This window comes from Neolamprologus brichardi, chromosome 2 (genome assembly GCF_056152115.1).
Source record: "Neolamprologus brichardi isolate AB-2024 chromosome 2, ASM5615211v1, whole genome shotgun sequence".
Classification (NCBI taxonomy): domain Eukaryota; kingdom Metazoa; phylum Chordata; class Actinopteri; order Cichliformes; family Cichlidae; genus Neolamprologus; species Neolamprologus brichardi.
The window spans coordinates 15,901,857-16,046,035 of NC_142105.1; positions in this window are offsets into that span (position 1 = coordinate 15,901,857).

Sequence of the window (144,179 nt, forward strand, 5' to 3'; positions counted from 1 at the left end):
TTCTGACCCAACATACAGACTTTTATCTTACTAAGCCATAATCTGCATTGAATGTTGAATAATCATACATACAGCATAATGCAATATGTATAATTGTGGGGTCGGCTATCACTTACAAGATAGGGTGGTTTTCCTAAAGGTTGGTGTATTGGTGTCACATTTGGGCACTATATTTCAACTGGTGTGTGTGTGTGTGTGTGTGTGTGTGTGTGTGTGTGTGTGTGTGTGTCATAACAAAAAGCCCTTGAAATCACAGTATTAAGCACTGTATGAATGTGTGGGTGAATGGGGCTTCTCTTGCTTGTTGTGCTCGTTAGAGTAGAAAAACATTATATGGATACAAATCCATTTAAAATTCTCTTAACTGATTGTTCACATGGGTAAATTAGTGTTTTCAGTCTCTAATTGGCATCCAGACATTGTGTATGTGTGCTATTAGCATGTTGTTACTGTAACATCATATTTGTAGTGCTCCAGGATCATCATTGCAGCTAATCAGTTACATTATTGTGAACTCATAGGTCAGCAGCTCAGGGGGAAAACACTGAAGAACAGCCTGTCCTGCAATATTTGTGTGGCAAAACAATTGGGACAAATGTGTGGTGGATACAAGGACCAAACAGAGGACCTGTAAAATTTGCATGAAAGAAAGAGTAAATACTGAAATTTTATTTTAGACTTCAAATACCAGCGTTAATCAAGGAGCAGACATGTATACATGTTACACATGAGTACAAGTTGCTTCAACTTAGAATATGACTGTACACTTACAGGAGACTTCGTTTGTTACACATTACTGGTACTGGGTTGGATAATCTTTTTGCATTAAGGACTGCTTTAATTCTTTTTTGGCATAGCTGAAAAAAAGTGCTGGAAACATTCCTCAGACATTTGGTCCATACTGACATGACAGCATTACATAGTTGATGCAGACTTGTCAGCTGCCCAGGCTAAATCTGAATCTTCCCTTCTGTCATATCACAAAGATGCTCTATCGGATTGAGATCTTGTGATTGTGGAGGCTACTGTGAATTCACTGTCATGTTCATGAAACCACTTTGAGGTCATTTTGATTTGAGCTTTGTGACATAGTTATTCTGCTGGAGGCAGTCATCAGAAAATGGGTACAATGTGGTGATAAAGGGATGGACATGCTAAGCAAGAATACTCAATCTTATTGTGTCATTTAAAACATGCTCAGTTGAGACTGAGGGGCCCAAAATGTGCAAAGGAAATATCACCTACATTACCAGCACCAGTCTGAACTGCTGATGCAAGGCATAATGGATCTATGCTTTCATGTTGTTTATGCCAAATTCCAGCCCCAACCGTCCAAATGTTTCAGCAGAAATCGAGGCTCATCAGTCAAGCCAGTTTTTTCCAGTCTTATGTTTTCCAATTTCTATGAGCCTGTGCAAATATTCGGTTTCTAGTTGTTAGCTGACATGAGCAGTACTCAGTGTGATCTTCTACTGCTGTGCCCCCTCTGCTTTAAGATCCGATGTGCTGTGTATTCAGAAATGGTCTTCTACAACAGTAACAAGTGGCTATTTGAAGTTAATGTTGTCTTACTATCAGCTCAAAAGAATCTGGTCATTTTCCTCACACATGAACTGGGATGGCTATACCTCAGGAGGTAGAGCGGGTCATCGACTAATCAGAAGCTTCGTAGATCATTTACTGGCTGCATCAGTCTGCATACAAAGTATCCATGTGCAAGACACTGAAACTCTAGTTGTTCTCTGATGCGTCACTGGAACGTGAATGATATTTACTCCATTCTCTTGTTTTCTGACGATTCTCCATAACTACAGATGGTTGCGCAGGAAAATCCCAACAGATCAGCAATTTTGGAAATACTCAGACTCAGACCAACCAGCAACTGTGGCATGTTCAGAATTACTTAAATCACCTTTCTTTTACATTTTGATGATTTATTTAAACTTCAATAGTTGTCTTGACTGTCAATGTGCCCAAGTGATTTGAGTTGCTGTCATCTGACTGGTTGATTAGAACAGGTGTAGGTGATTGAACTGGTGTCCCTAACAAGGGGTCATTGACAGTGCTTTCAAACAGTCTTGGTCCATGAGTTTAGTTTGTTTCACATTTCATTTGCTAACTGCCCCACTAGCGCAAATTCATCATAAGATTATCACAAGAAAACATAACTTGGAGACCAAATGTGCTGTGTGTGAAAACACCATTATTCTAACTGGAATAAATTGGATTTGATAATGAAGCTATCATGCTTGTCAGACGAGCTATCCTGATTATCTCATCGTTTTACTCCCCAAAACAGTAAATTGGTGAATGAAAAGACAAGTGTCTCTGCATGCTCAGCATCCAGAGGCAAACAAATGAATGAACATGTTTAATTCTAACCAAAGAAAGTAATGAGAGCTGATCAAGAGAATAGCTTTATCAGAGAGTTACCACTGATGTTTGAGTAGTTAAGACACAAAAACCTGCGTGCGATCAGGCCTGTCAGTCAAACCTGAAATGGGGAAGTGGCCAGAAAGAGACAAACAACCAGTTTACAGACTTTGAATTTCATAACATGATTTTTTTTCTGAAATCTGTGGGAATATGTATAACTGCCTTGTAAAATGTTCAGCATGTAGTGAATTTTATTGTGAATACTGGTAGACCAGTTGACTGGAGGGTTGGTAATGAAATGCAGAACATCAGTTAGTAATGTTTAAGGCTGACTCCTCTAGCCTTGTTGAAGGAAATTGAAGAAGGGTTTGTTTAGGGGTCATTTTTTTGGACTTCCACTGTTAATTGGCACTCATTTGGGAGCTAAAAGGAATTGGCCTAACCCAGAGGTGAGCTCTTCCCATAAAAAGATTGATGGCATTACACCTTGGTCCCAAATTGTGTTTATCTTTCAGCTTGGTCTTGTCCTCCAGTATTTCTAGAGTTATTTTAGTGAGCGATGAGACAATAAAAAAGTGGCATGCCAAGACAATAATAAATTTAAAATTTAAATATGAAATCATTTAGTTGCTGTAGTAATGAAACAGTTAAATGTAATGCATGTATATGTTTTCTTAAGCACTTATCACTCTGGCTTACCTCAGTGATGGACTTGAAACTTGTTGAGTACTTTGCCTCTTTTCAAAGTTTGGATAAGTGTTCAAATTAGACCATGTATAGTACAGACCTTTCCTCTTACTCCCGCGTACAACATCGTGTCACGATTTAAAGGAATTAAATTAAATAGATTGTAACATTTACCTGAATCCACCTACTCAGTGTTTTTTATAAGACGAGTGGGTGTGACTGTGATGGATTTAAGCAACTTGAAGCTCTTGTGTTTATTTTCTTCTTCACATCACCATGGGGTCGATTGGAGATATTGCTGATTGACACATGGTGCTGCAAAATGCAAATTAGTCTACTGTAACTCAAAATCTGGTGATTTGTTTGTACTTGAACTAAAAGGCTGAGCCCATTCAAGTCACCTCAGGCACAAGAAAACCTTTACAAACTCTTGGTAAGCATCTATGACCAGTGTGAATTAAGTGCTGATATTCTGGAAAAAGTTGACTTGAAGGCTTTCATTTTTGTAGTATTTTTTTATTGCCATTTGTTCTTTCGTTTGGGACCTTATGATTTGGACTGAGGTAAGTCCGTCACTGAACTGTCATCTTCCAGCATAATTTCACTGGTCACTGTGGTAAAATGACAAAGGTGGAAAAAAGAGGAGAGAAAAGCAAATCTGTTGCTGATTCAATTTAACTTAATTTATACAGTAGTGCTGAATCACAATAACAGTCGCCTCATGTGCTTTATATTGTAAGGTAGACCCTACAATAATAGATACAGAGAAAAACCCAACAATTCAATTCAATTCAATTTAATTTTATTTATATAGCGCCAAATCACAACAAAAGTCGCCTCAAGGTCATATGACCCCCTATGAGCAAGCACTTTGGCGACAGTGGGAAGGAAAAACTCCCTTTTAACAGGAAGAAACCTCCGGCAGAACCAGGCTCAGGGAGGGGCGGCCATCTGCTGCGACCGGTTGGGGTGAGAGAAGGAAGACAGGATAAAGACATGCTGTGGAAGAGAGACAGAGGTTAATAACAAGTATGATTCAATGCAGAGAGGTCTATTAACACATAGTGAGTGAAGAAGAAACACCCAATGCATCATGGGAATCCCCCAGCAGCCTACAGCAGCATAACTAAGGGAGGATTCAGGGTCACCTGGTCCAGCCCTACCTATATGCTTTAGCAAAAAGGAAAGTTTGAAGCCTAATCTTGAAAGTAGAGACGGTGTCTGTCAGGCTTTTCAGGGAGTTTTTAGGACTTCCTGATAATAATGAATTACAGTCGTCCAGCCTGGAAGTAATAAATGCATGAACTAGTTTTTCAGCGTCACTCTGAGACAGGATATTTCTAACTTTAGAGATGTTGCACAAATGGAAGAAAGCAGTCTTACATATTTGTTTAATATGTGCGTTGAAGGACATATCCTGGTCAAAAATGACTCCAAGGTTCCTCACAGTGTTACTGGAGGCCAAGGTAATGCCATCCAGAGTAAGAATCTGGTTAGATGCATATTTCTATGTTGTGATTGCAGATTTCCCTCTGTGTGCATGTGTGAGATGATCGTGGACAGGACAATGCAGATGATCACCCACATGCATCTGATGAGCAAACACCATCTCCTTCTTAAGGCGGTGGTTGACAGCCAATCATTGCTGGACCTTCCTTGTTAGTGAAATGCCTGCTCAGCCCAGTGACATCTGACCATGTTCCTTGTGATTTCTGGCAGTGTATTTCACTATGCACAGGTCTTCCCTGGTGTTCAGTCCTGGTGAATGGTGACCAAGGGTGCTCCTGTGTTGTGAGTTGTGTCATTTTTCAGGTTGGATATATGGATTTCTGCCCCTGCACAGTCCCTCCCTCTGGATTAACATTTGACTGAAAATTGTGTTGTTTTTGTTATTTACAGATCCCATGTCTGAGTCCAGCTCACCTGCTCAGGATGTGACATCTGGACTTTTTAGTTTAGATTATTTAATTGACTGAGTAAATCACAGAGCACAAAATTCAGAGCTCACTGAACAAATCTGTTAACAGTCTGAACATGGATCAAAAGTTGAACTTGGCCTTATCAAAAATAGCCAGTTTAGAATTTTCAATCATAGAAACCTTGGAACCAATGTACGTAATATGGTAGACATTGGAAAACAATGATCATGGTCACACTGAACCAGTTCTGGGACCTACTGTATAAACTCCTCCTTGACTCTCTTTCTCTGTCCTTTACTGCACCTCCAGCCACTGTATTTTTGTCCCATCATGCAATCTTTTATTCCAGCTCTCACCCTCTCTCCAGCTCTCTACAGTCAATGGTAATTAAAGTGGTCAGGGGCATTCCATTATCGGAGGGTGGGAGACTTACTCAAAGGCCGCTGAGATCAAAATGAAAACCAATTAGTGCTGGCTTCTGTCCTTTTATAATGTATTGAGAGACAGCTGGCTTATTGCTTGCCCTCTGTCGTTTTCTAAATACAGAGAGCACCAATTGCGAGAGTTCTCAGGTTGGTTTTGGGTTAAGGAAGAAAAGGTGGAAATCTAGCTGGGATTTGACAAGATGTCTCTATCTGCTGTCATCAACAAGGGGCTTGTAGGGCTATATATGTACTGAAGGGCCACGAATAAAGTCTTTATCTAAGATACTTTAATGTTCAATCCTAGGGTGTTGTGACCTTAGCCATAATGTTACAGGTAAAGGGTCAGGACGAGAAAAATTAAGGATATTGTGCTAAAGGGGGAAGATTTGATGTGAATTTGAAGGCGTAACACATTAAGACAATTTATTCATGTATTTAAATGTCTGTTGGTGCTATACTTCATATAGCTCTAACATTGTCTCATATTATTATAAAAAAAGAAATCTGTGGTTTTAAATGCCTTCTTAAAAAGTGATAGTTAGGACTACCTACCTATCACCTGTGACAGCTGCCAGTAGGCTCACTGGATCATGGTTAGATGATGAACAAGCAGTAAATGTAATTGTGAAATTGTACTGCAGACATTTGTATCACAGTGATCCTGGTTTCAGGTTGTTATACTGCAATCAGTCCAGTGATTACTGCAATAGCTATGTTGGGACTGGCAGACTGATACTGCAACATCAGTGCCAAACTGCTAGTGTGGCTAAAAATATCAAGGCAAAACTGTATAGCTTAGCATTTTTAATTGACACCAGACATCTAGGAAGTATGGTGTGCCATGATGCTTTTTAATTCTGTTGGAAGGACACCTTTGGCCATCGTGTGGTTAGTAAATAAAGCTGTCTCTGTCAATATGCTTGATTTTGGGACTTTTTTTGTTGTTTCACAGCATGTTTTCAAGCATAATGTACATTTTTTAAAAAGTGAGATTATGCTGCAGCATTTTCCATTTTCTTCCCTTGACTATAGAGTTAAGACTTTGCTGAGTGCCTAAGGTTGCTTTCTGTCTTCTGATGGATGTCAAGCTTCGTGGGTGTTTAACAAAAATGATCAATAAAAAAGAAAAAGGCAGATTTCAAACAGTGTGGTCATTTTGGTCAGGTTTAGATGGTCGAAAGTGTAATTTCTATTGTCATTCAAGAGCACAAAGATTACTGCCATCGTTAGCTTTTTTGACTATGAGTCCGTTTGTCTTGCTGGCCAATATCAACTCCTGCTGCTTCCTCGCGCTCAGATCTGTTTTTCCATTCTTGTCCTCTGCTGGAATAAAAATTAGCTCAGCTGTCACAGATCAATGAAACGGTGCCAACTGCCTGTCCATTAGAGACCTTGGATGAATGCCAGTATGCTTAATGTGTAGTTGATTAAAGGAATACCCTGACTCTTGGGCAAACAAGGCCTTTGATTAAATTATTATGATCTGATGCTAGGACTGATGACAGGTTTACCTTCGTGTCATTTATATTAAGTGCTGTTACACCTCTTAGATAATGTAAAGATACAAATAAGCCTTATTTAAAAATCAATATTTGCGGTAGCATTTTATTCTATATGCAAAGTGTAGGCTGCTGCTGCTGAGACAGTAAATTAGATGTACTTAGATCAGAGGTTGATTACTTAATTGTTTTAGGTGTTCTTGGACATGAGTCTAAGTCTGTGCCCAAAGAGACTATTAGATAAAGATTTGGACAAAGATTGTATTTAAAATAAATAGATAAAAACTTTTATGGTCTGCTGCTCGGGCTGAAGCAAAAATCTGGGCGTGCCATGGATGAAGACTTTTGATCTGTCTCAAAGTGATTCAGGCAAACCGTCAGGTGACTCAGGAGTGGAACGTGGTGGTCTACTCAGATTTATATAGTATAGTGCGATATGGGTGCTGCTGACCTCCTTAATCCTCAGAGAAGTCTGTACAGCAAGCATAATCTCGGGACGAGGGAATGACCGGGTGCAAGATCACTGATGTAGTTAAACAACTCCTTAGTGGAAGGGCCGCTGGGTTGGATGATGAGTTCCATAACCCCTTCAATGTTGTAGAGCTGTGTTGACATGCCTCTGCAGTATCACATCTGGGGCTGTGCATTTGGACTGGCAGACTGGGGTGGTGTGCTCCAGTTACAGGGTGGATCACAGTCCTCAGTATCCCTGGGAAGGTTTATGCTAGGGTACTGGGGAGGAGTGATGAATCTCAGATTCATGAGGAACAATGCTGTTTTTGTCCTGGTTGAGGAACACTGTCAGTCTCCTGCTTCCCTCTAATAAAGAGCAGAGTCCAGACAGGTTGGGGCCGTGTCTGCAGTGACACAGACACTGCACTGTTGTGGTGAATCAAGAACTGTGTGTAAAAGCAAAGCTGTTGACTTACCAGTTGATTTCTGTTTCCACCTTCACCTATGGTCACAGGCTTTGGGTAGTGACCAAAATAATAGGATTACAGAAACAAGTGATGGAAATGAGGTTCCTCAGCAGAGTGCTGGCCTTTACCTTAGAGATAGGTAAAGAGTGGCGTCATTTGAAAGGGGCTTAGAGCAGAGCTACAACTCTTCCACATTGAAAGGAGACAGTTGAGGTTGTTGGGGATCTGATGAGGATTTATACAGTACAAATCACAACAGCAGTTGTGTCAGAGTGCAGTCAGTGTATAATAAGTGTCTCTTACTGTATTTAACAACTACAGATTTTGCTCTTTAGGCCCTTTCTCTTTTGTGACACTACATTAATGACAGGCTAATTATCTATATATACATAGATAGATAGTTTGTAGTGCTGTGATGACATGACAGTCATCATGGCTAAGACGGATCCTGTGGGTTGCTTACCCGGACCATGTCACCAATGACGAAATCCACCACTGGACTGCCAAAAATCCCAACTCAATGGCGTATGCGCTTTGGAGATCACATTCTACGGCAACTCCTGCACTGACTGCCCAAGATCGCCATCACGTGGAACCCACTCCACGGAAGACGCCAGGGAGTCTCCGAACAACAGAGAACAACAGAGGCAGAGGACTTTCATCGATGATCTACGCATGCGATGAGACCGAAGCAGCTGCATCTGACCGATTACACCGGCGGAGACTTGTAGCCCAATGCACCAAATGGTGCAAGTTTCTAATATTTTAAATTCTGTAATTCTTTTAGACAACAACTATAAGTTAGTGTTTCATAGACACCTGCAGAACAGTAATAGAGGTTTTAGAGGTATAGTCACACAACATTTACTAAAAATATACCAAAATATAGTCACGAAAAGGACCAGCTCAAGGTTCTGTTTTGAATTACTGAATTGGTGTTGTGAATTCTGTTGCTCAGGCATTCTCCAAATTAGATTTTCGGAGGATAAATTCATGACCACTAGCCCTCTCAACTACAATAACCTTCATGAAAAAACCTGCAAAACAAAACAAGCAGGGTTGGTTTTCTCAAACAAATGTATTTGTCAAAAAAGCAACATTTGCACACAATCCATTCATTCTAATTGCTTGGCTTTGCCTTGAAATTTGTTTGGTATTTAGCATTGAGTCACAGTTAAATCTAAACTGGCTGAGAAGTGACAACCTGTTCAAGCACAAAAGGTATTTTTATTTTTTGGACTGACTTGGAAGGTAAGAAGTTGATTGAATTGGAAGCAAATTGGGTCACGGTTATTATGGAGATTGAGTCGTCAGTCTTTTTGAGACTTTTGTGTCCCCTGAGTGATTTGCAAATCGATTTACAGCTGGAAGTGGTCAGTGGTCAGTATTGCCTTCAATAGCAGTTGGTATCGGTAAATGTGAGCATGCATATATCTTTAATGGACTCAATCTGAAAACAAGCTGAGGTCATGATAAGGAAAAAGATGGAGTACTCATTTGTTTAGGGTCTCCCTCTGGCTCATCAATTGACTTAGGCAGTGAAGGCAAAAGTGGCCAGCAGTCCTATAAATGAGGTTTTACAAAACATGTCGTCATAAATCACTGTTTGTGTTACCAAAGCCTGCAGAGTGTTATAAATAAAGTGGTTGAAGGATCCTCTTTCCTTCTATAACTTCAGTCTTGTTATGTAGTCACTTATTTACCTGAGTGGGTAAAATACACCAAGCTCTCATTCTTTTAATTAAGCTCTTAATTGGTTCAATAATTAGTTTCTTCACATGTGCAGTGTGGTTTTCATTATGGTGCTTTAACACTGAATGCAAATCGCAGGTTTGGTGCTGCACGATTACGTAAAGTCATTTATGTAATGAGGCAAATTAAGGCAAATGCACATGTTTTCACACAAATACAAGTGAATCTATGAAACCCAGATTAAAATAACAAACCAATGGGATTCTTCCACAGACTTAGGAATGTCTTCTGAAGCCATGAAATCAGAAATACAGGAAAGGTTTATTGACACTAGTTGTCTCTTTTTTAAACTTTATTTTATTTCACTTACTGAATGTTTAAGCTGAGGCACCAAAAACACTTGGTTAGATTTAGGTTTGAGTTCAAATGTGCCTTTAAAATTAACTTATTGGTAAAAAAAAAAAAAAAAGATTGTACCAAGCAATCTGTCTTATGTGCATCCATACATGAACAGTTGGAAGCACAGTCCATTTCTGTACTGAGGTAATGTGGTGTGTCATGGCACTGAAGACAAAGGGCTCGCTGCTTCTCTTATAGATACGAGCAGCTTTACGATAATGGCACTTAAATGAAACGAGGTTTTGTTTTGAGAAATAGGACGTCAGTCAGTCAGTGGTCCTACTTCCCCAGTCAGTGATTACTTTGCAGTGGAGGCTCATATTGACCTTTACAATTTAATTCTGTGTTTCTCACTGTTTGTGTAAGAATTCGATTTCGTCCAGTAACCTCATAGTTCATACGTTACAGTATTTAGTCTGCTAGTTGACTTGACAGCAAATTGAAAAACGGAGATACCAGCCACGTGTTTGGGTAGGATTCATTTACCTTTAACCGTTCACAAATAGAGGGCACAAAATATTTAAGTGAAAAGATCCTTTTAATAACATAACCACAGTTTTTGTTTTGTTGTGTGTTCAGTGACGTGCATGTATTTTCTGCTATTCATGAATCTCCCAAGTGCTATTGTGGTGATTGCTTGCTGGGATGGATTTTATGAACTGATTTCATTTGATTACTTGTCAAAGAAGAGTTTAGTGTCTGATTATTTAAATACTACTTTAAATGTTTTCCATCCTGTTTTGGCCCTTTCAGCTGAGACTCTTGATTACTCGTTATCTCATGTGCTGATGAGCCTACTTCAATCAAAAGTTTAATTTACATCCATCAAAACCAATTTGAAAAGCATAGTTTGTTACAATTGACAGCAGTTTAAAAAGTTGCAGATAATACATGAAACTGGAAGCAAATGAGCTTTGTGGAAATTACTGCAAACGAAATGAACATTTCACACACGTGCACACAAAAGAAATGAAGGAAATATGTTTCTTGACTTTAACACAGACATGTAAAAACGCAACTTACAGTTAAAATAAATTAATAAAAGCAAAATAATAAGTACATACATTGCAGATGCACTTACAAGCAGGCTGATATAGGCAGAGGGAGGAAAAAAGTGCATTGCTCAGCAGTTGCAGTTGCCTTTGGCCTGCAGACATGGAGAGGGTTGAAATTCAATCAGTCACACTCTGGCAGGAGCCTCAAGTTTGTGTGTGTGTGTGTGTGTTTACGAAAGTGTGCGACTCTGTTTATGTGTTTTGAAATGTGCAGATCTCTGCATAACATTATATGAGTGTGTGCAATATGTGAGTGGCTGTTCACCTGCAGGTATGCGAGCCTGCATGCACACACGCCTGCATGAAAGCAGCCGTGCATGAGGGGGAGCTAATCCCAGTGAGTGTATGAATGTTATTTGTGAGAAAATGCAGTTCTGTTTATGAGTGGTTTTTCATACATGTGTGTGAGTGTGTGCTTTTAAATGTAGGCATTATGAGTGTTGAAGTTTCATTTTTATACACACTTTAGCCCCATATGGATTTTTTCTTTTTTTTTTCTTTTTCAGAGGCACGCAGGTGAGATGATGCAATAAAAATAATAGTAATTGTTTTGATCCATTCCAAAGCACACATGCGGGTCATTTTTCACACAGAAATCCAGTGACTCCCTGTCTGAAAGAGAAATTACACTCGTGGGTCATTTTATTAGGTGGACCAGTTCAACTTTTCATTAAGTTAAATGTCTAATCCAACACATGGCAGTGACTCCGTGTTTTTAAGCATGTAAACATCCTGCTGAAGTCCAAACTGAGCATCATCCATTTGGTGATTTAAGAGACTTTTGATAAGTCACAGCTTTGTATGTGTTTGTGTTTCAAAAACTGCAGACAGGTCAGACTGTTTTAAACTGATAGGAAGGGAACAGAATCCCAAATAACCACTCAGTATAACCGAGGTATGCAGAAGAGCATCTCTGAACACAACACACCGCGGCGGTGTCAGTCTCTGACGGATGTTTCCAGCACCTTGTTGGAACTATCCCATAAACAATCAGCACCGTATTGAAGGCCATAAAGCTTCCAGCCCAGTAGTAGCACCGCTAGAAATAATGTTAGCCAGTGGGTTGATGTGAATCCACCAAAAGATGGACATACATAACCACGGTGAGAAGTGGCTAATTCCAATGTAAGAAGTTGATCTAAAATTTTGGTCGTCAGTAAAATATAAACATGACTGTTGGTTAACGGACTAAATCTTATTGATTTTTTGCGATGATACATGATTTAGCAACATATAGTAAGCCTGCTTTTTATATAGTGACTTTTAAACTCAGCTTTGAGCATTTAAAGCAGCGGTTCAAAACCCCCGGCCCACGGACCGGTCCGTGAGTCGTTTGGTACCAGGCTGCGAGAGTTGAGGCTTGGATGTAAAATTCATGGTTTTCAGGATTTTTATTGTTATCTCGGTTTCCCTGGGTCTTTCCCATGTTGTAGTTGTGTGTCTTATTTTGAAAGAAATATTTACATGTTACCATAGCGACCAGAGAGCATTAAGGGGCAGAGAGGAGGATGTTACTCTCAGTGTTGTTGGTGCATTTCAGGAGGATGCTGCTAATAAAGTTACACAATTAAACAGTGAATTCACATTTATTATTATGTTTACAAATACCACAGTTTTTGTCTTGGTCGTATCATTTTATTTTGTTCTATTTATCCGACACACCTTAAAGCTGGTCCGTGAAAATATTGTTGGACATTAAACCGTCTGTGGTGCAGAAAAGGTTGGGAACAGGTGATTTAACCCTTTAAGACCTACCATAGAACCATGTCCGCCAGAGCTTATATTATATTTTTACATGTTGTGGAGCCATTTTTGGGAGCATTTCAAGTTGCTATACATCAATACAACCATTATAGCCCAAATTTTAATAATATGTCTGCATTAAGTTCACAGTAATTACATACATTGCAAAAAAAAAGTGCAATAAACTACAAAAAAATTTAAAATCGTTTTTGTTTTTTTAACATATATTTCTAGTTAGAGAAATTTAAGAGGTTTTTCCCTCAAAACTGAAAATACAAAAAAGTTGCACAAAATAGTTTCCCACCACAGGAAATTTATTTTAAGTGTCTTCATAGTTTTATTTTTGAAATACACCAATTTTTATATACTGCAGGAAAAACGAAAATAAATATTATAATGCGAATTTGCAAAAAAAACAGCATATGCATCAAAATAAACAATAATTTCCAGCAGTGCAATATGAGTCCTAAGCATCCCAGAAACGACACAGAAAGTCATAAAGTCAAACATAACTTTTAAAAACACCAGTATAGGCTCATGAGGCCCTGATGGTAAAAAACTACATTTCCGCAAAATGACGTCACTTCCGGTTACGGGCAGGACATGGCGGACATGCGATAGTTCGTGCTGATGGACATAGGAAGTGTTACAAACAGCTGATCGGATCAGCAAAGAGTGTTTCTGGAATATTATGTTTTTGTTGCTGCAAGTGCTTTTTATGCAGTTTTTGCAAAGCTATATGTGGAAGGAAAATGTGACTTAGGACAAGCTGATGGCATAAGATGTAAGTACAACTCCTCGGGTTTCATATGCAAAAAAAAAATTATTGCGCTAGCTCACGTTCTGACCGGCTTTAAAGGGTTAAAGCACTTTATACAACATGCCTCATTCACCCATTCATACACTTATTGTACGTGTATGAATGGGTGTAGGCTGTTTTCATACACCTAGGTGCCTTCTGTGTGGTCTGTAGTGTTGCATGTGTTGAGTGTTCCTGTTGGAATTAACAGAACAATGCAAGCTTCTGCTTTTTTGCCCATTTTAAAACAGATTTAAACAGATTTTCTTTGGCAGCCCATGCAGCACGAGTGTCTGCCATGTATTTCTTTTTGGGTACAGTTTCAGATTCCATATGTGTGTTTTGTGTGAGTGTGAGCATCCGTGTGTACGTTTCCATAGTGAGCTCCACCTCGGGCTGTCGGACTGAGTTTCTATCTTCTATACAAGCAAAGGTTAGCTCTCCCTGGAAAAACCCACTGTCAAACTGGCCTTTAAAATCACGCACACACACAGATGGTGTTATGCGCACACAAAGAACATCCACAGAAATATGAATTCACAGGTGTGTACAGCCAGCTTTGTTTGACAGATAAAAGTTTGGAGAAAAACTATGGCTGACATTTGAAAATGCTGTCATTTGCAAGGCAGGACATGGATATATAAAAGTGCACCTCCGAGACCTGAAATCACACTAAACTTGTTTTAGACAACTCCGGCTGGTATCTTCCTCACCTTCACTTCAATGAATTGTACTCATTTGTTCCATTTGCTGCTTTTTAACAGTGTGTAAACTTTTTGTGCCTTTTTTCCCATTCTTTATTTCATGGATTGTCCTCAAGCCATGGTTTTTGCCTTCTCTTCATCACCATGACAACTAAATTAGGAAAGGGGGAGGTAGAGTGCACTTAATCAATAGGAGGTTTAGCTTAAAAGATGCTTACTGGATTTATAGAACATACTTATCTGTACTCATATGCATGTCTGCTTTAATTTGTGTGTGTATCTGATGTTTTTCTTGTACTGTAGCTATTTGTTAGTGCTTTCTAGCTAGCCTGGCCTTGGGAAGACTAATAGCTCCCCCGTCCATTGCTTCAGTGTTTAGTACTCTTCAGGGCACATTAGCTAATTGTCAATAATGCTGCTAATTACCATTAGCCTTTTCAGGTATATCTGCAGACGCCCACAAACAAGCATATACTGAAATATTTGTATGTGAGTTTGCACACAAGCTCAAACATTAATTGGTACATTTACCCACCACACACCATCAATGCACACTGTCCATATAATCACCACCTGCCAGTAATAAGCCCAAGGATAATTATCAGACACAGGTCAATCATGTCACCTCTGTCATTATGCTGAGGTCATTAATATGAAGTTAAGCAGACGACAGACTGTGTGTTTATGTGTGTGTGGGAGGGGGTGCAAAATAGACAAGAAGAGAGGCAAAGAGAAAGGGACAAAGGGTGGTGATGCAATTGACTGGCAACATAAATGAACAGCTCCAACAACTGAAACAAAAATCCAAAGCTTTGTTCTCAGAAGACAGAAAAATAATTTCTTTACTTTAATCTTTAATTAATCCCGTGAGGTCTAAGTGTTGATCTATAAGTCTTGATCTGTGATGTGAATAAAACCTTAGAAGGAGAAAATCCTTCTAACTGTAACGTGAGGGTTCACTAGATGGTCTGGAATCTCTCGGAATAATTAGAAACAGCAAGATGGAGACGGATAACTTTTTAGCAGCCTCTTTACTCTCAGCACACGGCAACAACAACCCACACTTCCTGTGTGCCGCCCTCATGAATACTTCACTGACCTCTCAGAAACCAGGAAATCTTATACTCAGATCAAAACAGGAAAACAACCAGGTAGATATAACACATACTAATTACTGGTTTGAACATGCATGTCTAAACATTCAAACGTGTAAACATGTAAATATCAAAACTTAAAACTTATTTAAATTTACTTCTACACTTTACATTTTCCTCCCCCCCTCACATAAGAAACGTCCCCGTTTCCCTACAGAAAAGGAAAAAAACAACATACTGCTAGCAAAGGGGACAACAATAAAACAACAGCAAAACCAAAAACAAGTTCAGTTCAAAACATAGTCCTTGAGGTATCTGGGAGGCACAACTTGACGTCTCCCACATCGCCGTGAAACACCAGATACTCGATGAGGAGTTGAAGGAACAATGTCTGATTGGTGTATCACCACATGGCCAGAGGGGGAAGCTGTTACAGTCTCAGACCGAGGAGAAGGGGACAAAGAAGAGTGGGAATGGGGTCGTGACTGTTTTAGAAGTGATGGCTGACAAACCTGAGGGTCTGATGAGGTTGCAGGTCTGTGGCCCTGAACATTCCAGCTCCCTTTAGCTGCAGATTTTGAAGCTGTGAAGGGCAAAGCACCTGATAATGCAGTCAATTGTGGAATCTGGGGCTGTGCAGGTATGTCACCAGCAGGCGAGTTGGTTCCACCTTTAGGGACAGGTGCTTTGTAAGGCCTGAGACGATTGTAGTGAACAATTTGAGTCTTGTCTGATTGGTCCAGGAGGTAGCGAATCCTGTACGTGACACCAGGGTTTTCTCCATCTGTTCCAAGGCACTCCAATATCTCAAAGGGGCCCTTCCAATGTGGAGCAAGTTTCTGCTTTGCTGTAGTGGGGTCATTTAACCACACCAAGTCACCCGGAACATAAGGAGTGTGTTTGATGCCCCTATCGTACAGTTGTTTCTGCTGGGTGTGGGCACAATCTCTGTTCCATGCAGCAGTGCTGAAGGCAGACTGAAGTCTCTGAGTCAACTGGGTGATGTAGTCAGCAGGAGAAGCAGAAGTAGATGATGCTGGCATGTTGGTAGGCAACAGCATATTAGCAGGCATCCGTGCCTCATGTCCATGTGTGAGAAAAAATGGCGTAAACCCCGTGGTAGAGTGAGGACTGGTGTTGTAAGCCAAAGCAACTTGATTGAGGCAGTCATCCCATTCGCCAGGCTGCTGAAGGAGTAACTTAGCTAACTGGTCAATAAGTGTTCGGTTGAACCTCTCAACCATACCATCGCATTGAGGGTGATATGGGCTGGTCCGTGTTTTCTGGATGCCTAGCAGCTGACACAGATGTTTCACCAGGTCAGATTCAAATTGACGTCCTTGGTCTGTGTGTAGCATTTCAGGGACGCCGTGCTGACAGATGAAGTTGTCAAACAGGCATTTTGCAACTGTTGTGGCACGTTGGTCTGGGATAGCATAGAGATTGACATATTTCGAGAAATAGTCTTGAACAACGAGCACATATCTGTTGCCACGACTCGTAATGGGGAGTTCAAGTATGTCAGCTGCCACCTTTTGAAATGGCTCCGTAGCAACAATTGTTTTCATTGGAGCTCTGTGATGAGGTGTGGGATTCCGTCTGGCATCACATGGAGTGCATTGTGTGCACCATAATCTGATGTCACGTGACATGAATGGCCAGTAATATAGCTGCTGAGCACGTTTCAGGACCTTATCTGCTGATAGATGACCGGACACTGGGTTGCCATGCAGCAGCTGTAGGACAGTGTCTTTTAAAGATTCAGGAACAACCAACTGATGCAACACTGACTTTTGGGACGGGTTGAAAGCTTTACGACAGAGTAAGCCATTGTGGAAGGTAAGTCTAGAGTACTCATGCCATAGCACTTTTTCCTGAGGTGGGCATTTTTTGATACGCCAGTAAGGTGGTTTCCGACCCTTAGCTTTCCAGCCAATGACTTCTGACAGTACAGGATCTTTTTGTTGTTCACTTTTGAGATCATCTTCAGGAAGCTCAAGCACAAATGTGGATGAAACAGATAGCGCTGCACACTGCAGTCGTGGATCAGAAAAGTCATTGCATGGAATGTGTTTTTGGTCAGTACTGCAGGGACTATGGTTGGGCGGACCTGCAGGACCTACGCACCTCTCTTCAGGTCTCAAGGTAGCAGAAGCAGTGCAGACTGTGTCCTGCTCTACGGTGTCACCAGTGACAGGGCGACGTGAGAGTGCGTCCGCATTGAGGTGGCGGTGGCCATCTTTATGAATCACAGTCCATTCAAAAGGATCGAGTTCAAGAGCCCAGCGAGCACGGCGACCAGTTCTATCACTGTCAATGGGTATTTTCCGAAGACCCAGGAGGGGCTTGTGATCCGTGACAATAACAAATGGCTGCTTGTAGAGATAGTGACGAAAATGTCTAACTGCCCAAACAATGGCCCAGAGTTCTCGATCATAAGTCGACCACTTTCTTTCTGCCTTTGTAAGCGCATGGCTAGCATAGGCAATGACTTTCTCTTGCTGTCCCTGTTTTTGAGCTAGTACACTGCCAATCGCTGTGCTTGAAGCATCAGTATACAGAGAAAATGGCAATGTGAAGTCAGGGAATGAAACCACTGGAGGGTTTGAGAGGGCATGTTTCAGATACATGAATGCATCCTGGCACTGAGAAGTCCATTGAAAAGTTGCATGCTTTTCAGTGAGAGCATGTAGGGGGACACTCTGGTGCGCAAAGTTTTGAATGAACTTGCGATAATATGAACAAAGTCCAAGGAATGACCTCACTTCTGTCGCTGTTCGTGGAATAGGCCAGGCTTGCACACTGTTCACATTTCTGGGGTCAGGCTGAATGCCATTTTTTGATACAATGTGGCCCAGAAATTGTACCTGATCTTTGGCAAAACAGCATTTTGAGGGGTTTAGCTTCAAACCACTTGCCTGGAATCTGCCGAAGATTTCTTCCAGGTGCTGGAGATCTTCTGCGAAAGAGCGGCTGTAAATGAGGACATCATCCAAATACACTAAGCAGGTTTTCCAGGGAAGGCCACGAAGTACCATCTCCATTAACCGCTGACATGTGGCTGGAGCGTTTGTGAGTCCCATGGGCATAACAGTGAAGTGGTAAAGTCCACTGCCAGTTGTGAAAGCAGTTTTCTCACGATCCTTCTCTTCCAGTTCAACCTGCCAATAGCCATGTTGAAGGTCCATTGTGGAGAACCAGGCAGAACCTGACAGAGCATCCAGTGCATCATCAACCCTTGGAAGAGGATGAGAGTCTTTGATTGTCACTGCATTGAGTTTCCTATAGTCGAGACAGAAACGCCACGTACCATTTTTCTTTCGCACCAAAACAACTGGGGCGGCCCATGGGCTGTAGCTTTCTTCGATGACACCTGCCTTTAAAAGGTTGTCAACTTGAGTCTGTATTTCAGCTCTCTGTTCGGGTGTCACTCTATAGGCTCTTTGTTTAATCGGTGTAGCATCACCTGTGTGAATATGATGCTTAATTATGCCTGTGTGACCTCTGTCCTCTGAGTGCTTACTGAAGATTCCTGAATACTTCTGGAGAAGTGATTTCAGGGACTGAACCTGGGAGTGTGACAAGTTTGTTTCATCAATTTCTACCGGCAGAGTCGAATCATACACAGGTGAAGTAGCACAACATGTCTGCTCCAGAGGGATGATATCAACAGATGAGCCTGAATGAAACTCACCAAGATGCTGTCCAGGGTATAGTTCGATTTCATCGCTGGAGGGATTAAGCATTCGAACCACTGTAGTACCATTCTGAACTTCACTGAGAGTGTGAGCCACAACGATGTCACATGTTGGATTAGGGATCAAGACACCATAGTAGTCTGTTGGAACAGGAGAAGCCGGTGTGGCTGCTGACACACAGGCTGTGATCAGAGTTTCGCTCATAGCTGGGATTTTGGTTGGCGCTAACACAGAAACATTACAGCAGGCAGCCACCTCATGTCCTTTGGGCAACAGGGGAATTTTCATGTCCCACAGTTGCAGTACTTTGTTTTTGAGGTCGAGGTGCCTCTGCAGAAAATCCCAACCTAGAATGACTGGCTGGTAAGCACCCCTGAGGACTTCAAATTCCTGCTGCCATACCTGAGTCCCAAGCCTAATACCAACGGTTAACTTGCCTAAGATTTCCAGACGTTCTCCATTGACCGAACGAGCTGGCACAGAGGATGCTACCATAGGCCGTTTTCTTAAAGCTGGATGAGAGTTTCGAAAATCTTCACTCACAAGGGAGACAAAGGAACCAGAGTCAATTAGAGCACACACTTCAATGCCCTCGACAATAGCCAACACGTTAGAGGAGACTGATCCATCAGATTCTGAGGGGAACTGGGGGATGTGGTTTTGGGGCTCTGATACTGTAGCTGATGTTTGCCCCTCAACAGCAGCTAATGAAAGTTTCCCTGTGGGCTGGAGGTTAAATGTGCAGGTCTTTCCGGGGACTGGAAACGAACACTGGTCCTACTGTAGGACCCGGCATCTCTAACTCTACGTGGAGCAGGACTGGGACTGCGTCGGTATCTGTTATTGTCAGGGTAATTGTACCTGGAATACTGGGAGGGCTGTTGGGAATGGTATGTGCGTTGATCATGTTTCTCACATTTGTCCCACTCATTGAACCTCTGGGGAACAGGGGAAGAAGGACGTTCACGGTGAGACTCTGGATCACGATGATAACGCCTCTCAGGTGAGCAATAGTCTCTGGGATGTTGTCTGGCATGATAAGGCGACGGGGATGCACTGCGGGTGCTGTACTGAACATTGGAAGAGGAGGATCTATCACGACTGGAGTCCAAACGTTGGGCAAGGTAACTCTGTTTCTCCCGTAACTGCTGTACTTCATGTTTCAGGCTGGTTACAGTAAGCGTGAGCTCCTCAACTGCTTGAAGAAGTTTAGCATCAGTAGGCTGAGGACGTATCATAGCAACCTGTTCCGAAGACGGAATATGAGAGGATCCTGCAGCTGTAAGTTGCAATGCTGCCCGTGCTCTCTCACAACGGCTGGCAATGCGCAGGGCTCCGTTGAGATCCTCTGCACCCATCTCATGAATCTTAGATTGCAAGGTGGGGTCTAACCCAGCAACAAAACGGCGAAATTTTTCACCTTCCAAGGCATTGTAGTCATAGTTAGGGAAAGCTTCAAGCACAAGACGGGTAATATCTGCGCTGTATACATCTAAACTTTCACCTGGTTTCCGGGGGCGAGCGTTCACATGTGTCTGGAAGAATGGCAGAGAATATTTTGGACCGAAAACCTCTTTCAGCTTATCCTTCACTAGATCATAGTCTTTCTGGGTTGATGAAGGCAAACTGTCCCAGTACAAAAATGCAGCATCTGCTAGACGAGTAGGCAGAACAGAGGACACCACAGTTGCCAAATCTACCTCAGGTGGAGTCATAGCTTGCACTGCCACTTCAAAGCGACGAGACCAACTAGTAAAAGATTCAGTCCCATCTCCTTTAAAAACAGGTGGAAGATCTATTGTCAGGGCACTGGAGACGGTATGGTGGGCGGGAGCAGCAACAGTCCGTATTGCATCCACTGACCTCGAATGTGGCACAGGAGAAGAGCGCAGCTCGTGCACAGATTCACTCTCGTCAGCTGACATGTTCCCAACAAATATCCAGCTCAAAAAAAAAAATCACAAAAATCACAAAAACAGAGAGAAAAGCTGCAACAATCCTTACTATCTCCAAAAATTATTACTGTTATTATTTTCAGTTCATCAGCTGTTCACAGAGAGGGTTAAATCCGAGCGGGAAAAAAAAAAAACGATCCTATCCGCAGCTTGGGAGTAGAACTCACCAAATACACAGAGCCATCAAGAAAATAGATCCCACTGCTGCCACCAGATGTAACGTGAGGGTTCACTAGATGGTCTGGAATCTCTCGGAATAATTAGAAACAGCAAGATGGAGACGGATAACTTTTTAGCAGCCTCTTTACTCTCAGCACACGGCAACAACAACCCACACTTCCTGTGTGCCGCCCTCATGAATACTTCACTGACCTCTCAGAAACCAGGAAATCTTATACTCAGATCAAAACAGGAAAACAACCAGGTAGATATAACACATACTAATTACTGGTTTGAACATGCATGTCTAAACATTCAAACGTGTAAACATGTAAATATCAAAACTTAAAACTTATTTAAATTTACTTCTACACTTTACATAACCATGAATTTCACAAGGATATGTGGAACAACCAAAGTGCAGAAATCAGCCTCAACAGCTGAAATGAAAAACTAAAATGTTTCTCTAGGAAATCCTCCTGATATTCATTGTTAATGTCACTTTGTAAAAAAACATTTAAGAGGGTGATACATTTCAAACTAAGCACACCTTGCCCTGCATGGCCTGATGGCAGTGGTCTCCAAAAAACAGGATAATGTCAAACCTATAAGTTTCTCTGAGCTCAGTAAAGCCTATCCTGATCAGAAGGGCATAGACTTCTACACACTTAAGTCCACAGATATCACCCACTGGTGAACATTAAAGGCATTGCTGCGATGTCCGCTCAATGTCTCTTGGCCACTGTAAAATGCTGGCTGGATACAGTTTTCAGACCTGCAAGCTACGTCCATCTTTTATCTATGGGCTCTACAGACATCTCAAAGAGCACTCACTTCCATTGACTTGACTTCATGTTGATGCATCGCACATCCATGGGATGTGGTGCATAATGTACATGATGCTGCCAGAGAATCTGCTGCCAGACACCACTGAATAAACCCAGAGGTATCTTGTTCACACACCTCTGTTTTGAGAAAGACAAGGCTACATAAGAACCTCCAATCTTGTTAAAGGATGAAAGGATTGGTGGTTTATGCAAGCTGTGAGCTTCGACAACTGGAAGAGTTCTGGAGTTCTATTGAGAAATGCAATGGAGTAGACCCAGAAAATGATAGGAGTCTGTTGTCCCACACATACAAATAGCATATTAATTCCTTTCTGGCAGTTTGTATTTGTTGAGCATTTTCATTCCATTCCCCCTACATCAATCTGGTTCAAGAGAGGCTTTAACAAGATGTGTTATCTACATTGTCCCCACTAAATTTGGAGGGACAAATAACCATATTTTCTCTTTCATGAGAAAATAGTGCTTTGACTTGAATGGAATTAAATTGGGGTAAAGCAAAGACTGAGTACAGAAGATAACTATCAGTGTGAGAAAAGGAACAAAATGAGATAAGAAATTAAAAAGATTTCCTCAAGGGCTTTGATCCAATTGGAGACAAAAAGGGTTTTCCTCATCCCTCTCAACACTGCTCTTTTCCCCGCAGTCCAATCCTTTTTCACTTAGCGATTAGACTATTGTGCCCATCAATACTGTGTGGCTCAGAAGAAGAGAGGAAAGAGAAGAATGATTGGGTCTCAGCAGCTCTCGACAATGCTCTGTTTGCTCACTTCAGGACTATTTTGTGTTGAGGTGATTCTGGTTTCTCAGCATTTAATCAATACAAACTTCTATGACTTAAAATCATTCTTTGAACCAAGACTGAAAATTTTAAGGAGTTATACTCTTTAGAATAGGGGTGCAGTAGGAGTCAATTATTGATGCAGTGTACATGGTTGTAACCATTAGTGTACAGTAACTCTCTAAATGCAGTCTCACTAATTTCTAAAGAAGAAATCTGATGAACACAGAATACTTAAACATTGATTATTGAAAAGTGTCATTTATAAGTAGGTTAATTGCTGATTTAATTTGAAGCTCACATATAGTTCTTTCCATCTATATATGTATGGTAAATGGTAAATGGCCTGCATTTGTATAGCGCTTTACTTAGTCCCTAAGGACCCCAAAGCGCTTTACACTACATTCAGTCATTCACACACTGGTTCCAGCCTTCCTGCATGTAAATGTGACAATCCACACAGACAATTGGCTGCCTGAGGACCAGTGGTTTGCACCTCCAGGGAAAGGGACCAATCAGCAACTGATTGTTCTACAAAAAGCTGATGAACATTCATTCAGGAGCTGCTGCTTTGGACTCAATGTGCAGTTTGACCCACATGCTTCTGTCTGAGCCTTGTTGTGAAACTCTGTCTAATGTGTGGAATTGGTTTGGATCGTTACTGCCCGTGAGGCTAGCTTTAATTTCTACTCGTACATGAGCAAGTGTCACGGCTGGCGGGGTGAGCCGTGTGGTGTGGAGGAAACGGAGGACCCAAAATGCAGACAGCCGATATGATGATAAGAGTGAGGGTTTAATTTACAGTGTACAAATAACAGAACTGAGGGCAGGACAGAACATAAACCTAAACTGGGGGAGCTGAATAACAAACCGGATCATACAAATGGGGTGGGAGGCAGAGAGACACAGACGAGGAACAGACACCATGAAACACAGACGAGCCGACAACGAACACAGACCGACACCCACTATAAATACACACACTAGGTAATCAGGAAATGGCACACAGGAGGGGACACAGCTGGAACTAATGGACATAACGAGACACAACCCTACAAAGTAAAACAGGAAACACACAGACTGTTTTACATAACAACACGGGGACATGAACAGAGCACCGAGGGAGACGCAGGTAGGGAAGATAAACACAACCAAACACCAACAACCAATACAAGATCAGAAATAAACTAGAAAGTGATAATCATCAACTGAAAGCGCTGGGTCACCGACCCAGGACCATGACAGCAAGTTCTTTTTATACTGGTTATTTGCCTTGTGGTTTGCTATCGGTTTTTCAGTTCTGAGTTTTTTTCTGTAAATAAAACTTTGCCTTAACTGATCTCCCCTCTGAGGGTCTCATTTACGTTACCTCCCCTGTCCCCTAGCAGAGCTGGGTCGTAACATAAGTGGGGGCTTGTCCAGGATCCTTTTCGCAAAGTGATTCCCAGTTTCCAGAAATGTGAAAATGTGTTTGCTTAGAGTAGCCTTTTGCGGCACAGTCTAAGTGCTATGTTGGCTGCATTTTGTTTGGAGCACTTTTTAGAAGCCCCATCTATTGAGCTCATTAATAGTTGCCGCAAGTGTGATTTGCTGCAAATTGTGGACCACCTTAAGCTGATTGGTCCCTTTCCCTGGAGGTGCAAACCACTGGTCCTCAGGCAGCCAATTGTCTGTGTGGATTGTCACATTTACATGTGGGTTCCCGTCAATCGTCTGTGGGTGCTGGCACGCTTGAATTTGCTTGTAGGAAGCTGGCTCACTTCTTCCAAGGCCAGGGGCCGTAACAATGACCCATTAGTAGTATTTAAGTAAAACACAAGACCATTCAGTTCCAGAGGGGTCTGGTTGAATTGAACGACAGGCCATTTCATTCTTTTGGCCTCTGCTTCTCTGGAATATCTCTTCAGCCTAGTGGCCATAGCTGTGAGCCTGTGCTTGACAGTTTCTAAAGCAGGGATGTCCGACTCATTTCACATCGTGGCCCACATACAGACCATTTTAATCTTAAGTGGGCCAGACCAGTGAAACTCTCTTTTCTGTCAGGATACACATGTTTAACTGCACATTTAATCCTGGAGATCTCTTAGTGTAAGAAGAAGTACAATTACAGCAGCGTGTCATCTTTCTACACTACAGAAAAACACTGCTGTAGGAAATGAAAGAAATCTGTCAGGTGCACTCTTTGGGCGTAAAAAGACATAACACAAGCTGCAAATTACAGGAAACGTTCTGACAGGTAGACTGTCCTTGAATTATGAAAATGAAACTTTTTATTAATTAACAGAAAATGTACATTTTTTTTAAATACCAAACGATTTACCATTGTGCCCTGCGACAGATGAGTGACCTGTCCAGGGTTTACCCTGCCTCTCACTGGGTGAGACCCTTAGACCCTTAGACAGCTGGGATAGGCCCCAGCCCCCTCCCCATGACCCTGAAGGGATAAGCAGAAGAGAATGAATTGATGGATTGACCTATTGTATTAAAAAACATCATATTATACAATAAAAAACACTTTTCTGTAATTGAATTGTTTATCCATTACTTAAATATTTCAGTGTGGGTGACTGTGGGAGAGATTGTCATCAGTAAGAAAACCTGCAAAAATTAAGAAAATACAGTTAAAAGCCTCAAATTTATGCCCTCCTTCACAATTTTCAAAGCAGTCCAGCAGATCTCCAGCTTCAGTAGCTACCTCCCACTGAGAAATATTTTTAATACAAAAATATATAAAAAGTTCAATCTGACCACTCTGTGTTTTACATAAGTAATACTTTTGTCTCTGTGTCAGTCGATAAAACAAAAAATAAAATCTTTCAGGAAGCACCACATGACATTAGGAACGTACAAAACACACAAGGCTGGATGCAAGGAGAAGTGAGTGGCTGTTGTTGGACCCTGTAGACAGAGAGCTGCTGCAGACTTCCTGTAGTGTGATTCCTGGCATCAGACCCTAACAGGAACCACTAGAAACTAATTAAGCTGGTTTCAACCTTAACTGTTAGACAAAGAATGCAAAAAGTAAATGTCTGCAATAACTTCCACTGATGTTGGAGAAAGCAAGAGGAGTGAATTATATTCCCTGGCCAGAAACAACATTCCTCCTCTAGCTGCTATGGATATGGATCAGATGAGGAAGTAGGGATTCGAAACTCTTCTGGTCAATTGTCCATACTCAAGCAGGGAAAGACTACAATTTATAGATGTTGTTTAACCATCAGTAATCCTCTGCTACTCCTTGTTTTATAATTCACCTGCAAACCTTTGGTATAATCCTTTCTTCCAGGTGATCTGTATTCTCATAGCAAGCTCCACAAAAGTAACAGTTTATTATCAACTCCAAAGGTTTATTCTGTTCATCTGGATGTAGCATTTTCTGGGAGAAACGTTTCTTCACTCATCCAAGTGACTTCTTCAGTTTCAGCTGACTGCAGGTTTCCCCAATCTTATAAATAGTACATTTGCATACTACTTACCTGGATGATTGAGCATGCATCAAGACGTTTATTATTAACAAACACTTTTTATATTCTTTTACAAACTCTACTCCCCAGCTGCACAACACTTACTGTACATCCTGTTTTAAACTGTGTGTATACTGTGACCCAGCCGACTTCCTATTCATTTCATTTCTCTCATTCAGAATAATTGTGAATTACGTGTAAATATTTCTGAAATCTTTACTTTATAAACTCTCCCAGGGCTAAATATTAAGTCCCTTATTTGGACAGTCCCATGTGGATGAGGCTTTGGATGAGCTCCATCCATGATGGTTCGAAGTCTCTCATCTATACGGTTGCTGATCCCCTCCCTCTGGCTATTCTTTGAATCTTATACTCCCTGCTCACCCTTTCCATCATCTCCATCTGCTTCTAACTGCTGTTCTTCCTCAGCCTCCTCTGCCACTGCTTTATTCTCACTCATCTCCACTTCATCCTCTTCCTTCTCACTTGAAGCTTCATCTCCTGTACTGAAGTCAAGAAAATGTGCACAGGGATCTATAAATTATTTAGTCACAATATTGTTGCAGTTAAGTTGATGTCAGCAGGTTTCCGATTCTCCGCTGTAGAGAAAATAAACTCTCCAAGTAACAACAACAAGAAAAGGAGCTGGTTATAAACTAGCATTCAGAACCACAATTCAGACTAGAGTAAACACTCTTCTCCTGTGATAAACATTCACACATCATGAGAATTCATTAGCAACCGACTGACTCTAATGACATTAGCTCAACTTGAAAGAGATCTTCGCACAGGGCGTCTTGGACAGCTGTGAGGTAAACAGTGATCTATGCTTGTCAGAGCATTTGAAGTGGCTCAATAAAAGTCAGATATTTCAAAATGTTTGATTGACAGATATCTGTACTCTTCATTCTTTATACTGTATAGTTACACACACACATGTCAACCCACACAAAGACAGACAAAGATAAATGTACAAAGACACACATCCGCATCATCCTACCCTCAGATGTGGATAAAAATCTTTTGCAGTCAATGACTGTCAGCAGACTTCTATCCATCCACATCATCAAATGCTGTTTTGTCCCTTGAGATGCTTTAGCAGGCCTCTACTGTAGCCAGCTTCACTTGTTGCTTGTTTGAGGGTCACTCTGCCTTCAGTTTTGGCTTCCATGACTGAAAAACATGTTCTATTGGGTTGCAAACAGCAGAATTCATAGTAGAATATCCCATTTCTTTGTTTTGAGAAGCTTTTGGTTGCTTTGGTGATATGCTTATGGTCATTATCCAATCATTCAGCCTGAGCAGAGAGCATAGCCCCAGAATTCATCCTGCGATTTCTGTTGGCACTGCTGCCACACAGCAAGAAGATTCTGGGTTGTTGTTGTTTTGTCTCTCAGACAAAAACTCCAGGCTTTTTGTTTCCATGTATCAGTGAAGGGTGATAGACCTATTCCCAGGAGAATGTACAGTGTAAAAACAAAAATGTACCCAATGTTAAACAATGTTTAAAAAGATTCATTTTGTATTGTTACAGGTTTGAGTTTCAGGATTGCTTTTTTTCAGGTACAAACCTTGAGAGCACAAACAGGCATCCTTTAACAAGCAGTACTTTCAAACGTACATTAAGTTATTTTAGTTTCTAAGAGGTCTGCGTGATCATCTTTTGTTCAGTTGCTTCATGAATTTCAATTTTGCAGGAATGCCCACTTGAGTCAGAGAGCAGCTCTACAATTCTTTGCACCCTGCATATAAAAGGTGACACGAGGATATCTTCAAAATAACATGACAGACAAGAAAAGGTGACAAACACATTCAGAAATGCAGTAATTCAGTTTTCAACACTTGCTTTTTATATTTAAAGATTTTTATGCCAAGTAAATATATGAATAAAACAACATGCAGATTAAAACAAAAACACCGTTTTTGTTTCAAGTTTTTTTGTTTCAAGTTAATATCTTTTACAGAATACAGCACAACAGTCGTGATGGTCAGGTAAGTCAATATTCAACATTCTGTTACAGTTTTTTAATAGTAGGTTAATCTTTCTGTTTGCATGCTCCAGCCTGCCGCTGGAGTATGAAGTATTTTTCCCCTTGAACAGCACAATAGAGTGAAGTTGGTGATAGAAAACCTGGCCAGACACGGCACTCATCACAAGCATTTCCTATCTGGTGTTATGATGAAGTCAAGAGTGTGAGACTGGTTGCTCCCCACTGAAGGTGAGAAACACCAGTGGCAATATTTGTATAACTGAAAAAAATAAACAAGCCAAACTAAGCTGAGCTCATAAAGGAGCGCATCACCTTAAACATGAATTGATATGTTTCCCTTTCCCTGTATATGACTATCAGTGTAACCTTGTCACAATTTTGCAAAGCTGTGCGTAGTCTGGCTGGAGAACATTCACCTTCATTGCAGGATCTTTTCCTGTAAAAGACATTTCACAATAAAACTAAATAATGACCATGAGCAGTTTAAACACATTTTCTGCAGATTCCCTGCAATTAAATGACAAGGATAACAAGGATGTTTCAGTATTTCCTGCATGACCAGGTGAACCAATAACATTTAAAGGATCATTAAATTAATGGTATGTATCAAATAAAAATTGTTCACAAACAGACAGATCTTTGAAAATAACAGCTACCTCACCTGTCAGGGTTTTATGTATTGGCTGAGTTACTTCCTGTTTTGCCATGTGCTCAGTAAGCCGTACAAACCTCATTAAAATAGTATCTTCCTCCTTACCAAGGTTTTCATTTTTTAAAGATGCAAAAAATAAATGTTATTAAACATGCCTGATCATTTAAAAAAACAGGCCTTCATTTGTGTCACTGGGAGCAGTTGTTAAAAGTTGTTGTTAAAAGAGTTTTCTTTGCATTTCACTTTGTAATATTTAAGGATGCACAGAATTTGAGATACTTCTAAGGTCTCACCGGCTGCTGATTACAAAAATATGATATTCAAAAGACTACAATCATAACCCTCAGTCCTGTTTTGCAGCTTTTCTTTGCATTTCAGAACTTTGGCAGAATATTGACTCCATCACATTATTCATGAGCCTCTAAGGAAGGCACGTAAAAACCAAGATAGCATACAGAAATTTAAAGTGGTCATTCATTTTTGTATGGAGGGCAGATTCTCTCTTTCTTCCCTCTTCTCTCTTCCTATGTCCCTCTCTCTTTCTCTCATTACCTCTGCGCTTCATATCTGCATGAGAATTGCATATCAGTAGCTCACAGAGACAGTGTTGTAGCTTCCTATGAGGCCCACAGAATATTCAGATAGCCTCCAGGAAGTCATTTTAATGTTGGGCTGGCATATATTTACAAGGTGAAGAAAACATAGAAAGAGGATGAAAGACAAGAAAGCAGAAAGGAAAGGAAAACAACATACCAGAACAAGACACCATAAACAGGGTGACTGTAGCTGTCTTACACCAACAATCTGCTAATATGGCATGCTATTTGAATTGGAGGCAAATGTATTGCGTAGAAAAGCACAGAAAAAATTCAATTATAGTAGAAAGATTAGTAAATGAGCAGGCAAACACTTCTTTGTAACTCATTTGATGGATTCTATCCTGTTCCAGGTCATTGTACTGGTATGGAGGATGGTTTATATTTTTATTAGATAAATGTAGGTCATTGTTTTTTCCCTTTTAAACATCCATCCATTCGCTTCCGCTTCTCCTTTTCAGGGTCGCGGGGGGCGCTGGAGCCTATCCCAGCTGTCACAGGGCGAGAGGCGGGGTACACCCTGGACAGGTCGCCAGTCTGTCGCAGGGCCAACACACAGAGACAGACAACCATTTGCGCTCACATTCATTCGCACATTCACACCTAGTGACAATTTGGATTTTCCAATTAACCTATCCCCACAAGCTGCATGTCTTTGGACGGTGGGAGGAAGCCGGAGTACCCGGAGGGAACCCACACAAACACGGGGAGAACATGCAAACTCCACACAGAAAGCCCCCAGCCTGATGGTGGAATTGAACTCAGGACCTTCTTGCTGTGCGGCAACAGTGCTAACCACCGTGCCACCGTGATGGTCCTTTTTAAACAATGGACATTAAAATGTAACCACAGACGTGTAATATTATACAACACTTAAAGACAGAGAGCATTCTTCAAGAGTATCCTCACAACTTTATTAGTTTAGAAAACAAAACGTTCAATATATTCAAAGTTCGCAGAACAGTGGCGGTCTACAGTCACTGCATTTTTGCAGCAGCTATCATTTATTTAGATGCTCTCACAGGAGTTGCTGTTCCCATCATGAGGCCTGCTAACTCAATAGCAGAATCTGATATGGATGGCTGCAGCCCAATGCAACAATCACAGAAACAACCTCAGTTTGTTGATTTTGTTTATTATGAATCTGGCGCTGGAGAAGAAAAGGCTTGGGAGGAGTGGATTAAATAGTTATCCCTTTTGTGAACCAGCCCTGCATCCTTTTTTTAATGTATGAACTCTGGAATGCCATGCAAGTGGTGATAGTCCACCATAATAGTCCTTTCACTGCATAATCTCAAACTCAGAAGATCCTGGTGACTGTATGTAGATTCTACCAAACATACAGTTTTAGGTCCAAGCAAAAACACCACAACCACACGTTTACACACAGTGAAGAAAGCACAGAGAGTGTTTATGGATGTCACCATCTTGCAAACGAATAGAATGGATATCAACCCAAAGTCTAAAAAAAACAACAACCACAAAACAAAACAAACAAACAAACAAAAAGACTTTATATATGTTGTATATTGATTTGCATGTCATTGTGACTGAAATAAGATCTTGCATGGAGCTCCAGTCTGAGGGCAATCGATGGTCATTTTATATTTCTAACATGTCAGAATAATCACCTGACCAAGCTTCTTGCTGATGGTGTTGTAGCCCATTTGTACAAGTCTACAATCTTGTCCGTGACATGCTTTGACAGCTCTGTGGTCTTTCCCACTGTGGCGGATAGACTGAAATGAAAGAAACTGATTCTGAGCTGAGATCAGGAGTATGTGTAATTGATTGATTTATTGTAGTCTGTGCGACACACGGGCACACATCCAATCTGTGGGAATCAGAATACTTGCCAGGAGGACAATGACATGCAAATCAATTCATAACTTTTATGCAATGTGCTTTTTTTCTATTCTGTCTCTCTCTATTAAAATTAAACTGCCATAACAATTAGAGACAATTCTAAGATTCTGAGAGAACTAATTAATTCTCCTGCTGAATTTGCAAATTTGCTCACTTACACTGTATCGTCAACCAAATGGTCCATGACAAGCTGACTCTGAACTGCAGTTTTGGGATAGGTGAGTGTAGTTATTTGCTGATAAAAGACCATATCACACTCCTGTATAACATTCTCCCTTTCCATGTTTACAACTAGTGACCACTTGTCCAACGAGTTAAAGCTCGTGGAAATCAATTCAATTCAATTTTATTTATACAGCGCCAAATCACAACAACAGTCGCCTCAAGGCGACAGTAGATCGTACAATAATAGATACAGAGAAAAACTCAACAATCATATGACCCCCTATGAGCAAGCACTTTGGCGACAGTGGGAAGGAAAAACTCCCTTTTAACAGGAAGAAACCTTCAGCAGAACCAGGCTCAGGGAGGGGCGGGGCCATCTGCTGTGTTTGGTTGGTGATCAGAGAATCAGCGAACTTAATTCTTGTAATGTTTCTTCCTGTGACCTGCCTGTGACCTAATAATATTGATATAAGCTTCAACTGAAAAACCTACAGTGACTGGGTGGTTTTTGTTTTTAAACCTAAGCAAGTATTTTATATTTCTCAATTCTACCTGAGTTGTGGTGCCCAAGGCAAACCAAATAAACTTAGAACTTTTTATTGTCAATGTACAGTTGCTTGCACATTGAAATTTGGAAGCAAGACCACAAAGGTGTGAAACTAAAGAAAACAATATACAAGAAAGAAGAAGAACAAAAATTATAAGAACACTATGTAGGCTATACACGATGAAATATTGCACAGGAAGGGCAGAATACTGTACGGAAACAAAAAGAAACACACGCACAAAAAATAGTAATAATAATAATAAATAGCAAGTAGCAGCAACAGAATGATTGTAAGAAACTCTCAGTTTGCATTAAGAGTTCTGACAGCCAACGGGTAGAAGCTGATCTTTAGTCTGCTGGTTTTAAACCTGATGGATCTGAACCTTTTTCCAGAGGGCAGGATGTTGAATAGGTGGTGGTTAGGATGGAGGTGGCCTTTTATAATTGCTCTGGCTCTGGAGAGACATCTACAGCTGGCAATGGAGTCCAGGGAGGACAGTGGACAGCCGGTCACCTTCTCTGCAGTTCTGATGACCCTCTGGAGTCTCTTCTTATCTCTCACCAGGGATGGCGAGCACCAGCACACTCTCGATTGTTCCTCGATAGAAGAACACTAGGAGGTCAGTCTGCAGCCTGTTCTATCTCAGGATCCACAGGAAATGGACGCGCTGGTGGGCTGTATTCACCAGGGCTGATGTGTTTGTGGTCCAAGATAGGTCCTCAGAAATGTGGGTACCGAGGAACTTAAAGGGGGCACCCTCTCCACATAGTCACCTTTTATAAAGAGGGGAGGGGGATCAGTTCTTGTCTTGTGGAAGTCCATGACCACTTCCTTTGTTTTCTGGGTGTTTAGGGTGAGGTTATTGTAGGTACACCATTCTGACAGTCGCTGGACCTCATCTCTGTAGGCGGTGTCGTCATCGTTGGATATGAGCCCCATCAGAGTGCTGTCATCTGCAAATTTGATGATGATGTTGCAGGGGTAGGGGTGCTGAGTGACAGGGTGGATGATCTCTGGTTTCCAACCTTGACTGATTGTGAACGGTCTGTGAGAAAGTTTTTGATCCATGCACGTGTGTGTGTGTGTGTGTGTGGGGGGGGGGGGGGGGGGGGGGGGGGGGGCACCAAGTTTACCAGCTTGTCAATAAGGATGTCTGGGATGCTGGTATATTACAAGCCAACCTGAAATCAATGAAGAGCATCCTTACTGAAGTCCCAGGATTCTCCAGGTGATGCAGAGCAGAGTGTAGGGTGGTGGAAACTGCATCCTCTGTGGATAGGCAAACTGGTGGGGGTCGAAGCTGGGTGGGAGGCAGTCCTTTATGTGCTTTAGGACCAGCTTCTCAAAGCACTTTGCAACCCTTAGTGCCAGTGTGATGGGTCTGTAGTCACTGAGGCCACTGATGGTGGTGGACTTGGGGTCGGAGGCTATTGTTGCTGATTTCAGGCAGTGACATGTGACAGGGGGAAGTTAAATAGTAAAACATAGTTCAAGAGGACAAATCACACAAAAGACAGTGTGAAAATGATAAGTTCCTGTGATTGACGTCAGTCCCCTCCCACCTTTACACACACACACCAAATGTAGACTTTTTAATATTGAGGACACACAGATGAAAAGTCAACAATTTAAAAGAAAAAGGGAGGAAGACTTTCTGCGACTTATTTATTAGTATCCATCAAACAAACAGTCCCTAATAATTTGAGACTACAAAGTCCTGAAGAAAAGGTGAACATGTGTTTTAACAGCAAGTTTCTTATAACTTTAATTATGTTTAATGTTTATATTCAGTGGGATACTTTTTAAATTATCTGCAACAACTAAACAGAGATGAGGTTCTCTAAATCCACAGGAAGATGTATGCACTTCAATAATTTGATCACAGGATTTTCAACAAATAGGTCCTTTTAAGTGTGGCTCAACCGGATATCTTTTGCTTCACTTTACTTTGTCTTTTCATCTTCCCAAAGAAGACAGCTTAGGAGGGAATGGGATGAAGCAGAATAATATCAGTGGAAGAGTCATGCTCATCTGTAACAAAGAGAAAACGCTCTGACAATTGTTAGTCTGTTTAAAGACATGCTCTCTTCTTTTTGTATAGCTTGGTTTAAACTAGATCCACAGGGAAGGGGGAGAAAGGGGGAGAGCAGAGAGCAAGCGCTAAGAAAAAGAAGAGATTTAAAGAAGAAAAAACTCAAAGAAAGTGGGAGAAAACGAGAGTACTTGTGAATGTGAGAAAAAATAATGAAAGAGTGAATTACAGAGCAAAGATACAAAGGAAAAAAAGTGAGTGATGAGGACAGAAGAGAGAGGCCGAGAATGAAGATAAGTAAATCCATTTCGTCTTGGATTTGACTCAATATCTCGACACTATTTTTCAGGCAATCACAGGAGAGGAAGAGGTGACGGGTGTAAGAAGAGGTAGACATGAGAGCAAGAGACTGTTTGTCGTTAAAAAAAGAGAGAGAGAGAGAGAAAAGCTTTCAAAATGTCTCCAGGTTTGAGAAAACACTGATATCGACTGCCTTCTGTGGAATACCCTGAAGCTTTTTCATTTGGGAAGTGAAACTACAGCTCACCTTACCCCGAAAAACAATTTAGACTTTATTGTAACACCTGGCCCAAGGCTGTTTTCTCCCGCCTTTGATTTATAGTTCCAGCTCTTTTTGAATTAATTGATAACCCTTTCCACACCATACCAGGATATTGCGAGACATCTGAAGAAGCTTTGCATATAAGTTGAAAAGGTTTTCTACAACTGAGGAAGCTTAATGTGGCGCTTTAGACTCAGGTCTTTATGTCTCCAGAGGTTTCTTCCTGTTAAAAGGGAGTTTTTTCTTCCTACTGTCATCACATGCTTGCCCATTATCTGATCTTTATATTGTGAGTGTCTTGAGTTGACACTCAGAAGCTAGAAGCTGGTCCGTTGAAAGATATCGACGTATATTTAACCCTAAACTATCTCAGACTCATTGTTTTAAAAGAAATAATAAATTGATGAAGCAGTTTTAGTTTGAAGATGAACATAAACAATTGTAGAGCTTTGTCTATTATGTAGTTCATCACCTCAGAAGATGAGTTCTGGATCTCAGATTCAGTTTCATCTTGAACCAATTCCAGTTTGAGATAAATAAGGATTATTTTAAATGGTGAGTCATGCAAAGCTCCTCCAGTCGAGTCTGAAAATAGACATCAGGAGCTTGAAATGAGCGTAACAGGTCCCCTTTTAAGCTGATATTCAAACTTGAAAAGAGGTCAAGTTTGACCTACAACAACCTAACAGACATGTTGCTCCCTGACTGATAGATATGTGTTTGACTGGTTACACTGGAAACAGCTCTTCCCTTAATTCCCAGACAGGGCTCTTTCCTGTAATATGCTCCACTGTTTGACCATCTTCACACCATCTTGATGAGAGACAGACAGTGTGTGGGTTGTAAGTGTCTGCATGTCTGAGGCTGAACTTTAAAAATCCAACAACTTTCAGCCAAGTTGGACAGAAAAATCCAGCTCTGATCTCCAGCATTCGCCATTTTAATCAACTGAGAACAAGATCCAAGCACAGGCAGACCCAGCAAGATGCACGATTGCAGATGGCAGAAAAGTTTGAAGTAATAAAACCGACGAGCGGGAACAAGGCAAACCCATTCCCCCTGTCAAATTGGACATGATTTGATTTCATGCTTTCCACAAAGAGAACTCCAAAGGTCATTCATGTTTGTAACCAAGGGAAAGCATTTCCATGAAGATCCTGACACATTCTGTGAAAGCCTTTCTACTGCATAGGTTAACAGAAAATATGCGTTGTTTCACCAGGGGCTATGCGTAATAAGAAACTCTCATTGTGCAATGTAATCATTTTTCCACCAGCAAGTCTGCCACAGTGTCTCGTTATACACGCACCATATTGTGTAGAAATAACCTGTTTCTCATTAGTGTACTGGGAAATGCCACGGTTTGGGCTTTGCTGATACATTTGCTCTGTGTTTAGTTGAAAGCCTCGGGCTTTAAACACAATGTCAGGACAAGATTCCCCAGCTAAATGTAAAAAGATGTTGTGGATGAAAACAACAGCAATGAACAGGATTGCTTTTACTGACTCTTGTCCACATCTGCACTTTAAAGAGCCGTCTCTGTGGCGGTACGCTTCTGCACGAAACACTGAGAACTGCATTGATTTGATACCAGCTGATCACAGGCTTATTGCACAGGTTAATCAACACAAAGTATATTTTTCTCTGATTCAGCCTTCCAGAGTTTAATGAAACCAATGTTCGACCGACTTCTTGATAAGATTAGCCTTGTTTTCATCAGCCAGCTGTTGCAACACTCCCCAGACAATCCAGAGAAGTTTAACCGACCCAATCAAAAGTACCTGCCCGACGCTGCTTCATTTGTTTTCCATTAAAGCAATATTTCTCTGCACTTTAATACTGACACAGTGTGATAGTATTGATATCTTGCATCTTTGAAGTCAAACTGCAGGTCTCTGTTGATGGATTTGCCCAGTTTTCATTATTGTGAATTCAATTTTTTGTTCTTTTTTTTATCAAAGTAAATGCATTATTTAGATCTTGATTTTATTCTGGGAATAATGCTGACCGTGCACTCTGTTTCCAAGCGGTGCATCATATATTTACAAAAATCACTTTCTCTGGGGAGCTACAAACAGCAGTCATGTCGCAAAGTGTTAGTAACTTAGCAGCACCACAGAGGGACACACAGTATGGAATACAGCACCAATCTATGGAAGAAGAAAAATGAACAAGCAAACAAGAAAATACAAAACGTCAATCTGAGCCTCATATATTTACATAAGTATTACATAAGATCAAGTATTTGGGGGTTGTTCTTGATAAGACAATGTCCTTTGAGTCTCATCTTGCTGCTACAGTGAAAAAGGTTCAACAAAGACTGTTTAAGGAGGTTGAGAGGTTTTAATGACTCTTTTTTTATAAAAGTTTTATTGAATCTGTTTTTACCTTCTGTATCATTGCCTGGTGTGGTAATATGTCCCTGAATAATAAGACCAGACTTAGTAACCTGGTTAAAGTGGCTGGTCAGATTTCAGGGAGGTCTCAGGTCCAGCTTGTGGACTTTTATAACAGGCAGGTGCTGGAGAGGCGACCTTTGTCCTGTTGTGTTCAGTTCATCGTCTCTTTAATGATTTTCAACTGCTTCCATCAGGTTTTCGTTATAAAGTGCCTGCAGTGAAGACAAAGAACACCTACTGCTATTATCATGGTTAATAACACTAAACCATAAGGGTTGTTGCCATTGCACACTGCACTTTTGTTGATGATAAAATTTAGGTTGTTTTCTCGGGGGTTATTTTTTATTTTTTGTGTGTATGTGTTGTGTTTGTTTTCTTTGTGTGTTTTTTTCATATCTCTCTATGGACATTCTGCAAATCCATGTCCCATTGGGGACAATAAAGTTACCATTGACCATTGAAGTGATACAAATCAGTGCTAGTGACCTTTTTAATGTGATTATCAAAACTGAGATCATTGTCCAAAATGATGTCACAGTTTCTGACACTGCATTTCAGAGACAGGGATGCTAAATCTGAGCAGATTTTCTGTCCCTAACTTTTTGGACCAAGCTGCATGTTTGCACATGAATGATTACATGGTTATGTTATGATTCTTTATGATGGCACTAAGTAGGAGCACGTAAAGGTTAAAGAGTAATGTACCAAGAACTGACCCTTGAGGAACCCCAGACTGATTTTTTGTTTGTGCAGCTCTAAAGCAACTAATAACACATCTTTACCGTACAGGTATGATGAGAATCAGTTGAGAACCTGACCTGAATGAAAACATGATCATCAGTGTTATTACTAATTACTGATTCATTTTGTAGCTGGTGATTATACGTCCTGTTTCATTGTGCAGGTGTCACTACATTTCTGAAGCCACAACCAAAAGAAAGAATAAAAAAGGTCCTTCACTTGACTGATCAGTATATTCTTCCAGACTTCCGAATTTACAGGAGAGAACGTGGCTGAGCTGTAGTTGTGATCTTGTCATTTCTTCGTGCACTCACAAAACTCAAAAATGTCAGCACACTAAGGTGAATTATGGAGTACCACAGGGTGGACCGTTCTGTTTACATTATGCATGTTTCCCTTAGGCAGTATTCATCAGAAGGCATAGCATACTAGCACACACTGAGATAAGCAGCTGTTCTTGGAGTGGGTGGTGTGAGTTTGAATCTTTTAGAGGGGGGGTAGCTCAGTAGGTAGAGTGTTCGCCCCATGATTGGACAGTCAGTGGTTGAGGTACCCTTCAGCGAGGTACTGTCTCTACACACTGCTTCACTGAGTGAATGGGTTAATGCAGAGGACTAAGCAGTTTCCTATGGGATTAATAAAGTATACATTATTATTATTGTACTTTTGATTGCTATGCAGATGATATCCAACTTTATCTATCCAATAGGCTAGATTACACAGACTAGTTAGTTAAACTGCAGGAATATTTTAACACCAAAAATGCAGATGACCTGTAATTTCCTGCTTCTAAATTTAGATAAAACTGAGATCATCGTACTTGGCCATAAAAGTATTGGCAACAGAGTGTATACCCTGGTCTCCAGTAACACTGTTTTTGACCATAATATGTCCTTCAAAGTGCATATTAAACAAATATATAAGACTGATTTCTTGCAATATGTACAAATATGTCTAAAATTAGAAACATCCTTTTTCAGAGTGAAGCTGAAAAATTAGTTCATACTTTACATCATTATTATTGGGTTCTTTTAAAAGCTCCCTGAAAAGCTTTCAGTTGATCCAAAATGCTAGCGTGCTGATAAGGTCTAGAAAACATTTGGCTTCTCGTCATTAGCTTCCTGTTAAATCCAGAATCTAATTTTAAATCCTTCTCCTCACATACAAGCTCATACAAAGACTCTGGAGGTATCTTTTAGAGGGGATGCACACAGGCAATGAAAACACTCAAAAAAAGAAAAAAAATCTTTTTGAAAATGCTTCCAATGTGAGACTATGGCCTCAAGCTGCAGCTGCCCCTACAGTGACATTTCACATGACCTTTTCAGTAAGTGTCACTGGGAGAACATTGCCTGTGGTGATATGTAGTACTACATTTTAGGACTTTACACAATTACTGTGTGTTTAAGCCTCGGCACATTCCTTGGCCTGCACTTGGGAAGATAATTGACTATCTTACTTAAAACGTGTGAATGTCAAAAGTGTTCGTGGTGGCTCCTTCTGACAGCACTGACACCCCCCAGAGTCTCTCCAATGGAGCATGAACATTAATGCGTCTGTGAATATGATCAGCTGTTTCTCAAGTGCTGACATCACCTTTCTTTAACATGGAGATTTGACAACAGGGACGAGTGAAGCAGCTACTTCATACAGCCCAGCTTCTGATATCAAAATGACACATCCACGACTTTAATTATTACGAGTAAAACCGATCTCATTGTCGCTGTTGGGCATACTTTATTCCAAAATCTCTCTGAAAGTTGGATCAACACCGAGATTTCACCCGTCTGCTAAACTCGAGTCAAAGTGTCATGTGACTCTTTACAGTGCACAGATGAACCCACTTTGCATCATGTAGTAAAGTCACAGCAATGTGACAGTCGGACCCACCAGACTCTGTACTGGAGTGTGAGCTGGACTGACCTCTGCACTTTAAAATCTCTTCTTATTTAGAAAATAAAAGGAAACAGACAATGATAGGAATGCATTTGGATATTTTCACAGTCTTTCTGGATCAGTTCTAGTATTTATACAAGTTTACAAGGAGAGTCAAATCTTCCCCCAAAAGCCTTCATGTGTAAGAATGACCCATGTATACGGCAAGACTGGAAACTGCAGGACTTCTACAGGACTCGTGAATATGGTGTTGAAGCCAGTTAGAAATGATTGCAAAACATCAACATGTGGTTGATACTATAAACAGGCAAAACTAGTATGTAAGTTTCTTTTTGCATTTGGTCCAGATATTTTAAGGATTAGGTTTAGATTGTTTTCACAATGAAAGTCTGGCTGCAAAACACCAGAACACCTCTAGGTGTTTGCACATAGCTGTTGGTGAATGGCTGATTCTGTGCAGTGAGTTTGAACATTACATTAAAGTACAATTCAATAAAGCAGGAAATCTCCAAAAATCATCTTTTTTTTAACCTTTATTTAACCAGGAAGATCCCACTGAGATTAAAAACCTCTTTTCCAAGGGAGACCTCGTCAAGATAGGCAGCAGCAAGTGTCTCACAGTTACAGAAATTACTCGGTTAAACACAGGCAGCAACAACACACATGCAAAAAAAATAAAATTAAATAAAATTAAATTCAGTAAAATTCAATAAAATTCACATAAATATAAAAAATCGGTTAAAATGACAATCAGTCTAATTGAAACAGTTGCATGTTATGGCCTCAAGGATTCGTAGTTTAGATTTAAAAGCACTTAATGAAATGAATTCAGTCATAAATTCATTTATGAATTTAAACTTGCTCCAAACATATGACACTGCCAACAGTCACTGTCAAATTAAAAATAAATGAGTGCCTGTAACAGGAGTGTGAACTGGCACAGTGTGAACGAACAAGTGTTCTGCTCTGTGAGGTTTGTATTAACCGCCCATCTAAACACCACTCTTTAAAAATACGTTCTTTCATGAATTTATCTGGAAACTGTCCAGTTATTACATGTTTGACACAAGGTCAACATTAAAGGATTATTGATTGAACATCTAAAATGATACATTGAAGGCTCATTCCCTGCAGCTACACAAGGACAGCCTGTTTAGCTTTTGAATCATTTATAAAGCCACGATGGATTTAGTGACAGAGGCTAAAAAAATAAAACACCACCGTGCATATCTGTGAATGCGCTAATGTGCTGCAGTTATAATACCAGAGTGTTTAAGGTCAAAACCTCTGAGATCACATGGTTGATTTGGCCACAGCGTTGGGATTAGCCCACTTTTCTTCACAGAGCAGTCAGGACCACAGGGAAGTGACATGGACAATATTCCCCTGTCATTCTGTATATGGGAATACCAAAATGAGCAAGAATTCCTGTTACCCCCCGTGCCTTCCGGAGACCCCACTTCCCTGTGGTTAATTCCCCCCACGGGCCCCCCCCAGCACAAAAAAGCCCTTTTTACCAGAGAAACCACCTTTCGTGAGGATGAGACACCTTTTAGATATGACACACAAAACGCTTAATTTTCCTGCTCGTCTGTCTGTTTCCCCCCTCGTTGCTTTGCCAGCTTCTCTAATCACGCTTTGCCACTCTCTCACCCCCCCCCCCCCCCCTTCTTCAGATGCTTGGTTGCGAGCAATAGAGCACTGCCTCTCAGCTTTTGCAGGTTTTTCTGATTTTCCTGAAGTCCCTTTGATATGGAAATTAAATGACTCCACTCAATGTCAGAATAGCTGAGGCACAATCTCAGAGTTAGCAGTTTCGACACTTTCTGCCTTTTTTTCTCTTTTTCTGAGAGCAACACATTGCAGAGAGACACAAGCACAGTCAGATGATTATTGCACACTTTTGCTGAGCATTATTGAATTTGATAAGTCCACCTGCACAAAGGGAACTTTTTCAAAAAAAACCCTCAGGGAGCAAATTTCGATAAACTCCAATTGTGTCTGTAAGTCGCCTTCCCTGGAGAAAATTCGGCTCAGTTGCCTGAAATGTGACACCCTATAAAGAATAAAACAGAAATGTCGCAGTCTTAATGAGCTCATCTGAGCAGGACCGTTTGAAATCTGACAGCCGGATCATGGAAACCTTAAGTGTTTGTTAGCCCTTCAGGCTAAACCCTGACTCAGAGAAAATGACTCAAGATAAAAGAAAATAGTCTTGAACTTTTTCTTAAAACATGGCACATATGGAAGCCTGGTGTAACATACTGCAGGATACTGATATCGCAGCTGACACTGACAGCACACGTGGCAAATCTGAGCTGCTGAAATGTATTTGACCTCAGGGCGTGCCTTGTTGAGGTAATGAAAATCTGAAATAAAACCATGTCATCAGGGAACCACCTTGATTTCCCTGTTCAGTTTAAAGTCTTAACTTTAACCTTCCCTGCTGCTCTATTTTATTACTGAGGACATTATAACTCTGGGATGTGACGGCACAGAGCGGGGTTCATCAACTACATGGCAATCAAGGCACAGGAAGTAACACTTGGCACCAGGTTCTATTTTAGTCAAATGTAACATCTTGTGAGAAAGGCTGGATTATTAAACACAAACATCCATGTGGCTCAAAGCCTCAAGAAAGCAAAAGCTTACTGGATCTCAGAGGGTTTGTACTAATTTAATTAAACATTTGTTTGGAATATCCATCATCAAAGTGCCATATAAACTAAGAGGGACAGAACTCCAACGTAGGTCCTGTTTTGTAGACTCAGATCATCCACTCTGCTTTATTATTTTAGTTTGTTTCATGTTTTTTAATCAATATTTAGGAACATTTCCACACATCTAATCTAAACGTTTCCATACAGAATCCCAGAATAGGGACGTTTTTACAGACTTCATACAGTATGAATATAATCAGCGATATAAAAAAGGATGAGGCCTTGCTTTTACTGGGTTTGTTGAGTTTTGACTTTTCTGTCCTTTATATAAGCAGTCGGAGATGTGGTCCATGGCTCAGCTGCTCAGACCACACCCCGCTGCAATGGCTCCACTGAAAGATGCAAACACCCGGATCACCCGGTGCTATCTGGCTTTACAGCCCTGTAAATTTCAGCGATCCACAGGCCGGGGGCGCAGTTTTCTCTCCCGCTTGGGGGAAGAGAAGTAGGTTCGGCTGGATGTAGCCCCAGTCTCAGTCAGGGTTATGTGGCGGGGCTCAGCTGCAGGGGAGGGATGCCGCACTGAGCTCAAGGGGCGGTGCCAGGCAGGCGAGTGGACAGGTGGTGGTGATGACACTGACGAGCTTGCTACTGTTTTTAGAGATGCTGGAGTAGAGAGGTTTTCCTAGCTTTAGTTTTCTTTATGGTTAAAGCTATAGTTCACATTTATTCCTTGTTTCACTGTATCCTGCTCACCCTGTGTTCCCCATGTGTTCTGATAAAGTCTCCCGTTAGCAGTTCTCCTGTATTCATTTTTTTTTTTTTTAATTTTAATTTAATTGCTCAGTGCAGAAAGCAATGCTGCTCATTATAAAGAAGCAACACTTTCATCAACTCAGAGTTTCGTTATCTGCACTCAAAGAAACACACAATAGAAATGTGCTGTTGGAAGTGATACTCTGATTACAATAAGCATAAATGCTGCCTGGGCGGGCAAAGATGAATTATTTGACTTTTTTCTTTCGTCCACCAGGTTCAGGAGAAACGTCTTCCCTGAAGCTCTGACCTGGTGAACTCCACACTATAGCACTAAGCATTTTTGACTGTGGTTTTATTGCTGTGCTAATCACTCCTGCACAGGCTGAACATCTTCAGGTTATTATTATTTATACATCAACAAACAAATGTACATGCAGTATGCCATATTTGCTTTACCTGCAACAGTTCCTTTCATATTCTGTCTACTGCATCTTTACACCAAAGTAAAGGTAAACTAATCACCTTGAAGTGAAATATGATTGGTGAGATATTTCGTCACACCATTTATTTTAAATTTGTAGTTACAAATTATTTTGCAGTTTAGTTATTTTCTGCATTCTATTTGTCTCTTATCAAATATTAATTTTCATTTTTTTGCATTTACTTTATCACCTCATGATTCCCATCATCATGCAGTTATTACATCCAGCACTGAGTTATGTGTTATTTCCATTTTGAAATATGATTGAGAAAGTAAAAACATCCTGAAAGTATCTTCTTTCAGAGAAGCCTCCGTGTGCAGGTTAAGGTGGATGTGGGTGTTTGTACAGGTTCAGGTGTGGGTGTAAAGCTGCACTACACTCTGATTTGGCCTGGCAGAGTTTAAGATGATCGAGAGGACTCATTTGTGGAGGAAACAGCTTCAAGTTCTGGCTCCGGCCTCTGCAGCATGGACAGGCTGCTGGATGAACAGCAGCTACAGTTAGAGGAGGATTTTTTTCTTTGTGTGCCTGAGATTTTATTTATTATGTTTTAGTCTTGAACACATTCAACATAAATATTCAGCATATTTTATTGCTAATGATAATGTACATTACATGTCATTCTTATGTAGGCAGTTTTCCCTCAACCATTTGCACATATTGCCAGTTACTTTAATACATCACAGTAATTTTCAGCATTGTCCTGACTGCACATAACCTGATTATATGAAAGCTCCATCACAAGGCCAACAAACATTTGAAAGACCTTCCAGCACTGAATCAGAACACTGTGCTACTATGTGTTCTTGTATCCACTCTGGTGTGATTCATGACTGTTATTACACAGTAGTGATGGGATTTCCGGCTCTTTTTAGAGATCCGGCTCTTTCGGTTCGGCTCACTAAAAAGAGCCGGCTCTTTCGGCTCCGAACCAGCTCTTCAGGTTGTTTTGTTGCTTTAATTAATTTATTATTAACAATAATATCAAATTATGCACAAAAGGAATTACTAACGTAAAAAAAAAAGATTTTATTTATATATGTTTATATATAAATATATGCGGTGGCCCCTAGAGACAAAACACGTACAAACTCCAAAACACATTTCTAGCATGAACTGAACTTCCAAAGCAGAGCTACTAGATCACTTAAATTACACAATTGAAAGCATGTGTGTATTGTTTGTGTATTTATACACAGGCACTCATATATATTCAAATAATTTAAAAACAATGTTCATTTACCTGTTACTACCACACACCAAATCCGGCCATTGGTACTTGCTGGCTTGTGTAGCCACTAGGTAACAAAAGCTCAACACTGCGCCTAGCATTCTGGAGCACTTCTGTTGACTTTTGTACGTGTTTTGAGTTTTTATGTGCTTCTGAGATTTTACGTGCTTCGGAGTTTGTACGTGTTTTGGAGTTTTTACGTGTTTTGGAGTTTGTACGTGTTTTTACATGTTTTGGAGTTTGTACGTGCTTCAGGGTTTGTACGTGCTTCAGAGTTCGTACGTGATTTGAAGTTTGTATGTGCTTTGTCTCTAGGGGCCACCGTAAATATACTTTTATTTATTCACTCCACATAAAATGTAATAAATAAATCATATAATACAAAGATCAACTATTCACATTTCAACTTTTAACTATTTAAATTTTCAGCTTTTTCCTTTTACAAATTTAAAGTGAAACAACACAAAACACTGCAAACCACAACACAATTAAATATAAATTATAATATGAAAACAAAAAGAACATGCATATTCTCTGTCATATGGTCCCGCATGAATAAACTTTATGAATCCTTTATCATCTGCAACTGAAAATAGTTGTGGATGATTACTATACCTTTCTAATGTGACATTGTTGTCCCTGGCTTTCTTTCTCTCCCTCTGGCTCTGTTCCTGTGCTACTGAGTGTAACTACCGCCCCTCCCCCCTCTGCCCAGCGTAAAGCACAAGGCTCACATGCTGAGTGAAGCAGAAAAAAAGTGCGAGAGAGAGGGTGAGAGAAAGACCCGGTTCACGTCAAAGACCCGGCTCTAAGAGCCATTTCGTTCGCGAACGACCCATCACTATTGCACAGTTATTACATTTTAAAACTAGGGTTTAGATCTGGGGCACAATGTCATTTTCTTCTAAGGTGCACAAGCACGAGGCCAAGTGTAGATAAGCGTAACCTTTTTTCACCCATATATTTGGTTTCAAAAGGATATTCTATTTCAAGAGTTATCTTTTATTATGTACCTTTTAATCATGTGTTTACAAAAGTGTATTCTTTTACAGTCTCTATTAAAGTGGATGGCCTAAAGAAGAAAGGGTCTAAAAACTACTTTCATTTTTACAATAAAAGGATTAACCTGAAGGTAAACTGCAAACTGTGCCCGGGACAGAAACAACCACATTATGCTGCTAACACAACTTTGGCTCTTTACAATCACCTTCATAGACAGAAGAAGCTGAGTGACTGAGTGAATGCAGACCTCATCCAGCAGCTAGACCCTGAACTTCAACAGGTAACAAACGGATGAGCAGCTAAACTATAAACTACAGTTACTCAAGATATTGACAGTTCTCTGAGAATTCAAAGTATTAACTAAAGTAATGTAGTATCAGGCAAAAAAAAAAGGTTAAAAACACTCTTTTCTTACTTCGGCAAGTTCATACTTGTTCTAGGATTGCATACATGTTTTTGTTAGAAGGCGTTTCACTTTGTCTTGGTTCTATTTAGTTTTTCTTTTTGCTCCTAACAAGAGATGTTGAGAAATCTTCGAGATGTCTGTTAGAAATCCCTGGAGACTCTGTTCTGTTGGTCACAATCTTTAAAAACAAATACACTGCACTTTGTATTAAGGTAAAAGGTCAAATTTGGACTATCACGAACCCTGTAGTTCAGTCTGGATCAACGTAATCACTGGCACCAACAGAACCTGACAGCTTAAAGGAGCGAAAAGTTGTAACGTATGTGGGAAATGCTCGTTTTTAGAGGTATTTGGTGAAGTACACAGAAAAACAAATCAAAAATTGTCTGAAAGATGTTGTTAAAAACCTGCAAATATATTTCTTATAGTTTAGTTTTGACTTGGTTCAGTTTTACAGTGTGTGCGTCTCAGCTGAGGCACACAGTGGCATTTCTCTCTCTCTTCGATTACCTTTCTCGTCCCACTCTTCAGTCTTTTTCTTCTCCCTTTCTGTTACTTTCTGCCACGATCCTCGTCACTCTTTTCCTCCTCACGGTCTCTCTTTTATCTCATAACTTCTATTTTCTGCTACGCTACCATCACTGTTATTCTCTGTTCATGTCCCTCTTCAACAACTAATCATTCTCATTGACGTTATCATCGCGCTTCTTATCTGTGGCGCTGACATAACCGTCTGTCAAATCAAGTGGGAGCCATGCTGAGAATATATGCTGTTAAATGATTCAAAACTAATATGCTCACCGTTACACTCTTTCATTCATTTTCCATCCTCCTTCTATCATCTCATCTTCTCTCACAGATACATGCTACTCTTTAAATCCCATCCTCTGTAGCCTCCCTATCTTTACAACCACTTCTAGCTTTTATCTGCCATTACTTATTTTCATATTCTGTAGGTCTGTCTTAATATTTGTTGGTGTTACTAGTACAAATCACGGCTGATAGACAAGAAATATTCCTGCTTGTATATGATGAAGTCCTGTTTCTAACTTTCTGACCTATTATTTCTGTGGCTTCTTTCTCTGTCTATTCTACTTGATGAATCAGAGAGGAGAGAGCAGGTTAGTAAGGATGTTAGAAGTCGAGACAAGTCAGCTTTATTTGTATAGCATGTTTAACAGACATCCATATATACACAATACAAATGCACACACACACACACATACATATATATACACACACATATATACAGTGTTGGGGAGTAACGGAATACATGTACCGCCGTTACGTATTTAAAATACAAAATATGGGTAACTGTATTCCGTTACAGTTACCGTTTAAGAAGGTGGTATTTAGAATACAGTTACTTTGTTGAAATAAATGGATTACATGGCGGTACTTCCCTGTTTCATATTGTGGCGGGTCAGGACTGTTTGGGTTTTGTTTGACAGCTACGTTCTGTTGTCCCAGGCGGCAGCGTTACGGTTGCCATGGTTACAGGGTGACGCTCTCTCTGCGTGTTTCCTGGGGGAGAGAGGCCTTTTTGTTGTTGTTCTGCTAAGCTAATAGGCAGAATGCTACCGGTATAGCTCTAAAGAATGTAGCATCATCGGCAGTGTAGTCCGTGCTGCAGGGAAAATGGACTGCCATACCCGTTATGTGTCTGTGAGCGAGGGAGAGAGAAAAAGGAAAAGTATGAGCTGTCATCGAGCAAAAACGGGAGCTGGAAGCATGTAAATATAATAATAACCACTGCAGCCAAGAAGAGTGCCTGACGAGCCCAGCTGTAAGTAAGCTATTAAGACTCGACTGTACACCGTGTTCGTGTTTTCCTCCAAAAACAATAAGTTCCGTTGGAGCAGCCTTTCAACGCCTCTCTCTGTCTCTCGCTAGCAAAGTTGACCCAAACAACAAAGTAAAGCTATTTTTCAGCTACGAGCCCGACACGGAACCGCCGTATTAGTCAGAGGTCCCTTTACTACGGTTCGGAGCCGCGGACCTGATAATATATCGCGGAGCATGATAATATATTAAGTAATCCAAAGTATTCAGAATACGTTACTCTCATTGAATAACGTAACGGAATACGTTACAGAATACATTTTGGGGCATGTATTCTGTAATCTGTAATGGAATACATTTTAAAAGTAACCTTCCCAACACTGCATATGTATATATATATGTATGCGTGTGTGTGTGTGTGTGTGTGTGTGTGTGTGTGTGTGTGTGTGTAGTACAACCCCTGTATGCTTAGCTTTGAATAATTACAAAGACACATTGCGGTCCAAACTGCACATAAACAGTTTGTGTTTCGTGGAAATATTTGAAATCATCCGTCAGTTGCAAACATTACTCTGTTGATGCTTGTTTATCCTCTGTAGTGCCTGCCAGAGTACTTAGCTAGCTGCTGAGGTTCCACGCCCTCAACTTTATTGACACCTGCAGTATGAACACATCACAGCAATCAGAAGCTAAAAATGATGCACTGAGGGTTTAAGTGAGCCATGGGGAGACAATATTTTCTTAGTACTGAGCAAGTCTCTCCTGCTGTCACCTTGAAGCAACACCAGGCTGCAGTGCATGAAGTATTATTGCATTAACTTGCCTACCAGATTCAATTACTCATTAATGAAGGTTCCACATTTCCATATTAATATGTTCAGAAAAGAGATATTAGTTTTTCTTTCACTATTATCAGTTTGTTATTACACATTAGACTTAACAACACGTTTAGAAGTCATCTTTAGAGATGTTCAAACCTTCCTAAACAAACTTTTCTTTAAAAATTAAAGTCTCTTTCTCTTTGCTGACAGGGTAGAGTAAAATAAAATAAAATCTCTGCCATCGCTCTGTGTGAAGGACTGTGTGCGCGCTGTATGCAACAACCTTTGTTGTTGTTACACACCTACAGCAGTATTTTTTTCTCTCCTCTCTACCACCACAGACTTATACCCCCCTCAGTTTCTGTATCTCTCATTTCCTTTTCATCATTTCTCCTCTTATCATAGCATCCTCAGTCTATTCCCTGAGTCATCTCTGCCACAGTTTTCCTCCCTTCCTCTCATCTTTCTGTCATAAGTCTCTTCACATCTTTGAGCCACTAACTGCATAGCCTTTAAAATATACATCAGGCACTATTATCCACCTGCCGTTCCCTTTGTTATTACCTTTGTTTAACAGGAACGCCCCCTGCTTTCTTTCTCTTATTTTCATTAGATCATCTTTATACCAGTTCATACACTGTTTGTTTCTCTGTAATTATTCAACACTGATGTCCCACTGAGCTAAAGAAGGCCACATCAAACTGGAGTCACCCCTTCGCCGCCACCTCCACATCAACCGTTGGTCGCTCTGTATCGCTCTCGCTCATTATCTCCCTGGTAACAGTCCCCATGGTGACAGCGTAGCTGCAAATCCAGGACATCCTTGAGAAGAGGTGATACCTTTTTTCATAAAAGGAGAGAAAAAGACTGAGATGGAGCGGGGTGAAGAAAAGGATCAGAAGTGAAGTGAGAAAAACCGTGAGAATACCTTTCAGAGGAAGAGGAACACAGAAAGGGATGAGTTAGCATACTGAGCGCTCAATGAGATTATCAGAGTTAGGAAACAGATATTGACTGTTAAAAGTCTTTTGAGTTGGAAACAATATTTGAGTAAAGTTTTTGAATGCCTATTAAAATGTAAGATTTAGGATTCAGCTTCATGAACCAAGAAACATACCGAAGATAACCGACACAAAATCAGATTAAAAACAACACCTCACCTCCCTAATTGCAATCAAACAAACACCAAAGCTATGTGCATGGTGAAAGCTACAAGTGGAGAACTCAGGTATACTCAGACAGATGAAACATGGAAGCCAGTGTGTTAACACCTTAAACCTGTAGTCTGACAGATCCTGGTCACTAGATGGTGAAAACTATGGTTTATGAGAAGTTTATGTGAAATGGCTTTCTGTCTTGACCTCTGTAAATGCTTTCCTGCTGGGTTTGGGTTCACTCGCTCATTTTGGGTTATACTGAATAAAAAAATTAAGTCCACTTTGCAAATCTTAGTCATACTATATTTCGAAATAGAGGATTATATGTGGTATGAAAGCTCACTGGCTAATGAGAGTTTTTTTGGCAACCAAGCTGGGTAGAGTGGAAAACTCATATCTAGACTTGAGAAGACAGTAGATGAGGTCACAGTAATGACCTCCATCTTTAATAATATCTGTGGACAGTCAGGTCTGCATGTTGAAGTCTCCTTGGGCAAAATACTGAATCTTAATTTGGTCAAATTACATTTTTTTTGAGACAAGAAAAAAAGACACGAGAGACAAGAGAAGGACTTACAAATGTGCTTCGGAAATTGATTTAGTGTTGTTCAGTTTGTAGACTTTTTTGATTAATACAGACATTATAATCTGCTGCCTCTTTTACCCACAGAGGCTCACCTGCTGCTGTGTCTCAGCCCTCTGCATGTCTCCTTCAGTACATCCATGAATCTTCTGTGTGTTCTTTCTCTTTCCTCCTTCCTCGCAGCTCCATATTCAAAATCCAGCATATCCCTCCAGTGTCCAAAACATCTTATCCTTACCTCTTTTGTCTCCAAACCGCTGCACCTGAGCCGTCCCTCTGATGTGCCCCTTTCTAATCCTGTCCATCCTGGTCACTCAAGTGAACATCTTCAACTTTGCTTACAGTTTGTCAGTGCCATCACCTCCAAACCATTTATCATAGAAGCTCTCACTACAGGCTTGTAAACCTTCCCCTTCACTCTTGCTGCTATCCTTGTATCACAAATCACCCCAACACTTGTCTCCACCCACTCCATCCTGCCTCACTCTCTTCTCCACTGTCTCCTACTTTGGATGGCTAAGCCCAGATGATCTGCCTTCTCCTTGCATGTCCAACTTTCTACCTGCCCCTCTCTCATTCACACGTGCACACTCCTTCTTGCTTTTACTGATTTTCATTTTACAGGATGAAATCTCAAAATCTCGTCCCGTTTTCAGTTCAAACAAAACACAGCATTTAGTGTCAGGCCGGTGAATGCAATAACACTTAGTCCTGTTGCAGTTGTGACTGTTTTATTCGCTTCATCCAGCAGAAGAGTGCAGCTGCTGCTGGCAGGAGGAGGCAGAAAGACGCGTGGCCAAGTGCAAAGAATGTAAAGGAGACTGAAAGAAAGGAAAGGAGACAAAGACGAGAAAGAACAAGCGACAGGAAGAGAAAGGAACAGGAAAAACAGAAAAGACAGCTATTCAGGACATGAGGAGGTGGACACACACACACACACACACACACATCATCTGAGCTCCTGTACTCCCAAGAGTCACAGAGACAGAGTGTGTTTGTGTGTGTTGGCTGAAATCCCAGGTATAGTGGGAGGGATTTGTGTATTTCTCTTACTCGTAATGTCAAAATGCCATCTCTCCATTTGTTTAAAAGTGATCTACGTGTGTGTGTGTGTGTGTGTGTGTGTTTGTATGCAAGCTCATGACTTTTACTTATTTTTTGAGATGCCATTGTTTCTTTGAGTACCTCTGTAGATTTGTGTGTGAGGGCTGACTGTGTATGTTTTCCTGTGCAAATGTGTAAAGTTAAAGAGATGGTACTATGTGTCAACATCACATACAGAAATGTAAAGGTACAATGTAACAACAGTGATAAACAATATGTTATAAGCTATCAGCGCTGTAACAATGTCTTATTTTTAAACAAAGGCTGCTGCAGAGGTGGGAAAAGACAGACTCTATATCTTCAACACTGGTAATTATTGATATCCTTCCTATCCTGTCATTATATATATAATGTACACAATGTCCACAGTTTTCCTTCTTGTGAATATGGGAAACGTTTAAACTTAACTTTCTATCATTTTTAAAAACTGACCAGACAGCAATTAAAACTGAAGGCACATTAGTAAATTAAAACATAACTAAATTTAAAAAAAGTAATACTATTGAAGAAAGTGAAAAAGACAACTGGTCAAACTTGGGTCTCTTACTAATCAATATTTGTGTCAGTTTCAGTGGTCATTGTGTAACATCAGGCTTGTTTTTCATGAGATGCATCCAAAAGGAGCCATGTTAATACAGCTTACTGTAATTCCCTCTCATTCACTTCAACACATTTGATTAGAGCTTTCAAACTATGCACATCTACATGATTTCCAATCTGGATGGGTTAATAATGCCACTGTGTGGGAGGTGAACAATATCTAAGAAATTGTTTATTGTTTATCGCAAAAAGTACTTTTTGTTGACTTGGACTTGGACAGTGTGGGGCCAGAAAAGTTCCAGTAGTATTAATTTGTCACATAATCGTCATGTCATCACAGTAAAGTTGACCGAGTATTAGGAATGGGGATCGAGCCCAATTCCTTGTAATTCTTAGTCTGCTTGCCGATCGATCCTGCTTCCTGGTTCACTTCCTTGCTACAATCAGCTGATTTCAGCTCATGTTCATGTTATAGACAATATTTTTTTTTATTGCACAAAAGGACAGGAGCACGTTGGTGAAGTCCAAACCAGAACAGAAACAGACAGAAACAAGTGCATATACTGTCTAAGCAAGGCAAGTTTATTTATATAGCACAATTCAACAGCAAGGTGATTGAAGGTGCTTTACAGAGACATTAAAAAACAAAAACAAATAAAAAGCAAAAGCATTTAAAATAAAAAAAAAAAATGGAACAGTAGATAAAATCAGTAGCTTAGTAACAACCCCAACATTTAACACAACAACATGTGCAAACATTTAATCACACAGCATGCCATTCATTTGTAATATACTGTCTTTGATATGCTGCTTGGTGATTGTGGTGATTCTCAAAGTGAACTCGGCTAGCCCGGTTAGCTGTGGAGAAAGGCAGGATTAGGAGAGGTGTGCTCACATGTTGATGCCACACTCTGTGTCTTTCTGGCAGCTGTAAAAAAAAAGTTGATTACCGATCAACTCCGATACCACAGCAACTATCTGTGTTGGTCAAACATGTTAATGGGATGTAGTTCTGTTTTGGCTGCCAGATGGGCCTGTCCCTGTAGCTCTGATGCTAAAGCATCCTAAAAGGATGTCAATAAAAGATTTGATAGTTGCATGTTTCCAAGTATATCTGCTGAACAATCAGCTGTTATTGATCACTGTCCATTTATATCAGCTGATCTCCCAGAAGATGCCTCTGAGCTTGACTTTGAGGCTTACCTAAAGCAACAGCTCAATTGCTCAATTTCTCATTATTGATAAAGTTCCTGCTTGTTAAATTTGGTGTAATGACAGTATTAATGAAGTTAATGAGTGATTTTAGAAACCCTTCTTTCAAAGAAGCTTTAAAACCACTTGTCATTAAACTTTAAAGGGCAGTTTTAAACTTTTTGACATTCTCAAATTAAAGCCGATAACTCAGTATGCACGTGCTTATAACTGCACTAAATGATGTTTTCTACTTGTCTCCTAACTGCCATATTTGGAGAATTTGCAAAATATGAAATTTCTACAGTACATGAAAATAATGCACAGAAGCAACAAAAGGCGTGACAGTGAAAGTGCGTAATGCATGATGTTTAGCAGCAGTGGTGGATTGTAGCACTTAAGTGAATGGGCAGAAATATTTGGTATCCAAGCCTGGGTTGTGCAGTAGTGTGAAGGATGCTCAAGAAGGTTTGTAAATGTCCTCCATGCTCACTGTTGATGTCCCTACATTAGCTGGAGACTCCCTACATCGTCTCCATTTTCTCTCTGGTTTTATTAGAAATCCTCGCTTCCTCTTCTGTGGACCTAAAAAATAGCGAAATGAGTGAAGGAGCAGAAGACAGAATAGAAAGAAGACAAGACATCTGGTAAATCATTTAGCAGACAAGAACAGGTGGCTCTCTCATCCTCCGATGTCATCCATACTTTTACAGGGTAAAATATTTATTGGGCTGCCACAAAATGAGGCACTCATAATTTGGTTTCCGTGCATGATGATTCTCAGGCTCATTACAAGTAAATATTACGCGCCATATGCTTTCATTTTTACTGACTAATGTCCTACAGACTAATGTGCTATTACCAAGGGACATGAGATGAGAGGGGAGGGTTGTCTTTGTCAAGACAACAAAAAAGAGGAAACAGGAGGACGTTGCCAGGTTATAGATTTTCTTTGTAAGTCCAGAACAGTCTGATTCCAGATTGGTTGACAGGATGTGCTTGACCTTGCAAAACGTAGTTGCAAAAGCTTATGGAACATTGATAGTACCGCAGTTGTGTTATGTAGATATCTGCCTGCGTAGAGTGAAGGATTATAGATGTGCAATCTGCACAGATGTGTTGAAATCTTGAAACGCGGTGAAGTCATTTTGTGTTTCCCACTTACAGTGTCAGTTCTGTCTGATAATAAATGACTGGAAAATCATGTGATCATTAAACAGGTAGGTAAGCTTATTAGTGGGGGACCAGAATAATTGGAGACGACTTTTTTATGACAGGCTGCTAAAATAATATTTATCTTCTTTGAGCAATCTTGGCAGTTACCTCCAGCTTCAGATGCATCACCCTCCAGACTTGAGGCAACTCAAAAAGTAACTAGATAACATTATTTCTGTCCAAACTGCATACAAAGCTCGTTCAGTTTCCTAGATAAGTGCATCTCCTTTCAAATGAACATCAGCACCGGTGATGATTGATGCTGACTCTGTTTTATGTTCAACAGTAAGGCCACATAATTGAGAAAAAGCTATGCCCTATTCAGTCACTCTTAATAGGGATGATTGTTCAGCACCCACCTATTTTCATTCATTTGTTCGTTGTCACGTCATTCTAGTTTTCTTTTTAGACTCTGTTGTTTTTCTTTCTCATTTCACTTCTTTGCCACACCTGAGTGTAATTAGCCACTCATTCTCTCTGGTATTTTCCTTTTCTCCTTACATGTTCTCTTTATTTATAGTTTCCTTGAGTGTTTAAACATCCTTACTTCTTACTATTGTGTATGGTCTCTTATACAGTTTTGTTGACCACATGCTATAATTGTTAGCATTGCTAACGGAAAACTGGTTAATAAAAATATATTCTATTAAATAATTAAATTTCATGATCCAATCATTATCACCAACCATTGCCCAAAATAAAGGTACAAATCAAGCAGTGGTTATATGTTACACATCTAGAGACTGGTCAAGAAACTGAGACGTGTATATAAAGCTGTCATATGTCTGGAAAAACTGTCATGAAATTAGAGTCACTTACATTTATTAAAAAAATGGAAGATGCCATTGAATGGTCATAAAATCTAATAAATGGAAATTTCAACAACTACAAAAGGCTGAAATGTGTTGATAGAAGAGATCCCAAGACAAGGAATGGGAGTAAAGGAAACACAGAGACTGGAAGTGGCAGATGGCCGGGAAGTAGCAGAGCAGAAATCAAATGTGTCGACTCTTTCATTCTTTAGGGACGTGTGGACTGAAGCAAATATATGAACTAATTGACTTACTTTACATTCAAAGCAGGTACTGTACATCCTCATTTATTTTGTATTACTGCTCTGCTGAGCCAGTGGACAATGGGCGATTAATGGCTCCCACTGTAAAGGTGCCAAAAGGAACTACTGCTATGGCGTCTTAATGTGTAGAAATTATGTTTCTTCACTGGTATGTGTCCAGGAGAAAATGGACACTTCAATTATACCAGCCCTTCTAAATGCATTTTGACAAGGCTGGATAAGCATTAAAAGAAAAGATCACAATTACTTATATTGTGTCAAGAATTTTACTGTCCTGACTGCAGCTGAACTGTCTCCAGACTGTCTACCACAGAGAAACTGAGACCTTTAAAGAGGCTGTACTGCTTTGTGGGAAAATAGATAGTGTAAAGGCACATAGACACCGCTTGAGGTAGATACTACCATAAAATGACTCTACAGCTAACATTTTAGTAAGACTACCCAGAATAACCAAATACATCACTGTGCAAAAGTCTTGAGCCACCTCTCATTTCTTTATATTTTGCTTTGTTGTTGTTATTAAAGTTATATTGATCTTGAAAAGTTGCAGCTGCTGAGTGGCCCTTGGCTGTTTCTTCAGTCATTTTCAGTCCAGTCCTTGTACCTGAATATTTTTAGAGGATTTTTTTTGTTGGTTTATTTATTTATTTATTTTTTTTCATAAAAAAGCTCCTAACTTGAAAGGATGAACCAGATGAGCCACACAAGACACATTTTTAAAATTGTATTTTTAGGGGCTTTGTTACGAGTAATCAAAACACATAACTGTTTCCATTTCTTTAGTTGAATCAAACCAGTCAAATCAATTTTATTTATATAGCACTTTTAAAACAACAACTGTTGACCAAAGTACTGTACAATAGAATAATAAGATAAAATTTAAAAGGAAAGTAAAATAAAAGATAAGAAAATAATAAGAATAAAATGATGACAGACTCATTCAGAATTAAAAGCCAAGGAGTATGTCAGGGCTGTGTGTGCGGGCAGGCAGAGATGAGGATCCAAACGCAGGACTCAGCTTTATTACTGGTCAAAAAACAAAACATGAACTGAGCAATGATACACAGAAACACACAGGCAAGTTATGAGGGTACAACGCAACACTGACACAGAGAAACACGGGGCTTAAATACTCTGGGGCAGAATCAGAGAATGGAAAACAGGAGGGAGATACAGCTGGGAGAGATTAGGGCTAACGAGACGGGGGGGAACTAGTAACACTAACATGAAACATAAACCTTCAAAATAAAACGGGAAACAATTCACGAAGACTGTCATGGTCCTGAGCCTGCCGACTCGGTGTTTTGTGTTTCCTTATGCTTTTGTTCATTCCGAGTATGTATTCTGTTGTGATTTGCCATTTGTTAGGTTTCTGTTCTTTGCCTGCTCCCACTTCTCTGTGTTCCCTCCGTCTGTCCATGGTGTCTGTCTGTGTCTTGTCTGGTTCTGTGTCTGTGAGTTTCCTGTTTTATTGTGAAGGTCTCCGTCTGATGTGAGTGTGTTCAATTTACATTTCCCCTGTCCCATCAGCTCTGATTTCTCCGAGCTGTGTTGCCCTCCTGTCTCTCATCCCCTGATTACTGGTGTGTGTATTTAAGCCCTGTGTGTTCTCCTGCCTGTTGCCGGTTGGTCTGCGTTACTCTGTGTTCCTCGGTGTCCTGCTCTTTGTCTGCCTCTCTCTGCCTCTCATCCCTTTGTCGTATGCTCCCAGGTCTGTTATTTTAGTTCTCCCAGTTTAGGTGTCTTCAGTTATTTTGTCATGCCCCACTGCTCGTTTGCCACTACACCACCTTGTAAATAAACTTCACTAGCATTTTCATCCACTGCTTGCATCTTGGGTCCTCCTTCCTCCACACCACACGGCTCACCTCCTCAGCCATGACAGTACGAACCGGCCACTATGGACCCAGCAGCATTCAACCCGCCCAAGGAGCTCCGGGAGGATATTGTTTACTCTGTGGACAAATTAATTAATGTTTGGCTGGAGCACGAGGGGAGAGAATTTCGCCAAGCCATGGCTAATCGGCTACAGCGCTTGGTTTCTGGTCTCCCCTGGCTGCTCAGCTCACTTCACCCGCTCGCACAGAATTTCATTCTGAATGAGCTCCGTCTTCACCCCCCGGCTGCTACCACCCACCCTGCAACTCATGCTTCACTGCCCGGTCCGACGGAGGATGTTCTGCCCGACCCGTCAACCCAGCCTTCAAGAGGGAAACGGCGCTCACGCCGCCGACGCTCCTCGCCACAGTCGGACCTAGGGATTTCTGAGCGGCCGGCTGTGGTGAGTAGACAGGACAATATTATTGGTCTGAACTGTGGGACTGTTTACTCAGGGGTAATGTTCTGTACGGCACAGGACAATGACTGTTTATCGCCTCGAGCTCAGTTAGCCGCCCGGCCAGAAGCCCAGTCGCCACCTCCACCACATTCAGCCTTACAATCCATAGCCCAGTCAGTAGCCCAGTTGGCAGAAGAATCATTAGCCTTATCCTCCATTCAGTCTCCAACTTCCCCACCATTAATGTCTCAACCGTTACTTCAGTCGCCCTCAGCTCAGCCACCTGTTCAGCCATCATCTTCACCAACTCCTCCTGTACAACCAGCTAGGTCAATTCAACCCGAAAGAAACTGTTGTTCACCCATTCGTTCCAGGCAGAGAGACAAACTAAACAATCCTGTAAACATTCCTCAAGAGCGGGCCAGTTCTGAGACTGAGATGCACTCCAGGGCCTCCCCAGAGGCTGGGTTTCAGCCCCCAGCAGACTCTGGACCCCTGGAGGTTAAGAAGCCAGCTGAAGACCGCACCCGGACCGCTGCCTGAGCAGACTCAATGCTCTGTGCAGCTGCAGTTTGCCATGTGTTTGCCAGAGGCCCGTGTGCCTGCTGGTCCTGTTCTGTCCCTGCCAGAGGCCCGTGTGCCTGCGGGTTCTGTTCTGTCCCTGCCAGAGGTCCCCGCACCTGCTGGTTTTGTCTTGTGTGTTCCAGGGGCCCCTGTGCCCACTAGTCCTGAGACTGTTCTCGCTGGAGGGCCTGAGGAGCCCGTCCAGCCTTTTGCATCGTCAGCTGGAGGGCCCGAGGAGCCCGTCCAGCCTCCTGCCTGGTCAGCTGGAGGGCCCGAGGAGCCCGTCCAGCAACCGTCCTCGTCAGCTCGGGGGCCCGAGGAGCCCGTCCAGCCACCAGCTGCTCCACCAGCAGCCTCATCCATGCCTGCAGCAGCAGTTTCGTCCACGCCGCCTGCTGCAGCGCCGCCGTCTCCAGCTTCCACGCCGCCATCAGCTGCAGCCTCCGTGTCTTCATCCTCGCCAGCTGCAGCCTCCGTGTCTCCACCCACGCCGTCGCCTGGTCCAGCTCCAGCATCATCAGCTTTGTCTCGTCCAGCCTCTGCCTCGGCCTCATCAGCATCAGCTTCGCCGTCGCCTGGTCCAGCTTCAGCATCATCAGCTTCGCCATCGCCTGGTCCAGCTTCAGCATCATCAGCTTCGCCGTCGCCTGGTCCAACTTCAGCATCATCAGCGTCGCCTGGTCCAACTTCAGCATCATCAGCTTCGCCGTCGCCTGGTCCAACTTCAGCATCATCAGCGTCGCCTGGTCCAACTTCAGCATCATCAGCGTCGTCTGGTCCAGCTTCAGCATCATCAGCGTCATCTGGTCCAGCCTCTGCCTCAACGTCGCCTGGCCCAGCCTCTGCCTTAGCTTCAGCGTCGCCTGCAGCAGCATCATCAGCGTCGCCTGGTCCAGCCTCCGCATCCGCTTCAGCGTCGCCTGGTCCAGCCTCCGGACTTGCATTGCCGCCACCGCTGCCGTGCGCACGGTCGGCCCCCAGACCTGCTTTCACGCCACTGCCTACTGCGTGGCCGGCCTCTGGACCTGCCCCACTGCCGCGCCTTTCACACGGTCAGCCCCCGGAACTGAACTGTTTTGGCCTCCTGCGCTGTCACAGACAAAGACAGTCAACATCCAAAGAGAGCTTTAGAGTGTCCTTCAGGAAGCCTGGACAGCTATTGCTGAACACTGAAAGAAACTGCACTGAAGTTTGCCTAAGAGAGCCCAGGGTGAGCTAAAGAATAGCGGTAGTCGAGTATATGCTTTCGTTCTGTGCATGTGTGCATGTATCAACAAACCACTGCAGAAAAGAGCGGTGGCTCTACACGTATAGTAACTGCTTTCAGTAAGACAGGATGTTTTTTGTGCTTTATTGTATTATTGCATTTCTAAGAGTTGCATGACACACACTTTATGTTCAGACATATTATAGAGTATGATACAGAAAGGGCAGGCCCCACTTTTAAACTTGGTCCAAGCACCACTGTCAGTGATATATTGAGTAATACTGGCCAGCTATAAGGCTTTTCCATTCCCTCAATGTGTCTTGGTACAGCATCTTAGCTGTGTAGGTTGTATGCCAAATGAAGGATTTCCCAAACGAGCAAAGCCACTATTTCAGAAACCCAAGATCAGACACAGCTGCTCATGTCAAGGAAAGTGTCACGGTTTGGCATGGCAAACCGTGGGGGGTGTGGGGAAGGAGGACCCAGGCGCGGTGCTCTATGTACAAGCAGTGCGTTTATTTACAGTGATGGAACTGATACACAACAATAATACATCCCCGTGTGCTCCCGACTTCCACTCCGTGTCTTCTCCCAGTGTTTGTGCTCATATGTCTGCTCCCTCGTGCCAGTGCACTCTGTGTCTGCTGCCCTCTTGTCCAGCAATCCTTCGGGAAGTCTCACGAAATGATCCCACGCCTGTGGGAGCTCCAAGACTCTCCTATGTAGCTCCCCCAACAAGCCCTGATCAGCAGCAGGTGTGTGTGGCAGGAGCTTCGGGTGTGGCCAGTCCCCTAGCAGGGCCACACCCACCAGGCCTGCAGGTGCTTGACATCCAAACACATATATACACACACACCCCCACACATACAGAAATGTGGACACAGAACAGCAGCACAGTATCACCTATAACATATAATAATATAATACATAACTGCTCAGGGACCCTGGGTCGCTCTGACCCAGGACCCTGACAGAAAGAATAATTTATTGGAAAAGGTTTTACAGTTTTGGAGGAAAAGGCCGTGCCGTTTTGGGGAGCTGGTCTACAGCAGCTCCCCTGCATTAGTACAATCTAGCTTGTCTAGCTGGTTCAGTCAAAGTTCTCTTATGAGTTCTGTACATGTACATTATAGAACTACAGAGAATTCTGCAGTTATTGGTGAAACATCAATAAGTCATTCTTTATTGACCAAGTGACTCTCAGCTATTTAATGCATGTTTGTGCAGGACATCTACAGACAGAGACATGCAGAGGTTTTGCAAACTGAAGGCAAGCGTTTTTAAAAGTGAATCACATAATTTTCTCTTATCTTAGTCGATTAATATTCAGGAATATGAGCAACCTCTACCCTGAGTTTAAAAACTCAAAAATAAGTTTTTAAACTCCACTAAGATGAAGAAACACATTTCCATTGTAGTATGGATGTTTTAGAAAAAAGTGGTGAAGTTATGTTCCATCTGGCTGCTTTACGGTGGAAGACATTATATTCCCCTTCATCCATTTAGTTTCTCACTGAGTCATTCACTGAACACCACTCGGTGAATCTGTGTTATGTAGGAGGTATGAAGTGATTAATGGCTCAAAATAATGGATTTGTGTTGTACTAGGAGGAGGGCAAATGGGTAACAAAAGATTGTGTATGGCGCATAACGAACATGACATTAAAGACATCTGAAACACAACAAACTGCTTTTGTTTTGCAGACAGTCCTCTTTTTTGGAGGTAGACTTTCTTATCTAATGCAGCACACACTCCCACAGTCTCTCAACTACTGTGAAAGATGGAACCTGCTTGATTATTTTGATAATGGCATTTATTAAAGGGGCACTCCAAAGATTTCACATATAAGCTGGACCTATAGACAGCTTATGTGTGGAAGCAGCTGGTTAATGTTTTCATTGGCTCTGGAGAAGTATTGTCTGGTTGTGCTTGAAGTTTACACGTTAGAGCTCTACTCTCAGAACAATGGGATTTGAAATGCATTAAAATTCACCAAACAGGGATAGTCTAAGGAAAAAAAAGGATGATTTCCATTATGAGAAATGTTTTTAAAGGTTGATCCATGCTAAGGATTAGAAGGGGGACTTACTCTGCTCTGTTCTTTTGAACGTCTTACATTGTAATTCAGGGGTGGGGAACTCCAGGTCTCGAGGGCCGGTGTCCTGCAGGTTTTAGGTGTGTCCTTGATCCAACAGTGCTGATTTAATTGGCTTGAACTTGATCCCGTGATTTAGGTGTGTTGACCCAGGGTGAGATCTAAAATATGCAGGACATCGGCCCTCGAGACCTGGAGTTCGACACCCCTGTTGTAATTTGTCAGGTATTCAAAGTGCAGCAACACATTGTTCAAGTTACCGATGAACGCGAACCCAGTCTGTGAAGCTTAAGAGGTAGATCTGGAAACAATAAGTTGGTGACCCTTCCACCAGCAACCATCTACAAGACAAAGATGCTGGTAATACTGTGAGTGGTACTGATGGGACTGAGCTAAGAACTGACCAGGAGTTTTGAAAGTCTCATAAGGTTGCAAGATCTGATCCCATGGATTTTTAATATTTAATATCATGATGCTGGAACCCCGCTTTATGTTTCTTCTAACATGAATTCAAGTCTCCTGTCCTTATACCGCAAAGCCACAATGCCAGGATTCAGTTGGGTTTGCATGTGTGTGTCTGTCTGTGTATCTGTGTGTGTTATCATTCTGGCTGTAAACGCAATAGCTTGAAAAAAGATTTAAATCATTTCTAATAAAACTTTGACTCATGTTAACAATCCATTCAAAGTTGTCTTACATCCACCAAGGTCTTTAATGTCAGCTCAATGACTTATTGGTCAACAATTGACAAAAAGCCTTTTAACTTGTGTCGTTTGCATTGTCAATACATAGAAAGTGCTGTATGAAGATTTAAAATATCATGTCACATTTGACCTCTGACCTTTCCTTCAAGGTTGGTAAAATTATCTGAAGGTCAAAATGATAACATATAGGCTTATATAGAATAATATATGTGTCTACTGCATTACAAACTTAGAGTATAAACATAAACAAACATAAAGTATGTTTAAAAAGAATAAAGTGCACACAATGAATATATGCAAAATTTAATACTATTCATTTAACAGCAAATACTGCCCAGAGAGTGAGCAGAGAGCTTTTTGTTTTATTAAGCAGTGATCGAATCCCCCAGAAAAGGTTTCGTTAGTTATTTTCTGATTAACCAGCCCCACAAGAACCCTGCAAACATGGATTCATGGTATGAATCTTACCTGATTGGTTGTGAGTGGTTGCTGATTGATAAAATCACACAGCAAAGATGTTGCTGCACCAAAAACCTTCTCGTGGGTGACGTGGATGATCTGTCCAACTGTCAGCTGTTTTACTTTCCAAGCCGTAGTGAAACTTGAAAGTGAAACAAAACAGGAAGACAGAATGTTTTTGGCTTAAGAGTAAAAGTTGCACCTTATATGATGGTTTGGGTTCCAATCTGCCCTCTGGCTGCATCAAACACAGGTTAAAATCCAAAGTTGTTCTATTTGCAAGAAGATTCTCACACAGTTCTTTGTTTCCACGATCATGAGCAGAAGAAAAAGGTTTATACACTAACACCACTATTTGCCAATGCCCTACCCCAGACTTGTCTTATAATAAATGATATTTTAGCATTGATTGGATTAATATTTAATATTATGCATGTTTGCAAGAGGAGGAAGCAATTATTGAAGAGTCCTCAGTGCTCCTTGGATTCTTAGAGAGTTTCATCACAGATCCAGATGTAATTATAAGTCATTCAAGAGGGTGTCTCTGAAGTAATGGGGACAATCAGGTCTTAATGTTAATAAATACAACAGCAAGTTTTCACTTGAGCTCCACCTGAGGCTAGCTCAGTATGAGCATATCATACTGCCACACACCTTTCACTTGAAAGGGGAAACTTGAACAGCAGCGAGATCAAACTGAAAAGGTTCACGTGTCCAGTCAACTGCTCTGAGTTCACCTTAAGGTTAGACGCTTTGCTAGAAGCCAATGTTCCCCAAATATAATAGTTTCTCCAGGGAGTTGTGCCACGTTTGATTTAGTTGATATGTGTTTGCACTCTGAAATCACTTTTTAAGTCCCCTGAGATAACTCAGACAGCAGCTTCAAAGATAAGACAGCTGAGGCACGGCGCAGGTCGGGCTGCTCAGCTTTTGGACTTTGTTTTTTAGGGTGACTGACATGTCGCTTTGCCTCATCCTCTTGTGTTTACACCAACAAACAACCAAACCTTACCTTCCAGCTAGTGACCATTACTAAGGTGCTGCCCTTAATCATGCAAGGGTTAAGTGCTAAGGCAGGAGAAACACAGCCCTGCACTGTCCTCTGTTTGATTTACTGAAGGTGCAGTTGATTTATACTGCTAGATACTTGAAAAACTCCCTCGGGCAGGAGTGGTACTTGCAAGAAAAGATATATTGTGTTTTAAAGAAATCATAGTAGGTTACTTAGAATCCCAAGAGCAGCTACAAACCACAGTGACTCTTAACAAAGGATTCAATGATGCCTTGAGAAATATCTGTAAACATTTTAAAGAATTGGAAGCATCATTTAGGTGAGACAGTTTGACTTATTGCTTTGCAGTCTGTATTGTTTAAAGAGTTGTTTAATGTGACAGTTTTCTTGCGCTTTGTCACCTTAAGAAAACTCTCGAGTCTGTTAAAAAGTAAAAAATGGGATTTTGAGAAAAGGCAAAAAGTAGCTCTCCCTCAGTGCTGGCTGCTGTTTGATTTTGTGGCGTTGTAGTTGCATTTGTCATGTCGAACTTTTGGAACATTTCCCAAAAGCAGAGAAAGAAACTTTGAAAGATAAAAGAAAAAACTGCCCAGGGACAGGCCAAGAAGTCCCGCTGGCTATAAAGGGATCTTCAAGCAGGACAAATGGTTGTTCTGTGAGTTGATGCAATCCCAGCTAATATTCCTTTTGATTCTTTAGAGTTAGCGGGGCTGTGATCTGTCAAGACTCTGCAAAGGTTAAAGTTCCAGCAACACTTGTGAACAACTTGACTTTTTTGACTGACATGTTTTGACTTGCAGCCTTCATTAGCATGCTTTCAGTTTGTGGCCTTCATTAGGGTCATCATCAGCCTGACCAAGGTGACAAGCCCAAAGATGTGGTCAGGGACATTTTTCTAAATACTTTAGTTTTAAACTTTAACCTTTTCTGTGTGCATGTTAGAAGAAAGGGATGTTGTGCTGGAAACCTTGATTCTTTCTACGGGCGACCGTGGCTCAGGCGGTTGGGAAGCGTATCTGTAACCGGAAGGTCGCTGGTTCGATTCCTGGGCTCTCTGTCCTGGTCGTTGTGTTCTTGGGCAAGACACTGCCGCCTACTGGTGTTGGTCAGAGGGGCTGATGGCGCAGCCTCGCTTCTGTCTGCCCCAGGCTGTGGCTACAACCGTAGCTTGCCTCCACCAGTGTGTGAATGTGAGAGTGAATGAATAGTGGCATTGTAAAGTGCTTTGGGTGCCTTGAAAAGTGCTATATAAATCCAATCCATTATTATTATATGTCAAGACTCTATTATTTGGAGATTAACTATGGGAGTGGGATCATGGCTCCAGACACACTCCTTCCGGTTCTTATCTACATGTGTTCCCCCAGTTCTACAAACTGTTCATTCTCGTTTACGTGCCCTACCATTGCTCCACTTTCCAGTTCTTTAACTTCTTCACTCCTATTCAGTACATGGGGATCTGCCAGGCCCGGGAGCCGTCGCCAGTCCCCTTCAAGGCCTTCACCAAACCGCAGCTCAACTTATGTCCAAGCCGTTCACCTTTACCTACTAAAATGCTGTCAAACCTAAAATGAGGACGTGGACCCAGTGAGTGAAAGTAGTGTTAAAAATGAACATTGTGCAGTATTCATCTGGCAATCCTTGTTTTTTCCCTTTTTTTAGCCATTTTTACATTGCTGTGCTTGATATATCCTTGGCCACAGCGGTTCGTCTTTAACAATCTCCAACTATTGGATGCGTGTGATCAGAGTCAAACACTGAAAGCTCAAGGACAGGAATAGTTTAGAGGGATTGTGCAAATATCCAAAGTACAAGTGAAAGATGACATGGCAAGAGTTGTAAAAAGTGTCAGATTGGGTTTTATTCTTTATGGCACACCTCCAAGTAAGAGTCAAATATGATAGAATCACTAAGTTCAGTTTGTAGGGCCCCCGGAAGAATGTGCTCCCATGCCTGTATAAAAAAAAAAAACCCTGTGAAGCATATCTAAAGATGACAATGTACATTTTTTAGGCTGCAGCCTGGAAAAAATATTCAGAAGGACATGCACAGCCGTTGCTGTGAGCATATGCAACTGTAATATCATTCCCTACATTCTGTCTGGTTGCGAATTTGCCACATCAACCCTGTCATATGCAAATATGCTCATGCAATGCTAATATGCGGTAGATTTAACATCATGCTTTTGGCTGAATACTGGAGGGTTTGCTTTGACCAGTAGTGTTTTCTTCTCTATGTGGATGTTGTTCTTTAGAGCGGAAGCGGATGGCTGCAACCATTTTCACTTTTCTAACATACAAGGATACGTTCAAAAGCTTTTTTGTCAAACTTTGCTTATGACAGATTAGATAGAGAGATTACAAACAAAAACAAGCTAACTTTCCTATTTTTACTGAAAAGAGATAGTTGAAGCAACTTTTTCTCTCATCTCTGTTTTTGGTGGTGAATCCACATTTTTTTGGTCCACTAATAAACCTGAAGACAGTTTTCCGAATAATAATAAACATGGAGTCTTTTATGCAGAAGTTGGATGGCCTTCACTGTCTGAAAGCTGTGATAACCCTATAGTAGCTTTCTGTAAGTCTCTCTTTGGGAAAGTGCCATTGTACTAAAGTGACTGCAAAGTTTGCAAAGTTCGCACTGAGCTTGGAAGAACTGTTTTCATTTCTTAGCCAAAGCTCTTTAAAAGTAAGCAAACAAGGTGTCATTAGAGTGGATTGTAAATTCATAAATTCATGAGGAATTTAGCTTCTAATAATATTAAAAATCTATGATTATTATAAATAGTAGTCTTTATTGAGAATTCTAATAAAAACGTGTTTTTGCCTTTTGAAAAAAGGGTCGGGTACCTCAAGTTCTCAGCTTTTGCCCAAACATGTAGCATCAGTGCCAGTCTTACAGCCGTCAGTAAAGGGCACACAGAGGGTACCACCATTTTTCAGAGCTAAAAATGTTACAGTGAGCTTCTTGTGATGTTTGGAGTACCTCACTCATCTCAGCCTACAAACTGTATCCCCCTGAAAGAAGCTGAGGTCAGATGACTGTGGAGACGTTCAAGAGAGCAAGGACGCCTTGGTGTTCAAGTAGTTCTCCTAAAGCTTTGATTCGTGTTTGACTTCAGTCACGGTGGATTGCATTTTTTTTTATCACCCACTGTGAAATGCTGGCATGTTTTAGACCACCCCAAAAGTCCAGCTTCATTCCCCTTCCTGAGAAATGGTTTTGAGTTTGCTGCTCATTCTCTCAGATTATTACGAGGAAACCTTTGGACTGTTGTTTATTTAAGTCTTGTTTTTTTTTTTTTTAATTTGCTTAGTTTTCTATCACTTCTATCAGTTCTCTTTGGTCCTCCCAGTGCTAATATGATCCATTTTATACAGCGTCTTAGAGTGCAAGTCATAATTTGACATTGACAAAGCCCAGCTTTTGTTTAGTGTTTTTGCACGAGAACTATCACAAAACAACATATCAGTGTTATTTTTCTAAGAAGTGAGCAGTGGCTCTAAGCTGATTTAGTGGAACAAGCTCCTGATGAGTAGGTTAGATCTGAGCTGGTGTTTGAAGTGCCTCAATAGAAGGATGCACGTCAAAGATTTTGTGGTCAGTGCAAATAAGTTTTATATCAGTAAGTTTGCAAGTAAAAATGTTTTTCTTGACATTTTGGATCTTGTGGCAAAAACTGGTTATTAATAATGAAGTATAGGTGTAATTGTGCTTTGAGCAAGAAATATAGACACCTTGTGTGTGTGTGTGTGTGTGTGTGTGTGTGTGTGTGCGTGTGTGTGTGCGTGTGTGTGTGTGTGCTTCATTGTTTAGTGTCATGGCAGCTGTTTCAGCCATGTATCAATCTGACTTCCTCCATTTGAAATTTCACGCAACTCAAGGATGACTTTCCATGCAGCACTTTAAAAGCGAGGTGGCTCACTACACCCTCAGATATTCAGCTCATGGTGATTTTTCAGATTCACATCTGGTTACAATAATCCTTTACCCCTCTCTAAGGAAGCACGACCAATGTTGCCTCTGAAAAAGCCTAGAACAAACATGCAGCGTCATACAGTTGGTTGAGTGGTTGGGACATTTCCCTAACATGTGGAAGGTCCCCGGTTTGAGACTAGGAGAAAACACAAACCCTTGAGTGCCTTATCAAGGACGGCATAAAAAAATCTAACAAAGCAAATATGTGGAGTTATCTGTTGTGGCAACCCCGTGTGAATAAGAGAGCAGCTGATCGTGGAGGCTCTGGTGTAATATCAAATATCCAGGTGCATGACAATTTTGCTCCCTCCTTCAACACCAGGTGTTTTCAGTGTTCAGTGGAGACTTTAGTCTCCATCTGGTCTTATTATTTTAAAAATATATTTCATAGTGAAATCCCAGGCATTGTCCCGAGTGAACAGCTGGACAAACTGGAACCAGAGTATCCTACATTCATGCATAAGTCTCCATTACTTTTATATGTTCCCCAGTCGTGTCATTATAAAAACTAACTCTAACACTTCTCCAATACTGATGATGGGTTTGTGCAACAATCAGCTTGGGGATGAATCATCCCGCCTCTTCTCAAGGACACCTTTATGATGAGATTTTAATCTTGTGACTGCAGCACCTTTGGGCCTCGAGTCTTTGTAGTGCCAGTGCCATGAGCTAACCGTCTCATGGATAATGGAGTCAGCAGGATGTACCTCATGCTCTGGGCTGAATTCTTGGTGATTCAAGGGTCATTATGGTGAGTGAGATCTTGACATTTACACAGAGACCAAATGGTCTGGGGTTTGAACTTAATGCTCCCTTGTCCATCTCTATCTCTCTCTCTCTGTGTGTGTGTGTGTGTGTGTGTGTGTAAAAGCAGAAATTCAATTATACAGTGTGACTGTTCCTTCTCTTTTACATTTGTGTTGCCCTAGCTTTGTTAAATAAAACTAATCATGTCAGCTTTCCCTTGCAATCCCATGCTGTGTTTTTTTGCATGCATGCACCCTTCATTCATCCTCTCATCGTCGTCTCTACTTTGCAGCCACACCCACCCTCAGCCTGCACACTATTAGAGTCTGCTACACTCATCTATACACAGACCCTCCTCTGCTGGTCTTTTTCTTCTTTCATTCTTTCCCGTTCATACACCGACCCAGTCCTCAACCTCTGCTTCCCACCCATCCATCTGTCTCTCATGAAACTCTGCAATCCAGCACACCTCCTTAACCCAGCCCTCTCCTGGGGCCTAATTAATTTACTGAAATCTCAATCAGCCTTCCACTCCATTACCCTGATCCTGTTTGATACTTTCTTCTCAATGCTGGGGGGCATTAGGATGATTGCATTCACCATCCAGTCTCTCTTCTGCCATGATCTCATCGTCTTGTTCCCCCGATATAATGATGTAATGGTGGGGAGCACGCCCCTTGCTCAGGTCAGAAAAAATTGAATCATAACACAGAAGTTTAGAGGCTCCTGAGTTCAATCAGAGAGAACTGTGGGTGGGTGGCGAATCTCTTGGGGAGGAAATAAACTCCTCTGAAGTCAGGGGGGAGAGATAGAAAAGGAGAGATCGGGGCGAGAGATAGCAGACACTGGTCGGAAGAAAGAGGAAGTAAAAAAAAGACAGACAGAGCAACTGAAGATTATGAGAGAAAAGGAGAACAGCTCTACAGGAGAACAAAGACAAAGGGTGGGAAAAGTTTCTAGGACACAGGCAGCGTCATTCACACGCCAAGGGTAGAAAAAGGCAAGTATGAGCATCATAGTGTCACGGGCTAGCACGCTAACATTTACTGAGTCACATGTTCAGGTAGCGCCTGTAGGGTTGGTGGGAATGTCATTTGTTTTATAGTCATCATGTGTAAGGCTGTCTTTTTCCCATGACTACAGATACAGTCCTAAATAAAACAGAACAGTTACACTGACCATTATGTCCGTGACCATTATCACCATTATCATTGAATTTGACCTAATAATGGTTTGACACACAGTTATGAATAGCTGAAGTTAGCTTACTGACACAAATGCTGCTACCACACTCCTAATATTGTCAAATAAGAGGACAAACAGAAAAGGCAGTTTCATTAAGACATTTAAGGACTATACGTAAAGTGACTCCCCATAATGTCATGATCTGTAAAGTTATTTTAGTATGGAAATAAAAAACAGAAAGCTCGCCCAGAAATGACAATTTAATGTAAGTCAGTGAGAAACAAATGCAAACTCCACATTCATTACAGCTTTGTGATTGGTTACCAATGCAATGGGTAGGAGTACCTCACTCTAGGTGGGAGGAGGGGCTGGATATGAGTGCAAATGATAATTATTTGAATTGTCCCTTTAAAAGGTATCAAACCTCATCTTTCCGTTTGTTCCTCAGAGTTATACAGAGTCGATGGTCAGTCAAGTTGGAACAGATCAGATGAGGGAATGATCTGTAATGATCTGTCAGTCAGCAACTCAGGCCCTGCAGCGCAAAAATATATAAGAATCAAAGTCTAGAGATTTTACAGTCTGGAGCAGTTTCCCAGTCTGGAGTTCAGTCTTTTTGTCTGTCCACTGTTGCCAGTTGGGATGACTGGTGGAGTCCTACCAGAAACCAGATAAATCATTCGCCGTCTGACTGTTTGTGCAGATCTGGATCCTGGAGATCACACTGGGAGGATCGCATCCAATGGAATCACTGGAATTTCATCATGGAGCTCATAGCTCAATACAAGACCTGACCGGTATTTAGAAACAGGTTTATAGTCTCTAATCTGTCATTTCATTTTCAAAGAGTTCTACTGTACATTCTGTTTTAGAGCATTCAAGTGAATCATGAATTCAACAATTAAAAAATAACTGCAATTGGCAATAATATAACATCATGAGAATATGTGGTACTCGGTAGTTAACAGATTAAATTGTAACTGTTGTTAGGACTTCTCAGGCCTAACCGACATAGTTGTGATAAACATACATGTAACACAATCATTAGGCAAACTGAAATATGAAAGTTAAAGCTTAAAGTTTCATACATTACAACTAAATTCTGCACAAAAAGTTATCAAATTACGTATGTTTGCTCATAACAGTAACACTGCTCATTGATATGACAGATACAGCAGAAAATAGCATTTTATGCGTCAATTGCTATGATTAGCATCATCAAAAGTAACATGAGTGCAATATGTAATTACTCTTGTTGCTATCACTGAACATAGAGGTTAGTTAGCTTACAGAACCACGTGGAACACCATTCATTTAGCCACCACTTCTGCTGACTTCAGCAGATCAGCCTAACATTCATCTCACTGTTGAGATGTTGGCCGATAACTTCTGAAAAGTTTTTTAACAACTTTTACGAAGCTTTGCTTCCGTAATCGAAGCAGTTTCTGCTGCTAATCAAGACAGCGCTGGCTTTTTTTCTTTTTTCTTCCAGTTACTGGTGCAACATGTCAGCGCACAACTTCCTGTAGATCTTCCAAATAAAAGCTCCTGCTGGCCACAGCAGGAAGTGTAAAACTAAACACTTTTTTTTTCTATATATCATCAGTGAATGAATAGTGGAATTGTACAGTGCTTTGAGGGCCCCGAAAAGCGCTATATAAATGCAATCCATTATTATTATTATTATCACTTATTGTAACAATAAACTAAAACAAATAAAAGAGCAATTCTATAACTAAACTAATCATTTACATTCCTATCTTATTATCTTATTTTAACCCATTTCTCCAGCTGGCTCACACAGTTTTTGCCCTGTGAATATGTCCGTACCATCAGTTTTTAAAAAAGAAATCTGTCTATAAGTTCACAGTAATCTGCAGAACAGGAGCAGCCGCTACCTTTATTACTCAGCATTTTCTTTCTTTGCTCAGCATTTTTTTTAATATGGAGAAGAAAATAAGCATTCAGCATTAGGCTGTGGGACAGTGTGAATTAATACTTAGTGTAAACAAAGGTGCATTGTTGGCTAATGAGAATCCATCCTCTCAACAAGCTCGTGGCCTGAGAAAACAATATCAACTTTATTTCTCAATTTATTTTAAATTTATTTGAGGATGATTAAAAAAAACAGCAAAGTAAAACTTGCTTCCTTCACACATGATGCAATGTGAATAGAGAGACAAAGCTTTCATTGGTTTAATGGAGACTGATGCCCTCTGGCTGTGGTGAAACTGTGGGCCAAAGGTGGATTTGCTGCAGGGTGTAAAATGAGTGCTCTAAACTAACATGATGTGAAGACACAATCAGCCAGCTGCTCCTCCATTCTTCCACAAGCAAGGAGAATAAACTAGATGTTCTGAGCCTGTATAACCTAAAGACATTGGAACATAAACACAAGTATTAAATAACTAAAAACTGATTCCATGACTTAAAATTTGTGCCAGCAAAGCCAGGAGGTTTCTCTTGCTAGCTGTACAAGGGTTGCTGTGGCTTAAGAGTGGGATGTCCCAAAATTAAGCACTTAAAAGCCCCGCCATGTGACTAAGTGGAAATTACTCCCAATGACAAGGCATTATGGGTGTGAATAGGTCACTGACAAACACAAGCTGAAAGGTGTTCCAGAAGCCCTAAGGTTAAAATGAAGATGATTTATTTATATGCAATCCACACAACATTGCTGAGATTTCCCCAAAAGACCAATATTCACCTCTGAGAACTGCAAACATCAATATGACTCATCTCTCTATGGAGCCTGACTGTTTGCCCAAAGGTACTGTGATAGTTCTTGACTGCCAAACAGACTTGTAATGCTGTTCCAGTCCATGGTTAAAATTGCAAGAATACTTACAAGGGAAGTTTTAAGCAGCTTTTTAGAGCATAATCTTAACATGGATTAGATCAGCACTAGCTGTCAGTGCCTGAAGACTACAAAGTTCACATGTTGCTATAAGGCAAGTTTTGTCTTTAGTGGAACAGATACAGGAAAATGTGACCAAAGACAAAGACGTGTCCATAAAAGAAAAACTTATCAGTGGTCCATGACAGAAATGCAAACAAGCTGAGCGACACAGCAAAGAAGAAGAAAGGACCACACTGAAGCTTATACCACGACTGTGTCTATACTATTATAACTATATCTAATTTAATTTTACCCACTATTCTTTTCAAAGTAGTCACCCTGTGTTAGTGTTACACACTAGCATCAAGTGGAAGCAGGAAGGGTGGAAACTCTGGGTCAGGGACAAGCTGAAGTATCTCAGGCTCAGGAGATAGATGGACAGATTGGTGCAGCATCTGCAGTGATACAGATGCATCTGTTGTGATGAAGAGAGAGCTGTGGCAAAGAGAGAGCTGAGCAAAAGCAAAGCTGTTAATTTACCAGTGGTTACGAGTTTTGGGTAATGACTGAAAGACCGAGCTCACGGACACAAGAAATGAGCTTTCTCCAAAGGGTGGCTACCCCACATGAGTCGGAGGAGGTGTCTCGGGAGAGGGGGTCAGGGCTTCTCTGTTTAGGCTGCTGCTCCTGTGATCCAGGATGAATAAGAAAATGGACAGATGGAAAGAGAACAGGAGACACTCCACGAGAGCGGGTGTTAGTTAGAGTTTGGGAGTTTGATTGAAAAAAGAGGTTTGAAAAAATAAAACAACTTTAATCACTAGTGTCAGTGACGATGTGGAAAAGATGCACGGCTGGAGGTTTAGTTTGTGATAAATAATACATAAACCAACATGCATTTCTGTCTCTAATTGCCTTAATGTATTGTGGATGGTAATTACCCTCTCATTGAGGAAATCATAAAAGACTACTTGCATTTCTTTCCTGATGGTACGCCACAATCTGCCCTCTGCTTCAGCTCAACTGTAAATGTTCAACACTGGAACAGAAAATCTGTTTTTTCCATTGAGCGCTCCAACCATCTGTTTTGACTGTTCTCTGACTTATCTGGCATTTAAAGATGCAACACTGGTGTTTGGCAGGCATTAGAAAAGGGAACCGAGAGGAGCTGATTACCACTGAAACATTAAACGAGCCTGGAAACATTCAAATATATGCACGGGTTATTGAAGTGTTACTGTTGTTCAGTCAACACAAAGAAAACATGACATTTCTGGATAGATTGGATGTCCATCCTCTAAGTACACATCTATCAAACAGGTACAGCTAGAGCTGATGGGAAAGACATTAGTTTGGCAGGTATCTGATCATAAATAAAGACCTGTTTATGTAGCTTCTTGAGGTATTATCAAAGTTTCATGGATATCCATCATTTCGTGCACTAATGCAGTTCAGGCTCCAGAGGGTGGGGGGTGCAGATAGGCACACAGAGACAGAAAAGTTTGCACACAAGTTACGTCAATTTAGAATCACCAACTAATCTAACCACATACCTGTACATGCACGCAGAAAGACCCCAGATGGGATTTAAACCCAAGACCTTCTTGCTGTAAGACACCAGGGAACAGTAATGGAGGATTCATGTTGAGGTAACATGCTTCTGAATGTTTCCATGAGATTTCTTCCTTGCCAATAAATAGCGTCCCAATAGCTAGCTAATATTGATGTGATGCCGTTTTTTCCACATTGACCTTATGAAGGAAAGATACAGGAAAGCAATGCAGAAAGGATATCATAGTTACAGGTATAATACAGTTTACTGCTGTTTAGAGTGTGATAAGATTTTAATTGCAATGATTTTGTATGTTGTACAAATCAATCCTCTCTGTTTTGTAAGATGTCAAACTCTGTGTTCAGTGTCTGAGGAGCTTGGAAAGAAAAGCGTCTGGACTTCTTACATTTCTCGAAGAAGAAGTCCAGACACTTTTCTTTCCAAGCTCCTTAGACTACGATGACCTGGGTGACTGAGAACCTTCACAGACATCTGGATTCAGCATATTGTACAGAAATAAAATTATAAAAGGGTTTCTTACTGTAAGCAAAGGATTGTGGGTAATTTTCAGATTAATGGAGGATTTCTGTGCCAAGGTCGTTGTCCACGAGAGATAACCTTTCTGCTTTGTTATCCACTGTCACAAATGCAGGTGCTGATTAAAGAAGATGTTATGACAAATATAACCTGTTCCAGATTCTTCATTAAAGAAAGAGAAGACATCACACCTAAAGGTTACACACACCGCAGTGGCTTCAGCACTTGTTGATGGAAGCATCCTCCCTGCAGCATAACTATGCACTCTATAAAGTGGAAATCACTGCTCAAAGAGCATGACAACGAGCTTAAGGTGTGGCTCCAGCCTCTAGCCTCACTACTTCCCAATATGCCCATAAGCCTCACTGAAAGATATTTATTTTGGGCCTAACGTACAGAATCCATAAGATCCGCTGCCAGAATCCAGGTGCCAGACGGATTATCCCCAGAGGTCCCATCTCCATGTCCTGACATGTTTGGTAAGAACACAAAGAGGGGCAAGATAATATTAGGCTTTAATGGTTTTATTGCTGTAGCTGAAATTTCAATGAAATGACACGCTGAGCGAAAAGTGGAGATTTTTCAATCTGGACAAAAGTGGATTGGGTGATAAAAACAAAACTACTGCATTTCTCTGGAAAACATCAACAAAATAAATCATACAGTTCTGAAAATATGAAAAGATCCTTGCACATTAGGGCCCGAAACCTTGACATTGAAATTATATCATACGATTTTGAAGACATTTTTTTATCTTCTTTTTAATTGTACCAACCACAAGAATTGGTGATCCATGGTTATGTAATCAAGAATTTGCAGAATGGGCAAAACAAAAATTGGAACAGGACCCCCAGTCCATGCAGAAGATTTTGTTCAGTGATGAGGCAAACTTTTATGTGAATGGTGAAGTTAACACACAAAACCACCGCTATTGGTCTGACACTAACCCACCCTCCAAGACTGTTGGAACAACAAAAGTGATGGTTTTGTGTGGTATATGGAGCACAACGATAGTGGGTCCATTCTTCATCAATGGAAAGCTCAAGGCCACTGGATATTTGAAATTGCTACATGATGATGTGTTTCCCTCTTTATGCACTGAAGCTGGCACGTTCCCTGAGTTTTTCCAGCAAGATAGTGCACCACCACATTATGGGTGCCAGGTCCGAGCATTCCTTTCCTGGAAAGTGGATTGGTCGTCGTGGGCCAGTTGAATGGCCCCCAAGGTCTCCCGATCTGACCCCCTTAGACTTTTATCTTTGGGGTCATCTGAAGGCAATTGTCTATGGTGTGAAGATACGAGATGTGCAGCACCTGAAACTACGGATACTGGATGCCTGTGCTGGCATTTCTCCTGCAGTGTTGCTATCAGTGTGTGAAGAGTGGGAGAAGAGGGTTGCATTGACAATCCAACACAATGGGCAGCACATTGAACACATTTTATAAGTGGTCAGAAACTTGTAAATAACTCATGAAAGAATAAAGTTACGTTGAAACCAAGCACACCATTGTTTTTCTTGTGACATTACCAATAAGTTTGATGTGTCACATGGCCCTCTTCCTATTGAAAAAACAAAAGTTGTATCCAAGATGGCCGACTTCTAAATGGCCACCATGGTCACCACCCATCTTGAGGAGTTTGTCCCCTCACATATACAAATGTGCCACAAACAGGACTTTAATATCACCAACCATTCCCATGTTATTACAGTGTATCCATATAAATGGCCCATCCTGTATATCAACAACAAAGAAAAAAAAGCAAAGAGTGGAAATGTGCTATGTGCCCATGGTAGTCAAAGTTCTGAGCAAAGAGGTTTTAAATGTACCTCTGCTGCCGTTGCCTTATGGAGGAAGGACTGAAGGAATCGAGTGACTGACAGGTTTAACTGAAGAGGACCACGGCTTTTAGCTCTGTGCTTGGAGTGCTGGAGAAGAGCTACACCTGCATGGTGGAGGTGGAAGGTTAGCTCACAGAACAATGCAGGGAAATGTTCACGCATACACCACTATGAAAAGCAATGAGGACATTCAAAGAATTCTGAGGATCAGTGCCAGAATGACCAACTGTTATGCATTTGGATGTATGAACTGATGTGTGCCCAACGCCAAAGCTTTATTCTCAGTGACAGTGTCACAGCTGTTGAGTGCGCTGTGCTCTGGAGGGGAGGTAAAGTACTTTTAGACATTTCTACCGTGACCCTGCCACTCTGCTAGTACTTCCTTTTTCTCTTGTATGTTGGAAATGGGCAGAGTATCCAAAGCCTGGGTCTAGGAGACAACACAGCTGTTAGCACCAAGAACTTTTTAAGATATTTAGTCAAGTGCTAAAATTTTCCCTCTGAAGGTCAGGTCCTTTCACTGTATACACTGACTGTTTTTTTGTTGCATATTTCTCACACCTAAATGTTTCAGACCAACAAATAAATTTCAATTTTAGACAAAGATAAATAAAAACAAATTGGAATAATTTATTAGAGAAAAAAGGTTCTCCAAGCCTACCTGGCCCTGTCTGAAAACGTCTTTGGTCCTGTTTTTAAATCATGAATTAACTGTGATTAAACCCAGTTTTTGGGGGCTGAGTTCAATTTCACAAGTCCCATCTATGTTGTATTACATGTTGAATCAAGAAAACACTTTACCCTTCCTCACTGACAAAGTAAACAAGGGTTTTTCTTGTTTATTTGTTTGTTTGTCCTGGAAGTCAGAGGACAGTGAAGGTAATCATTCTAACTGATAACACGTCACAAATCATTTCCTTTTTTTTTATTGCAAGTCCTTTTCGTCTCCATCAGGGTTCGAGTCTGGAGCTCGAGTTGGGGTGGTTACAAACGATGTCCCAAAGTAGGTGGAGTTTGTCTCAGTTGTTAGCATTAGCTAACATCTACCAACACATGACCCACATAGGCTGAGGACCGCTGACATCCTGGCATATCCTGGCACAAAAAACAGGGTTTTTTTGTGTTTTATTTTTCTTTCTGCAGCTGATGATCATATATTAGTGGTTAATTTTGATGTGCTGCTAACAACAAAGTGATCAGTTTTTCCAATGTTCACTGTCAGTGAAGGTTTCATAAACATACTTCAATGATGTGCATGAAATGCTCACAAAGTCCTAACAGAGTAAGATGACAATGAGTTTCAAAGTTTTTGTGCAGGTTTACGTTTTTTTTTTTTAAATGTCTTTATTTTGATTAGCATTAAAATATCTCAATGAATACTGAACAAAGATCTACCACAAAGCAAGAAAGCACGAGACAAGGCTAATCAAAAGGTATTGGCTGAAGCGTATGCTTATTACGCCAACTCTTTTAACAAAAGATCATTTAGCATGCAGCTCATGTACACAGGGCTCGAAGCAAAAGAGTAAAACAAAACAAACAAAAACCCTTCCACCATAGATAAGTAAATACATTAAATTATATTTCATAACAATAATCAAAGCAAAACAAACAAGAGTTTCAGTATTTTTATTTTTGCTCTTTTCATTCTTGATTGATATATTTTTTCTAATACTCTAGTTTTAAACATGTTTTTAAAAGAAGGAAAATGAACTCCACCTTTTACACTACACTATTCCACAAGTTAACTCCTCTAACAGAAACACATCTCTGCTTTATGTTCGTCTGTTCCCCTTAAGTCATATTGACTCTCTCTGACTTCAAACAGCTTCTGAGTACTGCAGCAAAACAAGTTATTTTGTGCTTTATACCTTATCTGTGCCATTTTCAGTGAAATCATAAAATTTCAGTGTATTCAAATTAATAAACAAAATGTTAGTTAGTTCTATATAGCTTGATTTATAATTCTTACAGCTCTTTTTTGTAATTTGAAAACAGGAAGAGTATTGGTTTTATATGCATTACCCCATAACTCTAGACAATAAGTCATATATGGAAGCAACAGAGAACAATAAAGTGTGTATAATGATTTCTTGTTCAGGACATGCTTTGTTTTGTAGACAATAGCAATGGTTTTGACATTTTTGTTTTCACATGGTTTATATGAGACTTCCAGCTCAGCTGATCATCAATTATCACTCCAAGAAATTTATTTTTGTGTACTCTTTCAATTTCAATTAAACTAACCTTGATTTTAGATAAACTTTTCATTTGTCTTGTGCCAAAAATAATACATTTTGTTTTGTTTATATTTAACAACAACTTATTTATAGCAAACCATTTTTTTTTAAATATATTTAACCCATTTTCCACTGCAGTCAGAAGCTGTTCTAGGTTTTTACCTGAGCAATACAGAGTGGTGTCATCAGCAAACAACACACATTTTAAGAGTTTGGAAACATTACATATGTCATTTATATATGATTATTTTATATTAATAATATATGGATAATTTAGGGCCCAGCACAGAGCCCTGAGGAACACCACAAGTTACTTTCAACTGATTAGAGTTTACATTATTGATTTCGACATATTGATTTCTGTCATCCAGATAACTTTTCATCCACTTGTATGCCATCCCTCTTATACCATATCTCTCTAGTTTATTCATTAACATAGAATGATCAATTGTATCAAACGCCTTTTTTAAGTCTATAAAAACAACAACAGTATATTCCTTATTATCTATTGCTGTAAATATCCCTTCTACAAGTTCCATCACTGTCATTGAAGTGCACCTTTTCGCTCTAAAGCCATATTGGTTATCACTTAGGAGATTATGCTTCTCAATATATTTATCAAGTCTAGTAACAAATAATTTTTCTAAGATTTTTGAGAACTGTGGGAGTAGAGAGATTGGTGTGTAATTAGTAATTAGACATCTATCTCTGTTTTTATGGATTGGAGTAACTTTTGCTATTTTCATTTTTGAGAGAAAAAATGAACTAAGTTATAATAACCTAGTGTTTCCATGAAATTCCACTGCACACCTGGCTCTGTCATAGGCAAAACAGCGTAAAATCACATTCTCCTTTTGGATGAATAGCTTTGTCAAGAGGATCTGGTCATTGTGTGAACCTTTTGTCAGAACAAAGCAGGCATACTTGCCATAATGAAACCAACAAAATCCAGGGAGGTATTTTTACTGGCTGACAGGCCAGCTGGAAAAACACAGGTGCAATAAATGACACTTACGCTGGTGGCTGTATTCCACTTCAGCGTGTAAGATCCAGAACTCTGCATTGTGCCTGCTGGCTCACTGTCGGTGCTCACTGGCACACCTAAATGAAACAAAGATGTCATTAATGTCATTAATGCCCTTGTGATTTCTTTCAGTGACCACTGGCGCAAGAAAACATTTAACAATAAACTCCATCAAAAAAAAAATCTATCTCTCTCTCTCCCTATATCTTTATATATATAAAGATATAGGGAGAGAGAGAGAGAGAGAGAAAGAGAGAGTATTTCTCTATGTATTCATTCGTCTACTTGGTGGAAGCTGGTTCTGCATTAAAAATGTTTACTTCTTTTCTTTACAGCAGACACTTGATGTTGTCAAATCAGGGATAATGGTTAGTAATAACATTAACATGGCTCTGTTCTGTGCAAGTTAAGGCAGTATGAAAATGAGTGGGCAGCAGCTGATGAAACAAAGTGGAATTTGGCTTTTTATTATTTACATGTCACACATCAAAATGTATGTCTGCAAAAAAAGGCCTGCAGTAATTATTTTCAACCTTTGAAGAAATCCAGGTTTTGCAATATTGTAAAAATGCAGTGACATCTTGGTGAGACAAGACAGATATTTCTCATTGTTTAAATGAACGGTTGAAGGTTATTGTGTTTACCCAAATCTAACAGCTAACAGGGTACGTTGTTGTTTTAAAAAAACAATCATCACTGACTGTGATATCATGACAGCTGTGTGCATTCATAAAAAGGCGTTACTTTCTGCTAATTTGAGAACAGAAACACAAGTACTCTTGTACTCTGCTAGAATGATAGAACAAGCTTTCACTTTCTAATTAATGTTAAAACCTCCCCCCAAAGAGTTTCTCATTCACACTTCATCATATTAGGCTTTTGAGCACCTGTGGTCTCTTTAGCACACAGCAATCTGATTGGCCGCAGCCTCAAACCTTTAAACCTTGGCCTTTAAGAAATCCTGGACCGTCTCATATTTGACGCCTTCTGTCAGTTAGAACTGAAAGGTAATAACTTAAATTAGTTGTTGTTGTTGTTACTCAACAGTTCCTAAGACCTCTAATCGAGCATTTATCAGCCTCTGTTTGACCTCTGTTCACCAGTGATTTATGACAACTGCACAGGAAATGTTGTGTTTTGCTGCATCATTGCCAATAACTTGAACCAACTGTCACAGAAGTTGTGGAGGTCACAATGCAGCAGGATCTGGCAGACGTCCTGGTCTGAGCTAAGCCAGGTTTACCCCACGAAACACCTGCAGCCCCACCCCGCTCACATCAGGGTATAAAACAAGTAGCTGTGAACTGTGAATAACATTTTAAAAATAAATATATATAAAACTTTGTTTGCTTCTTCAGATAATATATAGACTGGGGACAAACATGATATTGGACAATTTCTAGACTCGTAGACAGCATTGTGAGTCATTTAATCGTCTTTCTGCTGCTCATTTTTTCTGTTCATTAAACTGAGGCATATCCAGTAGTAAAAGCGTGGTGGAGAGGCGCTAATCATCAACACATCCTGCTAGCACGCCAACATTACCTGGCTCTGCTCCGGCTATCAACCACCCACTTTGTGATTTGGAACAGGTAACATTCCTATAGAGATAGAAACATGTCCAGTTGGTGGGAAGTTGTTAAAGCATGTGGGTAGAAATCACATGAGCTCATGGCTTGGAGAAAAAAACGTGAATATTAATTCTTTTTTTTTTTTTTGTCCCAATGGCTGGAGATGACTCTGCCTTCTGCTGTTAAAGCATGCACCACTAAATATGAATTGTTTACATGTAAAAAGCTGCAGTTATTGATGTTTTTAAATTCACTGAAGGACAGATGACTATCACATCAGCCTTATTGAAAAACTCATAATAAATTACTGTGATGGCAGTTCCGCTCAACCATAGATTTTTTTGTTCTTTAGCTAATTGATTTGACTCTGTGGAATGAGCCAGCGTCACTGCTGGACTCATGTTTTTCCAGGTGAAAACACCCAAACAATGATGACCTCACCATGCAATAATAAACAGACAACATTACCAGCAGTCCTGTGAAAAATTGACTAGACCATATGATTCAGTATCTTGTAGAACAACTTTTAGCAGCAAGTAATGTTTTTGGGGAATTTTTGCCTCCTGTTCATTGATGCTTGTAGACATTTGTGCCATGCTATAGCATTTTAATTTGGCTGATGTCTGGACTTTGACTGGGCCCCCTTAATTCTTTTTCAGCCATTCTGTTCCAGAATTCTGTTCCAGAACTGCTAGTGTGGCTGGATTACTGCCCTCTTACGGTCCCATATTTCACTTCAGAATACTTTATGCTGAGGATTTCACAACTACAAGGCGTCCAGTTCACTTGGCTGCAGAACAAGATGATGATTACTCCTCCACAACTGCGGTATGAGATGTTTGGGCTGATATGCTGCTTGTGATTTTTTACAGCCAAACATCTTCATTGTGGTCTCAACTTTCCAAAGGACACTGATTCATAAGACATGTGGTTTGTTCAGAAACAAACCTAAACCTGCTGTCATGTTGTTTTTAGAGAGAAGAGCAACCTTTCCAAACAAGTCATACTTGATTATTTTTTTCTAATTGTACTGTCATGAACTTTACAGGCTTTGCTTAACATATTAAATATTAGAGTCTGAGGTGTAGCTATTGGTCTTTTGCAAGTTCTCTGAGCATTGCACAGTGTTCGGAGTGAATTTGCTGCGATGTTCACCCCCTGGGAAGATTGTTGCATTGTGTTAACTCACATTCAAACTCAATTAATCAGGTGAATTTGATTAGCAGCACATTTAAGCTACTCACCCTCTTAATTTCAGTGGAATCAGTAAGGATGTACATGTTTTTTTCACATGGCTACAATTTCGAGCTTAAATAACTAAAATGCAAATGTTTGCTAACATTTTCATGATTACTGCTTCAGTTCTGTAGCATGCTGTTAAGCTAAGCAACCCTCCACAAAAATTACAAATGTAACTGATAAAGGTTAATTGATGCAAGTCTTCACTGCATGTTTTGTAGTGCAGGACATCGGAGGCATGTACCGTCATATTCACAATAATGTGCTCTTATCTGGCTTCACATACTGGAGCATTAACGATCAGGCTTACTGTTGCACAAAAGTGCTTAACAGCTTGAACGCAATGAGCACATTCAAATGAGATGGGTGGCATTGTCAGCATCTGACCAATCATAATCACAGAACCACTGAGAGCAGTGTTGCCCAGTTTACAAATGAAGAGCAAACTATATTAACAGCGGATAAGCACATAAGTCACACTATACAGCAACACATCTGTTGCAGCAAATAAGGAGGATGTGAAAGAACATAATTGTTGTATAGTATATAGTGTTAAATAGCACTGCATTAATTTGTGTGTACTTTAGGCATTTGTGAGTACTCTGTAGGACTGGAAAAACACTACCCAACTATTTAAAGATAATAGTTGTGTAGTGTAAGTATGACAGCTCTATCTTTGAGACCAGAGAAGATCTGACTAAAATCACAGTGGTGGATTGTATTAAATTACTTGGACATATGCTTATGGGATAAAAAAAACAAAAACAAAACAAAACATAACAAATTTAGTCTTTTTCTTTAAGCAGACTCATTGGTAAAGAGTCTGTAGGCAAGTAAAGAACAAATCTATAGACATAATTTAAATGGGTACGTATACTTCCTTGCAAATAAATTTATACAAGGTTAACAAGTGCAATGCTGCAGTTCTCCCTGTTTTAGAGTTATACTCAAATGTTAAGGCTTATAGATCAATAAAATATATTTAGAATAGCCTGCAGCCAACACAAAGAAAAAAAGGGATATAGTTGTTCCTAAGAATCCAAGTTTCTTATTTGTGCTTAGATTGCAAAGGCAAAGATTTTAAAAGGTCTCTAAAAGTAATACTGCTGGCTCTCATACCATCACACCCACTGAAGTTCAGGGGATCTCCCAGTAGCAGACTGGCCCACTTTATATCAAGTGCCACCATCTCAAAGGGATAATGATGCACTGAATTGTACTTGTTATTAATCTCTGTCTCTCTTCCACAGCATGTCTTTATCCTGTCTTCCTTCTCTCATCAACCAATCACAGCAGATGGCTCCGCCCCTCCCTGAGCCTGGTTCTGCCAGTCATAGGGGGTCATATGACAGCCCGTTCTCACTCACGAGGCGTAACATGCCGACGTTTTGTCACGTCCTGTGGCGTTCCTGAGGAACGCGAAAGGAGACCTTCGGTGTTCTTATGGTACGTGGCGGGTTATGGCCGAAATCCAGTGCAATGATGCTCCTGCGTTTAATAGACGTTCCAGCCCTGTATTCCAGCCCTAAACCTAACCTTATCCCTAGCCCTAACCATAACCGTTTTCCTGACCTTAACCATGACTTTAATTATGTTAAATTGCGTGTTTCTAAGCGATTTGAAGAAAAAGAGCAAACGTGTAGATTGAGTCCATACGGTTCTCATATTTCCTCATTTTTCTGAGGTTGTCGTTTAGGAACGTGGTGGGTAGCCGAAAACGTAATATGTTGACAATTTGTCACCTAGCCTAAAATGTGACGCTTTGGGAGTGAGAACGTGTTGCATATGATTGTTGGGGTTTTCTCTGTATGTATTATTGTAGGGTCTACCTTACAATATAAATCACCTTGAGGTGACTGTTGTTGTGATTTGGCGCTGTATAAATAAAACTGAATTTAATTGAATTGAATTAAACAGTTGTTGACCATTTCAAAGGACATTTAAGAGGGGGGAAATGCATTTGAGGGAATACATTTAAGATAATCAGATAAGATGATTTGTTGGAATTATTCAGTGTTACTGCTGTAAGAAGGCAAGATCTGTACAGAAGACATTCCATCCTCTGAATTTTAACATAAAGAAGTTTATGAAAAGCCAACTTTCAACAACTGGAAGTAGCACAGGGAGGCACGGGCAGAAATGATAATTCCCTTAATCCAGATCAGACGGTGAGGTTACACAAGTGAGATCCTTATCTGTCAACGTGAGGGCAAAACACGGTTACTGTGAATGAAAGTCGAAGCCTCACACATGCATAAACTCTTGAACCACCCGCAAGTAAGCTAATGAATCAAACATAACATTTTAAAGTGGCAGCAGAATTATTATGATGGTTGTGCTGTAAATGGGGAAAGTCAGCGAATTGAGGCGTCTTACTGTGAGTATTGATAAAACTGCACAGACACTGCTGCTGGAATTCGATTTTCTTTTATCATCTCAGCTCCAAAAATTTTAGCATTTACACTCTTTACAGTCTGCTTTACCTGTGTTGCTATCAAAGGTTACAAGGCTTTTTTTTTGTTTTTGGCTGCTGCTTGCTGCTTTTCTTATTAACACCGCAAAAAAAAAAAAAAATTCTCTCAGACAGCTTCTTCATGTGTTGAATTCTGTTAATTGCCATTTAAAGAAAGAGTCTTTCTTCTGTCAGCTGTAAATGATACCAGTGAAATAACTTGGGATTTTATCCAAACTGCACTTAAAAGATTACAGGCAGGGAGCACAGATCTCATTTACTTGACTTTTTGGCTGCCATTGTTTCCTGTAGAAAGTGAATTTGGGGATTTGTGAGCAGAATTTGCTTACTTTGATACTGGCCCTTTCTAATATAGAGAGCTTTCTGTGACATTTCCAATCAGTAACTGGAGCTGCAGACTTTTTGTGCTTGAGGCAACTGATCTGCTGCTCTTACGAGATTGGCAGCCACTGCACCCGGCCACAACCCTGAAACCCCACACGGATATTAGAGAAACAATCTGGGAAATAAAGAAATAAGGAACTAAAGGTAGTCAGCAGGTCAAGCCATTCACCTTGTCGTCCCTTTGGATTTCTTGGCCAAGCACCAAGCCAAAACACTGAGGGGCAACATGGAGGAAATGAGTTTCACCCTGATCTCACACTTTTAAACAGATGGTGCTTTTTTCTGCAAAAGTTATTTAGTTGGAAATGTTTGCTGACCACGCGTTGCCCTTCAGTTTCACACGGGAGTTGCCTAGGAAAAAGCTAGGGTTTCCTTATGTTAATTTGGGAGGGGGTGGGGTCCGTGTTTGAAGAAATAGTCATAGGATTTTTCATTTCAGTGCTGTGCGTCTTTTCACTTCTTATTTTTGCTCTCTCTCATGACTAGCTTAGGGTTAGACACTAAAACTACTCGGTTAAAATATTGTTTTACGTTAAAATATCTCACTTCAAAAAAGCTGAAAGGTAATGTACAATTAAGATGACATCGGTTTCCATTTCTAACAATTTGGAAGGTAAACCTAAGCCTGGCACACTGACACAAAGGGCACATTGTGGAATGCTAGCAGTTTTTATAGGATGGCAGTTCAATAAGGAGAGATCTTTTGGAGAAACTGAACATGAGTTATTGAGATAACAAAGTTAGACTGTGATGGCCCATCATGGAACAGAATCCCAGTCGTGATAGGGTTTAAGACGGGACCCACCGGAGTCTAGATGCTCGATGGTGGTGTCGATGAAGACTGGGGTTTGGATGGGGGAAATGGGGAGGAGGTGGGTTGCATGAAATATAGTCTGAAAGGGAGAATCATGGAGAGCGCAGATTCAAACTCTGCAAAGCAGAGACCTGTTGGCTCAAAGAAAGTGGGCAAGAACAGGATTGGACTAAAGTAATGATGACAGCATTGAGCCTGACAGCCTGGGAAAGCAGCCTAACAGCAGGCAGGGGACTGATTACAGATTTTCCTTGTTGAACTTACACATAAGCTCCATATTAGACAACATGGCACTGACAAAGGTCTGGAATGAAATACTGTTTGGGCTGTTGTTTGTTTCTTCTTTCCATTTCAATTTCAGATGCAATGTTTTAATGACACATCCATCGACCCCAGCCGCCTCCTGTCATGGACTACACATCCAATCACAACAGCACCTGACTTCCTGCTTTGATTTGAATATTTTTTTTGTCCTTTTTCAGGGAAGGCGTGTTATACCTTCTTTTTAAACAATAATAAGTTCTATGAAATGCTTTTCTTTTGCATTGAAATTTTCAACATGGGTATTGGCCTATTTAATATCTATACTGACACTGTTGGCCTGTGCACAAACAGTCTAACTGTTCTCTCCTCTGTCACTTGTATAACTATGAGTTTACTACATTGAGCAGAAACACTTGGTGAATGTTTCTTTTAGTAATGATGGGTGTGTTTTTTAGGTGTATGTAAGTTTTGACTAGACAGTTAGATAGAAACAAGGTCATTATACATATGATTTCATAACTGGCTTCATAATTAGAGCAGCAACCACAGCAAACTTGAAAATATTCTTACAGACATTATACACAGTGGCTCTGAGACACAACAGAGGCTGAACATGTGAGGTGCAAGCCTAAGAAACAAATTCAAAATGAATAGATGTCCTTTATATCTGATAAACAGACCAAATATATGTCAGAGTAGTACGGTTAAAGAAAACTAAATCTCATAAAACCCAAAATATGAAAACATTACTAAAACATCTATTTTCCAAAATGACCCACGAGCTACAAGAACTTTTCCATTATTATGTTTTACTAGATGGGTTTGACTTTGATCTCATTCAATAAAAGACTGACTTCTTCTTAAAGTGTTTGAGCCCTTCAAAGATAAAAAAGAATAAAAATAAATAATAATCACTGCAAGTAAATGGGTACTATTAACACTCCCCCTGCAGTGCAGAGCTGGCTGTGTGGTGGTATGCAGGTTGCCCTCTCTCTGGCTTGTCTCTATTAAACGGATGGTGCTTTTGGCAACAGAGCCTGTGTGGCTGGTTTGCCCGGACTATAAATGATGTCTGGTCTCCCCAGCAGGTTACAGACACTGCAGACTACTCATTATGGGAGAAAATCCACCCCAGCACCACAATAGCAGTGCCTGTTTCTATGATCAATTAAGAAGGGCTCATCCTTAAACAGGGCCTCACGTGCCACAGAGGGCTCTAGGGCTGATTTAGCCTGGCTTAAAACCAACATAGATTTGACTAAAGATGGGAAACCTACAAATACGTTGTGAGAGGGGGCATTTGTTTTACACCTGAGTAGCCATGGAAACAGGTTTCCTATAGTTATACTGTGAGACAAACAAAAGGATGTGTTTGGATTTGAGCACAAAAAAGGTGATATTGGAGCTCAGGGCACCATGTATTCAAGTGGTCCCCTTTGAGTTCACATGCAGTGCAATCACTGAGCTTTTTACTCTTTTTCTTCTATTCTCTTTCAGGTATTGAGCATTAGCTGATCTTTAAAAGGTGCTTGATTCAATATAGCCACTTTTCAAAGGAGACTTTTTTAATATATGTGAATATAGTGGACTGATGGTGGTATGGACAATATCAGTCATAAGGGGACTGTGGGGGGCCACACAGGGGCGGACTGCATTAGAACAAACTGTCAGTAAAGTCTGAACAGCCAAGTGTCATTAACGAAAACTCTACATATCTCACTTTTGGCGCATATCTCAAGCAGAGATGGGCAGTAACACGTTACAAGTAACGTGTTACTGTAATCCGATTACTTTTTTCAAGTAACGAGTGATGTAAGGGATTACTATTGTAAAAAACTAATCAGATTACTGCTACTTTCCCGTAAGCACACTGCGTTACTGTGTTACTAAACCGTGATTTTGTTTGTGAGAGCGTCTCATGACAATGATGTACGAGTGTGTGACGTTCGTGGCAGCAACAGATGTGTGCAGATCAACGATGGATAATATGGAGTGATGGCGAGAGTACGACCATGCAGCGTTTAAAGTACTCACATTACTTTGAGTTTGATTCCATAAAGAGTGACAAAAACATTAGCGTCAGCTGTGCACTCTGCGTGGGAAGAAAACTTCTTTCTACAGCAAAAAGTTAAACTTTTTAAACTAACTAATCTGAGCGAGCAGCGAGCACACTGCCACGGGAACGTGACATTCACAGAGAAACCCCTGGATCCCCCCACTGACATGAGTGCTGTGGGCAAACCTCCACCCGCCCCACTCCTGCTAAACAGGTGACAATAGATTTAAGAGCTGCTGAGTCTTTGATTTTATTTATTTTTGCTGTGTTTTACTTGCATCTATTTGAAAGAGTGTAAACACTAAACATGATTTTATCTTATATGCTGGAATATGCAGACAATAGATTTAAATGTTAAACAATTTCTTCAAGTCAAAAACTGTTGCATATAATTTAATTTTTGCTTGATGCAATGTGCATAAAATTAAAAGATTAAAACTCATGAAACAATTTTTAAAAAGAGATGTTTCCATTTGATTAGATTTTATATGATGGATTATGCAGAAAATCTAGAATTGGGCTGAAAGGTCTGTTGCTTTATTCTGTATTCAGGTTGTGAATCATGTTTTTAAAAAGTAACTAAGTAACTAATTACTTTTGAAAATAAGTTATCACTAAAGTAACAGGATTACTTTTTTGGAGAAGTAATCAGTAATTAGTCACTAATTACTTTTTTCAAGTAACTTGACCAACACTGATCTCAATCATTACTTGTATTTATATTTTCTAATGTGTCTTATATAAAAGTAAATGTCATAGTTTATGTTGATATCCATTATGCCACGATGCCATTCATACCTAATAGGAAGGTTTGTGACACAGCAGGTTCAGTTTCTATCACAGACAAACAGACAAACACAGGCATTTACAAGCAAGCTGACACTTTTTTACAAAATGCTTTAATAATTACCTTCATGATAACTATGAAGCTATAATTTGCTCAGATCAAAATTCAAATCCGCATGAAATGGTGAAATGTAACACACTCCTCCCCCCCTTTTTTATTATCGTGCCCATGGACACCGAATGACTGTGATCATAATGGACATCCAGTGGGGTGAGGTCAACATCTTAAGTGGTCTTTCCTGCAGCCCTGCATCAACATTTTGACAAAATTGCTTGAGCCCATCTGCTGAGGAAAATTAGCCTTGGACCTGAAGTCATCATTTTTATAGTTTACCAAAATATTAATGGAGATTTTCACCTCATGGTGTTACATGATGGCAAATGTACTGTCTGCCTGTGAGGAAAAGATGAAATTAGTTGCTGTTGAAAATCAGTACATGAAACCAAGAATCATCACAGATAAAAAGGCAGTACACCAGATCTCCACAGTGGCTTTTCAGTAGTAAAAATATGCAGGTGAGGGATGTGAATAAGTCTAATAATAAAAAACAAAATATGTTCTTTTGTGACATGATTTCAAACAGTGATCATTTAACAGAGGTTTAAGAGCTTTGTTCCAAAAAAACAATCATTCAGGTACTAGATCAGATTTACAAAGAAGCTTTCACCACTCGTGTGACGTTTCCGATGTGACCCACTTTGTTTTTAACTTTTGGGATTTCTTTGGCTTTTCCCAGGTTTGTGTTTCTTAAAAACTAGCCTGGTTAATAAAGTTTACATTGAACAAACTGGTATTACCAAAGAACCATTTAGCTCTTTTTTTAAAAAAATTCCAGTTCTTTAAAAGAATGCTTTAATCACAAAAAGATGATTTTGTGATGTTAATGTTTCAGGTTTTAAACACAACACACAGCTGGATGGGTTTCCAAAGACACGCCTTTCCTTTCTTCTATTCCAACTTCTAAAAAAAGAAAAACACTCACTGAAATGAAACAGGTGTAATTCTGGTAATTTACTGTCTCTGTCCATAAAACTATGTCTCCTTGGCCAGCTTAGAGTGCTGAAAGGGGACTTGATAAAGGAGGGGAGGGCAGACAGGAAATCAAATGTTAGTACATTTAACAGATGCAACATGGCTTATGTAATGCTTAAAAATCATCTTTGGAGGATAAAATAAATGCTGCAACGCTGGCTGGCAAGGTTAATATGATGGCTAAAATATTGGAGGGGTGGGCTTTTATGAATTACGCTGAAATATTAACTGTGAAATACTAGCACAGCTGCGGCTGAAGCGACTGTGAATGTCACAGGAAACACAGGCCAGGATGTGTCTTTGTTTTTCCGCCTGTGCTTTTCCATCACCGTGGTTATTTCATCTTCATTTGGGTGGACGGACGCTTATGAGAGGAAACTGAACGTGAGAGGTGCAGATAGTAGCAGGCACTCAGAAAATAACATGCAGCTGCTTTGCTTTTTCTTTTTACCATGCTGTTTCATTTTTAATAGACCTACATATGCTTGAGCTTTGTCTTCCTTTTTTCCCTACGCTAGTAACATAACAGCAGCACAGGCGGAAACAAAAATGTGAATCCATGCATAACCAGGAAGCAGAAGGGTCTAAATAAACAAGTTAGATTACCCTGGCCACAAACTTTCTTTATATTTTTCACCCTCTCTTACTCCTCCCTTGCTCTGTTGACACGGACAAACTGAGCCAGCCACCCTCATCTCCTCACATCTCCCAGGTCCATTTAGAGGCTAAGAGCCCCAAACACTCGTCTGAATCTTAATTAGATGTCGATCTGCTTGGAGGCTTTTCAACATCATAAAATGAGAAATCAAAAATATGCTGATTCAGATGACTGTTAACCTGGGATCGTTCCCCATTTCACCTACACTTGTACAACACAGTCATTTTAGCAAATTAGCGGTTTCATCATCTTATTCTGAAGAAGGGAGATGTCAGCTGTCAGCTTTATTTTGTTGATATGCATAATCATTTTCTAGCATGTGGAGCAGTTTTCTCTGGACAAGTTACATTTTTGTGTAGTTAAAAATTTTACACCCCTGAATCTGCAAGTCATGGAATCAGAGCTCGGCTTTGAATTGCTGGGCCGGTGACTTCTGATGTCCATCCATTTTCTTAACTGCTTATGTAATAGTCTTAATCATGTGTTGTGTCTGTTTTTATCATAAATTAAGACTATTTTCCTCTTTCCTTAATTAGCAGTTAGTACCATATTAGGAAGGGGTTTTTCTTTTTTCACCATTTAGGCCTCAGTTCAGTAATGGTAGACAAAGATTTACACATACAGGTCTTGGGTCTTTAATTCTATTGTCCAACCTACGGCCCTCCACAACACAAACAGTGAGCATAACATTAAAAAAAAGCCAGTGGACATTCACTAACTATTACTCTGCTACACTTACACAGTCAGGGTCTCAGAAGTCATTGGGTGAGAAGCAGAAAAACCACCAAGTGTCATCCTGGAATTACTGGGATTAACAATTAACACGAGACGCATGGCTTTCATTGTGTGGCAGGAAGTTGGAGCTTCCAGAGAAAACCCAGGGAGGACATTTAAAGTCCTAACCACAGTACTGCTCTGAATTTGGAATTATGCTAACTTTAAGACAGCCATATATAAACAGTCCAAGCTCAAGAGCACCCTGAAGGAGCTTATTGGCACTAATAGTATTCTACTAATTAGAGCCAACATCTGCTTTTAGACCAAACCACTCCACAGAAACAGCTTTAATCAAAGGGATCAATGATCTGTTGGTAAATGCAGATATCGCACCTCAGTTTTATTACTGCTAGATCTAGGCACTGCCTTTGACACTGTGGATCACTGTATTTTATTGGATAGGCTTGAACATTTTATCAGAGTTATGGGAATTGTTTTGTCATGGCTGAGATCCTACCTGTGCAGGAGATCTCAGACTGTTAGTTTAAAAATGATCTCTCTGAGACCTGTGCAGGGAGGCATGGGGTCCCTCAGGGCTCTGTACTTGGCCCATTGCTGTTTTCTCTGTATCTGCTGCCTCTTGGTGTTCTTCTGCATTCTTTTAATGTAACCTTTAATTGTTACGCTGATGACCTGCAGCTTTATGCTCCTTTAACCATTGGAAACTGCGCTGACTTGTCTCAGTTAGAACCTTGTGTATCTGCAATTAGGGGCTGGTTATCTGATAATTTCCTGCTTCCAAAATTTGTCCTCGAAATTTGATGGCTATGTCATAAATTGCAGGGACAAGGTAAAGAACTTGGGCGTGTGGTTTGACACGGTGCTCTGCTTGAGTCCCATGTGAAAGAGACAACAAGAATTGCTTTGCTAACCCTAACCTAAGGAACATCTCTAAAATCTCTCTCATCTCTAAAAAAGTTTTACCACTTGACATTGCAGAGATTCTTATCCATTCATTTGTGTGTTCACACATTGGCTATTGCAATGTTCTTCTTTCTGGGAAGAGCGTTGCGATACAGAAGAAAGGTTTTAGAGGTTTACAGACGGTACAAAATGCAGCTGCTCACATTTTAGCCAAAACTGGGAAATTTGAGCACATTACCTGCAGTGCTGAAGTCGCTTCACTGGTCGCCTTGTCAGGTTTGAGCAGATTTTAAGGTCCTGTTGCTCACCTACAAGGCTTTAAATGGTTTGGCACCTTTATATTTTTCTGATCTTTTGCACGTGTTCCTTCCTGTGCTCTCCGATCTCAGGATACTGGCTTTCTAAAAGTTCCTAAACCCAGACCTGGTCTTAGTTCTGTCTACCAGGTTTTAAATTATACTTTTTTTCTGTACTGGTTTTATTTTCTTTTATTTATCTTTTTATCTTCAAATAACTGTTCAGCACTTTGTTTGAAACGGGCTTTATGATATGCTGGTCAAAGATGTGAAACAATGAAGCAAAATGTTAACAATTTTCCCAAATCCTTTCATAATATTTAGTCCGATCATATTGTGTTGTGTGGCTTTGTTTTGAACATATTAAAAAATACAACATCAAAGAAAAGAAACACACAGCATGTTTACTAACACATTTTAAAAATAAAATAAAATTATGAAAGATATTTATTTGATAAAAAGTACAGAAAAATATTTATTCCTGCTCCAGTTGGCCTCGCCCATGACACCCATGAAGCAGTTTTCACCAAATATTCATTTTATTGCTGTTGAATATTGATGTAGTTTATCTCAGTAAGTGCAGTTAAAATATTATTTACTTTGCTGCCCAAAACACGAGTACAGCTTTTATTTCTCTGGGACTTTACAAGCTGAATGACTCCGACCGTACCTGGTCATCAGTGTTCTTAGGCTATTAAGCAAAAAATGTGTTTAAAAGTGAGCTTAAAGGTACTCAACCGCAGACTGCAGTGGTTTTAGGATCGTTTATTTTTAAGATCTTTTATTTTCACCAAATTCAAAGGCAAGGAGCCAAGTGAGTTCAACTCAGGTAAGAGGCTTTTCTGCAGGTGGACACCAGAGAGGACAGGTGAGTCAGGAGAGTACTAACATAACAGAGCAATGAGTTTTGATTTTCACCTCTTTTGCAAACATGGGAGCAATGAGGCAATTCTTCAGGTTACAGGGAACTGAAGTCCAGCCAAAGCACACACTGGTGTTTAACTGGGAGCCGAGATGAGAGAATAAGGTCCAGGAACAGAAGACGCACACACGCACAACAAAAACAACACTCACAAGTTAAGCACCTGATTACCACCTTAAGAATAACAACAACCTGTAAGGAGTGGAGACTTTTTTCTTCCCAGAAGCTGATGATGAGATGAAGACAAACAGGTGTGCAGGCTACCATGGTCTGCCCAACTACGTCTGAGAACTGACTCCAGGACTGAGTAATGTTACTGTGGATGTATGTGATATGACATTGAGGCATATGACTCTCTGTGAAAAAGTGTCCCTCCACTTTTATCGGTCCGGTTACTTATATAATGTTTTAATGCTAAACAATGACTCTGACACATAAATTCTCAAGGCTAGACCCGCATATTAAAGATCACAAGCTCAATATGGAGCAATATGCTGTCAAGGCTGTGATGCATCTCCGACTCCAAACAAAAAGAGAGAAAAAGAAGAAGAAGAAGAAGAAGAAATGGAGAAAAATCCAGTGACAAAAACACCAGAAGATGATAAAAACCAAAGGAAACAAACACGGAAAAAAAGCCAGAACGGGAGGTGTCGTAGTTTGTTGCCTTTGGCCGCGTCCTGTTCAGTGCACTAACTGCTTGTGTCACATCTCGACGACAAACACAGATGGGGTGACGGGGGGTTAAAAGAAAGGGAGGGAGAAGGATGAACAGGGAGACAGTGACAGAGAGGTAGTGTGTGAGGCTTCAGCCCCGTGTGATGTGCTCAATGCTAACTGCTTGACTTGGTTTTCTGCCAGAGGCTTATTCTGAACCAAGGACAGCTCCCCCGGTCTCGGAGCCCGCTCGCTGGGGAGGGACACATTTAGATAAAAACTCTCTCTCTCTTTCCCGCTCCCGTTTCCCTTTCTCCCAAGCTCTTTCCGTCTCATCGGGGAGCCCACATTTAGCCACGCTCTCTTTCTTTGTCAGTCTTTCTATTCAAAATCTCGGAGGAATGTCAAATTTATTGTCATCTCGCCCTCTTTTTTGGTCTTGCTCCCTCTGTGCCTCTAAGCTCCATTTCCCCTCGGTTCCTCTCCAGCGAGGCCACATTTAGAGGCTGCACCATAGGGGAACACCACGGCCTTTACCTCCTATTCAATTAAGCTCACACAGACACACACAGACACACAGAGTCACACATGCAATTAGAGCCTCTGGAGAACGCTGGACACTGAGGTGACCACATGCACACAGATGCACAAAGACACATGCACCGCACAAGTGTACTGAACACACACACACAGAGATAATAATACCAAGCAATTACCAGCTGGAAAATCTCTGAGGTAATTTTCAAATTGCAAATCAAAGTGGTAATTTTGCAACAACTTCAACTTTACTTTTTATTTTATTCATTTTTTTAATATAATTTATATTTTTTTAATTTAGATTTCCTGCTCTCTGAGTGGTTTCCTCCCTAATGTGCCTCAAGCATTTAGTTAAACACACACATAATTTGTTTCGGGCTCTCATCAGGAGACATATCTGGCACAAGCCAATTGTCAGGATAAGATTAAAGGAAAAAATCCACAAAAGGTGATAAACTCTTTTCATTTTATTACTAACTTGATTGCAAAGGGTTAAGACTTGCAAATCAGTTTTCTTAGACAAGGAAACAAAGTCTGAGAATGGAATCACTTTCATTTGACCTCTGCAGTTGTCAGCGCTGCGTGGTAGGCAGGTGATTGGACACAAATGCAGAACTAACAGCACGCAGGGATGAACTCAAAATGCAGCTTTATTAGCTGACACAAAAGAGATGGTACGAAACTAAACTTAACTAAACTAAACTGCAAAACACACACAACAATGAGGGAAGATGGTACAAAGGACGGGAAGGAGACGTTGACCTAAATACACAGAGGAATAATGAGGAAGTGAGCACACAGGAGGAACCTGACACGAATAACCATAACGAGACAGGGAAGCTGGACTGAACATGGAAACATGGGACCTTCATAATAACACAGGAAAGATGATACGGAAGTGGAGGAGAGGCAGACGAGAGGGAGGGAGAGAACATGATGGAGAGCAGAGACATGACTGGCTGGAGGAAACATGATGGAATAACACACGTGGGGGTAACAAGGCACAAGAAACGCACAACTATATAAACACTGACACACAGAGGGATACAACACAGGGGGGAATCGAACAAACCAAACTAAACAGAATAATCCAGGCACAGTAGAAAAAACCTTTAGAATAACAACGTGACTTAACAAAATAAAAATTGACAGAAAATACAAGAAAACTCAAAAACGGGCCAAGACCACGATAGCAATCACATGACAAGCAGGGCGATGTAGCCGATTGGGCTGACAAAGACATACAAAATAATGAACAACGTTATGATAAAGATGCTGTGTGTGGCTGTATAACTGTCTCTGTAGCTTTGTTATGGTACTGATACGGTATGGAGAAATCATCATTTCCATACCGAGAATATTATGATTTATCTGAAGATCATAAGAAAATAAATGAACATATCAAATAAAAAAATTCAGACATAGGTCAGAACTTCAGGGGCTGCATGTAAATGAACCATGTCTCAACTATGTCTGTTGGTTCGAAATCTGTTGGAAATTGTTCATCTCAACAGGTTATTTTAGAAGCAGTTTGCAGTAAGTTCTGTTATGAAACTTTAACATGGGTATTTTGGCTGTTGCTATCTCCGTGTAAAAGTGCATGTGATGAGTAATGGGTGGAGCTGACTCTAAAACTACGTGCTTGTTAGTCACAATCAGGCAGCCAATGAACATACCCTGTATGATCCTCCTTTCAGAAGCTTACAATAATCAAAGTTTACAAAATGGATAAGCAGCTAGATAGCTTAGTGGTAAGACTACACACCTTTGGGTGTGTAGTCTTACCGTCTGCATCCAGTAAAGGTCCCTAGGCTAGATCCCCCATGCTCACCAATCCTAATATTACATTAAAATGAAGCCATACTGACTCGGACATCGCCCGGATTAACAAGGTCCACGTCAGGTGTGGAGGAACCAGGACACACTGATGAGAAGTGGGCTACTGGAACCAGAAGGCACAATTGGGCAAGAGATTAAAATAGGGTGCTGTTGGAATGCTACTATGCAAGTAACCCCAGTGGGAGGGGTTACATGAATAAGATGAAGGCCCTATGGAATCATCGACACCCAGCATCCAGATTTATGGCGAAACAGCTAGTAGCTCAGTGTTCCAACATTTGGAAGAAAGAACTGTTCTCATGGCTCGAGATTGATGAGCTACTACATAAATCCTATGGCAACTAGCCAGGACGACAGGTCAGGGGGGAGATATCATCATGACCACCCGAGATTGAGTATCCTCAAGTCCAATAGAAGAAATCTTGTTGAGTGCGAGAGGAACTGACCTGAAAGATAAGATCATGGCGAAACTTAAACCTGGACCCTCCATAGCAGTTACCAAGATTATGTGAGGTACCCTCTGAAGGTCTAGCTGATGTGAATGCAGCACTGCGGACAATAACTACTGTGACCATTACAGAGACTGACCACTAATATATTCTTTTTTCTTATTTTTTTGGATTTTACTCTGAACTGTTGCTTCAGGTTTGTTGAAGGTTCAAACATGAAACTTTTGCCTCTGCATGATATCAATGATATGGGTAACACTAATATCCTCTCTTAGAGAACTGAAGCCACACCCACCTGCTGGTTGAACCTGCTGGTTACAACTGACAGCCAATGAGAAGTTGGATCTATAGATCGATAGCAGCAGGAAGGTAGCTTAAACAGCTTGTTTCAGAGAGAGGATAAAGTGAAGGGCTGTTCTTAGGCACAGTGTAAAGAAAATAGGATTCATAGTGGTGTGAATTCTGCATAGCTACTATTGTACTGCTGAACCCAGAGGGCAAAAACATGGTGAAAACTAGCATAGGACAAAGACTGTGTAGAAATATTTGGGTAAAACACTGCCACAATCTGAACGTTTGTCTAGAAGAAGAACAAAAGTATCCTGAATGTTGCATGTCTTGTTGTCTGTAAATGCAAGGTGAATTATAATCAATTTCCACAGTACTGGCAGCCCTAATATTACTAATAATACTAATAATAAATACATAAATACCAATACAATTAAGCACAATACTTTCCCTGTGACAGCTGGGACAGGGTTCCTGTCCTGATTTGGATAAGCAGAAGAACGTGGATGGATGGAATTTAATTATAATATTTTACAACACTCCCTGTGACAGCTGGGATAGGCTGGGCTGTTGGTTAAGAAAATGCAGGGATGTAATGATACGATGATTAAGATGTTAAGGACATCTTAACTCAAGCTGCCACATAGATGTGTCCCATCTGAAATACTGAACTAAAGCAAAGCACTCTCACATTCACCACCACACGTTTTACGTGGCTATAAAATGTTGTAACAGCAGATCAGAGAAAAATAATAAATAAATAAATAATAGCACAATAAGTGCCCCTTAGGAATTCTATAAAACAAAGTGCACCCAATAAAAGCACATTGGACAGCTTTATCTCACTTGGGGTTGGCTTCAGTTGTAGAGTTGGTGCTAATGTTCATGTATTTCTGCCCAAATTAAGTTTTGTTGTGTGTTGTGTGTGGACCCTGGCAGAGAGATGACTCAGAGGCTGGACTGAGGCAAAAGGCTTTTTGCACAAAGCTCAGCAGGAGATGTGATATAAAGCAACATGAAACCCCGACTGACGACAAACTAAAGTCACTAGTGTATATTCCAGAAAACACACACACACCCACATGCACACACAGGTGCAACAGTGACAATCAGATGCTTTCTGAGCCTCCCTCTCGACCATCAGCTCACAGCTGCAGATCTTCTGCTCCCTGGGACAGATGACACTAAGGACCACAGACAGATGCTGCACCGCTCTTGGCTGTTTGATCAGCACTCTGGATAGAAAACTATAAACTTACAGAACCCAGCAGAAGAAAAGAGATGATTGTGTGACCGTTGTTTGTAAAAAGTGAACGCTGGTCAAAAACAAGCTGTAACTCAGCACTAAAGAAGCTCGGCAAGCAGTTTATCAGGAACACAATGCACATGCTTATTCATACAGTTATCCAATCAGCCAATCATGAAACAACAATAGAGTGGCTTAAGTCCTGCAGATATAGGACAGGTAAAGGAGATACGATCTGAGTGACTCTGACAGGGGGCACGACTGTCGCTGGCATTTAGTGGCGACTCAAGCAAAATTCACTCAAATACAAATTTCAAAGTTACTTGCAGGCGACGTACATTGAACGTGACATGTGAAAGAAACATAATTAAAAAGTAAATTATTATAGATTACTTTGCTGAGACCAATATACAACCAGGAAATGAATCATGTAAATCATTCAACTCTAGCACAGTTTACAGGTTACTTGCCATTAGACCTTGAGTTCAGTTTCAGAGGGTAACTGTGTGTGAGCTCGACTCCACGAGGGGTGGCGATTCTTGTGAATTCTGGACAGATGGATGGATAACAGATGTCTTCCCATGGCATAAGGTCATCGGGCCTTTAGCTGGATGAGCTAAAAATGGTAAATGTGATTGGAGAAAATCAGGGTTGTGTAGCCATGATTCAAAACAATAAGTGTTAATGCAGATTCTCAATTAGGATTGTGCAGAATCAGTGAATCAGTTTCTCTCTCTCTGTCACCCCCCTCCCACACACACACACACACACACACTGGGGAAAAAAGAACAGTTCCAGCATCAATACCCATCAGGGAAACACTGACCTTTGTGTGTGAGCGCACAGCTCTCAGCGCATTCATCCATATACAGCTGTAAGTGTATGCGTTGCTCACGTGTGACCATGTGTGCATGTGTGTCATGTGTGTGTGTGAGTGTGTGACCTTTCTACCAGCTGCTGTCTCTCTGTGTTTCAGACATCATGATGGTATTTTCCTCTCACCGGGGACCCATCGCCATATGAAACAGGAGAAACTGCTCTTCACTTCCTCTCTTCTCAGTCAGAATGTGTTCTCCCCTCCTCATATCTGCTCAACTGGAAAGTTAACTGTTGGCAATGTTTTGAGAAATATGATAACAACAACAACAATAATAATAATAATAATAATAATAATAATAATAATAATAATAATAATAATGATGAATTGGAATGTGGTGCTTGCCTGAAATATGAATGTCTGTCCCTGACTGTGTGTTAATCAGTGTTTAAAAACACAATAAGATGGAAAAACTGTGGTGATTTCTACATGACTCCCACAGTGCCTTCATGTAAGTACCAGCTCGAACTGTTCTCATGAGTTTTTCCTCATGAGGACCAAAGGGAGGCTTTAAAGTAAAATATACCTGCTTGTCCCTGAAATCCACTAGGACTGCTTTCCTCCTGCATGTGTGATGACATTAAACTCTGCGTTGTGACAACCAGCTCCAGCAGTCGACATGCTGTTTTGACAGCCAATTACATCCAGCCTGTAGCCAGAATCGTTGCAGCGCAGGTGGATCTAGCTCTTGAGTTATTTATTTCAAGGTCACCTGGGGTTAAGGGAATATCCTTCCCTCCAGAAACACTGTTGGCACTAGGACATCTGAGGTTCCTGGGCTTGATTCACTTATGCCATTAATATAATCTGAGAAGGTTTCTCACTCACAAACACACACACACACACACACACACACGCATACACACAGAATCTAATGGGTGATTGTATCTCCAGGAAGTCTCTCTGCTAAATAAAGTGGCATCAAAGTGTTTTAATACTGCAAATATTTAGAGAGCATTTGAGACAGAGAGAGCTAAGAAATGAGTGAAGATCAAAATGAGAGAGAAGATGAATTGGCTTTCTGCTCAGCTGTAGGTATAGCTGTATCTACTGTGTGTGTGTGTTTAACCCTCCTCTTGTGTTAGCTTTCTGTTATCATCTCTTATGTTAACGGGTCGGTTTTGACCCGTGAATTAAATCAGTTATAAAATACACTAAAAACAATAAGTGATCATCCAATTTGTTTCTCATCTCTTGGTTATCATGTTAGGCTTCCTTATCCATGAAAATGTTGGTTTTAATACTTTTGGTGTGGGCCTGTGGGTCTTTTTTTTGTCACTACACCCCTCGATTTCGATTAAAAAAATTGTAAAATTAACCTCAAGAGAATCATATTAATAAATAAAAGGTTTTTGTGTTACCTGACTATTACTGAGGGGTATAGGACACATCTCTTAAATAAATCAGTTTTATTGATTTTTTTCATTTTAAGATTAATTACTAAAATGACATCTATGGTATTACGGGTCAATTTCGACCCATAGATATTTACATCAAGAAAAGACAAAAAAAATTGTTGTTTTTTAGCAGTAGACCTTTAATATAAACTGAAAAAAAAGAAAAAGTCCACTCCTCCTTTCTTTTGGTTATAATCGTGGGTAATTGTGGGCTTTTTATCACTTCCCAATGATACAGCTACATCTTTGTGAACTTCCCTTTGTGAAGTTCTTGTCCGAGGTCGTATCTGGTAAAAAATAAAATATTACAGTTGATATTGTGATCCTGCAGTCCAGTGGTCATATCGAGGACCACACATTTCCATTGTTTCTTCTCAGGGGTGCCACTCGCAGCTTTGACTGTGAAAATCTGTACATTCTAGCCATAGTTGGTTTTTGCATCACAGGCTTCCCAGTTTTTTCTGCCGTATTTCCCTGGCTTACTGGGTATGTATTGCCGGTAGGGGCATTTTCCTCGAAAAGTGGACAAGACGTTCATCCACTGTCACCTCTGGCTGATGAACATCAAGGAAAGAAGCTGCACCCATCTCTCCCAGACATCCCTGATGGGAGCAAGCTTGTCAGACCTCGGTCTCGTCTCAAATCTGAGGACTCCTAAATCAAAATGATATCAAATGTGTGAAGTGACATCGTTGCCCAGAAAATGATCAGATGTGTCTGTGTCTTCTGGATGATAGTCCACATTGTCTTCCTCCTAGAAACCTGCCCATCTGAATCGCTATGCTGCTCTGTGTCCTCTCCTTCATTTTCACCAAAAATATGATGCAGAACTTGGCTCACTGTGAATCTTCTTCTCATTTTTGTATGCTGCAAATTGTAAATGTGCACTCTGGAAGTCAAATGGCCACTCAAATGAGTGAATTCACCTCACATGTCTTGACATGTCCCGTCTTTATTTTGTTTTGTTTTTGTGCAGGTATACTGCAAAAAACACGCAAAATAAGAATCCCCTAAAGCTCATATGATTAGGAGAGGAGCTTGCTGTCAATGTTTTAGCTGACAGTGCACTTATGATTTCAGTTTTGGCTTTAATTATTGCTTTATACTCATAATATTATACCTGGGTCGAAACCGACCCTAACAACACAAATGTCATAATTTCTCATTAGCTCATTATTCTTGCTGAGTCCTTTAGCACTCTGATACTTATTCCCACACAGATAACATTCCTCATTCACGCTCAGATACAAACACTATATTAGTGGAAGACATTTATGCAGGTGTTAAGTCACAACATGCTGCTAGTGCTGTGATTCATTTATACACAGCACGCTGTGTGTGAACGTGGGTAAAAACAGAAAAGAGACACTGACATAAACACATCCCGACACACACAAACTGGTAAATGAGAGTCTAAAGGACACAGTTGATGCTCTCTGGATGGTACTCTCAGGCCACAGTAATCTACTGTAAGCTTTGGTACTATTGTGTCTTCTTTGTGTGCACAGAGGTTCCTGTACACACTTGTTGCTTTGCTGTGTTTTATGACTTTATGAGCAGAATATGTGCCTGCCTGCTCTCCAAAATAGAGCTTTACATATTTGCCGAGAGCTAACCCGGCCTTAACTCTGGCTCCCATGGATCGGTTGCTGGCACACACGTGACAATCAACACATGTGGCAATAATCAGTTACAGATAAAGGTGATACTGCTGATCTCAGATCAGTATGTGTATGAGGCACATCTGTCCGCAGAATCAATTTCTTCCATTTCAAACTCTCTCCACCATAGTCGAGACCAAAGAGCTGCCAAAAGAGGTCACAGATAAGACTGTAGACCTGCACAAGGCTGGAATGGTCCACAGGATCAACAGCAAGAAGATTGGTGAGAAGGTGTCAACTGTTGAAATGGAGCAAATATAAAATGATTATCACAACCCTCTGTATGGAGCTCCATGCAAGACCATGTGGTGAGGATGGTTATGAGAAAGGTGGTTGTGGCGTGGGTGTGGTCTCTGGCTGGCTGCAGAGGAGGGGTGACGCAGCGAGCTCCCGGGGCGGCGCAGGGGAGGGGTGAACAGGTGTGTTGGGACGTGAATGTGATTGTGACTCTTTATGTTCACAGTGACAGTCGGAGAGGAAGGAGAGTGGACATGACAGCGGAGCAGGAGTGTCTGTGTCCCACTGTGAAACCACAGTAAATCGAATGTCAAAATAAAGAAGTGCTGTCACCACGTCCGTGTCTTTACGTGAGTAAAGGGTCCAACTTCACAGTGGTGGATCAGCACAAAGAGTTACACTGGCAACTCGCTATCTTAGAATGGGATGAAATGAGGACCCACGGTTGAGGAAGAGCTTCCAGAGCTTCCATACAGTACAGGAAGAAGAGGGACATGGGTGCCTCTGCTACAAGCTGTCCTCAGTCATCATATTTTAACCCCAATGATACTATGTGGTCTAAAGGCTGAGCCCAGTTTTTGATCAGGTATAGTGAGAATAATCACCATAATGTAATATCATCCCATACTGTAAGGTAAAGGTGCAACGTTAGAGAGAAAACCCTAGGAATTAAGTGATGGTGGGAAAGAAGAACTCCTTCAACACTCTACACCCACACAGAATTCTGTCTGAATTTTCCAGATGCCTGAGAAAAGTACATTTTCATCATATCTTCCTCTTCACTTTTCTATCCTATTGTATCACATTCATCCTCTTACTCCTCATCTCCTGAAGTCAGAGCTCTAACATATAGTAGGCAAACATGTAAAATACAAGAATCTATAGCTGATACCTTTTACAATTAGTTATTGTTACCAAACAAGTAATGTGACTGTCCTATTGCCAGACAGCTGATAATGAGCCTCCTACTACAAGCTAACATTATCGTAGCTAATGTTAAGCCTGAGAGTCGCAAATTGACCTTTTGTAATTAAAAAAACAGTTTGACTTACCTCAGTATCACTGTGATCAGTCAGAAGCGTCACTGACTCAGACCCTGATGGGGCTCTTTTCACCAAACTTTAAAGTCTCCTCAAGCGCAAACAGATGTCAGTGTTTTACACTTTGACAGTGGAGGTAAAAAGTCATGTCAGCCTAAACTTACAAAGTGTTTGAACTCAATCTGTGGTAAAAATGTAAAATATTGCAATATATATATCCTCTGGTAACTAGAGACCAGTGGCACAGTGAAACCCGATAATGAGTTTATATCAAAACAAATGATAGTGTAAAATGTGAAATGATATGATGATGTTTTCATTTTGTCATCCAGTATATTTTGTCATATCACACAGCCCTAGTATTAATAGTGTCCAGCTACATGAGTTCTCAGGAGGTCATTAAGCGTGATTCTGTTTCCTGTGAATTTCTGTTATTTTAGACTGAACCAGTGTGTTGGAGCCAATCTGCCGTCCTGGCTAAAAACACAAATCATTTCACACTAACAGTGTCCTTGGGTGTTTTGAAAGGCTTTTTTAAATAAAATGTATTATTATTATTATTATTATTATTATTATTATTAACATTAATGCTGTTTCCAATTTAAAATTGCAAACAAAATATTTTTACAGTTTGCTGTAATCTGTACATTATTTCTGTATTTTATATCACAGCTGAAGCATATTAGAATATCATATTCTGCATACTTTACACTTTTAGAATCAATGGCCTGGATTCTCACCCAAAGACCTTGCATGCTTTAGTGGGAATGTTTCCTACCATAGAGATGCTCTCAAAACAACATTTTTAGAGAGTGTTATTTTGAACTTCTGAGAGCAGATATACCCTTGCTCCACTTCCAGAATGCATCACAACTCTCGAGGTGAGAAAACAAGATTTGAGCTGGCATTGCTAACCTGACCTCTGCACTTGTGGGGGTGGCCTGTATTCTCCGTGTGATAAAGCCTGGCCTGTAGGCCTGCAGCCAGAGTGCTCAGTGCTACACTGGATATGAAACATCGCAAGTAATAACACTCCCCTGATGTAGCACCTCTCTATTTCTTTCATTTTCTTCCCCCTTGAATATGTTTCTACCTTGTTATCTTTTTATGCACCACCCTGCCTGTAATATCTTTCTATTCTTCGATGGACTTCTTCCGTAATTCTTATCCTTGAAAAGAAACAGTGTACAAATAACTTTGCTCTGAAAGGTTCTCTTACAACATCCTCTCCACTAATGTTTTATGTTCAACAATGTAACAATGTGTAGTTGACAAAGCACAAATGTACTAATTACAGTACAATATGTTTTAGGGTGGGGATACCACAATCATCTCAATCAATACTATATTTTTTTAATTAAAAAAAAAAAAAACATCTGTCATACTCCAAGAAACCATGAAGGATGTATTTTTTTCCCTTGGAGCTCACAAAAAGTGATCCAATTTCAACTACCTGGTTTAGTTACTAGCCAAGTCAAATAACTTGGTTAACTTTAAAACTTCACAATGAAAGCTATCATGCCCTGAATTTTATGCTATAAAAATGTGGCTGAGAAATAAATGTATGCTCTTTAGAGATTTTATAAAAGGGGAAATTAACAGTGGAGATCAAAACATGTTTTACTTTGTTGTGTGTTTTTGGGATTTTTTTGTTCTTTTTTCCAGGCTGTAAATATGTCAATTTGGAAGAGAGAAGGGGAGCGTTGCTACACTTTGATCCATGGTACCCAGAATTTACTACCACAGCACTGAATAAACCTTAGTCCATCAAGAGCTGTGCTGCTGGTCTACTCACTCACTCCCACACATGCATCATTACTGTCCCACAACAGATCCACTTGCAAGCCCTTCTTCAGGAGGACCAGTCCCACCTCACTGACCAACCGCATGACCGCAACCTCTGCTCCTCTGATGCCAAGCTCCAGTCTAGACTAATCAAGGCCTGGGGCAACAGAGCATACTCAATAGCCACCATCTCAAACTACAGGTCTTACCTGTACAGGTCCTAGATTGCTTCTTTTATGGCATATAATGTCAAATCTGTCAAGTCAAAATGTACGTAAAAGAGACGATTTGAATTACCTTCTGAAACTGTGCTTGTTTGGGTGACTTAAGTGCTCAGAGACTGAATGAGCATATCGTATCTTTCAGTACTGTTGAAGATTCTACAGAAATAAATCAACAATATTACAACAAGTTGATAAAAAATTAAGAAAATATGTGGAGCAACATTAAAAAGAAAATACATAACTCATCCTGGACTTGTTGTATTGTGTCTTGTGGGTTCAGTTAGCATTCAGTAGGATTAGATCTTCATTTTAGAAATCCCATTTATCACTTCTCTCAGTTGCCTAATGAGCTTCCATTTGTCTCCAATCATCTTTCTTCCCCCTCCTTGTCTTTTAAGTATCCTCTTTTACCTTTACATGGAACATCAAAGGAGAAACACCAGTTCCCGCTAATTGGAGGTAGATTTGAGGCTTTAACAATATTTTGTTAGGATTAATTTCCTCCCGGTGCATAGGTGTACAGAGAGGACAGATGGGGGAGGGGGAAATGGATTTTTATAGGTGGCAAAAAAAAACAAGAAAAACAAAGTCAGAGAAATAATGAGATCACTACAGGTAAAAATAGGACACAATTGGTATTTTGTTTTGCTAATTTCCTGTTTTTCACAGGTGAGGCAGAGGGATTATGGGTGAAGTAAAAATAGTGGCTCTTGAAAATTAAACAGGATGCACATAACCACTAAAATAGCAAGAAGGCAGAGAGATATGAAAGAGAATCATCAGCATGGGAACCATTAGCAAGGCACCAGAGCAAAAACAGCTTAAACCTAATTATAAATGCTGCTCAGACGGCAGGAAACACAATATTTTGCAGCACCTATTGCCTCTTGTTGAGTCAGTGTTGCAGGTCAGTGCAGCAATATCACAAAAACAAGGTTTAATTATCACCTCTTCTCTTGTGTTCATTGCATAATCACATATCTAAGAGATGAAGAAAAAAAAAGGTCAAACATTTCCAAGAGGAATTTGGCGTCTCTTTATTTATCAAGTCGAAACATTCGCCCACACGAGGACTTAGGGGTGAGCGCAGCTGGCATTTAACAGAGCAGACTCAGTGGGCTGAGATGGACAACATGTTTGAGTCCAGTGCAAACGTGCTGCTGGACGCTCATGGCATGCAGCTGCTTTGGAGACGCTGCTGGTCAGAATGACACCGATGTAGAATTGCAGAAATGTACCATAGCCCCTGATGCTCTGGAAGCAGAGGATGGACAGATTCAAAGTTGCATATTTGGTTAAGCTCTTTGAGGGTAAAATGACTATGACTGATTTGTCTCTGAGGGCGAGGCATTGGCTCAGTACACAGACCAGTGACTGGCACGCTGACTCACTCTAAACTTCACAGCAAAAGGACAGCAGGGTCAAATTAACCTCACATTCTATTTTCGTCAGATCTAGAATTTAAAGCAGCTTGACTTCCAGTTAGAGAAAACCTTTTGTGATCTGTGGCTGAAAGAAGCTACCTCTGTGAAGTCAGCCACATATTCACATCTTTTGAAACTTCTGCATCATGGTTACACTCAGTTGGAAAGTTGCAAAGAAAACCTTTTGTGGTTTGAAGCTGAGATTTAGGGTTGACGATATGACGTTATCCCTCATACAGGGTTGGGATAACATCTACTTCTTTAAAATTGAACTTTGTCTTGCATAGCAGCGCTCCCCAACCTTTTTTGCACCACGGACCGGTTTATGTCCAACAATATTTTCACAGACCGGCTTTTAAGGTGTAGCGGATAAATACAACTAAATAAAACCAGCACCAGTACCAAAAAAAGAAGATTTATTCATAACACACGGGAAAAGACCCAGGGAAAGAGTTAATGATAACAACAATAAAAAAATAACAATAACCCCCCCAAAAAAACATATTACATATCTCAGGGCCCTCATGGAGCTTATTAGTTGGGTTTTCTTTGTGATTTAGCTGGAAGCAAATAGCAATTTGCAATTAAGGAATTTGGTTAAATTGGTAAACTTATGAGCATTAGTCAAACTTTAAAAATGGCAGTACTACAGCCAGACAAGTGTTTAGGTTTATATTTTTGGATTGTCATTTATGCTTAGAAACATATACTCATATATTCATACAATTATGTAATCGATTGCATATTGATAGGATGTCTGATCCTTAGCAGTCTGCAACACTACGTTCACTCCTCTCCCAGAGTGGCATAGATCACACACCTCCTAGGGTCATGAGAGCAGTTGTATCTTCTCTCTTGATATATGGTATAGCAAACACACCTATATCTGTTTGAGTGTAAGAGCCTTTGGGTTAAGTGAACTGCTGGACCCCCTGGCGCCAGCAGGTCTGGGGAGTCTTCACAGGGTCACATCTTGACAACCCCCCCCCCCCCCCCCCCCCCCCCACACACACACACACACACACACACACACACGCATGCCTATACATACACACAGACAAGGTACATGTATGCCTTTTTGTTCACACGTATGCCGATGTAAGACGTCATATGTTAATGACATATTCATGTAACCACAATAAAGAGCAGTGCTACAAGAGAGCTAACTGAGAGCGACTGGGGTTTGAGCGGAAGGAATGGTGCTCGTCACGGTTGTCTCCCTTGTGCATGAGATTACCCAATGCTTTTGCTGTTGTAGTAGAATTGTCTTGGTCGTTCCAGAAATAGGTATGTGCTAGACAAACCTATCACAAGTCAGTTCAGTTTAGAGCTACTTGGAGTTCTCCAGAGCTGTCTTAATCTACCTTTGGGGTACTCTAAGTGTGAGGGTTAGAGGGTACTCCAACTGTGCTTAAATAGGGTTTAGTGAGAACTACATCATTGTTGAATGATGTGCTTGAAGTTTAAGCAGAAAGCTTTGATGCAAATTTCAAGTGTTTTTCAAAAAGCTTTTATTGTTTGTGGCTACACTAAGAAATAGCTTCCATCAGTCCATTATAGTCCCAAGCAGGATTTGACAGTCGTCCAGCAGAACAACTCATTCAAAGTCACCTTGACTGCATAAAGGGAAGCATTACTCACACTCTGTGCTCTTTTACTGGTAGCCTAAGCATTCAAATTAGAACCCAAGGGGTTTAAATGTCATATAAGTAAATGTACACAGCCTACGTCAGCTGAGTCACTCTACCCGACAGAGACAGAGATGACTCGGTTTGTTGAGTTCATTCATGACTCGGTATCTTAGACAGGTCTGTTCTAATAGTGCATGAACAGTAATGTCTCGAATGAAATCGACACAGATAGCTTTGAACTGATTAATGTAATGTTGTCGACATGGAAGTGACTCCTCAGCAAAATCCTCCATCAAAACTGTTGCAAACCATGAGGCATCCCTGCTGACTCAAAGGCACCAACTGCAGTTCTGCATGTGGTTTTTAATGTTTATTTAGATTGAATATTTATTTTGCTTTGCTTTTCATTTTTTGCAGTGATATGTAGACAGTATGTAATCATAAATGATCCCAAAAATTGTTTAAAACCTTAGTGTAACTATTCCTATGTTCACTCCATCACTTGAAAGAACAGAGGTCTAGACTTACTTACTTACAACAAGTGCCGTAAGCATGTAAAAATTACCCACTAAAAGGCCAGCTTAAGTACACCTACCCTTAAAAGGTTATCTATATTCTAACATGGATTATAAATATCAGCTTTTGACTCTAATGACCAGGCTTTGTAATAAATCTGCAGATTTCTCTTTTAGAGTTGAAAACTTTCTGTCATGATGAGTCAGGCCTTAGAATTTCACAGTGCAGAAAAAGTCCGACTTTTTGCTCCTAACTTTACTTTCTATATTGTATTCAGCTGTTTCTTAGCTGAATGAGCTGGTATTCAGCTGCAAACTCTAAGCAGAGCATATTCTGGGACATGTTGTTTCAGGCTGAGTCACCCACAACACAAATCTACTGTATCCTCTGTTTGCATCTTCCCTCAGACATTTCTGCATTGCTGATGTTGATGCCTGCTGTCGCAAACACATGGTGCTGTTGTTTGCACATGAATAGAACTGTAAAGAATCACATTTCCAACAGGTTTTGTTTCAAACTATTTAGAGCAAAGTGTTTGATGAGGAGGCACGGTATGGTGGTTAAACCTATTTCCTCAGAGCAAGAAGGTTCTGGGTTTGAATCCAGGCCGGAGTCTCTCTGTGCTCGTCCCAGCTTGCTTACTTGATCTCTGTGTGCTGGTTCAGTTAATAAGTGATCAGTGGTGATTCTAAATGGACTAATATGTCTCTATGGGTTGATTCTGCCTCAGTGTGGATCTGTCCACACTGTACCCCACATTTCACATTATAGCTGGGATAGATCATGTCTAATTAAGATGACATGATAGTTCTTTATAACAGTGTTTTAAGCTCCAGTCTTGCTTTTTTACAAATGCTATTTACTGAGCTGTAACTTAGTTTTAATCATGAGTAAGGTCTTACAGAGCCAGTCCGGTGCATTTAACAGAATTTATAGAAGTTCTCATTTCATGATGATGATTTTTTATCTGACTGTGAGCTTTGTGTGATATTTTCAGGAAAGTCAAATAGTCTAAAAATATTTTTATATTGCTATAAAAATAATTAGTATTCTATCTCACAAAATAAATGTGGTGAAAACATACTGCATTTTTAATCATAAAGCTGCATCCACAGAGGAGGCGGTTTACAGCAGTTTTATAAGCAGGGACTATAAAAAGTCAATGACATCCACTCATCAGTGGAAAAAATACATTTTGACTGATGTGGGTGGGCTAAGATGAGTGATTGAAGCATCTGCCAATGAGAGTGCAGGACACCAATGATTGACATATGCCATAAATATGTTAGAGGGTTATCTAGGTGTCCGAAGCCTGAAATGACCAATGGTGACCAACAGTCATCTTCAAAGTGTGGTCATAGCTAATTTGAGATCTGGGACTCTTTTAACACTCATTCTGTGTATTTTGAAGACAAGCAGAAAAAAAGTAAACAGGCTTCAGAATGATTATTTTCTTTGTCTCCTGACAGACGAGACTAAGGAACTCTATTTTTAAAAATAACAAAAATGACACCTGGATGACTTACTGTTAGAGTCATCAGCGGTGATGACTCAGCCCTCAGAGACCTTATGAGTTATGCAGCTTTCTTCATAAACTCAACTGTTCTTATTGCCAAAGTCTGAACTGATAGACAATTTATAAGAAATAGAAGTTTCCTGACTCTCTCGGTTGCTCCAACATAAGACTTAGTTATGAAAAAGAGAAGTAACACTTTTGGTTGCTCAAATATCAGGTTGCATCACAAACTAATGTGCGTGCTTAGCTAGTAGCTACTTTTGTGAGCAAGCGAGGTAATGCAGCAATCAAGCTGCTGCTTTGTATATCAAGCAATTTCTCTTCCTTAACAAATAAGATAGCATTAGTCACAAGAAATACAAATTATTTAATGAAACACTGATTAATGACAGTCACAAATCATTAGCCAAAACACAAAAAAGAACACAGGAAATCTAATATATAGAATTACATTCTCAAATAACAAATATGATCAAACAGCAGCATAAACTATAGAAATCAGAGTAAATACAGGAAGTAACTTTAGTACACAAGTGTAGAAAAAGAATGTAAAGTGTCTTCTACCCCAGCCCTACAAAACGTCCGGTGGGAATTCACATAAACTCTGATTTTCACACATTTGTGATGAATGTTCCCTCTAAGCTGTGCATGTGCGCAATTGTGCACTGCTGGCACGCTCTCTGCGTACAGAAAATCTGTGTTGCGCACAAAAAAAAAGAAAAATCTAACCTGAAATGAAATTAAAATAATAACGTTAACAATTCTGTTTTGCAGTGTTAGTCAGTGAGTGACTGGCTGCTCCCGTATGGGATTAGAACGATGCCACCTTATCCCATAGTCCAGCCAATGATGCAATTCACACTCGTATATACGCAGCTAATCAACGTCGCTGACAGGCTCTGACAGCGTCCTTATGTGCCGGCACCGGTGTTTTAGCGAGCAAAGCAGCGTGGCTGATGTGGAGTGAAGCCACATTAATGACAACGTGTACAACCATTGGAGATGTGAGCAGGACAGACGGAACATCCATCCATTCATCCATCCATCCATTCGCTTCCGCTTATCCTTTTTCAGGGTCGCGGGGGGCGCTGGAGCCTATCCCAGCTGTCATAGGGCGAGAGGCTGGGTACACCCTGGACAGGTCACTAGTCTGTCGCAGGGCCAACACACAGGGACAGACAACCATTCGCACTCACATTCACTCACACATTCACACCTAGTGACAATTTGGATTATCCAAACGGAACAACTGACGGAAAAAGTGTGGACTTTATACCAGTTTTTAAATTGTGTTGATAGGCCACGTAAAACCAGAGTTATGATAAAAATATCTGCAATGTTTGGTTTTCTTCCTGAATACTATACTACTATGTATATATATATATATATATATATATATATATATATATATATATATATATATATATATATATATATATAATTTTGCCACAGGAGAAATGAAGGATAAGAAGGAAGAGGCAAAATACTGTAGTGGAGTGCTGGTACAGGAAGCAAGAGAGGGATTATTTATTTAGAATTGTTTTCTATCCGGTATCGCCTCCAGGGAGAAAGAAGAAGGGAAAGAGAAAGAAAAGGTAGAAAGAGAGAGAAAGCGCATAAGAGGGAGAGGAAGGATGCTGCCAGAACAGTTTCTGTTAAACACACAGGGAGGAAAAACGTGCTTGCGGCACACAGAGAAACAAATACAGGAAAACACAGAAACAAATACAACGCCAGCACGCTCACATGCACATGAAGGAAAACACAGGATAATAACAGGGGCAAATGCACACAAATGGGTCTGCATGTGCAAGTGGATGCACATTCAGGTAGATAAGAAAACAGCAGGCAGGACTATCACTTAGATTGTATTGTGACCTCTGATCCACAAACTCAGCTGGTGGTTAGGGCTGAAAGAAGGAGAAACCAGAGAGAACACAGATGCAAACCCAGGAAAGCGATTGCACACTCAGTCTAATCAGACAAATTGGGAAGAATTTTATCTTCAGCAAAGATACTGAAAGCCTTTGTTTTCATTCTCTAATAAAGTTTTGATATGAATCAGCAGCCAGCTGACAGAATTCATGGTGGTATAGTTTATGGCTCAAGTATGCCTAATAAGGAAAACTCTCTATTCCCGTTTGTTTACCCATTACTTGTTTTACAACTGTAGGTCTTTGCTAGAGAAGAGCAGGGATGGTGCTACACTGTTTTAATGTCTAGTTCAAATAGTTTGGCCCCATTTCCATCTTTGACCTGTGGTAAATGGACTGATTCTTATATAGCGCTTTTCTACTCTCCTGGAGTGCTCAGGGCGCTCTAAATAACATGCCACATTCACCCAATCACAGCCATTCACACATGGACTGTCTCCTACGTTTCTTAGTGCTTCCTAACTACCATTCATACTCCGATGAACGCATCGGAGAGCAGTTTGGGGTTAGTATCTTGCCCAAGGATACTTGGCATGTAGACTGGAGGAGCCAGGGATCGAACCACAAACCTGCTCTACCTCCTGAGCTACAGCCACCCCAATGTATGGATTGTGATTGGTGGATGGTATCTAGTGACCCCAGTAGAGGCTTTATCACCACCTGAATCATCTGCATGCATGCTGCAACTCAAAGTTTATCTGTTTGTGTTGTTACTAAACACTATAATAATTCATAGACTTGCACAGTTTGATATCTTCATATTATTGGATCCAGTGCCATTGGAATATCTTACATGTGCACTGCACTCAAAAACAGATCAATTCTTTAAGGTGTGGGAACCATACTTGAATTATGTGGAACCTGACGTTTCTAATATTATGTTACAAGGATTCTCTTGAGTGTTAAAACTGCAATGTACTACTGGGACCACAGGTACTGTACTGTGTTGTATTCTCTCTTTATTTATTTATTAGATGGAACTGAGCTGGTGTTCTGTGCTTAGTTATCAGTCTGTTTGTTTTTGTTTTGTTTATTTGTTTTTGTTTGTTTTTGTTTTTTATTTATATATTTATTTTTGGTTCTGAATTGTACACTTTACTATGTTATTTAATTATGTATTATTTGTGAAAACAGAAAAACTAATAAAAATACATTATAAAAAATGAATGGAAATAAACAGAGATATATAAATGAAACCTGCAAACACAAATCAATAAATGGAAACAGCGTCTTGCTGCTGTCTCAAAGGATGTTTTCGGTTTTGAATTGGACAAGCTTCATATGAATTGTTACAGTAAAAGAATAGAAGGAAACAAGGATTTAACACTTTATTACTTTCACTTCTCAAAAGAGTTCTCAAAAGAAAAAACAATGTTTTTATAAATCAGCATTTGCAGGAGAATCTTGGACTCTGCCTCATATTCAATAGAAAGTACAGCATATTCTATTTTCTACTTAAGTCATTTTTGCTTTATCAATATATGTGATTTTTCTGGGGTTGCAGGAAACTACAAGAAACTGCTGTGGACCTCACATGTAGGGATGACTGATCTGGACTGCCGCGTCAGCCTGATAACAAACTTGTTAGTGAGCATTGTTCAGAGGCGATTGCTGCAAATAAACTCATTAGTGTTGACAGGGGAGATTTCCGTGGAGGTCTAGCAGCTTCAGGCTTAACAGCCAGAAGGCACAGCACTGCATACAGAGATAAGCTCTGTGAAATAATCTGAAAACGTCACTGGAGAGCTGTTCACCTGAAGAAAAGAATGAAAGAAAAACACGATGTGCCATATATAGAAAAAGCAGTTTGCAGTCTTAATATCTGCATGTGTGAACTTTTATTTTTAAATCCACCTCCTGATCAATTATAATGGTACAAATTTGCTCTCGCTGCATGAATGTGATACATCAGTGTGCATACTGAATGCTGACGCAGCAGCAGTGCTTTCTATTTTACTACCTGTCGCTTTTCATCAACGCATTTCAGCTGTGTCTGTTTTCTTCCATCGCTCCCCTCACCAACTGAAACCAAATCTGTGGTGTACTCCGAGCACAATAAAGTCACCATTTAGAGATTATTTAGTCCCCGACTCTTTATCAATGATGCGTAAATTAACCCAAAGTTCATTTGGCAGTCAAGCAAGAGAGTCGTTATTCATGAGGGTTTTTTCATTCTACAAACAAATCATTGCTTTGGAAAAAAAACAAAAAAAAACACCTCTTGACTAAGCAAAACTGACAGTTTAATATGTTTATTACAGTTGCTGTTGCTCTGCTAAGCCAAGATGCTGTTACTTCCTTTGCATTTCTTTTTTACACTTATGTGTTTGCATTGCTTTGCCATTAAAATGAGCTACGAGTTACACTTAGAGCTAATTAATATTAAACAAGTTACTTTAACTAAAATCCAGGAAATTGAGAAGATGTAAGAACCAATGGAGTTGAATTTGAAAGTCACAAGGTGTTGTATTTGCATTTTGAGTAAGTTAGACTCAGTCATAGCCCATAATAACCTGAAGCATGCTGATGTAGTGGGCAGCACTGTCGTCTTGGACCAAGAAGGCTCCTTGTTCTTCTGGCTTGCTTGGGTGGAATTTGCATATCCTCCTTGGGGTTTCAAGTAGTCCAGCTTAGTAGAGTACTTAAAATGTCATTTGTAGTCTAAAGTGCTTTTTCAGTGCAGAGCAAGACTGAAAAGTGTAATTATATAAATGCACTTGTGTTATATAAATACCAACCAGCAACTTCCTGAAATAAATAAATAAATAAAAAGAGTGTTAATGTCAAAGCAGAAGTTTGTTCCATTGAAAGGCTGGTGGACTCTGTTATAGAGACTTGCTCATTGGCCCTTTGTCGGCATGAAATGGGTTGAGATCAGGTGACTTACTTGGTCATTGACGAATACTGCACTGATTTCTCCTGAGAATCTCTTGGGTTGCTTTTGTGGTACGTTTTGGGTCATTAGCCATTTGCACTGTGAAGTCTGATCAGTTTTGGAGCATCTGGGTGAATCTAAGCAGGGACTAGAGCCCTGTATGCTTCATAATTCATTCTGTTACTTCTATCAGCAGTCACATCATCAGCTAACCTTACTGGCACATTTCCATTGGCATGGGAAAACATAGACATACATGCCCATTGGCTCCAGTGTGTTTGACAGGTGATGCAGTACCTTTTGGATCTTGACCTGTTCCTATGCTTCTCCATGTTTTTCTCCAGGTATCTTGAGTTCACCTGTCCAAAGATTTCTCTTTCTTCAGTGTAACCAATGCTTCTTGGTGGGTTTGTTGTAAAACCTTTGCATTTATATTCATAAAGGCATCTCTTGATTGACGACTTTGACAACAATATGTCTACCTCTTCAATGCTAGATTTTAGATGTTTCTTCTTTTTTTATAACCAAAAAAAGAATTCTGTAAATTCTGCATTATAATCTTCATAACATAAACTTGTCTTCTGTGGTTTTCTGGGCTTATTGGGGTTTCTGAGCTGGTCTGGTTCATTCCTTTTCTTAGGAAAGTATCAGATGTTGCTTTCACCACTCCTTGCTATCTGTCTGATAAGTTTATTTTTATTTCTGATAAGTTTATTTTCTCACATTAACTTTTAATGTTCCCGATGGAGTGATCGTGGCTCAAGAGTTGGGAGTTCGTCTTGTAATCGGAAGGTTGCAAGACAAACGGCAGCCTCGCCTCTGTCCAGTGTTGCCAACTTAGCGACTTTGTCGCTATATTTAGCGAGTTTTCAGACCCCCTTAGCGACTTTTTTTCTAAAAAGCGACTAGCGACAAATCTGGCGACTTTTTCTGGTGTTATTGGAGACTTATTTATGACGACTTTTTGACATGAAAGGGCGTGTTGCTCTTACTCTCAACAAGCAGCGGTGCTGCCGTGGGCACCTCACCCGTGCTAAAGCGCTCACGGGCGGAGGATAGTCCTCCCCCAGCTGCAGGAGACGTTCACACATATGCTTCCAAACTGCAAATGAACCGCGCATGAGCGAAGCCGCTGCTCCTGCACTGACTGTAACACAGTCAGTTCTTCTTTTACTGTTATGTTGTTTTGTGGATCACAAGGTTTAAAACTACTTATAAACACACACACACACAAAGTAACTCCACCAGAGTGCCTATTTCGGGTCACTTTTGCCGGTCGAAGCCCGGATAAAGGAGCAGGGTTGGAATTGTGACATTAAAAAACAATAATTGCTAAAAGAAATTTAATTTGTAGTTCTAAATAAATTCTAAATGCATTTAGGACGTTTTTTGCTCACTTTATGTCTCTTCCATGATGTTACTTCTCTCTCCAACAGCGTAGGTTACAATTATATTAGCATGACCAATTATGCAAATTAGATGATGACGTCATTTAGCGACTTCTAGCGACTTTTAGGACAGCCAATAGCGATTTTCCTTACTGAGGAGTTGGCAACACTGCCTCTGTCAGTGCACCCCAGGGCAGCTGTGGCTATAATGTAGCAGCCATCACCAGTGTGTGAATGTGTGTGTGAATGGGTGGATTGGATGTGTAAAGCGCTTTGGGGTCCTTAGGGACTAGTAAAGCACTATACAAATACAGGCCATTTACCATTTTTTATCGAGTGGAAAAAAGTTAGCGTTCATCCTCCAGCTTCACTGTGTTTATGTTATGCTAACATAGCTGTGTGCTAGCTGTGTGCTAGCTGTGTGCTAGCTGTGTCGCTAGCGATCACGTAGCACACCATTATATACCAGCTAGCCCAACTTCAGTAACCCTACAAACGTCACTGCTGTTTAGTTTTCTGTCTTCATTTATGTTGGAAGTGATAGCAGAGCTGTACGTTTTAATTTGTTTCAGAAATCTCTCAGTCAGAACATGCTATATCCTGTTTAGGTGGAAGCTAGCGAGCTGACTTCCTGCTAACTTCTAACTCTGTTAATTTAATAAATTCTGTTTTCATGGATGTCTGGATGTTAAACTTAATTGTTACACCTGGTAAAGCAGCAACACTGATCATTTCATTAAAGATGAAAGAATTTAGACAGTTTGTAACTCTCAGTGATGCCGCAGTGATCGTTTGACTTTGGGACCTGAAGATGACAGAGTTTTGGACCCAGAAACAGCTAATGATGCAGAATTGGACTCCAGATTTTTTATCTGATTTGCCATAGAATGATGAGGGAACACATCCCAGCTTGACAAGAAGCAAATTTATCTTTGTGAAAAAACCGTTGAACATAATTAAATATCAGCCAAACAACACTCATAGTTAGAAAGCATGTTTGCATTCCATAACTGGTCTGAAACTGATCTAACCAGCTCTATCAATCCAACAATCTCTTTCAAAAAGATATATTGTACATCTGAATTGGTGGTTCCATAGTGTAGTCATTTATATATTTCCTTGACAAGCAAAAGATTGCTGCTGGAGAGACAAATCGGGTGTATGGATCTGATACAAACCTGGCAAAGTAGGTGGAGCTTCCTGCTGTGGTAACCGCTTGTAAAAGGGAGCAACTGAAAGTAGCTTTATAGTTTAGATCTGAACTACTCTCTAGCCTGTGATTAATGTTAAACAAATATGGCAGATTCTACCTTTAATTACATCTGCAGCTTATGTGAGAGCACATGTGCAATGTTTTGCTCCACTTTATTTTCAGGTAATTTAAATATGCAAACCTCTTTTTCTTTCGAAACTACACTGTTTTGACAGCATTTACACACATTACTATTGACTGATTAACTGGATATTTGGAGTAATACAGGGGTGCAGATTATGTTATGTGCCGTGTGTAAATAAGTCTCATGTTTTGTCATGACCGTTGATCCTTCAGCATCTCATAGTTTGGCAACACTGCTGCACACCAGTGTGTTAAGTCTGTGCTAATTAAATGAGCTGGCAACTCATTGTGCTTTGTTTGTCCCATTGCTGCTTTTTTTCTGCAGCAGACAAGAGGAAACAGGGACATGCATATTTATCAGTCCAGTACTGGATGCCGCTGTTTTATTTGTTTTACTTCTTTTCCACAGAGCTGAATAAAATGTAACAATATCAGCAAAACAGCCCAAGGTCAGCAGAAAAACAAAGTAAACGATAAGCTATGCACGATTGTGTTATTGCTGAAGCACAAGGGAGTTGTGCCCTGGCTATAACTGCAAACTACAGTGGAAAAAAAAAGGAAAGAAACAAAGGCAATGCAAAACGGCTGAAACTTCTCATTCACAGACCTAAAAGACAAAAGTATCCTCTCAGCCAGAGGTCAGGCCTCATTAAAACATTTTGCCTTCTATGTCATGTGGGTACGACAGGCAGGGCTCATTTTGGATCCACTCCTTCAATTTTGAAATGGCTATTATTGCTTTGTAAAACCAGTAAATCATTAGCATGTGTTTTAGCAATCTTTGGTACAGACTAGTCCCCAGGTAGATGGGCAGCCTCTTTTGTTGGACTACATGCAGTACTGTCATCCACCCATCAGGTTGGATTTGGCAGGAAATAATTTAAGCTGTTTTTATGGCAGAGTAATGTCCGAGCAAATGAAGTGCAGAGACTTTTTTTTAGATGTACTCACATATTTGGTCTTCAGAGATATACACTCTCAATATAATCTCAACATTTCTTAAACCAAAAGCAACAACAAGCTGTGTATAATTTCTAGCTAGGTGTATATTAGCAATGGTGCTTTTACCTCTGAGACCAATGAGAAGTGCAGCATTGTCACAACATGTCATACAGCTTATATGAGCAGTCTACCAAGAAAATGAAAAAAGGAGGAAATATAGAAGCTCTCTGTGGGTTAAGGGAGAGCTGTTTACCCAAGAAACGAAGTTCATGTCTCTGGGGATCTTACTCATCCGTAATGGGAATGTGGAGTGTGACATAGACCAGTTGATTAGTGCAGCATCTACACTGTGGCTAAGTGAAAGGCAAACTGTGTCAAAGTTGGCACAGTTTGCACAGGTATAAATTCTGTGCCAGTTATTTGTGTTGATTCTTCACAGAATCATTTGCCACAACAAAAAGGCATAAAACATGGTGTATTCAAAAGTATTTACAGGGGAGGGGAGTTGGTGGTCCAAAAGGTCATCCTGATGTGATTCTTAGTCTGAATTGTTTGCTCAGCATGAATCCCCTTATAGAGGAAAACACGGTAGTTACCACTGGTTCATCAATGCTGATGTCTTTGTCTGATTTCCAGCTAAAATGCCTCTTTTGATGTTGAAACTTGCCGACAGCTGTCCAAGATCTTATTGTTGTGAATTATTTGGAGTGACACCTTTGTAGACGTCATCTCACTTTGGACCCCAACAATTTACACCCCGTCAGGCAATGTTCAAGGCAAGAAAAAGACTAGCCTTGACTAACTTGTTCTTAGAGTACAAACACCGATTTCTTTCAATGAAGCTCTCAGTCTTGTCATATAGATAAGCAGCTGTTGACAACCTGCCAGTATTAGACAATTCTACAGAAGTGATAATTAGAGAATGTTTTATTAAAAGTTGATTTAATAGCCATGTTGTAGTGTATTAGCCATCTCAATAAACTTGTGGTCCAAACATCTGTCAATACATAAAGTCCTCTCCTCTACCAGCATGACTCTAGGCTGAATGGTTTTACCATAGAAAAGATTGTAAGGCAGGAAGCCAACTTCACACTGGCCAGAATTGTATTTGTGGGGCATATCAGCTTATTAAATGATGTATCAGGATGCTGGGAAGAGGAGGCTTTGCAGATTCAGCAGCAGATTTTCCATTACAGACACTCCTGGCTTGAACTACACAATAGTTCTGAAAGGGGAAATGGAAAAGAAGCAGAGAGCAATAAGTAAGTAATTGAGTAAATTCCGTCTTGCCCTCAGATGCAGGCGTGGTGATGGTGTCGTGTCTGGTTTCACACTGGGTAAATTTAGTCTTTCCACTGTGCGCAAAACTCAAAGGAACTTTTAGGGAAATCTAACCATCAGATGTCAAAGCCTGTCGGTATTACCTGAGGGTGCCGAGTGGAAAAACAGGATGAGAGGAGACATTATTTAGATGGAAGCGTGATTTGGTTATTTTACAGTCACTTGAGTTTAGGGGTAATGCTCTCATGTACTGTAATAGTCTATCAGTGAAGCAGTAGGAGATAAAAACTCTTATTTTCACTGTGAGCTTTTGTACATGTGTGAGGAAGATGTGTGAGGAAGATGAGGTATCTAACAATCCATGCTTCTCTGTGTGTGTTTGTGTAGGTGTGTACTAAAAACCAGCTGTGTTGTGTAATTTGTCCTGTGGGGAATCCAGGTCAGGACTAGTCAACGTTTCGAAAACTCAACACTTTTCCTCTTTTACTGTTATCCTTTCGACGTGTTTGGTTTGCATTATGTATGAACAGAAGTGGATGTATAGCCATGTGTTCTTTTATCCCTTCAGCATATACCTGTAACTGTCTACCTGGAGCCTCTTTACGTGTTTGTCAAAACTTGAATATATTTTTTGCTTGCCTGCGTGTGTTTGCGCTGGCCTGAGGCACGGCATGTGTGTGTGTGTGTGTACGAGACTATGTGTTTAGCCCTGGAGTGTGTACCTGTGACTTCCTGCTGATATATACTCTTAGCGACATTCTTCCCCTTCCAGCTCCTTTCTTTTTATTCCTCCATTTCCTTATCCAGCCTTCTTTCTTTATTCCCGTGACTGTGTTTCTCTCTCTGCGGTCATGGATTGTATTTGTTTTTCTTTTTTACATTTAGATTCTCAATTGGTTTTGACGCAGAGCATAATACAATAAAACTTCAGCTCAAGACAAACTTTGTATTACTGAGTTAGGTAACAAAAATGAGTCAAAGTGTAGGGTTTGGGTTAACTTGTTACTGTTCTTACTTTTGTTGTTTAAAGAGCACCGCATGTCGTTCTCATACACCTTTGCCATCACTTTTCTCAGGCAGCTAAAGAAAACAGCAGTTACAGATGCAGTGCTCCGATTAAACATCGGCCGATAAAACTAGGAATTAAAAGTCTGAAACTGGAGAAAACACTGAAATAGCTGTGAAGGTTTAGGGCATGTCTATTCATAGTTTTCAAGTGATGCCGAATCATTACGAGAACGCCTGCCTGGAGGGGAAAATTAGACTTTCTTCCACTGCCTTCCAGTTATTTTTACTACAGCTTTGTTTGGTAAAAATGTCAGAAAGTTGTTAAATCGGACTAATGACTAGTTATTCGGTTTGTTCACATCTGCTATTACAGCTCAGAATTAGGCACTCCAGCCTAACACACTCAGCCGCATTGCACCCGTGTCTCCTCCTACAGATGAAGTTTTTATACTTTTGTAATTTCTTTCATTTTTTCACATTTTTACTTTGTTTCAGTTTTGTTTTGGTTAGCTTTCAGACTAGATTTGCTTTGTCAGTTTAGTCTGCGGTTGTTGAGAATTAGTTTTAATCATTTTGATAATTGTTATTATTTGCCAGGGGCAGTGACATGTGTGGATTTTTAAACAAAGCAGAGATGAAGACTATTGTGGAGGACTGCACCAAGAATTTGGAATTTAATCTTTTTTATAAACTGCTAGTGGTAAGAGTAGATGTTGTAATCAGACAGTGAAAATGTTAAATAGGCACAGAAAAAACACCAACATTTTATCACTCTGTGCAAGCTTTGGTAAAATTACAAGATAGAAGACTATCTTCTTATGCTTCTAATTTTAAGCTAAAACAGAACAGTCGGCTCTAAGCAAACAGCTTGCCCTCCATTATATGTTGACTTGTCACCCATCTTATATGTTGGGTTCCTTTTGAAACTTAAGGAATGTAACAAGCTCTAAATTCAGTGTGTAAATAATTGAAAGTTCAGGGTTCTATGGTGTTATTTTTGTGTCACTATTCTGAATGCACATAAAAAAATATGTGCACTCTCTTTACGCCATAGGGTTCAGGGCAAGCAACCTCAAATATCATACATGTGTGTTCTAACACAGCAGTCCCCAACCCCCAGTCCTTGGACCCGCGAGAGTTGAGGCTCAGGTGTGAAATGTATGGTTTTCAGGGTTTTTATCAGTTTTCAGCATTATTTTGTTATCGTTTTTATCGTTTACTCGGTTTTCCTTGGTCTTTTCACGTGTTATGAATAAATTTTATTTTTTTCGGTACCGGTACAAGTTTTATTTTGTTGTATTTATCCGCGACACCTTAAAGGCCCGTCCATGAAAATATTGTCGGGCATAAACCGGTCCGTGGCGCAAAAAAGGTTGGGGACCGCTGCTCTAACAGACTTACAGTGAAGCTGCAGTCGCTCACACATGCCTAAATATGTAAATAAATAAATCACAATAGCAGAAAGATTTAATTTATTCAGTACTATCACAATTTATAAGTCATTTACATACAGTTAAATGACTTAAATGCTTTGCTGTAAAGGATAGAGCCGACAACAGATGAGCCTTTCATGCCACATTGGATTACACTGAGTGACGTTACCTGTGATAAAAATGTACATCTGACAACAAAAACATGATGTTCTCTTTGCTGAATTACACCTTTCAATAAATCTGCAAATAAAAAATGTGGAAATCATCTCAAGAGGCAGATCTAAAAGCTGCCCGTGTACAGCAGTTCACTTATGCACGTTTCTTTCTTTATTTTTTACAGGCTTTTAAAAAGGAGAAAAAAAACGGAAAATGATTGACTTTCTTTTCTTTTTCAAAAATGTTCTCATTGATTGATACAAACGATTTCAATGAGCCTGCAAAATGAACAAGATGATTTTTATTCTTTGTCTTTTATGTGACTGCTTTCAGGGCCTCTTGTGAAAAGAGGAATCCTCTAACCAGCACATTTTATATGATTCTTTGGCACTTTTGAATTGGAAATGTGATCATTTGGAACATTTCTATATATATTTATGCAGAGTGTGTGTGTGTGTGTGTGTGTGTGTGTGTGTGTGTGTGTGTGTGTGTGTGCGTGTGCGTGTGTGTGTGTCCCATGCTCAGCTGGTGGTCTCGTGAATAACTCCAGGCAACTTGAGGCTGGAAAGCAGACTTTTGCATTATGCCTGCTACTGTCTGCTACTACCCAGACTTCCTCTAATTTCTTCCATTTCCCTTTTTCTTTACTTGCCTCTCTGATCCCGTTTCCCTTTAATTCTTAGTGTTTGCTCTTGTTGGAACCATCCAGCTAATTTTAGCAACAAATAACAACTCTACATTTTGAACATGCCATACACACTCATGCACACATACACAAAGTTGGAGCAACAAAGACATTTCTCGACTCTGATCTCAGCGTTCTGCAGAATAAAACATCAGGCTGAATAACGCTCCTTTCCAAATTACTTATTCTCCGCATTAATTCCTAATCAATGAAGTAACAAATTCTTTGCCATCGTTGTAATAAGATTACTGCAATCTAATTTCTTGTGATCTATTTTAATATGTAAACATGTAAACGTAGGGTGAACTCTCATGGCTGTTTTCTTTACTAATTCATTTTTCCTTGGGTTACAGTCATAATGCATTCCTATATTAACTTTGTCAAACGTGAGCACGAGCGAGCTTATGGGGCTGCATCTGAGATTAAGAGTAACAGCAATAACTTCTGTGGCATTTCGCTTTGTAAATTGTCCATTAATTTCCCAGGTATGACTACAGAAAGCTGAAAGTGGGAAAAGGTAATTTAGTCCTCACAAATAATGGAGACTACCAGAAGAATCTATTTACACGACAAACCAGGGTTTTTAAGGAATAACAGCAAAATGAATGGACACCAATCCCTGCTAATTGCCAAGTTTATTGCTCCTGAATATTGCCATCTATAAAAATGCTTACAGAGAAGTCTATTTTCAGCATATGTGCTTGGTCCCTGGAATTCAATAACAAATAATATTGTCCAGCAAAAAAGTAGGCATTGAAGTAACCATGGAATATAAATGCCAGGTGCTTGGACCCAGGAGAAAAGTAGTTAATAGATGCAAGGCTGGTATGTTTGTGCTTAGAATTATTTTAAAAAGACTGCAGCAGAGCAAAAACAAAATGCTAAACAAAATCCTCCATGTGGCACCTAGTGGTAAAAAAGAGAATACGCTGTGAATTAATGAAGCATACAACAAAGACGGATAGCAGAGTTAAGAGTTCTTCAAAAGATTTTTAAATAAAAACATAATTAACTACGTGAATAATCGAAAGAGCAAAAAAAATCTGAAAATGTTTAATCTGCAGCTCAGCTGAACTTAAATACTTAATGTCCCGGATATTGACCAAAAAAAAAACGACAACACGCATTAAAAAACAACACATCAGATTTGGATGAAAGAAACATCAGTGAAAAATCTTCACTGACAAGCATTTTGTTATTTCTTAAGAACAAAGCGATGTAACATTGATCTGCTACTAACCATTTAGCACCAAAACAATCAAAGATTATTCAGGCGTTCCATTAATTGTTTTTGAGCAGTTGTTACATTAAAGGTGCGAGAGGAGTGTGTTTACCGTCTGTGTTGTGATGCTGAAAAATTTAAATGTTGCTAATCGGACTCCAGGTAATGCTAGCATGCACACAATGTCTTCATTTCCCATTTTCGTGGCAAGATATAAAGAAATGAGGTCTGCACAGTAATGTAACTGGGCTCTGTAATGTAGGGCTGATCTTTTCAGTCAGAGGTTTCTGCTCCTCATTACAGCAGATACATTATTGCTAGCATACCATAGTATAACACCCAAATGTAGCCAGTCTTAATTGTCAACCCTTAATCAAACTGGCTAATGACTTGTCAGTTTGTCATTAATCATTATAACCATTGTGGTAATCTTACCACATTTGTTTCACCTCCCAGCTACACACCAAAGCTCAGATTCTGAAAAGAGACTGACAGTTTTAGATCATATTCTTAGACAGCAACAGAGATTAAGATTGAAAATGTCAGTTTCTTTTAGTTTCTGTGAGATTTATCTAACACCACACATCAAACAGGGTTATTATTTTTAATTAAAACTCACTTAAATTTACAGCATTATGCAAGTTTCTCTTCAGTGCAAACACAACCTCTTTCATTCTCTCCCTCTCTCTCTCATTTTGTCAGTTGACTGACCCTGTAGAGGAGTTGGATGTATTTATTATGGAGCTGGCTGGTCTTTGATCTGTTGATCTAAAAGGCTTCTGTCTGCAAACAACTCAGACACACTGTCTGCCTTGTGTTTCAAAGTCACACAGTGTGCATACACCAATTTGAATTCTGCTTGCCAGTTCAGGAAATCATAAATATGTCTCTAATATTTACCAGCAACTGGGCAGTACACTCAGGATGAATTTTTAGTTTTGTGGGAAGCTTTTCACAGTTAGCTTTGCCTTTGATTTTGTAGTAAACATGTGTAAAAGTCCAAATATTCTTTGGTCAGTATGCTGTGAATTGGCCAAATGTGGAGACAGTTGCTGTGGAGATGTCTACCTTCATTTGAACATAAAAATATATATATGTATATAATCAATAAAGAAATACAGTTTGAAACACCTAGCAACAATGTCACTTTGAGCACCACAGGAACATCTACCACATAGTTCAATAATATTGGAGAGAAGTCACACATCTATATATTTGGGGAATGTAGTACAACAGATCAAAGAAGAATGTTGCACTTGATAGTAATTTCAAATTTAATAACCACAACGTTTTTCATGAACAACACTGACTTCCATGGAGACAGTCTTGTTTAAACATGTCTCCTTGCTCCCATTAAAAAAGGAACATAGATATAAACACTGACATAGCAAAGTACAGCCAATGAGGATGTGCCTTATTGCCATTCTCTTTAATGCACAGCAGGAGGCGACACCAGTGGTTGCTCACATAACTTTTTAAATAGAAGTCTATGGAAAAAAACTCTCCTTTCCCTGATGACCTCAGTAAACATTTGTCAGATGATTTCATGGCAATTACGTAATTTGTCTGACACATGATAACTTGTAGTAGTGCTCAGACTCACGTATTAGATGCCTGCTACCAGCTCAGCTCTCTTTGCTGTAAAGACTCACTTGAGAACACGATCCTCAAAAACCCAACAAAATAAGAAGCTATGATAAAACTACAGCTTATTGTGGAAGTCATATATACAGCTCTATGAATTTCCAACAACGAGGTGCCTCCCGAGCAGTGGCTTCTGCATGCAGACGACAGTGTTTTTTTCTGTCTTGCAGGAGGTCATATTACAACGTGTTGAGGGGAAAAATAAAGCCAAGATACTGTTTACATTTTATGGGAAAAATATTCCAAATCTTAATGTAATCACTTTACAAAAATGAATTATTTTTTACGACAACAGTTTTGAAAAGAGGCAGCAGGGTTGAAAACTGTATAGTTTGCAGCTGAAGGATGTTTCTTTGCTTTCTTTTTGTCGGACTCCTGCAGCCCAGCCTGAAGCAGGTAATGAGTTCAACTGCAGTAACAATGATTGAACAACAAATGACTAGTTTTCCTGATGACACATCTGCTAAGCTTCATTTAGCCTATAAACAGTCTGCTTCAAGAATATTTCGATATTTCATCGCTTTATGTTTTGGCCATCGTGTGTAATCAAGTGTGTAATATAAGAAAAAGGCACATATATCTGTATGAACACCAATGCTGTTATATAACTATTTGGCTGCAAGAAAAATTCAGCCATTCACAGACAAATTCACGCTCCGGGGAATATATGGTCCACGTTTTCTTTAAAGGTCTCATTTTAAAAAGGAAGAAAGAGGAAAAAATATTTAGGATTTCTTCCATGAAAAATTAAATAAAATATTCAAAACTCAAGTGGGACAAACAAAGATGTTCCACTTAATTTGCTGTCCGTACCTTAGTACAACTGTGCAAGCCTTTAGGAGTTTTTAAATAAGATGATTTAATTTTAAGACCTAATTGATCATAGCCAATATTCACAGCCTCAGACAATGTTTCAAAACCAGTATCACTTTGTTACTAAATAGGTAAAGAAAGGAGGGAAACATTAAAACTGTCTGACTACAAACAATGACAATGATCTGTTTGATTTCTATTTTATTTCCTTTATGTCGTCATCTCAAAGAGTGTCTGGATCATGCTGACCTGATTTGCATCACAGAGTTGTTAAAGTGAGTACAAAACTGTGCCAGTGTTTTACTACATGGCTTAGAAGAAGCATGTCTGTGTGTCTTTATGTCCCAGACCTACTGGGAGGAATAGACCCTCTGTCTACATGCTGGCATCTGGCATTAACAAGCATCCTGGGTTCTCGCGCTGTGTTCAGACAGAGCAGAGACACATCAAATAGGCATGTGAGTGCACCCAAGATGCTCTGTGGATTCTCCCAAGATTACCACTGGAGGTAGTTACCGACTCATTAAAAACAAAGTGCACTGAAATGGAATCAAATGTGTCACTCAAGGGGGAATCAGCTACATTTTTTGGTACAATTTTCATTTTGTGCTTTATTATTATTATTATATTTACTACTAAACATAGTAACATTTTCTTTTTTAAAATGTCTTATAATCTGTATTTTAGTTCTGACATCTTTAGTGCTTGAAAAGCATCTGGACCTAAAAACTGCTGAGGCACCGTAGAGATTTACAAATGGCTGCTGTCCCAGGTGTTAGTTTAATGTCCAGGCGACCAGGTGAAAAAGAGGATTTACAACGTTTAGCAGAGTTACAAGTTAGTTCCTCCTCTTGCTTTGTGTTAACTAAGAGTAGTCCCAACCAGGACTTCACTTTGGAGTGGCAATGTGCTAATTTCCCATCATCCTCTGCTTTTCTGCGATACATGCTTGTAAGATCTGGGCTGTCAATATGCTGAGGTCATTTGCGTCTCATTTCCTCTCTCCTCCCACCTTCCTTTCCTTCTATAAATAGAAACCCCCGAATTGTATCATCTACAGAAACAAGCCTCTATTCTGCCTGTCCTGCTGTGATTTAACACCTACCAATGTTTGACAGCTGAGCTGAAGGGGCCATTTTCCCCCTGCAGTTGGTATATTCTGAGCATGGGTCCGTTTGCACTGTCAGATGCCAAACTTTAACCCAGGACATCCCTCTGATCATGTGTATTCCACACACACATATATATATATTTCAAACACCATCTGTTGGATAATGAACTTGTATTGGAGGCGGAAACTGTCTCTATTCCTGAAAACAGGAACTTGTTTAACTTGTAGTTAAACAAGCACTTAGCACGCAGTCTCCGATTTGTTGTTGCAGTCGTACCTGTTTCATAGGTATTCCCAGGCTTCCACCTACTGCTAAGATGCACCACCTAAAGGAATAACAGCACAGGTCTAATGAAGGCAGAAACACCTCCCAAAGAGCTGAAAAAAGATAATCTGCCACCGCCACAGGCTTAACATTCAAACTCTCTGACAAGTAAAGAGCGCGTGGGAGGCAGGAAGTCAGATGTTTTTCTTTTATTTTTTCTTCTTCTTCTCTGTACCGGCAGTCTTTCAGTCTTTAGACCTTTTTCAGGATGTTTTAGATGCTGTTCCTTCATGCTTCAAAAGAAAATGTAATTGTCCCTAATGGGAGATGTGGTTCGAGGCAAGGCGTATATCACAATAGAGTCAAAATATACACTGAGAAACAGTCAGGAAACATAAAAGAAACATCTCTCTAATTGAACTCTGGAGCTTTTAGCCTCGTTCTTTTTTTAGCTTTTCATTCTGATACAACCACAACAGAATCATGAGGCCGGCAACAGTCCAACCTTTCTTCTTCTTCTTTTATTTGGCTCCTTCAAATTGAAGGATATTTTACCATCTCTACTTTGGTTAAAGTTTTTTTCAACTGAATGACTAAAGCTTTACAAAGAATGCAAGCATGGACCCACAAAATGTAATAGATGGAACATGACGTTATCCCTAAGGGACATTTTAGTTTCTAAGTAGTTTGTTAGCTTACTTAGCTTTAAACTAAGTAGTTCGTTTGATCTTGGTGTTGCTAGAATGGCTTTGAATGGTTTTTGGACTCTGACCTTTGCCTGTCCCCTTGCTGCATGCTGCTCGAGCAGCAATCGGAGACAGGTTTTAAATGTTGGACTTGCATCAGTTCTTCTAGATTAGAATTTTCATTGACAGGAAGTACAAATGTGTACCTTTTACTGCATAGGGGCATACATATACCTCCTGTGTTGGCTATCCAACAAATAAGGCCACTTAGTGATTATCCGAATCTCATATACATCTTAAGGTCAGGAAATAAATGGCCACATTTGAACCAATCATCTGCCAAAATTCTGCATATAAGGGACATGACCTCCATTTTGCTTTAAATTCTAAAGAAGATGAAACTTTAGAATGTTTCCATTGCAATGGTTTGATGAACGTTTTTGCAAACTGATCAGTTTGAGAGCAGTTTCAACAGTTTCCTCACGTTTTTGTCTGAATGTTCCCTCTTTACCTTTGGGTACTTGTTATTACTGTGGCATGATTTGGGGATTGCACCACCGATCGTATACTCACCAGCAACTTTATTAATTAGCACTAATCCAGTAGTAACAAGGTCTACCTCACAACACGTTGAGTGAGTGTACTTTTTTGACTCTTATAGTTGTACATAGTTAAATTATACATATTTACACTTTCAGAAATGGACTTATATTCCTATATTTATATTATATTATATATTAGTTATATTCCTATCTGTGAGAGTGTGTAATGTCCCTCACTGGGAAGTTGCCAGACATTACACGCTGCTGCTAAGACAGCAGCTGTGTGTCCTCTGCTGCTGTGGAGTTGGGGATATATGTTGGGGCTTGTTTGGCTTGCAGGGGTATTGTATGGACATTCCTGAGCAGCTGTGCAGTGTGGTGGGTTTGTTGTCCTGCTAGGGAACATCACTGTTGTGTTGTTAAAGTGACGCCCCATGCCCACTTTCTAAGAAAACCTCCGTGGGTTCAGTGGTTCAGGATTTTAAGAAATAATTAAGATTCATATTGGTTGATTTCCCAGGCCTTGTTCTTAGTTTGCTTATACATTTGTAGAGTAATCAGCCCTTTGGATGTAGAAGGTGAGTTTTTGGACAAGAAAGGTGCAAAGGAGAAGACAGACAGCTTGCATTATGTTTTCCTACTTTCATCTCCGTAATATTAACCGTCTTCGTCCCTCACTCACTCCACACAGTACCGCCATACCTGTCGATGCTCTTGTCACATCTCGTCTGGATTACTGTAATTCTCTTCTCTATGGTTTACCTCATAAATCCCTCCATAAATTGCAGTTAGTTTAAAATCCAGCTATACAGCGCTATACAAATACAGGCCATTTACCATTTACCATATAACACCTGTTCTTAAGCAGCTCCATTGGCTCCCAGTTCACCTCCTTGTCAATTTCAAGATCCTGCTTCTCACTTTCAAAGCGCTTCATAGCCTCGCTCCTCCATATCTATCCGATCTTCTCTATACATACTCGCCCCCTCGTACACTCTGCTCTTTTTCAGCTTCCCTTCTGTCTGTTCCACTTGCTCGCCTGACTACCATTGGACTCAGAGCCTTTAGTTGTTCTGCCCCGAGACTCTGGATGCACTTCCACTTGTTCTCTGGACCACAGACTGTCTCACCACAACTCATCTATTTAAAATTGCATACAGTTGATCTTAGTCCATTTTTACCTGCTCAGTTTTTATACTTGCCTTTATACTTTTATGACTGTTTATGTCTAAATTTTATTTTACCATGTTTATTATATATAATTTTTTTAACGTTTTTTTATGCTATTGTTCACGTGTTATTGTAAGGTGACCTTGAGGGTCTGAAAGGCGCCTATAAATAAAATGTATTATTATTATTATTATTATTATTATTATTATTATTATTGTTGTTGTTGTTGTTGTTGTTGTTGTTTTAAAGCAGAACACAGAGTACAGCTTGCCCCATATGCAGTAAATTTAAACACACACACACACACACACACACACACACACACACACACAGAGCATGCACAACAAAGCAAATTCACACTACAGAGGAAAACCAGCACGACAACAGGAGTCATCACTGGAGTCCTGCAGCAACTACATAAACCCAATTATCTCAGTTTCTTCTAATATGTAAAATATATTTCTAAGTCAATATTTTACAGTAAAACAAACACACAAAAAAAATTTTTTTTTCTGAATAGTAAAACAAAAAACCCTTTCAAAATAATTCTGCTTTTTTAATTATTGGGATATAATTTATGATCCCACAGGCACAAGGCAAAGTGTAGTATGTATGATTAATTGATCATGGAGCTTTCTTCTGTTCACAGTCAGTTGTAGATGGAGTCCATGTGCATGTAGAGATTGTGCCCTGAGCATCAAGTGGCTGCCAGCTGGCAAAGACTCATGTACAGCCTGGACAGCACCCAGCATGAGGGAAGGAAGTGCTGGGTGGGCGGACAGATGCAGGGCAGGCCAGAGACTTCTGTGTTTATCCCAGCGTGAATCACACAGCAAACATGGCTGTCACATTCATGTCCATGACTTCACTGTGACTTATTGTGTGGCTATTGTAGATACTGGGTTACATCTAATTAGGAAAAAAGTGACAGCAAAGTCACATCAGCTCCAAAACTTTTCTTTTACTATCGTTTTGTAAGAATGCCCCTGTGTGGTTCATGCTAATGAAGATAACACAGGTCCTGCATATCCAAATTAAATAATTTAAAACTTAAATCATGTACTTCAGTGCAGTTGCCATATTGCAGTCACATCTTTTAATGCATGTTTATGGAGGGAGATCGGTCCACTCTCACTGACTGTTTAACAATTTGTCAAGAGGATTTCTATTTGTGAGAGATTTTTTTATTTACCCGGAAAGTAAATCTAAAGCTATAAATTATATTAAATAAGTATTATATGATTAACAAAACTCGTACCTTGTCTTTAGTGACAGAGCAAGATCACCGTGAGGTTTCAAACCACATTTTTGGCTGTTTTGTAATTTTGTGCTGTTTCAGAAATAGATCTTTATTTATTTATTTTTTTAAATACGATCAATTTAAGTTACCAAAAAACAAAAACAAAGCTATAAAATAGTAAGGAGTGTTTGGCTCACTGCATATTCACAAGGCCACAGAGGCTGTGATGCCTCAGTCTCTCACAAAATGAGCATCCTGTATTTCCCAGCTAATCAGAGCACAAACCGTTTGACCAGTTTATTGCTGTGTCTAAAGTCCTTACTAATGTACACATCCCTCCAGTGGATTTACAAGACAAAAAATAAATGAGAGTAGCTGACATGTTAGTCTCTGTATTAAAAGGTCTGTTGGTCATTTTAGAGCAGTCGAGTTGTAAATTCGATTCAATAGAAATTGTGCAAGTGAAAACTGCAGATGTAACTGGAATCGCCCACAATATTTTGCTTCCTCTGCTTTAAAGAAAACAAGGGATTGTGAAACTAGATGGCTTTAAAAATATGGCTAAGTGAGCCTCTTTATGTCAGAAGGGTTGACCTTATACACCGAGCAACATTTTATCAGTCATTCATCAGTTTTTGCTTTATAAAATCCACCCAGACCATTTGGCACAATTACATGCTTATTATCACTAAGATCTGAAAATGGAATAGCTTTAATGACACGGCAGTGAGTGAAAAGGTACAGAGGCTTAGTTCATGCAGCAGCATGCAGTAAGTACAACAGCTGCAGTGGGAGAGCTGTCAGACCTGTCAATATAATTAACAGCTTTAAATTCATTAAAGAGTAATGAAATAATCTGGACGGATAGCCCTTCAGTGACACATTATGACAAAGAAACCAGACCCCACTACCAGTGGAGTAGAGCTTTATACACATCTGTTACATGTTGTAGACTTCATAGCGAAATCAGGTGGAGAAACACAAACTTTAGAAGATATATATATATATATATATATATGTGTGTGTGTGTGTGTGTGTGCCACAGTGATATGTTTAAACAGTGACCTTGTTTGGAAATGTAATTTGTTTCAGTTCACCCTTTCTGACAGGACTGTTGAGTTGCACTTCACATGCAGAATCACACACGCTCTCTTCCACTGACTCACCCACACACCAAATCAGTTCTTCGCAGCAGCTGCTGCGTTAGCATCTTATTTTCCTGAGGTATTGATTTCTTGCTTGGCATTGGGCCCTCCTCTTCCCTCGTCATTATGCCCACACTGCCCAGAACATAGCAGAGAACAGCCTGGAGGCTGGCCTGGAGACAAGAAACATGGCAGAATATGTCATTTCAGTGGTGGTGCTGGACATGAGGCATATCCCCGGAGGTCTGATTTAGAGCTTTGACCTCCAAAAACACAAACATTTTGACAGTGTGCTGTATGGAATACTTGTTAACACCCCACTTTCAAACAGTGAAGTCAATCAGGAAGCACCTTCTTCACTCACTAGTAATTTGTTTAGTGTCATTATGCCGGAGGTCTACATTACCAGTTTTTAACAGCATATATGTAGTACAGCACATACTTAGTCAATAGCGCTACTTTTGCTAAAAGAACAAGTAGCTTCTGTCAGCAAGTTCCCACAAAGAAAATAATTTCACTTCATTTCAACATATTTCCCATCAGTGTGGCTACTGAGAACATGTTGGCAGCTTAATGACATTTATTGCAAAGATAAAGGCATTACAAAACAGGCACATGGATTGTATATCAAGACAAAATATTTGAGCTTCTTGCAACTTTCCAAAAAGAACTTTTTTATAAATGCAAAACTTTAACAGTCTGGATAACTGGAATGGCTATTTTTACCAGTGTGTAAAGGAACTCCGTGTGTCTTCCTTTGTTGAAACAATATTTAATATTTTAGTTTGTAGAAGGTTTATTAAGCACAGCTTTATTCTGGTTGTATACGTCACCGAAGAACAAAGGCAAAGGTCTTAGAAATAAACATAGCAATTATATAATTATTAAGTAAATTATTACTTAACATCTTTCTCTATACTGTAGACAGGATGTCTGTTAAGAGAAGATTTGTCATGGTTTTCCATGATCCCAACCCACATACTCAACTCTGCTGCTCAACCCAAACGTGCCACCATTTAAGGGGAATAAACAGGCTTTCCAATGGCAGAAGATTTAATGTGAAAGAAGTATTGTGACAATGAAAAAAATAAACAACCAAACACAAATTTCCTTACTTTTGTTTGTGCTAACTTTAGATCTTACCTGTCTACAGTCCAGGGCCGGGCAGAAATTAGGTAATAAATTAGGTATAATCTCATCTGTATTAATAACTTGAACATGTGACTAATTTATTGTCAACACCAATGAGGATGAATGAACCAAATCGTTTTTGGACCCCTTAGTCTTTGATGCTCATGGGCAGTTACTCACGTTGACTTGTTCTAAGGCAAATAAAGTAATAAAGCTTTGTGCTTTCCACTCTAACAAAGTCCCTATAATTTTCAAACAGAAAATCCCCATTGATGTTAAGAGGATTATTTGTCTTAAGAAGCTGTACTTGTTTTGTTATCTGTAGTTTTTGATTGATTGTGTTTATTTGTTACAAAATTTACAAGTATTCATTCATGCATAACAACATTAATCTTCTTAGGACGCATGAAAAAAGAATATTAAAATATGAACTGTCACCAAAACAGACCTGTTTCAAAGATACACAGTTTTTATAGTGCATCAAAGATCAGGTCAGAGCTTGTAAATGATTCTAATTTTGCAATAAATAAAAAGTACATAAGTGTTATATAGACTGGATATTATGCGGCTTGTGTGAAAAGTGTGAAAGTGTCATAAACATTCTTTCTAATGGCCACTCAGTGGTAAATCCTCTGCAACTGCAATAAAGTGAAGCCCATGAGAAGATGACCCTACTGATCACTTGACTGATGACCTTGGTAAGTATTTTCCTTGTGATGGTCTAGCTAACATGGTCATTTTGTAAATTATGCTCTCATTTAGATGGTATTTGACCATAAAGCCTTGGACTTTGACCTGCTTTTCACAAACGGTATCAAATATAAGCAGGCAGTGTCTTCTTAGCCACATCCACCCTTCACTTATTTCAACAACCCATGCAGCCAGAATAGAAAGCTTCAGAGTGGGAGCATACAAACCAATGAGTGACATCAAGGTGGCTATAAGTCAGTCTTATATTTACAAATTTATGGAGATGAAGAGTAATTTTTATCTGCAGCACCACCTGTCACGGGTTTGAATCCATCGTCTGGCCGGAGCCTTTCTGTGTGGAGTCCTGCCCATGTCTCTGTGGGCTCTCTCAGGTAATCCGGTTTCCTCCTCCAGTCCACAGACATTCAGTTAGTGGGTTTAGGTTAATTAGTGGTTCTAAATTGCCCGTAGTCCGTCTCTGTCTTTGTTAGCCCTTCAACAAACTGGAGACCTCTCCAGGGTGTACACTGCCTGTTGACCTATGATGGCTGGGATAGGCTACAGCCCTCCAACAGCCTTAAATTAGTGGAGGCAGTAATTACACTGAATTATGTTCATGGTATAGTCTAGTAACAATATGTCCTATTAAAACTGTTACAATAGAAAACGCAGTTGCTATAGCGATTCATCAAAGCAGCACTAGGAGAATATCATAAAGTAGCACGTGTGGTTTTATCCTACTTTTCACACTTACCATTGAGATGAGGATTTGTTTTTAAAGCCTTTGGCATGAGGCTCAAACTCCCCGCTTGTCTCTTGTTAGTGAAATGACCCATTCGGTATCTGCACGTTCTCTTTGAAGTTTTTTTCTCCCTTTGAAGAAAACTGACAAATGATAGCTCATCTGCATAAACAAGGGTTCATAAAACCTCACTTACATTATTTTCTACCTTGTTTACTGGCAGGTAATAAAAGCAACATGAACAATTGTTTGTTTATTCATGTGTGTTTGTTGTTTTGATGTTTGCTCAAGGTCGAACCTGGACTTCATCCTTATTTGTAAGAATGATTAAAGCTCTTTATTATTTTTGTCTTCATTCTGCATTTTTTTTTCTTACAAACTGTTTCATCTCAGTGGATGCTAATTGGTAGACTGGAGTGAAAAGTTATTTTGGTTTATTTTCATTTTTAATAAAAATGAGCACTAACAGCTAAAAACCATCAACACATGAATACGTCAAACAAGTCAACATCAAATTTTCTTACTTGTAAGCTGGGTAGTACGTTAAGATATCCTGACATAAGCAAACTTACATCCATAATAAGATGATGTTTAGCAGCTAAAGTTAATTTTAACACATCACAGAAAAACAAGCTGACACTGATGCCAGTGCTAATGAGGAGATTTGAGTGGTTTAATTTTTGGCCTGTTAATAGTGAGGATATTGCCAAAGTCACAACAGTCCAGCCAAGGAGCTACAGGAAAGGTTCTTCATTACACTAAAATGCTTATTCCTGTACTTTATTCTATATATTTTATACATTGCTTTTAACGCACCATTTCACAGAAAAAATGCACTTTTAAAACTATGACACTGGAAACACACGTAAATTCTATATACAGAAATGTAGCTATTTCTCTATACAACACAAATCATCTGGCAAAATATGTAGCTAAAAGGTAAAATCTGCTGCACCTGGGTAACAATTGTTGATTCATCCTTGGGGACCATGAATATATGTCTAAAATTAGAAAACTGTAAATGGAAGTGTTGGATGAGTCATCAAATCAATATTGCCACTTCTGAAGCTGTTAGCTAGGCTAAAACAAAAGTGGACAAATGAGCTATTTTCTGTATTATTTAGCCCTTTTGCATTCAAATAAATACAAATTTCTTAAGGTTGCTTAATACTATGTATTACTATGTAATACTTAATACTATGTAATACCATACTACTACCACCAGTGGGACTTGAAAATATTAGCTGATGCGTCTTTGCTCTAGGTGCTTCTTTAGTAACTGCTACTACAAACAGCAACACATAAGATATACCAGCTTCAAAAACAATAAGATGGATAGTTTGAAAGACATAAGCTTTACCTATTTTGCTTAGACTTTCTCATTTCCTCACAGACAGAAATCTGGAATACTGGAATCCTCTTCTTGTGAGAACACGAGCATACAGTGGTGAGAACTACTGTAGTTTCGCTTTATAGGTAATGCAGCCAATACAACCTTTGCCCATTCTGGAGGGGGCTACCAAATACTGATGTTTCTTGAATGTATTATCCAGTCAGTCTTTAACCCGACTCACTGGACCCTCTACAGTTCGCATACCACCACAACAGGTCCACCGATGATGCCATAGCCCTGACACTACACACTGCCCTGTCACACCTGGAGAAGAGAGACACGTATGTGAGAATGCTGTTTGTAGACTACAGCTCAGCATTCAATACCATCGTTCCCTCGAAGCTGGACAGGAAACTGCAGGATCTAGGACTGAGCAGCTCCCTCTGCAGCTGGATCCTTAGCTTCCTGACTGACAGACGCCAAGTGGTCAGGCTGGGCAGCATCACCTCATCCCCCATCACACTGAACACTGGTGCTCCACAGGGGTGTGTACTGAGCCCTCTCCTGTACTCACTCTACACCCATGACTGCACGGCCACTAACAACTCCAACATCATTGTGAAGTTTGTGGATGACACTACAGTGGTGGGTCTTATCACCAACGGTGATGAGACGGCTTACAGGGAGGAGGTCAGCGCCCTGACCCACTGGTGTCAAGACAACCATCTCACCCTCAACGTCGCAAAGACAAAGGAGTTGATAGTGGACTTCCGGAGGTGCAGAGAAGTACACACCCCCATCACCATCAACGGCGCTGCTGTGGAGAGAGTGAGCAGCTTCCGCTTCCTTGGTGTACATCTGGCTGAGGATCTTACGTGGTCAGTACACATAAACAAAACAGTGAAGAAGGCGCAGCAGCGCCTCTTCTTTCTCAGGAGACTGAAAAGATTTGGCATGAGCCCCCGCATCCTCAGGACCTTCTATCACTGTGCCATTGAGAGCATCCTCACTGGATGCATCACCACCTGGTACGGCAACAGCACCGCTTACAACCGCAAAGCTCTCCAGAGAGTAGTGCGATGCTCTGAACGGATAATTGGAGGTGAGCTTCCCTCCCTCCAGGACATCTACAGGAAGCGGTGCCTGAGGAAAGCGGGGAGGATCATCAAGGACTCCAGTCACCCCAGCCATAAACTGTTCAGACTACTTCCATCAGGAAGGAGGTTCTGCAGCATCCGGTCCCGTACCAGCAGACTGAGAGAAAGCTTTTTCCACCAGGCCATCAGACTGCTGAACACTTCATAGACACCTCACCTCCACTACTGGAACTTCAACATTATGCACTACATACTGTACATTAATGCCACTGTTTTGCACAATATATGCAGCAAGCAGGTGAATTCTGTAGATTAAGTGAATTAAATAAGAATAGACGATCTGACTATTTTACAGAATGGACAATATAAACATATTTAAAATTAACGGAATTTGAAATGTACAAATTTCAAATTTGGGGGTGGGGGTTGGTTTAGGGCCCGGATGGCTTGGGGATAGAAGCTCCTCTTGAGTCTCTCTGTCCTTGCCCGGATAATGCGGAACCTTCTACCGGATTGCAGAAGTTGGAACAGTTTGTTGCCAAAATGGGACGGGTCCTTCAGTATCTGCGCTGCTCTAGTCCTGCATCTCCTGGTGTAGGTGTCCTGAAGTGGGAGTAGAGCAGTCCGGCAGCAGCGTTCTGCTGAATGGATCACTCTCTGAAGAGCTTTTTGATCTTTAACACAGCTGTTCCCAAACCAGAATGTGATGTTCTGTGTGAGGATGCTCTCCACAGCACCTGTATAGAAAATCCTCAGGATCTCTGGAGAGACCCTGAACTTTCTCAGTTCTCGTAGGTGGTACAGGCGCTGCCTCGCCTTTTTGGTCTGGACCTGAATGTGGGCAGACCATGTCAGGTCTGAGGAGATGTGGACACCAAGATACTTGAAGGATTATGCACTTCTGTTTTTTGGTAGGGTTAAGAAAACAAAATTCAGTTGACTGCAGTCCATCATCTACTGAAATCTAGTTGTGATAATTTGCACACTACCTTTAAAGAACTTTGAATTGCCACATAGGGCAAAGGATTTCTCTGAGAAGACTCACATTGCCTGCATGTACATTTGTTGTACTTTACAGTTTTAAATGTATCTTAATACAGTATAAGCTCAGTTTACACATTCTATATGCTTTTAATTCATTTTGAGACTTTAAAAGGTTGAATAGATAAATAAAACACCTCCATTACTACCTCTGGTGATGCAGTAAATGTACATTTAAAGAGGAAAGACAGCATGGATTCAAACAGACATTAGTCAGTCAGTATGAGATCAGAGCAAATTTCAAACATGCAGTTGTTGATGCTTCTAGACAATGCTAGAAATTCACCATAATAAGAGACAGATGGGCAAAAGGAGAGAAAGAATTGTTCTGTGCAGGCAATTTGGGAGGTTGAACCCCTGACCTTCAGTGGTCTTCAATCACTTGCTGACTCTTCAAAGGCATTCTTTACAGATATAGCACTTCGCTGGCTCTGAGCATGTTCACTTCACAGGGCGCTGCTACAAATGAATTTGTAAGTCAGGGTTCAAAGAGTGAGACCCTGTCACATTGCCCTGAACAGCACAAAGTAGCCCCCTTGTTATGTAGATCTTATACAATCATCAAAGAAAGAGCAGAACATAGCATCAGGGTTGGTCACTTGCAGAGCAATAGCAGCACTGGACTGCCAAACCACCAGGACTCCTTTCTACTGATTTTCTTTTATTTTTAGGTTTTTTTTCTTTATAGAGAAACTTTGCAACCCTGCTGTTTTGAGGCAGAACAATTTCTTTGTTATTTTGGTTGGTTGGTTACAAATTCTATGAAAACCTTTAGATGCAAAGTTTCCTGGTTAGATGCAGTCTGGAGTGGAACGCCATCAATGTGGCGTGGTCAGATCTGGTGTTTTTCAAGGGTCAGGGGTCAGTTATTCAAATGTATTCATTATATTAACATTTTTTTTCAACCATGCACTGTCACATTTATACCGATACACTGTTTTACACTGCACCTTTCATTACAGTTTACACTGTGTTCAGCCACTTTAATGCCATCTGACATTATCTATACTGTTGTATTTTTGCTTTGTTTGGCATAGTTCCACCTATTGATTCATTATTTTATAGATTATAATTTAATATTTATATTTATTATTTTGGCTTTATTGTATTTATCTGATTCATTTGGTCATACTGTATCCTGTTTTCCTGAGCTACACACTATTCAGATTATTTAAACTGTTTGTTTTACATTCACATTATTAGGCACACCTTGCTGATACTATCTCATTTCATAAGAGTTCAACATCTGAGTTCACCTCTTTGCACTCTGTGAACATGTCATTTTTGCCTAGTTGCTTTGTTGTACTTGAATTATGAACAGTGACCCTAACAGAGTTAAGTGAGGTGCTTTAGTTGTTATTCTAAGTTATTTCATGACCTCCTGGATGAGCGGTCAGCTGTGGTATTAGCTCTGGAGAAAATTTGGAACAGTTTTTTCTCCAAGAGAAAAAAAAACATACTCCTTTTGGGGATAATCGGTGTCCCTCATTGACTGGATTCCCAAAGACTTAGAAATGGCCGTGGTCTAGTACAAAGGCTGGCAACCTGTGGCTCAGGAGAGCTGCATGTGGCTTGTGAGCCTTGGGTTTAGAATTAGGGTTAAACTTAACCCTTTTAATGCATATAGTCTATGTATTTATTTATTCTCTCCCACTTACATCTGAAATCCGCCCACCTGTTGATTGTTAGTAGGAGCTAAAATGGCCTGTTTGATGGTAGCTGACGCCTAGTAGGTCTGCTTCATCTGAAACAAATATGAAAAAAAAAACAAGAAATTAGGAAGAAGGCAAATACGAAAAATGAAGAAGATAATGAAGAAGCCCCATTTGAACTGCAACTAATGTGATCTGTTAATGCTGTTAACGTGTTTTGGACTGTGGTTTTGTTGCAACACCACTGCATTTACACTGTACTGCAAAGTCACATACACTCCAAATACAGACGTTGTAAGTTGAAAATAAAGTTGGTTAAATTGTCAGACTTGACAACAAAAGATAAAACAGGATAGAAAGGTTCCAAGGCTTTTTATGTCTTTAAAGGCTGCTGATCTGAATCCTTAGAAACCACATAATACCTAAAAAATACTCAGACTTACGATATCTTCTCAGAATGTGCTGAGACTTTGCAGTTAAAAATAGATTTTATATATGAGGCGATCGTGGCTCAAGAGTTGGCAGTTCTTCTTGTAATCGGAAGGTGGCCAGTTCGAGCCCCGGCTCTGACAGTCTCGGTCATTGTGTCCTTGGGCAAGACGCTTCACCCATTGCCTACTGGTGGTGGTCAGAGGGCCCGGTGGCGCCAGTGTCCGGCAGCCTCGCCTCTGTCAGTGTGCCCCAGGGTGGTTGTGGCTACAATGTAGCTGCCATCACCAGTGTGTGAATGTGTGTGTGAATGGGTGGATGACTGGATGTAGTGTAAAACGTTTTGGGGTCCTTAGGGACTAGTAAAGCGCTATACAAATACAGGCCATTTACCATGAGATATAATAGACATTGTACATTTATGTACAATAGAACATAAATGTATGTTCTATATAAATTTACAAATGTAACTACCCAACAATACATTGCACATAATACCTGCACATTATTGCTAATATACCATCACATAATAAACTCCAGCAGATTATTGTTTGAGGCTAAATGCTTCATTTTGGATATTTTAAGCGCAATTAAATACAGCAATAATTCCACATTGATACAATATAAATGTGTGTGTAAGATGTGCTTCTTTTACATGATAACACAACATTTTTGTTATTATTATTTTTAAATAAAGAATGCTTTCTTCACCCCTGTGATTTTACATTCGTTAGCTCAGAGCTTCTGTGGAATATGTCATTTCTGTAGTTCTGTAGAAGTTTTACTTCAAGAGGCATCATAAATGAGGCGGTTCTGTGACAGTGTGGTCTTAAAACTTCAAAGGGTGTTCTCGAATATGTACCTGTAATTGTGATTCACATATATAGTTCATTTGAGCTCTCTGAATTAAATAGTGACTGTAGGCTATGCAAATCAAGGGGTCCTAAAACAATCCACAACACAAAGAAAACTTCTGGAAGCAGTCAGGCGAAAACAAAAGACCACACATTTTAAAACTTGCTGTCCTGGCAGAGGTATTATCATGTGGTCAATTAATTATGAGTGCACTTCAAATTAAATCCGTTTTTTTACACTGTCTATTAATATGCTGTTTGGCGAGGGAGCTAAAGTTTTAAGGCAAACTTAAGAATAAAAGCTCTGAAACATGAACAATGAGAAAAGTAAAAGATAAAACAAAAATTTTTATTATTATTTTATTCTCATGTTTAATATTTTATAACATCTATGAGCTACTGTTAAAGCCTAACGATTCTAAAAAAAAAAAGCGGCTGTGGACTGAGCTTATTTTAACTGATTTCAATTGCAGATAAACCCACTTATTCATATAAATGTTAGAAATACTAACTATAAAGGGAAGATAGCTCTTAACTTTCTATTTCATTTGCTGCTTCAGAAAACCTGAGTGTCAAACAAAGATCGCCTCAGTTATGGTCTGAGTAATGCAGAAAATCAGCAGGAAGCTTGTGTCCACAGATGAGAGAAAAAAGTCTTTATAATGTGAATGAACAAAAAGTAAATAAAATCAAAACTGAGGCTTCCCAGTACGCTGACTTTGTTTTTATGTTAGCTCAAAATACGCAACATGTTTCTGTTCTGTGTGAACCAACGAGCTCCAAACCCTAGCCTAGACTTATGTTTTCCAACAGAAAATTGTTCTTATTTTGTTTTCTGAATGTCAAAAAAATGGAAAGCAATGTAATTAGAGGAAAAACTACA